Raw genomic sequence first — 117,972 nt, 5'->3', positions numbered from 1 at the left:
TGGCTGTACCAAACAGGTACAGCACAGGCTTTGCCCTGTGCACGGCCCAGGGCTCACACGGATGAGTGGGAATGCCCACCGTGGGACCAGCAGCGTGCTAGGAACAGAATGAGGCTTGCCTCTGCTAATTGTAGGTGATGGGATGTGCTCACAGATACCTCTGTTGTACTAACATTCATAATGATGCAAATTCAAATAGATAAATGGGAGTGTTTTTTGCTAAGAATTAGAGACTATTCCTTGCGTTTTACTGCCACACACATCAGCTGGTTTTGTAGCTACTGGTTTGTAGTCCCTGGTTATTCAGAGACTGCAAGAATTTGCTGTACTGCTTGGCAGAACTATTGATGGCTCCTGGTAGAAAAGCTCTGACTAAAGGTCAGAGGCAGATGAGTTTCTTTCTCACCCCAAAGCTGACATTTGCAGCCTCGTAGCCCAGAGTAACAGAGGCACAATGAGCCACAGCCACTTAACCATCCTCAAACCCTCTTATTTCCTTTGGGGAAGCCTGGCCTGGTGCAGAGACAGAAACCCTGCATCTGTGTGATGAATCCAGCAGCACTGAGAGCATTATTAGTGCTGTCTGCAGATGGACTTCAGTGCTGCTCCCCTCCAGGGATGTGCTGCTGTGTGCACAGTGTCCCTGGACTGCAGCAGGGACCTTGGAGAGAGCCTCATCTCTGTGCTGATCCAGGAGATGGGTGCCAAAAAATCCCTCCTTTCAACTCAGAGGGTTAATCCTGACTCCTGGGTAATTTTTCCAGACACCAGGGGCGGCTGCGTTAGTGCCAGGAGTCACAAGAGGGTTTTCAGTCCTTAGCATAGCCCAAACAGGGCAACAAAAAGCTGCTTCCTGACAATAGGCCTCTCTCAGCACACAATAAATCCAAAATTTCATCTCCAAATATTTATAAGTTCTACTTTTCCAGTCATGTAAGTACCACTAGTCCTGCACCCCCTCTGACTGGACTAATTGAACAAAGTGAAGCAAGACAAACATTTTAAAGCTCCACCTCTTGAAAAGAGTTCTTGAGTTCTATACATATAGACCAGAGTTACACTCTTCTGATCAAAGGACAGAATTCCACTGAGTTCAGATTCACAGCCTCAAAGACATTAATTTTCTGAAGTCAATGAAGACAGTGAGACAAGAGATTTTACTTAAACTATATATTTTTACATAAAACAACTTTATGTTACAATAAAATCAGATAAAAATCACAAAGTTATATAATAAATTCATAAAGAAAAAAATCAAGTTTTCATTTTATAGATATAAAACCCAGCATTTACTGCTACTAGGAGTCTAAATATTAACATTGACTGTCTATGGTCAATTTGAAAAAAGAAAAAAAAAAGGATAGTACTTTTTTACAGCAGACAAAATGAGGTAAGAGATGTTTTTACAATGATCCAACTGCAGCAAACACTTCAGTTTTCATTGAAACATATACTAAATATAATAAACCCAAATAAAAATATACATTTAGAGCACTGCAGTGTTTTCCCACAGTTGTATATCAACAAATTGTCATTCACTAAACTTTACTTGAAACAGTAAAAACAGGGTGTGTGTTTATCTTTAATACTAAAATCTCATAATAATCTAAATATTTTGGTATAGCAGACCACACTAGTACACTCTCAGAACTTTCTACTACAAGGGATATATTCATGTTAAAAACAAATGTGCTTTGTTTGTCATTCATGATGAGCTTTATAGAATATTATGTTCATGATCACTATTAGGCAATTAAATGAATACATCTAAATGCTGCAAAATACTCTTTTATTGAGCATAGCTTCCTCATCACATACCCAGGTTAATCAAAATCCTGCAAACTTAGAAGCTTAGTTCACAAATCTTACATATCAGTCTTTTTAGCTAGTATATGGCTAAATAATTATTGCTGACCAGTGTTCAAAAAAACCCCAAACAAACCCAACCCAAACAAAAATACAATAGCAGACAGATTTTTCTCAAGTGCCTTTCTTGTATGTACCATTATTATTATTAGGTAACTAAATTAACTAACTTTCAAAATGTGCATATAAAATTTTTGGAGGTATAGGCACCTTCATCTGAAGACTGTATGTTCAGGCTACCTGCTTAAAAAAAGAAAAAAAAAAAGGAAAAAGAAAAGAAAAAAGAAAAGAAAGTAACACGAAACACAGTAGAAAATCAAAGGCTGGACACCCAACATCCCCAGGGATGCAAGCAAAGCCCACCTGGCCAGGATCAGCTCTGCCCACAGCCTGCAGGAGAGCCCTCCTTCATCTCATTTATCATTCACCTCTTAACTCTATTTCTCTTCAGATACTTTATCATTTACTGCAGAGAATGCTATTTAAGATGTGCAAACTTCGTGTCAGGTTTACATTCCCAGGGTGAGCCTGCAGCCCTGCCCAGCCCCCGGGGGCTGCAGGCACAGCATCCCGGCCAGGCTGTGCCCAGCTGGGGCTCTCTGGCTGCAGCTGTGTCTGGGTTCATCCTGTGGCTGTGCATTGCTTTGCCTGGCACACAGGAGCTTGTCGGACACGATCCATGGAAGAAAATCACCTTAGGGTGGCTTTCTGTGTTACCATTGCTGAATCATGCCCACAGGTAGACCCTGCCAGCCCAGCCTGGCACTCCTTGCTGCCCCTCGGCCTCCTGAAAGCTGCGCCAGCCCTTCTGCAAGGTCCTGGCACTGCTGAGGCCCTGGGGGACAGGAACAGCTTCTCCTGCCTCTGACTGAAGGCTCTGACCATAGCCAGAGGCTGCCGTGCTCTCTGAGCTCTGACATCCCTTCCATCCCTCACACCACCACCTGTGTGATATGTGAGGACTTTGTGATATTTCCAGAACTGCCCAGACAAAGGCAGGTGAGGTGGTGGATGGGTGTGGCTATCCAGACCTTTGGCGCATCCACACTCAAGGGCAGAGCACAACTTTCACTGAAATCTCTGCTGAAACAGAGATTTTTATAGCCAAAAAAAAAAAAAAAAGAAAAGAAAAAGAAAAAAAAAAAATTGCTGCTGCTGCCTCCCCTTACACCTCTTCCCTTCAGATTCAGCATCGGGCACACATTAAGCTGAATGAGGCATTTCACCCTGACAGGGGTTTTATCTTTGTTAATCCATAGGCTCAGGAAGACAGCACTATATTCCTTACAAGCCATTGATGCTTTGAAGTGTTTTGCCAAGATAACTCTTTGGAAGAGCCTAAGGAAGAGCATGGTCTTGTGGCTGAGAAACTCCCACCACAGCAACGTGGTGACAGTGACAGGGAATTTTCCTTCTGTCGCTTAGGATGCAGCCAAAGGTGGCAAAACAAATCTATAAGGAAAAGAAATGGACATTTGGGAAAAAAAAAAAATAAACAGCATAGAGAAGAGAGCAGAAGTCTATGGACAATTTGTGCCCTGCTGCCAGTGGGATGTGTGTTCCCTGTGCCCAACAAACCACTGAGCAATCACTGGACAGGGCAGGTGAGCCCCTGCCTTAGCACCACAAGTGCTTTGCTACCCTTGTAAGACAATGGCAGTGGCAGGGACACCAGGCAGAACAGCAGAAACCCTTCCTGCTCACCTTAATTCACCAAGCAGCTTTAAAAAATTGTTCTCCCTAAATCGCTCACATAAAAACCAAATCAGGTGTTTGTCCAGAAAAGAAGATATTGTCTAAATAACACTTGTTTTCTGGCCACAGATGTACCCACCCAGTGTAAAACTGTTTTTAGAAAGTGCATCTTTTGAATGCTTGGATACAGAAAATGACAGGTGGTGTTGAATTTCTTAAAGAAAAGACAGTTTTCTTCCAGTGAGCTCACTTAGTAAAGGAGACAGCAATTAGGTGTTGACGGAACACTGCAAAGTACTGCATTTGCTGAAAATGCACTTCTAGGCCAAACAGAACTACTTGTGAAGTTGAATCAAAATTGCCAAAGAACGATTCAGCCAAATAATAAAACCCCCAAAAGATTAACCTTCTTTATTCTGAGCTGTGCAACAAAGTTCCATTTTTTCATTTTGAAATCATTTATTCCTAATATGAGACTAAGGTATTTTTCCAAAATGTGACATAATATATCTAATGGAACATTCTTTCCCCTTGCAAATAAAACTCTGTCTATTTTATTGTCACTTTTGCTCTTACATAATACAAGGTATTCCTGTTTATTTCTCATTGAGGGGTCAAAACCCCTCAAACCCTGGCATTATTCAGCAGCTCTAACATCACCTCAAGGCAGCAGAGGTCAGGAAGACACTCTCTGTCCTGGTGTCACAGGGGCCAGCAGAGATGTTCCTTGCTAAAGCTGCCAGGAGGGCCAGGTAGGCAGGACCCGTGGGCTGCAGCTGACACCAACCCACAGGGGAAGTGCCAAGCACAGGTCCTCTCTTAAGGAAAGACCACGTCAGTGAGGTAGGAGAGATCCTGCTGTAAGAACCACGTAGAGGGGGAAACCTGTGTCCAGAAAGGGAACTCAGGGTCACCCAAGGTGAGGTACAGCCCCCTATAAACCTGTGCTCAGGCGGGGTGGAAGCGCAGCGCTGACCGAGGCATTGCTACAGGCACAGGGAAACCAGGATTAGCTCAGCACTGTGTAACAAATAAAACCAAACTCTGCAGATCCTCTCTTGGACAGGGATGAATATTTCTCGGCCCTGGCAGTGTTTAGGGCCATCCCTAAGCAGGTGTCTGCCAGCTGAACTCAGAGTGCCCGAAGGGAGAAGCGGAATTCCCACTGTGCACAGGAGGGTCAGTGCATGCACAGGACGGTGTGTCCATTTTGGTGGGGGAAGGCTGGCTGCCCTGGTGCTCCCATCAGGGCACAGGAGGCCTCTCAGTGCTGGGATGTGTCTCAGAGGAGCAGTGTGAGGCTCTCAGTTTGGCACACAGGTTAGTGCTGGGCCACCAGAGAGCACCAAGGAATAAGCACTGTGTGACACCATTGGTCCCCTGGGGTAGAGACAGGGACACGGACGAGAGGACAGCTGGAGCTGGTGCCCAAACACTCCTGAAAGCATGCACTGCCAGGCTTTTTTTTTTCTTGAAGGAGAAAAATCCAGTGAAAGAGATGGAAAGGTGAAAAGAGATGGCGTTTTGGGGAGTTTAAGTGATCATACATAGAAGCTCTCAACTTACTGTTGTTGGGAAGCAAAAAGGAAAAAGGCAATTATAACAAGCCCTTGGAGGCTTGAAGGACAGAGTTTCCCACAGCAAAAAGCTGTGTACAGGCATCCCTAACAACTCAACATCAGAGCAACAGCAGATAAGTGATACACACATCTGGGGCAAGATAGAAGAGACAGGGCAGGGATTTCTTCAGGGACACTTCATTGTTCCTCTGGTGGGCACTAAGCACCCAGAAATAACCGCCTGTGTCACAGCTATGCACTGGCCTAATGTGCCACCATCAAACTCCATCTGTTTAATCAATGCAATCCCATGGAAACACTTCTCTTGCAATTTAAGAGCGGCTTAATACATTCCTAATGATCTGGATCTGAGATAGACCTGACTCAAGTGGAAAACAAAGATCTGAATTAAGCCAAATAATGTAATTTTTTCAGTCTTTTGCATCCTTTTACCCAGCATCATGTTAAAAACATAATTTATGTTAAAACAAAGAGAGAAGCCCTAACATTACTCAGCAGGAAAAGGAAGATAGGGCAGGGTCCTTGATGCAAAAGCAATGAGCCACTGTGAGGAGTAGGGCCTTGACTGCCAGTGTTGCTTTTAATTGTGTTATTATCCTGTGGTTCCCAGCTGATGCAGAGACCAAAAAGCAGCATGGGAGGAGAAGCAGGATGAGCTGCCTGCTAAATTATGGTGTATATCTGACTTTCTATCAAATAAAAAGACTAAAAATGGAGACTACTTGTGCACAACCACACAGTTTCTGACGTCATTTTCAATTTTGAGAAGTCTGATCCAACCCCACATTATGCAACTGTTGAATCTTCCATGCTGGCAAAGTCTAATTTTCACACGCCTACATGCTATGTACCTGATCTTTATTTTTATTTTTAAATATCAACAGCCTCAAACAATTTTTTAAAAAGAGACTTAAATAGTCAAAATGGTTATGAAAGGTCCTAGCTCTACATCCATTGTTTCAAAGGAGTAAAAGCAAAAATACTCCAAGTCTATTTTAAAAAACAGGCAATGAAGACAATGTAACAGTAACAGATGAAATGAAAATTCAAGGGACAATTGCAGACAGATCCCATCTCCCCCATGGGATTATATATTCAGCTGCAAAAAAGTATTCAATGCATGTTTCATCTACAACCCACTTTTCTTCTAAAGATCACTTTAATAATCAAGATGTGCCAAAAAAAGAAAAAACCCTGAAATTCCAAGAAAAGCCATGGCCATTTTATATCAGTCACTGCTGGAAATCACTAACACAGTGCTTAACCAAGCTGGTCTGAATCAAGCAAATAACAATGTCACGTACACACAGGTACTCTCCTGAATTAATTAAGATCCCATGTAAACACTCTCAAAACAGGTTATGGAGAAAGGAAGAAAGAAGCTGAAGGAAGTTCTAGGGGAAAGAGCAAAGCTTGGGCTGGATTCTCCTCTCTGGCCCTTTTACATCCCTGTCTGTGATGAACTTAACTTCCTTCTCACTGAAGGCCAGGGCATGACCTTGCATTTCTCAAAACCCTCTTAGAGCTGCTGAATAATCAGTTCAAGAATAAAAGAGCATTTCTGCCTCTTGGGTTGAGGTTTCTTTTTTTTTGTACAATCTAACTTGGTGACTAATTCTTACCCTACTGCCAGAAAATGCAGAAATCATAGGAAAGGACTTTTATTTCATGTGGCCATCGCCCTGCCAGTCTCCTGGGCAGAAATTTGCTTCTGAGCAACACCTTCCAGTAACCTTATGATGCTTTTCAGATCCATGTCTCCTTCCTCACTGCTGCAGAAGTCAATCAACAACAATCAAGTTGCACACATAGGGGCACGAGTCCTGTACAAACCAGCAACATCTCACTTTTAAAAAGAAATATCTGGTCCCCAGACTCAGGTGGGAATTTTTCAGAGATGCACATAATGATGGAACTACATGGGTTTAAAACTGAAGGCCAGAGAGAGGTGATGCTGCTAAGCACGAGAAGCTGCCCTCACTGACTGGTAAGACACATGACTTTAAGAGCTGAAACTCATTTCTGCATTGTTGACTTTGTGCTGCACAGGTCCAGGCAAGTACACGAAACCTCTGTCAGAGGTTATCTGAAATCCACTGCATTTTTTTGGTGAATCAGGCCTGATTGACATGGTCCCTAAAGATACTGGTATCTGTGAGAAGTGATTCTCCTGACTGCAGCTCATCACAGCCACATTTTACAAACTGCAGGGGCTCCAGCTAATCTCTCTGCTCCACCACGGAATAAAGTCAATTCTGCTAAGAGTGCTGATAGTCCGGACAAGAAAAAGACTTCTTTTCTGTTTCTATGGTTGCAACAGCCCTTAAGAAAGATATAAATTTCCCTGCAACAACTAACTGCATAATCATTTTAAGGTAGATCTAGTTCCAGATTCCTGAGACAGAACCCTCTACCTGTTCCCAAAGCCACAAAGCCAGAGCAGCAATATAGAAAGTTTCTAATCTCAACAGAATTCAGTGAGCAGCACAATTGGTTTGGAAAATAAACAAACAAACAAAAAAGAAACTGACCAAAAAAAACCACAGCAAATTTTCAGCCTCTATGTACAAAACCAATGCAAACAAGTGGAACATTCTAGTTATATTTTGTAAAACACGCGTTTGGGGTCAACAAAACATCAAACATCCAGACCCTAGATTACAAAAAAGATCTATTGCCACCTAATTGTCAATCCCAAGTTTAGACAGTCCTTGTCGGAAATCATGTAATTCATCTATCTTCCCGTCTAGAACATCTAAAAAATTCTTTAATTCAGTTTTAAGGTTGGTCTGCCTATGTTTGTTCTCTTCGACTTCTGTCCTTAGCGTTCTGACTTTCTCTTCAAGATCTTTGTTCTTTTTCTCAGCAGCCTTAAAGACAAAAGAGACAACAAGATGAATCACAGAGAAGAAGGATGAGCAGCACTTCATAGATTAAAGCAACAAATGGCAGCTGGGCTGTGAGAGTTTGCTGGGACTTGTGTAAACTGGTTAACACGAGCACCTCTGAGAGCAGCTGGCATGAGCGTGTCTGATTAAAAGCCCACGCAGGGAAGGACACAGATTGACTGGAAAAGATGCTTTGCATCAGACTTTGTCATTCGGTTGGTATCTTGAAATTCAGCTGGATTTAAATCGTTCACTGTGCATACATTTCTGTCATTGCTACAGTCGCAGAATTAAGACACCGTGCCATCAATTACATACAGAATTACCTACGGTGGTTTAACCTTGAAAAACGAACTTAGAAAATACTGCCTGAGGAACAACGTTGCTTTATTCAGCACTTTCAGATTTATTGGTATTTTTTTTTTAAGTTCTACTTTGCGTGATGGCTTATTTATTGATTGGATTTTTGCTTCATCGATGAGACTGCTCATTTTTGTTCTCTTTTCCTGTGTTAATTTATTGCCCAGCTGCTGGAAAGGGATGACACAGTACAAGGAAACATCCTCAGGTGAGCTTCTACCACTGCTGGTGAGCAGCTATGCTCATCTGCTTCTTCCCCCAGAGCCTGCCCTGGTGCCACTGCAGCAATCAGCCCCAGGAACTGGGGAGCTGCTCGACACACGTGGCAGAGGAGCAGCTCCACGAGCCCAGAGCAGCAGAAACATGGGATTGCAGGAATTCCAGGAACAGCCTGGAATTGCAGGAGATGGGTGCTACATGATCCCAGGCAAACCAAATTCTGCAATGGAGCTATTTAACCACTCCAGTGCTGGGAATGGCACTGTGCATTTTGCCTGTAATTAGCATTTTTTTGTTTTTACGAACTGGAGGTCTTTTGCGTTGAAATGCTGAAGTCTGAAGAGAGAAATGCATACAGCTGCGAGAAAAAAAAAGTAAAGGAAAGGCACCAACTCTTTTGAAATGAATTTCACTGCTAAACTGTACCTGTAATTGTTCAGATACAGATTCACATTCTGACATTAGCTCTGGTATAATTTCACCCTGCTTTCGGAGCTCTTCCAGTTCCTTTGAAAACATAAAAGAAAAAATATTAGTGCAAGCTTCAATTTAAAACATAATAAAAATTTGAAAAGATGAAACGGCTTTGCATATTTTATTGTACTCTGCGCAGTATTTGGATGGAAAATAATCAAAACAACCTGCCTGCATTTCAAAATTGCTAATTTTCTTCAAGAATACACTTTTTCACTAAATTTTTTTACTTTGCATTTCTAAAATAGGCAATGTAATCTAATCTCTAGCATGAATTCCATGAATTAGATTAATAAAATCTTAACCTAAACCATATATATGCAAAAGATGTATTAAATACCAGAGAAATCTGAATGGCTGTAATGCTACAAGCAATTTCCAGATGGTAGCAAAGAGCAAATTAGGCAATTTCAATGATGTATGACAGCAAAAAAAAAAAGGCCAGTGGCTTTACCAGCTGCACATACAGAGACAGCATCACAGAACACAGGTGTTGTGGGCTTTCCTCCATGGTACAGCTCTGAGAACCACCACCCACCCCCTCCCCCAAAATCTGTGTTTGGTTCTGGCCTCACCACCCAAATTGAGCAGACTCGATGAAGGGAATTAATGGAAAGAGCAACAGTAGGAATCCGTGTCTCTGCTGGAAATAAGGACAACTTGACTTCAAAAAAAAGTGCAAGTCCCTCCTGCAGAAACTGCCCACGGAGGTGAAGATCTCCAGAGAATGCAGGGCTATACCCCTGGACTACCTGGACTTGTGCAAAGCATTTGACACTGTTCCACACAAGAGCCTTGAAAATCAGAGAGGTGTGGATTTGGTGGAGGAACCCCTTGGTGGACAAGCATCTCCTACATGAGGGTATCAGCAGCTTCTTTACATGGCAATGCCATGAGCAGACTTTGGGTTTGGATTCCAGATCAAGAAAGGTTACTTACGGGTAGTTTAGAGCTAATTGAGAACATGCTAATGTAAGCACGAGCTTTTAAAACAAGTTAGTATCTTTTCAGTGTAAATGGAAGACAGACTTGTAAAATTCATAAGTCAATGAATTTTCTGGTTCATTTGGTACAGTAAAAACGTGAATTTGAGGAGAATTCTAGGAGAGAATGAGGGTTGTTATATATGCTATTGCAACATAAAGGCTGAGAAGACAGCATTACATTTTCCTTTGAAATATAGGGCTGAAAAATACCATATTTATGACAGTGCATCAAAAGCCATCTCCCTAAACTATTTCCTTGCACCACCACAAAACCCCTTAACAGCAGTGCTTTTAAGAGCACCAGCAGAAATGCAGTAATGGCACATGGCAAACTTTACTGCACTGCTTTTCCTCTTCAGCCAGCACAGAGCATTTGGTCACTGTGACAAGGGAAAAAAAGCTTCCCATTATTTTCCCCACTGTTCTGGGGTTCCAAGCCTTCATCCTCCTTCGAAAAATTAACACTCTGTAAAGTCAAAAATGACAGACTGGGGTATTCTAGATTAATCTGAATTCTCACTCTTGGCATTAGTCTTGAGACCAGAGCGAGACCATAAACCAGAAAAGCTGCAAACTATGAGCCACCTAGAAACAGGACTTGTTGCACAAATGTCAAATTATTTTGTAAATGATGTCTTTTTAACAGCAGTCCTGATGTCTGTGGGAATTTTTGGCATGGGGAGAGTCAAATGAATCTGTTCTCAGCATATATCTGTCTGCCACTGGGCACCAAGCTTCACCACTGGCTCTTCTACAAGGACAAGTGTTGTGTACATAAAAACATCCTTTTCTAACCCCTGCCAAATGACAGTGTGCAGTCACAGTACATAACACATCACAAAACTTGGTTGGAGAAACACTACCAAACAAGGGACTGGACATGGGAAACCTAGAAACAAACAACACCCCAAGACATCAGCCTGCTTCTGGTGGTAGGTGAGCCATGACATAAATATACAACCAAGGAGAGAAGCAGACAGTCCCACTCAAACATGAAAATGCCATTTCTGTGTTCAGGGCACTCACCAGCTCTTTGTCCTGAAGTTCTGTTTCCAGTTCCTGGAGACGCCTGCTCAACTGTGCATTTCTTTCCTTCTCTTTATTTATTTCATTGCACTGTTCCTCCAGTTCTTCAATCTTTAAGAAATGTCAGACATTAGGTAAATTTTTTCAAATTTCTGAAAATCTGGGGCAGAACACAGCTGATTAAATGGATATGGGATCTGTTTCCCAAATCATAGCATTTGATTCACTGCAACCAAATTATCACTTCTTTCCTTCAAAAGAGTCAATTCACACATCCACTAGGAAACCCTGGGTCTGTATTTATTCTTACAGTCTCTCTTACAGGTACTCAGGAATGCACAAAACACTGAGCTGCTAAAATAAGTGAACTGGGGATAAAATCTGCACATCACTCCTATGAAGCCAACACAAGGCTACAAGGAATGGGTTTTCTTAAGACAACAAGGAGAAGAAGTCTCCTGGGGGTTGCTTATTATTCTAGCTGGTGTATGAGGGACACAACATCAAAACTTTGGGAGGAGAACCAGTTCAGAGCAACATCTGCTGCTTTGTTCTCTTGCCCAGGGATGCGCTTTGCTCTCTCCAAAGCTCCTGCTGCCAGCTCTGGACTCAGCTCCCAGGAGATGCACTTCCCACAGGCCGAAGGACCAGCTCATTAAAGCATGTACTTTAATTCTCAGCTTCATGTTGCTTTGGGATTGTAACTTCCCCCATTTCAAGGTAGAGCAATATGCAAAAAATTCTGACCCAATTAATAAAGGAGAAGGAACGTCCCAGGGCACTGCAGTGGTGCAGTGTGAGCACTGAGCAAAGAACCTACTTGGGGAAAACCTCAGAAAACCTCCCTGTACAGAGAAAGGCAGCACATTATACAGAGAGCATTGCTGCACAGTCTGGCTGGTCACCAGCAAAGTGGTGTTTTAATAATCTCTTCTTCTCTGGTACAGCTACTGGGATGTGGCATGTGTTGATAAGAGCAACTTTTCCCTGCAATAGTACAGAAAAGGAAATAACTACCCTGCAAATTATGGTATTTTCCATAACATACTGTTCCAGTCTCTCATTTCTCCCCTATCCACAAGAGATTGGAAATAGGAACCCAAATCATGTAACAACTAATATCAATTTGTTAATGTAACATCAGTTAATACAGCTCTGGTTTGATCTCTGTGTTACCACTGTGCACCCATAAGACACAAGTGAATAAACAGTGAGTATTGGCCTCAGAAAGAAGGTTGTTCCATTCCACAAGGATTTGCAGTGCCAACAAACAACGCAAACCACCTCCAACACTGAAATACTACTTGCAGCCTACTGACACGCAAAAACACATGAAATTCCTCCCCTCTTCAAAAGCAAACACTAAAGAAAAAAATATCCTCACCAGACTGATACAATCTTAACTCTACTTCAAATGTCCCAGTGCTGCATCTAAGCAGCAGGAAAAGGATCCAGCTTTTCCAAAAACATTTAGGATGAATAGGGTGAAAATATCCCTGCAAAAGCAGTGCTCATGGAAAGCAAGATCCATCCCTCCCCCGTGCCCAGGATCCCCTGTGCCCACTGGGGCTGTTGCAGATTTCACAGTATTATTATCTGAGAGAGGACACCAATGATTACTCTAAACCCAGACTTCACAGATTTAAACCTCTGAGTTGTTCTTTGCTGTAGCCATTGCTAACCCTCCGTCTTACACAGCTGAGAAATGAAGGGGAAGAGGCTTTTGATGATGCTTGTTGGCAGGTTTCTGGATGAGATGTGCCAGGTGTTAATGCTGGAGGACTGGGCTCACAGCCCACAGTGCTGAGGAAATAACTCATCATCCTCATTCCCCTGCACACTGCTGGGATTTGCTTCTAACATGAACCTGAGTGGTTCCCTGGCTGGGGTCCTGTAGGTAACCAGGCCACAGCCTCACCTTCTGGTGGAATTTAAGTGAGCTTTGGCAATAGCAGCCCCACTTTTAGAACCTTTCTGGTTTCTCAGGCCAGCCAGCAAGCCCTGCTGACACCAAATCTCCCAAGTCCTGACGCAGGGAACCTCTCATGATGCAGCAGCTCCTCTGCTCCCTCCCTGCCTGCTGTGTGCAGGGGGAAGCAGCCTGACCTCCCCATCCACGTCCCCTCCAGAGACCAACCCCATCTCCTGCCACACACAGTGAGGAAGCCGCAGAGACCCCAAAGAGGGGGGCTCTCCCGTGGGTGTGCTCTGTACCTTGCCCCTCAGCTGGTCGTTCTCCTCCTTGCAGGCTGAGAACTGCTTCTTCCAGTGCTCGATGCTGGCCGCAGACTCCTGCAGGGCCGTGGACAGCCGCGCGTTGCTCTCCCGCAGCGACTGCAGCTCTGTCTCCCACTTCTTCACGTTGGATGAACTGAGGACAAGAGGACACCGTGAGGTGGTTCCACCTTGAACTCCTGTGGGCTCTTAGTCTTTACCTGTTTGCAGACCCCCCCATGTTCACCATTGATTTGTTGCAGCAAGAGGAAGAGCGCTGGGATGTGTGTAATTGCCTTTAGCCATTACATGCCTACAGAGAACAAAAGCCTTAATTTGACTGTCTCTGTCAAAACAAAGGGAACTACCAACTCCAGCAGCAGTGGCCTGTGTCTGGAACAAAAGCCCTGCTGGCACAGCAGGCTGTAGGGCCCAGCTGCCATTTGCACACAGGGGTGTCACCCTGGCAGGGCAGGTCCCTGTCACCTCCTGAGCTGCAGCACCTGGGGCTGGGCACCTGCACCCCTGCAGCACGGCCACTCTGCACATCTGCAGATGCCACAGCAGCTCCAATGGAAGATTTCAGGGGGATGACATGATCTATATTTGAATTTATTTTAATGCTGACTCTTAACTATAAAAGTGTTACATAATGCTGCAGAATTAAACTACTCATTCCCCAAAGCTCTGAGCTGCAGCACAGAGCACAAGATTAGAGGGCAAAGGGGAGAAAGGCTTTGAAACTCCCTGAGTGCTACTTGGTGCCTGCCTGTGGAGGTGTCTTCAGCAAGAGGAATGAACCACCATTACTGTTTGAAACAGGTTCAGCTATTGAAATGTCAATAAGGAGAGATGTTGTACTTCAAACACAATATGTGCAACCTCGGAATTGCTCACTGGATAATGCTGCTTACAGTGATGCTTTGTTTTTTTAATACCTTTTTAAAGAGTAGCTTGATCTTGTTAGATTTGCTTTCTATTCACAGATACGCATTCACATGCAAGAGGCAGACAAGGCAAGATCCCAATAGGGAATTATTCTATTTTAACATTGTAACTTTGCATATTGCAATGCCTGTACTTTCACTACAGCTGCAAATTACTCTTCTCAGCATTTTCAAATTATTTATCAAAGCAAATAGCAAAAAATGTGATTTCAAGGGGCTCTGTCCACAATTTAGAAATATCCCCTAAGATTTCCAAGCACTCTGATGAAATTATACTTCTCACTTCAACTTTTTATGGTTGAGTTCATTCCCTTTCATAATTTTAAATATCCGTATCTATTTTCATCAAAGTAAGTGTAGCAAACTCAAAGAGGAAGAAAGATTGGCTTCACATGTTATCAGCAGCAATTGCTCCCCTATGGCTTTAATGTTATTTCTGTAGTTCTAAAACTTCATGAAAGAAGATGGCTATAATAGTTGGCATCAGCAACATTAAAAGAGAGCTTATTTCTTCACAAACCACATCAGGAATAAATGAAATGGGGAATATTTCTGAACTGGATACCAGGAGGTACTTGCTAAAATCTGTTCATTCATCCATTCTGCAGTACCCTTTTGAATTAATTACAATCTGAGTAATTTCTGTTAATATCATTACCCATCAGATAATTACAGCACACTTTTCCAATGCAATTTAGGTTCTACAGGAACTTCACCTTTGGGCTAGAGCAATTTTTAATTTATCATTCTCAGATTTGAGATGTGCCTCAGCAGAGCCACCGTGTGATGCCTTCTCGTCGTCTGTGCCATTCACACTTGAAGCTCGAGTGGAAGATGGAGTTTCACGTCCAGACTCCTGCAGCACAACACACAAACGAACACTGGGTGTCTCCTGCACCTCCTGCAAGACCACAACACCAATTTCTTTGTAATCTTGATCCCACACCACTTGGCTGAGACCTCGGCTCTCCTGGCAGAACAGTGGTAACACACACATACCCTTTTCATCTTGGCTGCAAAGCTGGTCTGTTTAAAAAGAATGAAAAAATTACAATGATACACAAAAGGAAGTTTAAAGTGTTCAAAGCTTTTACAAAGTTTTTTTTTTTCCTGATAAGGCTTGTGTTTTCTAAAAGTTGTTTGGCTTTTTTAAGATAATGAAACAATACAACACACAAAGTTACACAAACAAACAAACAACAATAATACTGCTCCTCCAAAGACATACTGTTCTCACACTGCTTGGTGCTGACCACCAACAGAGAACAAACAAAGTGAACTTCAAAGACCATGAGCAAAGTCTTTACAAAATGATTATCCAAAGCCAGCCACTCAGATATCTGTGGGCCCCACAAACAGGGCTGGTTGCAAGACTAAAACCATTCAGCAGCTTTTTCTGATCATTAATCTGAATTCTTCACTGATCAAAATCTTTCCTCCAAACACTGGCCCAGGTCAGGAACACCTGCTGAGCAGGGTTCACTCTTACCTAGAGCAGTGCACACCAAAACACAGCCAACCATGCAGAGAGACTGGGGCAACACTCAGTTCCTTCAGTGAGTGGAAACCCAGCCTGGCTGGACACTGAGGCACTGGGGAGTGCCAGGGGTGCTGCCCAGGAGAGTTCACTGTGCAGAGACACAACACAGCCTTCTGCCACCCCTAAAGCACTGCCCCTGCTGCCCACAGCCCCCCTCGACACGGGAACACTGGGCACAAAGTCAGGAAACCAAAGCCCACAGGAGTGGGCTGGACAGGTGACAAAAAGAAGGACATCAATGAATCTCATTTACTGTCTGCTGAACCACTGCACTGAATTGCTTGCCAGTGACTCAAACAATGTTTAACAGTACGAATCAAAGGATGTATGGCTTTCCCTGTTATTAAAAAAGTTGTAACAGCTCAAGGACTGCTGAAAAAATCAGATTTAAATGAAAGTAAAGGGCATGGAGGGATGAAAAATATTCCTCTGACAATGCTAATGTCCAGCAACTGACAATTACCTTCAGCAATCTCCATTTTATATACTTTAAGCTGCCTGCCAGAAGCTGGCACAGTCCATTTGAAAATTTAATTTTAAATTATTTATCCTGTATGTGTACAGGTATTAAAGCTAAATTACAAACCTGTGAATGATTGCTTGAGGTCTCAATTTTCTCTTGAGATCTGTCTCTTGCAAGTTTGGCAGCTTCTTTTACTTCTTGGAACTTCTCTGCAAACTAGAAAAAGCATGAAAGATATTTATTAACATGATTTATCATCTAATAAACCATTAAGATTGCTATCTTCATATGGCATAGATGTCCAAAAGTGAGCAACTAATCTCATTAATTTAGAAGTTTTGGCAAGGAACAACATTTTGATTCTTTGGCAGCATGGTTCTTCCAAACGGGGGTGTTTCTAAAAGAGGGACATCTCTATAACTCTGGCCAACCACAGTAAAACCCATGGGGGAAAAGGAGCATTTGGTTTGATTTGGTTTGATTTGGTTCTGTTTCCTCCCCCTTCTCTGTTTCACCTGGTGTTGGTAGTGTATTAAAGACAAAAGTACTAAAGACATATGTTTAGATAAAAATATTATCAATGTCTTTACTCCTAACAGCAAGTGAATTCAATTAAAGAATGCAAATGAGTTCATCTGCAGGAGGCAAGCGAGGGATTATCAGGACACAGGAAAAAGGAGAAGGAGGTAGATCTCGATGTATGATGGAGAAACATGAAAACACAGCTTTTCTGCTCTAATTTTCTTATTACTTTCAAAAATAAAGGTAGAAGACTTCAGATAAAGGCTCGAATGCTTCCTGTGAGAGATACATCAAACTGGGGGAGGTGAGAGGAAGGAAAGATGGAAGGTAACAATCCCAACCTCTATGAGTTGCTGCCAAAGCCAGCCTGGCACTTTTGCAACACAAGTATTATCACAGCCAGTCAGGGTTGCAGGGCTTCAAACACTTTAAATAGTGTTTAAAATTTTAAAAGGAAGATTACAAAGATGGAAAAAAAAAGGTATAATGCATAATTTAGTTTTAAAATTATAGTGTCTCTACTATAAGAATAGGTACGTTTATCTTTCAGCTAAAACTGCTTGGTTTTGCTTGCCTGTGTTTTGAGAAACTTGAAATGCTAGAAAGACAAGGCGTTTTAAAAGTAAAAATATAAACAGATGTATTATTGCACAGTTTATGACAAAAGGATTGCCATTATACCCTTTGATAATTTGGAACACTTATGAAAAAATTGTAAATAAAAGCATGAAAAAAACCATCCAATTTTACAGCTGAAGAATAGAAAGAAACATTATTCATTTAGTAATCTTGCCTTCTAACTTTAGATTTGCAGCAGGTATTTTGCATGCTCTCTCAGTAAGAGGCTGGGACTGTAGAGACTGATTAAACAAATCTTCCCCATTTGGTCTAACAGAAATCTGGATTTACACGTGGAGGCTTGTGTGTTTTGTGTCACACACACAAATGGTAATTTCCAACAAACACACACACATATCATGGTTAAATCCCCTGTTGTAAAAGCTGAGTGACATTCTGGTGCACCCTGCCACATCTGGTGATGCTGGTGCACGAGCATGGAGCTCTGGGCTCCAGCTGCCCTTGAATATATATATATATATATATATATATATATATATGTATGTATGTATAAATATATATTCCCCCTGCCACAGCTGGCATTGCACATGCAAAGCGTGTGCCCTGGGATGGCAGCAGCTGCCATCTGATGCCATTGCAGTCACTACACGCACAAGTGCCTTGATTACCTCTCCAGCACTCCACACATCGTTAAGAACAGCCACATTACCTTTGTGCCTTTAGTGATTTAACTCCAACTTTACACAAAACGTCTCCCTTGCTCTGTGACACAGCAGCTACAACCAGCTGATTATTTCTAAAATATTATATCAACTCTAAGTTCCACATTTGTGTTTCTTGCGGATAGTATAAGGCTGTTTTGAGTCTGTCTTTTATAATAAATCTTTCTCTTTTATGATAAATCTCTTTATCTTATGTATGAAAAATTTATGAGGGTTCTTCGTGGATGATACAAAATATGAACAGACAAAAAGAATTGGAAGTGATCTATCAAATTTTATTTTGCAGCTATCTTCGTAAAGCACACAGGAGACTGCTGCGAAAAATTATGTGAGCTGGGAAGAAAAAGACATTTTTCCACATTTCCATAATAAAAAAAATGCATATGATTGAGCAATGCTAATCTTCAATACTAACCCAATAATAACCTCATTGCATAAATGATTTCAGTCATGTCTCTAGTTTGCCAACACATGTATTAGACACATTTGCATTTAGAAAGTTCTGTTCTGAGAGGGGCAGTGCCAGCCCAGCTGTGCAGCACTGCAACTCTCATTGCACAGGAGCAGAGCAGGAGCTTCTGGAGCCACCCAGAGCCCCAGGCTGGCTGAGAGTGTGGCACAGCCACAGGGCCAAATCACCGGGAGAAATCACAGCTGATTTCTCTCTAGTAACCAACAGCTTCTGTCCAAACACAAATAATTGACACCACAAAATCATGCCCCACCTCCAAGGTCTAAGTTGACTTTGAGCTATCAAACCATTACAATAAAAGGGAGTGCTTAATGAACGTCAAATTCCTAATGAAAAAGTGTGTTCAGAAAATGAAAACTTGGTAAGTGTGGTCTCAAGGGGGAACGAAAATCTAAATCAAAACCAACTACAAGAATCCCTAATGTTTCTTCTCCTTAGCTCCATGCTTGCCCTGTGGCAAAGTTCCCAAAATTAGAAAAAAACCCCAAAAAAACAAAAAACCCCAAAAAGAACCAAAACCCAAATGACCCAACAGTCCACCATGGATCACAGGACGTGTCTCCCACGCCCCAGGAAGCTGTGTGACTAAGCTGCAATATGGAGAAGATTTGCTGCTACCAACACTTGTGAAGCCTTTTGGTCAGGCAGCTGCAGCCATGAGCACTGCTTGATTAGGAGTCTTGGCCAGTGAAATTTAATGGGGACTCGAGGATGCTACTGTGCATTGCACAAATTATTTAAAGGCTGTTCAAATCCACAGTCAGTTTGTCACCAGGAGAAATATATATATATATTCAAATAGACCTCCTTAGCATTTTATACATTAGAAAGCCTGATTTTGTACGCATAAATTTTAAGCTCCTGGTCTGGCATTATATTTTATGTCTCCTACTGACAAATTGTGCCAGTATCGGATGAAGCAGCTGCTCCCACCCAAAGCAGGCTCATAAATATTTCATCTCCCTCTCGGTTTGCAGCAGGCTGGGTGATGTGGCAGCCCAGGGGAGCCCCGCTGTGCCGTGACCCACAGCACACACCAGCCCTCCCCGTGGTTCTCCCAGGACGAGCCCTCAGCACGGGGCACACGGGCTCCCAGTGAGAGCATTTACCCCAGAAAGTGCCCAGCAGTTTGTAATCTTGTAATTGTAAGCCCTGTAAAACCAGGGCTGCAGCAGGGGCTGTGCTGTGTGCTGGGACACACTCTGCCCCCAGCCTGCTGCCCTGCAATGCAGTGACAGGCACACACGGCACACAAAATGTGCAAGAGTGTGGAGAAACAAAGTCCAGGGCTTCCCAGGGGCCACAGGCAGCTGCTTTATGATGTGCAAAGTCTAGCTTTACTGGCTTTCTCACCCATATAAATCTTTGTCCCCATGCCCTTGACTACCTGCAGCTCCTCATATATAGCACGGCTGCCTCAGAGCACCCTGAACAGCAGCAGAAATCTTCCTGAACCACTTTGTGTGCAAAATTCAGCACTACCTGTGCAGCACCAGCCCTGCCTTTTCACACCCACACACAGTGTCAGACTCCTGTGATTCCTGCCTCAGTTTGGCTGAAGCAATGTTTGAACAATGCCTGGAGACCCTTCTGAGGCACAGGGGGGAAAGGAGGGGTCAGGCAGTCCTGCAAAAGGGGAAAAGGACCCTGAGCAGGACATCAGCTTGAAGCCCTGGGATTCTCCCAATCAATGGGAATGGTAATTAGGTTACTGGGTCACAGAATGCAGTTTTCATTAATGGCTCATGTTTAATTTGAACTGCTTTTCCCTATAGGTATGGATTAATGCTTTAAGTATCTCAAGAGAAGCAAAGCATTAGAATGAGGCAATATCTTTTATTAGGCCAAGCAATGTACTTAAAAATGCAGGCATTTTTAGGCATGCTAACCTCTTCTCCTGCCTCATTATTTTCCCTTGCTTTCAACAGACATTTTTCAGCTTTATTTATTTATATTTATTTTAAGCCAGGGCTATTGATCTCTGGTTTAGGGGAGTTTTAGTGTGCCCTTCCAATTCCTGACTAAGCACTTCAATTATTTCCCGTAAAATAGGCAAGCTTTAATTTATATCTTTTATAAGAGTATAATGATATTAATATAAAATGAAACTTGATTTTACTATTCCCAATACACTTATACAGCTGTAATCCCACTCTCAACTCTGATCTTTCTTACTAATGGCTCAATAATTAAACTGAGAAGCATAGACAATAAAAGAGTATCTATGTCCCATTGCTTTGCAAGGTGGCAATAAACCAGGTTTTCTTATATTTTTCAGCTAGGTAACTGTCAGAGTTCTGGTTTCTTTTCTTTTTCAAAAGATCATCTCAAGCTATTTTCAGAAGTGTTCCCCATAAGCTCCCTCTCAATATTCTGACCAGACAAAGTCTTTCTGCTGATTTGGAAAGCCTTTTGTGCAAGTAGAAGGTTGTATTTTGGGCAGTGGGCTCTTCAGCAGATCATGCAGTGCAAACAAATGAGCAAAATGACCTGGAAAGAAACACAGCTGCTGCTGTGCCCCTGTATTCACACTGGCTCTACACTGGCCACGTGAACACTGACGAGCTGACACCAGCAAGGCATTTTCTTCTGAGTATGTGTTTGATAAGGTCTGCAGAACATGGTCAAATTTCTCTGATTAGGGTGCAAAGTCCTCCAAATGTACCTCCTGCCTTACCAGAGTGAATCCAGTGCCTTAGTATATTATTTACCTCTCTTCTTTGGAGCCAGACTCAGCATCACCTACGTCCATTTTAATCCTCCCCTACTCCCACACATCTTATTAGCTACTATGAACACCTCTTTGCCCAGGAGTGAAGAATAAGAAATGAGCAGTCCTGCACACCTGAGTAAGCATCATAAAACATAACCATCTCCAGCAACTCATTTTTAAACAAGCTTTGCACATCATGCCTTTATCATCCCTGAAGAACAGATTAACGCCATGGCACTTTTATGGGCATCCCAAGTCCAAAAATAATTTAACATATCAAAAATAAAATAACTTTTACCTTTAAGAAACACTTGCAAAAACGCAATTCTCTAGAAATTGCAAAAGCTTATTAAGAAGATGTACTAAAATAAATTCCTGTAGTGACTCGCTTGATGGGGAAGTCCTTCTACTGCAGTGCTCGGCCTTTGCTGCTTTAGACACCACAAGAAACACCTTTTTCTCCTGACCCTTTTCTTATTAAAGCACAGGAGAGGACAGCAACATGAGAGGCTGTGGCATGCCCAAGGACACCCTGCTGAGGTCACTTATGAAGCCCAGTGCCAAGCAGCCAATGCTTCAGGAGTCAAGTACGTGTTAGATAAGTAGGGCTTTTTACCACAGAACAAACAATCATCTCAGCTGCTCGATAAGCCCTTGTCAAGACCACGACTCCAGTGACAGGGGAATATTTTCAGGTGCTGGTTATTCAGAACAAGAGGCTGCTCTGGCCTTTACAAGCCTGCTAACGTACCCAGTCCCTCCTGCAGGAAGTGTTTCATTAATACCAGGTTCAGGATGAGGGGTTTGGTGCTAACGCAGCTCTGTCAGCAAGCCCTGCCATCAGCACATCCCCTGCCACCAGCAGCACTCAGTGCCACCCAGAGACAGTGGGTAACCCCAGACTGGCCGTGCTGAGAGCCCCTGCAGCAGCACAGCCTGGAGATGTGCTGTGTGCACAAAGAAGGAGCAAGGCAGCCTCTGCAGCGAGCCCTGTTACCTTTGTCAGCTGCTGCTCGGAGGGGAAGCCCAGCCCGAACACGGTGTTGGCTCTGCTGTCTGCCCACTGCCCGAACTTCTGCGACGTCTTGGTGAAGGTCATGTTGGGGGTGATGGTGCTGTTTATGATCACCTGGCCACAGAGAGAGCAAACACCAGAATTAAAACGTGCAAGTCGCATCGGAAGTGCATATCCTAGCAACGGTATCATCCAAAGCAATTAGAAGTCTAAATTGGGAAATTGCTGTGTTCAGAAGATTTTTTTTTTCTTCCCAAAACAAAACAGTTTTTTTCTTGTCTTAATTCTTGCAGGAGTTCTGATGCTTTGTCTTTTTTTTTCAAAGTACCATCACAGCCCTGCAGCTAAATGTGGCTGCGGGAACGTCACTGAACTCAAAGCAGGGTCAGGAGCCACAGAACTACCCTGGCAGAAATGCAGATGCAAAATCCTCTTTTTTTGCATTGTGAAGCCACACAGCCCCTGCCCCAACAGGCACCTGCTTCAAGCCTCCACCAGTGACACCTGAACTCGGACCTGGAGGGCAGAGAGATATTTCTGCATTTTTCCATTTGTCCTCAGGCCTCCACAAATGTCAGAGACATATCAGAAGTTTTAAACAAAACCAGACAGTAAAAAGCAAGACAAGGAGAAGCTGATAGCTTAACAGTGAACTTTACTTGGGAGGGTGGTGAAGCACATTACCAGCAACGCATATGCAGTATCAAATTTGGGCCTTGGAACAAATATTTTGCCTCTTTACACATGTTAACTAATGCTTCACCACCAGCAACCCTGAAAGCAACAGTGGTTGTTGTAATTAAAGAAATAGCCAACAAGAAGAGGGCTGGTGGATGAAGTCTCTGAGGAACTTGGTGGAACAAATATAAAATGTAATCTTGCTAAAAGGAATGAGGTGTATGTCAGTTCATTATAAAAATCTTAACTTTATTTTGAGCATACATCATTATATGAGTCTAGCGACTTCTTCCCCTGGAAATTAATTCATGTACAATGTTCTTTCTGCTAGCAGAATAAGAGCTTTCTTTAGTAATGCGTACCATCATTTCCAAAATGCAAATTATGCAGTAATTAAGCCCAATCTGTGGGACAGTTTAATTAACATGATCAGGAAGTATCCTGGCAACATCATTTACTGTGTATTCCAAGCAGTTTTTTCCTAAGCTATCATTTACATTTAGCAAAAAGTATGAATTAAATTTACCAGAGAAAGATCCTTACTTGCTTCCATCCCCTCCTTGACCACTGTGCTAACACTTTCATTTGCTTTCTTAAAAATTACTCAACTTATTTTCCTCTTTTTGCATCACCACTTTCAAATAAACCCACGATTTTCTGCCATTCCCCACCCGTGGAAGTTTCACCAGAAGGATCAAGGCAGAGGAGAGCCAGGTGAGTGGTACCGCTGAAATTGTCCTTTGCAAAAAAACCAAAGAGGGCAAGAAAGGGGGAGAGGTGACCCTGCAACCAGCACAGGCCAACACACTCTGTGCAGACAACACTGAAGCTGTGGCTGCTCCATCCCTGGTGTGTTCAAGGCCAGGTTGGATGGGGCTCTGAGCAAACTGGTCTGGCAGAATTGTCCCTGCCCATGGCAGGGGGTGGAACTGGGTGAGCCTTGAGGTCCCTTCCAACCCAAACCACTCTGTGATTCTGTGATCAATTTTCACAGTCAACACATCTTCTCGAGTGGCTGGTGCACAGGCAGAGGTATGAGCAAAGCTGCCTGGATGTGTTCTCCTCCAGCAAACTCATGCCACAGGAACAGCCAATAAAATCCAAGTGTCATTTTAGTGATGTAAATTAAAAGAAAATCAGAGATTTTATGTAGGGGTTTGACAACATGAATGGACTACGATAATACAAGGATTGCATGGCACAGAGAGTCAAAAGAACAGGAGGAAAAGCTACCACCAAACCCTAAAAATCAGGGTGCTTTCCAAAAACTTTAAAGAAAGTGCTATACGTATATTTCTGTTAAAAAAAAGTCTTAGACAGATAATCCACTTACAAATGTCTAGCTTCTCAAGTTATAGAATTCATTTTAAAAACTATAACATTTCCAGAAATTTCAAGTCATGGAAAGTATTATTTCAGTCCTGCTGTGCCTATCAACTTAGACACCTGGGGAAAAAAATAATAAAATGACCAGTTTGATTGAAAGGCAAAAGCTTCACTCATGGATAGCTGACCCTGAGAAGAATAAAAATTCCTCCATTTCTCCTACAGTAATCATTGAGAAAATACAAACATACAAAAAAACCCTACACTAAAGTTGTCTTGTACAACACAGCTCAATATTATGAGAAGTGATAAAAGGAATAATGAAGTTTGCAAACTGTAAACCAAGGAACACCTTATTGAGCAATGAAATGCTAATGCTCTACATTAGTTGAGCACCTTAGAAGTTAATTTTTTCTGTGGCCAGCAGAGAATCCAAGGAAAGGTTGTGGCAAGCACACACCTCCAAGAAACTGACAGTTCATCTGTTAAATTTATAATAAGCTGCTATTAGTGAAACTGCCTGGGAGCTGTCTCTACCTTTCCCCTTAAATCCTCCTCTGTCAGTCAGGCACTTCAGAAATGCTGCATTCCTACAGAGAAGTGAAAACCTCAGTAGCATCTTAGCAGATTAAATCAGAGCTCATGTTTCTATGAGTTCAGAGGAGATGGATGCTGTGGGTACATCACACTCATTCACCTGCTCTTCCTGCCCATCCTCGCCCCATCTGCCCGGACATTCCCTCCCCACAGATCCGGCCATCATTTCAGAGCAGTGACACTCCACTGGCAAGAGATCAATCACATTGGTGGTGTTTAGGAGAAAGAAAGGGTGCTGTGATTTCAAAGAACAATGAACACTGAGGCACTGAGGCTTGCAGGTGTTCCTGCCAGGTAACCCAGCTTATCCCCACTCCCACGCTGCCTCGGCTACGTGAGACCAGGACAGCACTCCCCAGCACTCCTCCATCCCCTGGCAGATGGTCTCAGTTGGGGCAGGGGGCAGCATTTGTGACCACCACAACTGGAAAGGTCAAATAACTGGGAAACTTTTCTTTTTTTTTTTTTTTTTCTTTTTTTTTTTTTTTTTGTGAAAGTATGAGCCAGAATTTTCAAATTTCGAAAGGCAAGAAGTAAAAGGGCACTATCTTGCTGCAGGCAGGATGAGCCCCTAGGCTCTTTTCCATCCCTACCTGCAATCCAGCATGATAATTCTATAAGAGAAGGCCACTCATCAATTCAAATGAGCCCTTATGAAATACTTTGCATTTGGTCCTCATTTGTATAAGACACAGTGAAATTCCAGCTGCATCATAAGATGGAATAAACTTGTGGACTTTCATCCAGGATAATGGCTTCAGAAGACAAACTACTCTCTAATCAAATGCAATCAATCCCTGAAGTGGTTAAAGAGTTCTCCCTAAAGACAAAGGCAAAGAGAAACATAATATAATAAGCACCTTACAGAATAATAAACCCATTCATCATACTCAGTTGTCTACGTGCGGTTAGAAAAGAAATCTGCCTTTGCGCTCACCTCCATGCAAATGTATCAGATGGCAAACATTCCTGACACACCTGCATGAGCCACGCAAAATCCTGTGCTAATTTCACTTCCTTTGGGAGAAAATCAAACCTGAAAGATCTAAATTTTTATCTGAAGATGACACAGAAGTATGTTCACAGCACAAGGTAGCGCTACCTCACCCAGAAATGACTGCAAACATTTAGGAACGCACTGGGTACATTCATCAGATAAAAGTGAATGCAAATAAGCTGGTGTAGAGCAGAACATTCATTGTCTGAAACACACCCATTCTGCTGCCTTCCCACGGGAGAGAAACTGCCAAATAAATCACGAAGGAAGAGGTCACAAGACGACCTAAGTGCGTAGAAAGAGAAAAACGTATTGGCAGCTCCTGCTGCTCGTAATGTACGAGCAGAGCCCACAAACGCAGCTGCTGCTTCCTTTAGGGGAACACTTCCAGTGTTTAAAGGGCTCCACTCCCGCACACCGCGTACCACAAGAGTGCAGGGAAGGGGTGAAGCCGATGTGGCTCCTGGAAATAGCCTTTCCCGAGCTGCTGCTCCGATAACAAAAAGGGAACGGGGGTGTTGGCAGCTGGGAAGCGGCGGGAGCGGGGCTGGAGCGGCGCACGGCATTTGGCAGAGCACAGCGCGATGCCTGGACCCAGACAGAGCACAGCCCGGCACAGCCCCGGCTCCAGCGCACAGCCCGGCACAGCCCCGGCTCCAGAGCACAGCCCGGCACAGCCCCGGCTCCAGAGCACAGCCCTGGCTCCAGGGCACAGCCCCGGCACAGCCCCGGCTCCAGAGCACAGCCCCGGCTCCAGAGCACAGCCCTGGCTCCAGGGCACAGCCCGGCACAGCCCCGGCTCCAGAGCACAGCCCCGGCTCCAGAGCACAGCCCGGCACAGCCCCGGCTCCAGAGCACAGCCCCGGCTCCAGAGCACAGCCCGGCACAGCCCCGGCTCCAGAGCACAGCCCCGGCTCCAGAGCACAGCCCGGCACAGCCCCGGCTCCAGAGCACAGCCCCGGCTCCAGAGCACAGCCCGGCACAGCCCCGGCTCCAGAGCACAGCCCCGGCTCCAGAGCACAGCCCGGCACAGCCCCGGCTCCAGAGCACAGCCCCGGCTCCAAAGCACAGCCCGGCACAGCCCCGTGCCTGGCTCCAGAGCACAGCCCCGTGCCTGGTTCCAGCACACAGCCCCACGCTTGGCTGGCAGGTTGACGGCAGGGAAAAGCAGAGAGGAGAGCAGCGATTGCAGAGGGCATTTGGCAGAGCCACTGGCACAGCTCCGAGCAGCAGCAGGAGGATGAACATACCGGCAGGAATCTGCCAGGACACGCACCCAAGGGGTGATGAGCCATGTCAGCCAGCCCTGCCATCAGCTTCTCTACCCAGGAAAAGGCTGAAATAACAGCTATGAAATAGCTAATAAATGTATTGGCCAATACATTTTCACACTGTGTTAAATTAAATCAGAAAAGGACACCTTATTCTGGGACAAGAGTGCCAGATTAGGAATTATTCTGGAATTCCCCCTTTGAATTCACATTACCTGTTACTCTGAAATCACCACACCTCCAGAAAAGCCCCAAGGCTCCAAGCTATAGGATCTACTCCTTAAGACTATACTAAAATCTCCCCATTTTATTTTCACACCTCTGAATATGTGCTTCCAGTTTGCAGCCCTTGTGAAATTTAATTTCCTCAACCCACCAGGCTGCTAATCTTCAGTAAAGATGTGTCCCAGTCTAAAAACAGAATTGCAGAAGGAAAGAAGCTGCTAATCCTCTGGCCATAGCTATCACAGGCTCAGCAGGTTCTTCCAGCTCATCAAGTCGACATGAATCAGAAGGGCTTGTGACACAGGATGTGAAGATGAGGAGTCAGAGGTGGATTTACAGAGAAATTCTTCCTTTATCCCAAATATTCAGCAATGCTTTTGTGGAATTAGCCCACCTACATTTCCATGGTCTGTATTATCCTTTGCAGTCTCTACCATCCTTCCTAGCTCTGCTTCTAGACAGGATGTGACATATTTTCACCAGTATGTCACTGGTGATAAACTGCTCATCTCGTTTCTAGTCCTAGAAAGCCACTGCACACACACACACATTGTCAATCAAGAGTGGTAATAAAGGGAAAAAAGAGAGCCCCTTGCTGAGACCACCAAGCTGAGTAAAGCCAGGGAAGGACAAAGACACAAAACCCAAAAATAGCAATGGCATTTGTTCCAGCTTTGCTTTATCTGCTGCACCTGACACCTACATGGCACTTTTCCTGGGACAGGCTGAGGGTGTGGAATCACTAGATTGGGAGACTCTAAGTGGACATTAGGAAGAGCAGTGAGTTTCCCCACTTTGCTCTTCCTCCTGCTCCACTCCCCCCTTGGAGCAGGACGGGGGAACCGGCACAGGGCAGGCACAGCTGGCAGGAGCCACCACCAGGCTCTTGCTCTGGTCACCCTTCATTCATCCCTTCAGTGCAGCGAGCCTGGCCTGCTGCTGCTCTTCAAGAGCTGCTGTTGTACACAGTTAACCAAGACAGCAGCTATTTCACCATCACTGGACTCCAAAATCTTCCACAGCTACACCAGGTGCTCCTGGGGGAGGTGGGAGTGCAAGAGGACCTGCAGAGGTTCCTGCAAACAGGGAGACACCAGGACATCTTGCACGACACACAGGACTTGCTGCAACCCTTGGCATTTACCTCCCATCCTGAGCTCCCTCAGCAGAGAGGAGACTCCTTGTATGGGTAAAGCCTCTCATGTACTGCTGCTGCTTGTTTCATCGGGAAAAGGGCCATTGCCACAGTTGCACATAGTGCTTTTTTTCTCTTAAATTGCCTTGCATCCCCAGGATAATTCCATGAATGATGAGGTTCATTTTTAACCCCAAGAGCCAACAAATAAAAAAAAATGCCATACAATTCTTGTCCTTCATAAAAAGAAAAGTAAAAATAGCCCCCCCAATAAAAAGACTAATAACTGTTTTTCCTCTGATAAAATACCTCTGTTGTAAAGTCCTCACTAAGAACCTGTCTAAATGCAACAAAGTGGGTTCATGATTGTGTGAATTCTATTAAGTAAATCTCCTGCTACACCTACTCCATTTCTTCCCAAGGTAATTAACATCTCTGCAGAGTTGGCTTCCCACTCCTCCACCCAGCCTAAATCTCTAAAATCTCCTATTTTTGCTTTGACATCTGACTAGAATTTTTTTTCCTTTTAGGCACAGCACACACATCCACCCTCCCACACGATTCAAAGCACCAGCAGCTGTTTCATGAAGAAAATCTACAGCAAGAGTTTTCAAACCCTCTGGAACAAACTGTTACCCAGGAATTTCATGCAACAATTTTCAAAATATATAAATCAAGATGCTTGTGTATTATTTTCATATGAGAAATAAGATTCCTAACTTATCACAGAAAGGGAGAAGGATACAGTGGAAACTATTTTTTTTGCAGTGACTAATATTGGGGTGACGGAAAAGGCTGCTTTGACTACAATTATAAGAAATTACAAAATTTCCCATAAACATATTTACATTTTGGAAGATTTAATAAAAGCATATCATCTTTGTGTGCAGTATAACCACATCCCTAAGTTAATTATTTAAGCACTGATAATTTTCTACATTCTTCAAGCTTATGACAACAGCCTCACCGAAGCCTGAAGGTCCCTTTTGAAAGGCAGGAATGGCACAACCACACAGCATCATTAAAGACTCCTCTATTCTTTAATAACCTACACACCCTGGGAGTGGTCAGCAACAGGACAGCTTAGTTCCAAAATCTGGAAAAACTGTCCCTTGGCATGAGCAATGGCCGTGATGGGCAGGTACATTATTTTTAGGAGGTAAGGATGTCCAGGTTTCTTTACAATGACATCCCATGGTTTCCATGCCTCTCTGGCACGTTCAGGTCCCCCACAGGTCTGGTGATCAGAAACCACTCTGAGTGGGCCAGTTCCTGAAACATTTGTTTGGGCAGAGCTTTTCTGAGTAATTTTACAGAGGGGTTTTAAAAAGGAAAAATCTACCCAGTCCAAAGTTTCCCTGCTTGCTGGTAAGTGGTGCAGCAAGAAATCCTTAGCATGGATTTGTGTCTTTTCTTTTTAGTGAGTACCAAATTTCATTTCTAGAAAGGTCTTTGCAATCTCCTGGATTCAGATGGGTATGGTCTTTCCAGAGCCAGTGACACACACACACCACACATGGAGCAGAAAAATGAGCCAGATAGGAACAAACAGTGAGCAGATGTGCTTCTGCTCTTCTGTCAAGGATACAGCTGTTGACAGCACTCTGGTACTTTCTCTCCTAAGCTTACTAACCAGCTTCTGAAGGATTTACTTCCAGAAATAATCCAGGAAATGAACAGAGAATTTTTCACATTTCAAAGTTAATAACTTGGAAAGAGATTACTATAGAAATGTTTAGGTGGTAGGAGTTCTACAGCCCTAGACTTTAATTTTTTTCTAAACTAGAACACAACCTCAGGAGATGATCATGATTTCTGGTTGATTCAATCTCAAGTGACCCACCAAATTTCCTGGCATTTATTTGCTCCCTTTCTCAGCTTTTGACAAGCTCTCTTTTTCACCTGGAGTTCTAGGTCTTTTTTTGTTCAAACATTTTTAACTTTTCCTTCTATTCTTGGCTTATCTCCACCAGTACTAGTTCTGAAACTCCTATTGCAGCTAAGCACTATTTTTTCTCATCCTCTGAATACTCAAAGACCTGTTCACACAAGTGCACCCAATATAACCAGCTCTACCAATCTAAACCTGTCTTAGCAACTGCTGGACAACTCTCCTGCAGACACAACTCCAGGCAATGTACTATCATCCCAGTTATTAAATCCTGCACCTCCCCTCAGCCTGAACTTCTGAATACTTGATATCACCTTAAGCAAATAAAGGATGATGCAAGTGAGTAGTCTCATCCTTGGCTGACAGCTCTGCTTCTCCTTTCTGCTGTATTTCTCCCTAACCAAATTCCAAAGAAAATGTTCCCAAGTTATTTGAATGTTTAGAGAGAACCCAAAACTTCAATCAAGCCAAGTACGCCCCTAGCACAGACACTGCAAATATTTTCAGATCCTCAGAGACTGCAGTTGTCCTTAATTTCATTCACTCTTACTTCAAAGATGTCTTTGAGAGGAATATGAAGTCCTGGCCTATGGAGCCAGGACTAGGTTAGGCTGGTGGGCTTTGCCCCAGGCCAGGAGAGATGTTCTGCTCTCAGTCTGATCATTGACAAAACGAAGGAGAAATTCTCTACAAAAGGAGCAGTTGCATCTCAGAAAGCAGTTTGATCCAGTTTCTTTGGTTACAGAACAACATGACCAAAAGGCACCCATAAACAAAAAAAGCAAAAAGCACCTTGAGATTACTCAAGCATCTTTTTACAAAGCCTTTTGTTTAGCACTACTGTGTTAGAACATGTCTCCAGCAGATGAGCATCATTCTCCAGCAAGGCCTGGGAAATCTGAACCAGGAAAAGTACAAAACACACCTGGTCACACTGATGAAATGACATCAAATTATTTCAAAGGCTTTAGTATGGATTAACAGTATATACACACTGACACTACTGTAGCTGTTCTGTCTCAATTATATTTATCTATCCTGTTCTTATACATTCTGTTATCTATTTGGGGTGGATCTGTGCAGAGCCAAGAGCTGAAATTGATGACCCTTGTGGGTCCTTTCAACACAGGGTATTTTATGATTCTGTGATTACACAGTGTATATAGGATATCATAAACCCACAACTGATGTTTTTACTTAATAGTCATCTCAGTGGCATAAAAGCAATGAGATGTTTATTGTAACATGCACACAAACTATGCTTGCTGGAAGACAGGACTGTGCACTAAAATTCTATTTTATACCATATTTTGTATTCCAAAAGATACAGTATAATTTTTATACAGGGCATTAATTAGTTCCATCTGTTGACTCTGGTATCATCCACAGTGCTAAAAGTCATGTTCAAATTAGCAGCAATAGTTCATGAAATAACACACTATGATAACGAGGGGATAAAGGCCAACAAATATGCTTAAATTTCTGTATTACAGTACTCAGCCAGACCAGTACTGGAAATATTCTTTTACAACATATGAACATATGGACAAGAAGGCACAGGCACTGGATCAGTGAAATCTGACCTTCAGAGGTCAAAACCTGGGCTCCTTTGCAGTGTTTTGCCCTAATGCAGTGTCACCCTTAAGCTGGATGTGTCTTCTGGGCATGGTGTCACTGCTGCCTTTTGAGGAAAGGTCATCAGAGTGTCACATGCTGCCTTTAGATGAAAGGTCCTTTCCATGTTGGTTCTCGGTGTCAGACATTTAAATAATACTGAGCTCATACTCCCACCCCCATCCGTGTTTTATGGCTGGCACACTTTCTGGGACCACCAGAAAAGAATTCCCACCCAGCCTGGAAGAAACTGAAGAGCAAAATCAGAAGTTTTTGGAAAAAAAAAAAAAAAGAAATCTCTGTCCCACTAACCCATTGGTGAAATAAAAGCTTTGAGAAGATGGAATGAAAAATATTTTATTTTAATTGGATTATACTACCAGGGACTCTCCTGTCCCATGTAAATGATAGTCCTGCCAGTGCTGCAGTCAGCAAAATAATTTTCAGGGTGAGGAGTGGGACCTCTTGGCATTTGAGCAGGCAAAGGGCAGCTGGCTGGGACCCCAGCAGCACCCTGCTCCTCCGGGGTACAGCACACGGCACTCCTGACGAGCAGGGCCATAAATAAAACTAGGGCAGGCAACACCAGAAATCAAAGAATCTCCCTCCCTTTGACAAAACACACAAATACCCTCACCCACACCTTCAAAATCATAGCATTTCGGGATTTATCTATAGACATTAAAAGAAAAGCCAACACACCACTTTGTAAGGTCACTTTTCATTTACTTTTTACATCTTTTTATCTTTGACTACCCAAGGCTGTAAAACATCCTCTGTAGTTCCACTACAAAACTATTAAACCTGAAAAATGAGATAGTTAAAAAACTTAGGTATTTAAGAAAAGGTAGGCATTTAAAAAATAAACAACCCTACATCACTGTACCTAATTCACTGGGGTGAACACCCACTGACACTCTGAATGCCAAGTGAGAAGCCAATATTTTGATTGTTGCTGCCACACATTATCACAAATCATACCCATGAGGTCCCAGAGGCAGAGTTAAATGCTGCCACACCAACGCAGACCCCTGGTGAGGTAAAAACTGCCAGAAGGCTTTTATAATTCAGTGCCAAAAAAATTGTAATATATAAATTACTTGGTAGGTTTTCTCCTGTGAAAGAGTTGCTATTGGTTTAATTGCTGAATTTACGTCAATGGAAGAAAAAAAAAAGAATGAAAATATCCAGCCAGATGAAGGAATTTCATCTGTGCTACCATACCCTGTAATTGTTTTCATTTGAAAGAAAAGATTCTGAAATCTAAGAGTCACCTTTTGGCAAAATACTCTAGGATATTTTTAACAACTATGTCTTAAAATAATTCCTTTTCCATGGGCAAAGAAAAAGATCTGTTTTGAGCCTCTGAACACATCACTGGAAGAACTCAATTTCCTCTTTGTGTGGTGAGGACACCTGCCTCCAATCTTGACAACAAGAAAAGCGTGGTCATAAAGAAGTGGGCAGCTATTAAATTAGGTAGCAATTAGCTCCGTGGTACAGGAACTGAGAAAGCCAGGAATAAATCAAGTATTAGCAGATTTACATATCAGCCCTTCTTACCTCCCTAAATATCTGCTGCCACAGGCTGCTGGGGCTGTGTCCCTGCCAGCTTCATTGTCCTCTGTAAATCACACTGTCCCTGCATAGATGCCACTTGATCAAACAGCTTCATCACACCATATAATGTACTGTATTCACTTTGGGGAACACTATGTGAATACTGATTGCCAAAATTTGGCCCATATTCTTATTCCTACTAATTGCAATTTACTTCAGAAACAGACCCACTGATTTTACTTTCCCAGCACAGCAATTTTCCTGGTTCTCTCTTCAATACTTTCACACACTTATGCCCAACTTAGCTGCTGATCTCCAATATTCGAGGTAATGATCAGGTAATAAACTGTTAAATGAGCTAGTAACTGGGAATGAGTGTCAGCTGACTGGTTTTTTCCTCTCAAACAGTGTCTTTATTTCTGTACCATGTATTTTCCACAATTACTTTTGCAATATAGTCATCTTTTAAAGCCTGATTTTAATTTTTTCCTAGTCATCTGTTTAAGCATCTCTCAGAGGCAACTGGGGACTGGCATCTGCGATGACTCTTGCTGCGTCACTTTTCTTTGCTGCTGCCAACTCAGTATGTCTCACTATGCACTTTATTGCTGGCTATTAATTTTTAAGCTAGCTTTATGTTCCTTATTAACAGCTCATTTCTCAAAAGAGAAAAATGATGTTGTTGCAATCGCAGGTTTTATAGAAATACAACACGAACATCTGAAAAGAGGGCAGAGGCTTGTTTCTGAGGGATTATATTTCCATCTCAAATTCTTTTCCCTCTTCTCTATACTGTTTGGATAACACATAATTTCAGTTTATAAAATATAAATAAACCCACCAACCAGAGTACTACCATGCATTATTCCTGAGGATGACAGAGGCTATTGGTCTGCATTGTTTTCACACTGTCAAACTTCCTTTTTGCCTCCAAAAGGCAGGCCAATGTAGGTCACTTTTAATGAGGAGCCCTGTGTGTGGTTTTCCCCACACACTGCACAGCAATTGGACACTTACAGGTTCACAACCTCCCTGCATCATCACCATATTTTGTATTTTTTCAACAGGGTTGACTTGTGTCCACAACACCAGGCACTTTCACATGGTGAAGTCTCTGGGCTGCCTCCTTAACTCTGAATCAGTGTGTGCCCTTGCATTTTACTGTATCATTTCCTCCAGCATTCATTATGCTGCAGTCTGCCTCTGGCTAGAAACTTCTTAAAACATGATGAAATTACTTGCTCGACAACATACAAGTCAATTGTAACGTAATTAAAGGGTATACTAATTTATTCCCTTGTTTGATCATGGTATCTTGGTTAAGATCATCCAGCACATTCTCATATGGTGTCTGTGAAATCCTTTGCTATAAATTCTAAGCTCCTGTCCACAGCACCTGTTTTCCTGTGAAAGACACAGGAATTAGAAGAGCTGTTGTCTTTAGCTTTGCAAACATGAGGAATTAAAGTAGCACAAGCTGTTTTGAATCTAGGCTCTCCGCAGTGCTTCATTCCCCAGGTATTTTAATGGGTTTGTTATTGGGATGGGAGAATTTGAAAGAAACCTGGCACCTGCAGGAGTATGCTCTGTCCTGTCTGGCCTGCATATTGGACTCCTGAATATTCCTCTGCATGGGAAGAGTTAAGCCCCCTTGAGTTCAGTCTGCTTCCTATCTTTACCCTACTCTCTTTCTAGTCCATTTTTCTCACCACCTCCATGTGCAGCATCCAGACTCTCCTATCCTTCCCCAAGGCAGTGTTGCACTGAACAGGGCAGCAGAGCCAGGCAGCTCCTCTGCCAGCCTGAGCCAGGCTCACAGACCGAGTAACCAGTATTTACACCTTTAAACACACGGGCTCAGCAGTTAATCCTCACCTTAAGCCCACTGCTAAATCCCTGTGCTCCCCTCTGCCCTGCACCCCAGGTGTGTGGGGACAAGGGACAAGGAGGAGATAGGGCGAGGCTGTGCCTGCTGGGAAAAGAGAGGATGGACTGAAGGACAGGGCACTGCAGAGGGTCTGGACCTCTGAGGACAGCAGCAGCTGCCTGAGGAAGCCACTGCTGCGAGGATCAGAGCCCATCAGGTCAGGGCTGCATCAGGAGGAAAGGACTCATCAGGGTGACACTGCACAGCCTGCCCGTGCTCTGCCACAGGGCTCCAGCAGCTCCAAGCTCCTCCACACTCTGGCAGTTCAGCACTGCCCACAGTGATGTGTTGAATGCTACAAGTAAAATCAAGCTTATGCAACCAGGTGATGACCAATATATAAGTGCAGTAGCCTGTATTCTTGATAACTTCAAAATGTATTTATCATTAGTATGTAATGTCAACATAAGGTAAAGAGCCCCAAATTAATCCATCTTCATACAAGCTGGATTTAACTGAAATTTCTCTGCAAGCCAATGTGAATCATATATGTTTGTCTAAAATAAACTATTAGAACAGCCCTTTTGCTGAGCAGACATGGATGGAGAGCTGTAAGAGATACACATCCTTCATCACTGCCTTCCTTCTAGGGCCAAGTACCTTCATTTACTTGAGCTTCAGCTTTTTTGCCCTTAAAGCAGACATAATTTATGCCCACAGTGATTCTGTCACATTAATCCATCTGGTATTTGCCAACACACGGAAGACTTTATTCTAATGAGATCTACAGAAAGCAGGACACCATCATCTGAAGCTGTCTATATTCTTCCTTACAGTTCTACCCAGTTTCATTTTTGCCTGGAAAAGTAGGTCAAAACACTAAACAGTAGTTGTTTGAAGGGAAAAATGCAACTTTTAACTTCTTTTGGCATAAACATCAGGGATTTTTTTCCCAATTAGCATTCTTAAAATGGACATTCAGGGTCACGGGACTCTCCAGAGGTGAGCATGAAGGTAGCATCTATTCTTGACCTGTTCCTTAATCAGCAAAGATTCAATACAAGAGGAATAATTTATGTGGCCAGCAATTGATTCTTGCTTGGGGAGCCCCAGGGGAGAATTCTAATCATGGCAAGCTCACCTTCTTCTGGGACATGTTGAAATGGGGGGGAACATTCCTTCTGAGTGTCTTTTGAGCAGGTGACAAAGCCAAGCTTGGGTGCCCAGCTTGTTCTCTGCACACATTTTCCAGTTCTGGGCAGGACCTCTGGCTGTGGCCACACGCTGCCCCTGCAGCTTCCCCCGCCACATACAGTAATTACTTTGTTTTCATTAATTGGTCTTAATGCATGCATGCACACCCACAAATCAAGCGAGCCACTGCTGTGAGTGCAGCAGTTTGGGCTTGGAAGCTGCACTTGCTGGGCTTTGCAAAGGCAGCAGCCCAGCAGCAGCAGCCTGAGCACAAGCACCCATGGGGTGCAAGCAAATCCAGGGGGCTCAGCTTCCCCCAGCAGCTCACAGGGCTGTGTGTGCCAGCTGCAAACTGCAACATTCCTGGGAATGAGCACACCAGCACAGACACCATCGTGATGGGGAGATATTAATGCTGTGCTGCTGTCAATGAAACATTACCATCAATTAAAGCAGGCAGTATGGCTGATTTATAAGCCAATATATAACCAAATATAGCACAGGAGATGTTTGGAAAAACAAGTATGTGAAATAGGCATGACAAATAGAAAAGCTTTATTAAGGGATGATTTCTGTGATCTCTATCTCCCAAAACAGTGATATTTTAACATCCTTATCCAAACAGGAACACAGATAAACAGGCTGTAAACTCATCTTGTCACCCTGTGGTTTGTGCCCTGACAGAAATGACCAATGGTTTTTGTACATGAGCAAAATGTTTTCATTTATACCTCTGACTGGGGTCTGCTAGAGGAAAGTGGTCACTCATCAAGTGACTTTGGAGGGACTAATCAGAGGGATAAATGTAGTTTGTAGTAAAAACAGTTGTCTGAGCAACCTATTCAGACAGACTGATTTGGATTCTCACAGCAAATACTTGAGCACACTCTCTGGTAATGCAAAACACATTAACAAAAAAGGTTGGGAGAAGAGCCTGTGTGCCTAACTTGTCACCTAAGGCTGATGAACTCCAGTGCTAAAGCTGAAGAAAATTAAGTACTCAACTGTAAATAGTTGAGCCAGGCAAAAGTGAAAATGCAGCTGGCATTTACATTAAAGGCTATAGTCTGCACATCTCTGTCTCCGCATTCCTTTCAGAAAGAACATTTTCATCACTAAAAAGGCCTTGGCCTTATCTACCCTAATATAGGTGGCTGGTTTAGATGCTGTGCTGCTGACTCAATTTGCACACTTAAAGTTCTTGGCTCACTTATCATGAAGTCAAATTTATCAGAGATAAAATCAACTCAGCTGGGCAAAATCCCTTTTGGGGTGCCCTGTGTTTTTCCAGTTCTCACTGCGAGCCTCCATAACGGATGATATAAAACATGGAGTGTTTATAAACATTTCCTGTAGCCCCGTGTGTTCAGCAGGGCTGGCAGTCCCACCCCTCTCCGCACAGAAACACACCAGGCACCTGCCCCTCCTACCTTGGCTCCATCCACACTGATAATCCGATAGCTGTTCCTCGTGCTGTCATAGAAGTAGGAAACAGTTACAGCCTGCTTGCTTGCAGGAACCCAGTTCTTCTTCGTGCTGGGGTCAATTTGGAAGACATGGGCTCTGGTGGTGAAGATGGGCTGTTCTCTGGAAGAGGGAGGGACAGGAGAAATGGATGCATGAGTCTGCGGAAGGTGAAATGTCCCAGCAGCCCAGCCTCGACCAGGCACGTTGAAAGCACAAGGCAGAGAGCACCTGGCAATCCCCCAGTGAAAAGACAGAGCAGTGACACTGCAGAGCCACACTCCAGCCTTGAGTGCCTTTCCTTGGCATCACTAAGTGACATTCAGCACCCTAAAGTTACTGCCACAACCCAAGAAACAACTGGCTTTTTTCTCCCCAACAACCTCAGTACTCATCCATTCCTCAAAATATTTATTTCCAGGAAAGGACATTCACAAGCATTCTTTCTTTCTCTCCCTATTCACATATTTTGCCAAAAGCAACAAACCCCCACAGCTGGATTTCCTCCTGCTAACATTCCTGTGAACTGCTACCTGCAGCCAGGGCTCCTGTGTGGGTGCACCAAGGACTCCAGCGACACACAGGCATGGTATAATTACTGAAATATGAATCTGTCTCCTCAGAATCCCACTGTTCTGTGGATGTGCATGAAAATTTCATTAGATGCAAACCAGTCAATCACTCTGGGAAGTGAGGGGGGAAAAGAAACAGAACCAAACTCCAGAGCTGGTACAGATATTGCCTCTTCAGCTTTCAGTGGGTGATGTAGCACCCCTGACATTCTGTTCTTTAACACCAGCCTTCCTAGGATGCTTTTTCTCCTCAAGAAGACTGTGCACACATAGAGGGGTTTTATCTTCAATGAGTGACCAAGCAAATCACAGAAATGGAGAGAAGATGCAGGACCAAAAGAACAAAATGTGACACATACAAAGTCACCTAGGTTAAAGATCTGATATCCCTAACCCTAACCCTTTCTTAAATCCCATAAAACTGAATTCACCACCAACTATACCTTTAATCCAGGTTTAGCAGTAGAAGTGAACTGCAAAGCAAGCTCTTATGAGTTGTTATATGCATTTTCATGCTTTTGGTTTTTAAAAGCTACACTATTTAATGTTTTACATTAAATGTACCACTCAATATATTCTTGTCCCATACAAAATATTACATCTTGAATAGGTAATTGACAGAATTACGACAGGATCGAAAACCAATGGTACTACAATAGAGCTACACCCAGAAATTTAAATTAAAATTGAGGGGGGAAAATTTGCAAATATCAAACAGATAAAGTCATTTAAGAGTACAAGTTAGCTCAGGAAAGATGGAGTGAACTTGCAAAGGCCAAAAAGGCCTCAGGAGGGAGAAAATGAAAGAGTGGTTTTCTCTTTGCAAGACTTACACTTCCCCATTTTTCCAGGGGCTTACAGGTTTCTGGACAGACAGCTGTGCTGAACCATGTAAAATACTTATTTGAAATAAACTGAAATGACAATGGGACTGTCATATTACAGCTGTCAAGGAGTAGCATTTGCTTCACTTCCCCCTTATCAGTCACTTGCTGAAGCCAGCTCTCATTTCACAGGCCAGTATCAATGCCATCCTCAGCTGGGTGGAAAGAAGGGACAGGTTCACGATTCAGCACCAGGAGCTGGTGCCACCCCCTGCCCACACACCAGAGCAGGATGGCAAAGCCAACTGCACTGACACAGCTTCAGCATGGGGACAAGGTGCACTGCACCCCAAACCCCTCTGAGCACTGAAGCACACACAGGCAACTATGAAACTGTGGCACCCAATTTTCAAGTGAAATGCTAAATTAGGTACTTTTAAACCCCTTCACCACGGCCCTACAGAGATCCAAATTGAGAACGATTATTCTGTCTTACCCCTTTGTAACTTTTCTACATTCAAGAAAGCACTTCACTGGTAGAGGAATGGCTTCATTTCCCAGGGTTCCTTTCCTTTTTCATTTTATCAGAGATTTATCAGCTTTTATGATAAAGCAACAGCAATGCTAACTCAAAACTCCAGCAGCACATTCTGCATGGTCTGAGCCCTGTGAGCTGGTGGTTCTGTGATGCTGTCAGTTTGCCCTGGGAGGCAGGAGCAGCAGCACTGCCAGCCAGGCTTGGACCCACACATGAAGGCAAAGAGAATTTATGAATATTTAAAAATCTCATGAATTTTAACCAAAGTCGTTAATGATTGATTAAATACTCTTTAAAAAAACCCAACTGTTTAAAAATCAATTTGACAGTAACATCTACTGCTTGGAGTAAAGCTGCTTGAAAAGTTGAACATGAATAGTAGAAAATCACACCTAATAATTCTTCATTTGTTGATATATTTTAAGACAGAAAATGCTTTTTTATTATTAAATATGGCAAGTATTTTTTATAAATATAATTGCAATTTTCAAGGCATGGTTTTACACATTTTAGTCGACCTTTAATTTCTGTCCTTGCTTCGTATGAGTGAAATCTCAAGTAAGAAACAACCACTCTCCTTTAATGTTATTAACCTTTTCTGAAAAATTTAAAAAGCAAACCGCAAGATTCTCAAGCTAACTAAGTGCTCCACAGCTGTGTGAGATACAGTATCACTTTCTGGTTAATATACAACCATGCCAAATTTTACAAGTGTGTGACTAGCTGCAAGCCATGTGTTTTGTATTACTCTTCCTAATCAACGGGAATGAGCTCTCACTTAGGAAAAGTTCAAATTATTTAATTCAAATTTCCTTGTTTATCACTTGAATCATGAGCACAACCAGTGATTTAAATCACTTCAGCTGTAAAGAGTCCTTGCTGACTGGCAGCCAGCATCCTCTGGGCTGTGGGATGCTGGTGGCCAATGAGCTGTGACACAGAGAGCTCTGGCTGGGCAGAAATCTGGGAGAGCCACAGATCCTGGATGTGTGTGGGGCCAGCTCCAGCTCCAGATGAGGCACTGATGAGTGAACATTCCTGCACTGCAGCAATGCTTTTTGCTAGTAAATAAAACATTGTGACTCACCTGGGTGCCTGTGGGATCAGCACCCAGACACGTTTAAAGGCACCAAGTGCCCAGTGCACATCAGGTGGATGCACTGACCATGAAGTAACTGGGACAAAATAATATTTGTAGGATCTGGAACATCAAATATATTTGTGACAGGAGCTCTGGTACTCCACTGGATGCAAAATCACTAATTACACATTTTTTAAAACTTTCACTACTTTACGCTGCAGATCGCTTGAAATTTCTGGGATAAGCATTCCTAGTTTACAGCACAACATTATTTGTGGTCTCCCCACACTAACTGTAGACAACTTTGCATTAACTGTCTAATTTATCAATTGAAATAACAACATTTTTTTAAAGCACGTCTTCATGTATCTGCCATTTGGTGGAGGATGCACATGCCTGCAGCCATCAGCGCAGAGATTTTGGAACGTGGTGCTTCCTGCTCCAGCCCAGCACCATGCACACGTTGAGTTTATAATTCCTGACAGTGCCAGCAGATCTGCAGTGATTTGCTGTAACAAGTATTAGATAATGAGTATGTCTCAAGAAAGAAGAGTAGATGGAAATGCAAAATCCCACTTTGTGATATATCCCCCATCACTGGTCACGATACAAAAAGCTGTGTTTGCTAAAAGACAACATGATAAAATTGGTGCCAGTGGTTATTTGAATTGAACATTGCTACTACTGCTGATGGTGCAATGAAAAGAATGAATCCTCTATGTATATATATATTGTAGTTTGGAGTGTCATTTGTATTCATTTTTAGATCATAGATGGAAATTTTTCTTCTATTTGAAATACTCATCTTGATGAAAGTTCAGGCAAGTTATGATGCCTAAAAATTACCTGTGAGAATAGTTTATCTACTTGTAACTCCACTCATGCATACATGCACGTCTCAAATTTTGAAAAACAACAACCCCTCTCCCCGAAACACCAAAATTGAAGTAAAGGCAGGCCTGTGATGAAGACATATCTGCTGTGGGGAGAAGTTGCAGTTCATGGTGTAACACGCAGCAATTAGCACAGTGGTTGCTGTTTACACACAATATTAATCCTGGCTCCAAGTAAAAATTAAAATTCATTATCCTTCAACCTGTTACCTCTTCGCATTCAACACTTGTGCCATCTTGCATCAAATCTTTTCGGAAAAATTGAGAACCACACAAATTAGTTTCTTAATGATAACTGAAGATGAAGTTAAAGGACCCCTTCTGACCTCACTGCACACACTCCAGGACAAGTGCAAACCCTCTGTGCTACAAAAGAGCAAATTCAGCTGTCTCAGCCCAGTGCCTAAGACACTGTCACCTCACACCCATCACTGCCAGCTCACGGCTGGGGTCAGGGACCAGGACGGTGGCCTGGGCCCACTCAGCACGGGCAATATGCAGAGCTGAGGAGAGGCAGATGCTCGGTCTGTGCATTTTCTGGACGTGGTAGCAGCAAACTGGCATTAGGAGAGCAGGCAGTTCATTCCCTTCCCAAACTGCCATATGCTAATTAATCCAGGTCACTCAGATCTCATCAGCTGCCACAGGCAGGTTCTGGTGCCGGCTGCCAGTGCACACAACCAGCAGAGCAAATGAGAGCCTGTTTTAACTTGCAAGGGTGCAAAACTCAGCATGAGGAGAGCAGGTGGGTAATGGCTCCATTTTACACCTGAGGAAACAGCCATGGAGAGCGAGATGGCATCCCAGGATAACACAGCCACTAGCAAGCCTGGAAATAAAATACATCACCTCATTTCCTCTCTGCAGCTCTGCTATCACCATCATTGCAGGGCAGTTCTCTAGCACATCTACCCAGGGAAATTTTTGACTATGTGAATTCAAAAGGCTAAATCAACAGCTGAATATTTACCACTCAACAAAAAAGAATTAATAGTCTGTACAGAGCAGAGAGAGAAGCTCTCAGTGCATTTGACAGCTGCTCCTCCACACTGTGGAGGAAGGTGGGATGGGGTGCCTGCAAAGCACCCGCCTGCAGCTCCCATTGGTCCTGCAGTGCAAGCGATCCTTCCTCCTCACACTTATTTCCACAGCAAAAATGACTTGTAAGGATGGAGGCATAACCCCAAGCAACACAGGGCTGAGAGAGAGGGAGGATTTACTAACAGTTGTAAACAGGGATAGGAGGACTGGCTTAGAGTGATGGGCTGGGCTAGCAGGGGGCAATTGCACCCAGGTTTTGCTGCTCTTTATTCTCTGTAAAAAACCAAAAGCATGCAGGCACCTCTGAAAGTGCCACTGTCAGTACTCGCCCGTCAAGCCCTGTGCTCCCTGTGTCCTGGCATTCCCTTCCAAAAGGGTGGAAGGTACAGGGAATGACTTTTGGAAAACCCAGCCTGCTGGGACAAAAATTACACTGCCCCTAAAAGAGAGAGAACAAGACACAAACAGCTATTTTCAAAATAAAATTTTCTCAAAGTCCTTCTTTTCAGTCTTGAAATTCTGATTTTACAGGCAGACCAAGCTCCTCAAGATGTAGTGAAGTGCTGAATCTGGCAGCAGTGTTAATCAAGATCAAGGTCATGCAACTCGTTCAAATACCCAGTCATGATTCTCTGGTGCCCACTTGATATTAGATTTGATATCAACTCACCTGCAGAAATATATGAAATCTGTGCAAAAATTCCATCTTTTTAGCTCCCTTCATTTACAGGCATTATTATTTCAACAGAATATAATTAGCAAAAGTGCTTCCTGCATTTTTAGGGAACATAATAGTTCCAGTTACTTAGAAAAAAAATTAAATAAGAATAAAACTAGCTAGCTAAAGAATTGTCTGTTGAAAGCACAGACATCAATTAAACTCATTTATGATTTGCGGCTCAGTAAATCTGAAAGAATAAATCTTCAGGACAAAAGCTCTCAGTATGAAAATCACTGTAACATCTGTGAGGTCTCACCACACCACTGCACCTTTATGAAGCCAATATCCAAATTAAAAGGCTTAACTTGGGCACTGAGGAAGCTCACACTTTATTTTGGGGCCCTCTCCAGAGGTCTGTTAACCTTTCAAGACACTGTGAATAAACACTCATACAGAAGTGACAGGAACTGAGAGGACACTGAACTAATCCTCCATAGGTAAGGTTACTTATTGGAAAAAAACAAGTTGAGGCACACGTGTGTGAAACTGGTTGTGTAACTGATCATTTCAGAGTTTTTTTTCTGACAAGACATTTAAAGGGGATCCATAAATCTGCACCTCAGTAATGTTACCACGGCCTCCCATTTGCAAAAGTGTGAATTCAAACCCAGCAAAGTGGAAAAAATACTTGTACTCTGTGTGCACCCAGCACCTCTCCCACCCTCGTGAAACAAAGCTGGATCAACACGTGAGCAGCTCCCCAAAGCTATTCTATTGCTCTGGATTGGTTAAAAATTACATCCCCTGTATCCACCCCAGCTCCAGTGGAGTTAATGCTTTCAGCACAGCCTCCTCTGTGGCACAATGTTTGCATTGTAATATTTCAGGGAGAAATGCCATTGTAAATTGAAAGCGTGAACCCTGGAGTGGAGAGAGCAGGGCTGCAGGAGCAGGAGCACATTCCCTGCCAGTGCCTTCCCTGCAGTCTCCATCCTGGTTAAGGGCACAAGGGGATGCCCACCTCTGGATCATGGACATGCCTGCATGGACCAAAGTCTACCCCATGCCACTGGCCTTGGGGAGGAATTTGTTTTGCATTTGTAAACAAGCAGCAAATTCCTTCAATGCAGTCGTGGGATCTTTATTACTATTTTTAATCCTCTGTACTTCTGCATGGCAGAAGGCTCAGGGTACTTTGAGGTTGTATGGGCTGTTTCACGTCTATTTACAAAATGGAGAGACTAAATGTCAGAGGATGCATGATCAAAACACATGGTACCTACAAACAGAAGACTGGAGTGAAATACCATGTGTGTGCACGTAAAACCCACTGACACCACCCTTATGACATAAAGCATCTTTATGACTTTTTCTCCTCCCATGCTATATGAATTTGCATGGTTGATGAGGATATCTTCGCACAAAACAATCTGAAAAGCTGATTTCAATCAGTGGCGTAATCAAAGCCTCAGTATTGCAAAATAATATGATTAAACACTCCATTATTTCAAACACCACAGCACTAAGCAGATCCTTGGAGGGGAGTGCTTTTGTGCACTAATCCATGCATGTAATTATCGATATGCTTTCCCATGCCCTATTCAAATGCTCTCCCCTGAGGCTTTTCTTCCACTTACACTAGGGGAGGGGAAAAAAAAAAAGCCCAATCAGTTCAGTTTAAAGAACAAGTTGTATAACTCTTTTTGATCTACTGCCTGAAGGATCAAATAAGGAATGCTACCAGCTGCAACGTCAGAAGCAAACGATAGGGCTCTGCTTGTCCTGGTGGTCACCACCTCGTGCCAGCAGCACGGGCAGGACACAGCTGTGCCCTGCTGGGACACGCTGCCACCCAGGCTGCTGCCACAGCACCTGGGGTGACAGCACCCTCAGGTCTGAGCACTCCCTGACACTGCAAGGAAAAGGGTACCAACAGATGCTTTAATACGAGGCTGCACGTCTTCAGTGAAACTTAAGGATGTAAAAATGAAAAGCAATTAAAGGATAAGCAATTTGCTGTGTAAGAGATTAGAAGGATGCAAGGCAATGCCCACACTGGGTTTTCAGTGCATGTATTGACTTGCCTGTGCTGAGAACACCACCAGGCTGGCAACAGCACTGGCACATTGAAATGGATTTGATCCCAGCAGCCTCCTTTCTAAAGCAAACCATCCAGAAGACAAAAATCACCAAATGTGGTCAAGAGCACCAAAGACAGTATTAAAAGCAGGAAAGAGAGGTTCCAGTGCAAGCACAGCCCCTGTGCAGCTGGACAAGGGCAAGGTGCTGGGCACCAGGAGGCATGGCTAAAGCCAGCCTTAGTGCCCACTCAGTGCAGTTTATATTAGACCACCTGAAAAGAAGCAGATTCCCATTTTCTGGAGGTTTTAACAGACTAATAGAATCAACAGGCAGAGTGCCTTGGTTGCTGCTTGCAGGCAGGCAGCAGCTCTCAGGAACTGGGGGACACAGCTCCTGGCACCCATGTATTTCCCAGTAGCCAATAAGATAACGGAATGACACATTTCTTCTGCTTCAAGTTAAAAATACAAAGGAAATTTCAAACATTTAGAAGCTAACATTATTCACTTTGATCTTTAAAAATATAACACCATCTGTAGCTGTCAGATTTACAGTACAGAACTCAGATATGTACATTATTTGTTGGTATAAAAAGCTGTCAGCAGCCTTGGTACAAAAGTAAGGATTCTCTGGCAATCTCCTGAGTTTCAGAGAGAACTACTAACCTGAAAAACTTAACCAACAGGTTATTCACGAGCAACACAGTATCTACAAAATAAAAAACCACCACTTCCCTTGCCACAAACCCCACAAAACTAAATCCTAACACTGCAAAGTGTGCATATTTGCAGGTAATATTGGGGGAAGCTTATCCCAGAATTTCCTGAACCTCAATAATCACCTATTTGTGATTCCCACAGACCTGTTCCCTCGGCACTTCTAATTTCTGCATTTCAGTGGTTCTAACATTGTAAGTTACGTACAGGTTATACAAAGCGTGGGGTGTGGAAGGACTTAATTTCAAGTATCAGCATTTTTCAAACTATGCAGGATCCGTAACTACAGCTAAAAAGCAAATATGCCTAAAAAATTACATTTTCCTGTCAGCAGAGTCTCAAAAATTAGTGTGGGCTGGCTGAAAATTTGTAGAATAAACAAAACACAGCACACATGCCTTTTATAAACTTATTATGCAAGATGAGTTTGGGTAATATGCAAAACCAAATAAAACATTCAAATTATTTTCTGGATCTGCATTAGCCATTCCAAATCTAACCTCAGTTTTAAGGAGGTGACAGTCCTGAGGGGCCAGGCTAGGACGCAGGCCAGAGGAAAGATTGGCAGGAGCAGTCAAAAGTCAGACCCCTTATAATGTCAGATCATTAACAGCTTTAAAACCAAAAGGCCTTGACCTTTTAAAATATATTCACTCTGCTGAAGAACTCTCTTCTCACTTTTCTGAAGTCAAACAAAAAATCTTGGAAAGACATTCTTAGCTGCATGATGCTAATGATGACTTTTCTCATGTTTGTAGTATTTAGCTTTTTGTGCCTTGGAAATTATTGCTATAGGAGAAGACATAATATTTTTTTTGCCTGCAATACACTCTGTCCTACTGGTATTTCTTGATTGAAAGACTGCACATAAATCTGGCTTTGCCTTATGAAATTAAGGTCTACTAGACATTAAAAAATCCAATTAGTGCTACAAAAATTAAGGCATACCATTTCCTCAGTCTCATTTACACTAATACAGACTTTTTTCCTTTCTGTCAAGGGTGAAGGACACAGCTGAATGATGGGAGTTTTTCCATCTCATTTATATATTGATGTAATAAGGGCAGACAGGTAGGCCTATGCAAGTGCTGATTCTGTCAGCAGCCCAAGTTGCCAGGACTGTGAATATTGTCACTTATAGATTGATAAATGGACTACACGGACTAATTGTATTCCAGCGTCTCTGGACAGATGGCATATCTTACAGCCATATGGTGATTATTTCCACTGAGCTGAAAGTATATTAACACTTAGCAAATGTTTAAAACGATGAGATGATCTAAAATAATTTTTTCATGAAGGGAGACAACAACCCTGGGCCCGGCTGGGCTGGGGCTGGGCTGTGTCCCAGGATTCCCGCTCCGTGTGGGCCCCGGGGCCTGCGGGTATCGATGGAGCCGGCTGCACGCTGGGCCCTCAGCGGGGCACAGGACACAGGACACAGGGCAAGGGACACAGGGCACAGGGCAAGGGACACAGGGCACAGGGCAGAGCCTGCTCAGCTCAGGGCTCTGTGGGCACAGGGCACAGCCTGCTCAGCTCAGGGCTGTGTGGGCACAGGGCACAGCCTGCTCAGCTCAGGGCTGTGTGGGCACAGGGCACAGCCTGCTCAGCTCAGGGCTCTGTGGGCACAGGGCACAGCCTGCTCAGCTCAGGGCTTTGTGGACACAGGGCACAGCCTGCTCAGCTCAGGGCTGTGTGGGCACAGGGCAGAGCCTGCTCAGCTCAGCTCAGGGCTGTGTGGACACAGGACACAGCCTGCTCAGCTCAGGGCTCTGTGGGCACAGGGCACAGCCTGCTCAGCTCAGGGCTCTGTGGGCACAGGGCACAGCCTGCTCAGCTCAGGGCTCTGTGGGCACAGGGCACAGCCTGCTCAGCTCAGGGCTGTGTGGACACAGGGCACAGCCTGCTCAGCTCAGGGCTGTGTGGGCACAGGACACAGGACACAGCCTGCTCAGCTCAGGGCTGTGTGGACACAGGACACAGGACACAGCCTGCTCAGCTCAGGGCTGTGTGGACACAGGACACAGCCTGCTCAGCTCAGGGCTCTGTGGGCACAGGGCACAGCCTGCTCAGCTCAGGGCTGTGTGGACACAGGGCACAGCCTGCTCAGCTCAGGGCTGTGTGGACACAGGACACAGCCTGCTCAGCTCAGGGCTCTGTGGGCACAGGGCACAGCCTGCTCAGCTCAGGGCTGTGTGGACACAGGACACAGCCTGCTCAGCTCAGGGCTCTGTGGGCACAGGGCACAGCCTGCTCAGCTCAGGGCTGTGTGGGCACAGGGCACAGGGCACAGCCTGCTCAGCTCAGGGCTGTGTGGGCACAGGGCACAGCCTGCTCAGCTCAGGGCTGTGTGGGCACAGGGCACAGCCTGCTCAGCTCAGCTCTTCTGCACAGCCCCTGTTCAGTGCCACTCTCTGCCAGCTGCCCCAAGAGCTGGCAGCACTGAGACACACACTTCCTTCTCCTGGTATTTCTCATTCCTTCTCTTCTCTCTGGTTGAAAAGGTACAGAAGTGATTGTCCTGCTTTTAAAGGTAGCCATAGACCCAGCCCTGCCCCCTGAAAATCCAGTGGAGGACTGGCCAAACCTTAAACATGGGATCTCTGCAGTAGGATTGACTCGGCAATGTGCACCTGCAGCCCAAAAAGCCAACCCTACTCTGGGCATCCCAAGAACAGGTCAAGGGAGGGGATTCTCCCCCTCTGACCTGCTCTCCTGAGACCTACCTGGACTATGGCATGTAAGTCTGGGTCCTCCAGTGTAAGAAGGACATGAAGCTGTTGGAGTGAGTCCAGAGGACACACAGATGATTGGAGAGATAGAGGACCTCTCATCTAGAGACAGGCTGGGAAAGTTGGGTTTGAACAACCTGGGATAGGGGAAGGTGCCCTATCCATGACATAGAGGTTAGAACTAAATGACCTTTAAAGTGTCTTCCAACCAAAACCATTCTATGACTGTACATGCACTGAATGCATTTCACTACCCCATGTCTACTCCCAAAAGAGAAATCAACTGGGAGGGGACAGAATTAGGCCCCAGCAACCCTGTGAAACAAATCAACCCAGCTGAGTAGTGACCAGAGGCTCACCCTGCCCACTGCCAGCCCCGTCACCATTGTGAAGTTCTGCAGCGCTGTCAGTGCCGAGCGGGTGGCTCGGTGATCACCAACTGCCCGTGGATCACATCAGGGACACATCCCTGCCGTGAGATTTATCCAGCAGTGAACTCACCCTCCAGAACAATGGGAGAACACACGCAGGAGACCTGATCCTCTTCTGCTCTAAGTTACTGCTTATTTATACCAAACAAATGCGAGCAAAATCAGCTCAAATTCTCCACAGATGTTTATGCTAGAATAATAAACCCCTATCACACAAGTTAAATGATTTTTTGTTTCGCTTTCAGAGCAAAATTCTGAACATTTGTTTGTTTTAAAATAGGATTGAAAATAATGTTTTGTGTTCTGCAGTAATTTGTTTTGCATGCACTGTCATGATAGGAAAGTCTTTGCTAGTGGAAACAACCACCTCCCTTGCTAGGGGTGAAAAAAGTTCACGTATCAGTTTTCTCTATTTGCCATAAGCAAAATACAGCAAGTCAAGAGCTGGAAACTGCACTCTTCACAGTCCCTGTGATCTAAAATTAATGCCTGGTGTTGGTATGCAGAATGGATCAAGTACTTGCTCAGCCACTGAGGACAAGGTGCCAACTGGTGAGAAATTCTTACTATGCTTTTCACACATTCACACTTTAGCACCTAAAGTATTAAACCGACTTCATTTTAAAGGCCTCTTTTTCAGGTCTCCCTAAATACAGGGTTTGTTAGGAGGCTTTACTAGCCCTGAAAGGCAGCAAAAGAACATATAAGCTGCCCATTTCTCCCTAGACAACGCAGACTAGCCCTGTGTTTTTCCGTGTGCCTCCCAGCCAACACTGACCCGGGTCTGGAGCTGCTGCCACCCTGGGCTCCGGCCAGGCTGTCCCCCCAGGCAGCAGCAGCAGCTCAACGTCACTACAGGGGAAGGAGACGTGCCAAAAAGGAGATGGAAAAAGAAAAGAAAGAGGGGAAAAGTAACCTAACTCCAAGGTGGAAAGTCCGGACCACCTGTCTAACTAATGGAAATCAGCTGTTCTTCGATGGAGCAACAGACAGCACTGGACTATCCCAAATCGTTCCCAGTGGTTGCATGTCTGTTTTATCTTCTGGCCAATAATTCAGAGGTCATCCTTCAAAGCAGCTGATGAGCATAAACTCTTTCCAGCATAACCCCATGCCACTTGTGCTAATTTAACAGTTATTGGGAAGGGTGTTGGAGATCACTGCAATATTACTTTGGTATTTCACAAGAGAAGCCATCCAGAGTTGCACAATATTGCTCTCCCTCCAAAGGACAAGGATGCCAATTCATAAGGCAGGGAGGAAAGACCAAGCAGGGAATGCAAAATGGATTAGATATTTTGATTCCTTTCCAAACTCTAAGCTTAAAATATAAAAAAAACTTTGGCAACTTCTCCCCCATAGAATTTGAAATGCTAATTTCTACCTCAATGGAGAAAAGTTCTTGCAAACATCTGAACAATACATATGCAGGATTATTACTCTGCGGCTGAAAAATTCAGAACAGACCTTCCCTGTAGAGGGAAAAGCAGGTAACCACAACCACAGCAGAAGTGTTTACCCCAGCCTTAGATCCAGCTGATGAAGGAATTTGTCCCTACAGCCCTCTGCAAAACCACAGGCTTTGCAGAAAAGTCTGGGGAGGAAAAGCAGGGCAAGAGAGATTGCTAAGAGCATCAGGCTGCACACTACCACATCCTTGAAAGCTGATGCATCTCCCATAATATGCAATTTTGAAGGTCTCAGAAAACACATGCTCAGAACCTTCTGTCTGGGGAAAGTCTTGGAAGATCACATGGAAACTTTAAAGACATTATTTGTCCTTCAGAGCTCTCAAAAGACAAAGTGGAATTTCATATTGTGCACAAACACCCATTCCCCTGCTCCAAAGCACACAGGAAGGTGAAAGAGGCACAGAGGGGAAAGAAAAGTTCCCCAGGGAAACATGGATACAGACACACTTCTGGATCTGCCTGGGAGATGAGCAGCCTCTCCATCTACCCCAAATAACTCCTAAACCAACAATTCCCTCGCTGGAGCGTGGGATCTGGCCCTTGCTTCACAGCTATTGTGTTTCATTGTAACTGAGATTACAGACTCAAGCTTTCAACTCCATTCCCTTGAATTTGGGTGGGTGTAGTGAAGTGACAGATCCCTGTTCTCAGTCAAGCCAGTTTCTGTTCTTCTGAAAAGGACCATAAACCAAATTAGATGGGTTTTTTATGAATGAGCATTTTTAGAAGACACTTTAAATACAAGTTTATGAGGAACATCTCTATAAACAAGAGGCAACAGAAAATGATCTATCTCCTGTAATGGACTACACAAGCGACAAACAGCTGTCAAACATAACAATCGCAAAAAGAGAGAGTTCTCATTCACCCGTGTGCTGTACAGTTTTAGGCAACTAAATCTCCTTTATTATTTCCTAAAAGAATAAATTTGTCCCTATCACAGCTGGAGGAGAGGGGATTATTACGGCAATCACTGAATTTAACATGAGCATGACCTGAGTGCAAAGATAATTTTATCTCCTCCTTGTACACCCAAGGGCAACAGTTGTGCCCTTGCTGTACACTGTGCCCATGTGCACTGCCCACTTTCTGTTCTGCCTGGCAGGAACCTCCTAAAGGAGGAGTATTTCAGCTTTTGGGTTTTTTTATCAGGGGTTTGGACCACATGAGGGTGTAAGAAGTAAGGACTTTACCTGGAAGGGCAGTGCTTAGGTACATCCTATATACAGCCCACACAAGATACAGACTCAGCACAAGTAATATTAAGAGAGGAAAAAAAAAACCCACAAAACCAAAAAAGGGAACTGGATATATACTAGGTTAGTGTTTAAGAGAGTGGGTGAAGTGGCTAGACCTCCTCTTGTGTATAAAGGTGGAAGGAGATTAAACTGACCACCTCGTGGCTCTCGAGGTGTGAAATCCCATTTCCATGTCAGGACATGCTACATAGTGGAAGAAAAATCTGAGCTGACAGCTCTGGGAGAAAGTTAAACTAATAGGGACTGACGACATCACCTTCAGGATTGGCATCACATCATCCTGCATGCCAGAAACTGCTCCATCCCAAAAGGTAGGATCCTCCAAAGGCAATTGTCATCAGCTCTCTGCAAGCCAAATCTGCCACTTGGAGGCATGGAACAAGTTTTAAACCTGTAATTCATACAAACTCATTTGTGTGATGTGTAGAACCTGGGGTGGTTGGGAGACACAGGGACAACTATGCTGCTGCCATCTTTGCACCCCACCAGAATAGAGCTCCTGCCTCATCTTTAGACACCACCATCTGTGAAATAACTGATAAAAAGGTGTCAGACTCTCCCCACATTTCCCACTCATCCTCCAAGCAGCTTGGTGTCCCAGCAGAGCCCTGGGTGTTGGCTGGGGACATTCTGCACTTCTCATCTCAGAGAACTTCTCCACCTGTTTTCAAATGCTCTTATTGAGCATTTTCAATATCACCAAACATTGTACGCTCCCGCAAACAACTGCAGAGAGACACAGGTGTGTGCCACAGATTCATAGTGGGAAGCTGCAATACAAGTCTGACAAAACCAGGGAATGAAACAAAGGCAACAACAAAGTGTTGCTGTTACAGATTATAGAGCAACTCACCAACAGCAGAGAACTTGAGTCAGCCATTGCAACACAATTAATATGAGGGGAGAGCGTGCACCTTGAAGTACTACCTTTCTAAAGGACAAGCTTTGAGTACTCCCCAGCTTTGGCTACACTGTCCTTCTTCCAGGGATGAAACAATAGGTAATTGAAAATACTAAAAATAAAATTCTCATACTGCCACAAATAAAATTAAGATTTTCCTTCAGAGCCAAGCAAGATTAAAGTTTTGTATTTTTTCCCTCCCAAGAAATACAGTGTTTCCATATCTGAGGAGAATCTACTGCAAAGTGTTAAGCAAACAACAAGTATTTATTCAGTAAGCACTCATACAGCACCATTTCACAGTTCCACAAGGAAGGATCCTCAGTACAAGCAGAAGCAGCTTTAGGAAAAAATACTTTGCAAGCTGGCTACATATTTTTAAATGTATTCCACAGAGGCCTTTGCTGTCTTGCTGCACTGAGGTACTAAACGTTGCCTGATAAGAATGCAGTTGCAGGATTATTATTATTATAATGAAAATGCTAATGGGGAACAACACTGGCAGCTCTGGAGGGCTCTCTCAGGCCTCTTGATGCATAGGCAGAAAAGTGCAACTTCTACAGAAATTTTTTTTCTGAATTGCAGAAGGGTTCAAGTTTCTAAATCCTGTAGGCTGCAGTGAAACTTCCAGATGGAAAGGAAACAGTTTGTCCCTTCAGGAATTCTTACAATCTTGCATTTCGGTAAGCCACGTCAAATAAATAAAATCAGATCAGTGCATGGAGGAGGCAGGAAAGGAGGATGTGGTGCCACTGAGGGGAACAGGTTTGCACAGTAAGCAGCACTCACTGCTGCTCACACCTCCATCACCCTCTTTTCCCTTGTTCCCCTGTCTCAAATCTGCACACTCTTGCTCCATGGTAAAGCCACTGTTGTTTTGCAGCTAAAGCTCTTGCTAGCCTTCATACATGAAGCCCACAAATCCTAGAACACCTACACAGCAGAGCCTCCTGCTCCCCTATGAGTCATTAAGCAGGCTGTCCCGCTTGCTGATGTCAGCCAGCAACATCCTTTTTTTTTTAAACAAATCCAAAAACGCCTCGAGCATCAATTATTTAAAATATTATCTTCATTTTAATCCTGACCCCAGTGGCAAAATTATCATTACGAAGCAATTCCAAGTGATGCAGAGGGTCCAGCAGGCTCTAATAGTTGCTACGTCAATGAGGAGTAAGCAGGCAGCTCCTCGTGTCACACATGAACTCAGCACAGAGCACCCGAGCCGGCAGCAGCGGGCAGATCTCTCTCACAAACAGGCAGAGAGCAGCTAGGATGTGTCACCAAAAATACAATCAAAGATCAACTGCATCATCCAATCTCATCTTGTACATTTTGCATGAGTGTGTATTACACAAGCCCTGCTCACACCATCCCTAACCTGTGCTGGGTGGTGCGTGGCTGTGGCGCAGCAGCAACCTTCCCAGATGCTAATTGTCTATTCCTGCCTAATTGCTCTTGCCATTAAAAGGGCTTCTTTAATGCTCAAGCTTAAACACTTCCTGTCTTCTTTTGAAGGCAGTGCCCTTGTCACATTCTGAGGTTTAAGAACAGGATCATCAGCTATTTACAGTGTACAGCTGAATTATCAGAGAAACAGAGTTGAAATATGTTCCTTTGAGCACATTTACATCCTAAAGAGCCATGACCAAATCACAGGATAAACAAGACACACACTGTACTTGCAGTGCACAGAGTGCAAAAGGAGATGGAGAGCATTCAAGGTGAAAGCAGAGATTTGACCATGTAGCAACCTTGAGGAATGAAGACTTTCCCACTCTGCACACACCCTATCACAAAGTCAACAGGAAAACCAACAGCTGATTCAAAATGCTTACGCGTCCCTAAGCGTACGTTCATGGGTGAGGCTATTTATCTTAGGCACTGCAATAACAGAGCCAAATGAATGAATAAAATGAATACACAGCACTGCAGAAAATCTAGGCACTAAACCAGGCTGATGCCCTCGCTCTTGGGTTCTCAGCAAACTCACTGTCCTCTGCCTGGTTCAGTTGTGCTGGGAATATGTTTGAACAGTCTGAGACACTTGATCACATCCTGGACCAGCTGAAAAAGATTCAGTTTAAAGGCAATGAACATCAAATAATTCTTTTTAACATTTCAAATTATGCCTTTGTTATCAGGAGACCTACTCACCATTCTCTTTTCAAATAGAAAGAAAGGCTTGAGGGACATCCCAGCTTTGTGGAGAATATTTTATTTATAAGATTTTTCTCAAGTGATAATTAAATTAACAGTGGTAATTAATTAGGTTAGCAGCTGAAAGCAACTTAACTATGATGACTCTTGGCATACAGTTTTCTTTCTGTCCATAGTCTACATGAGCAAACGTCTGAGGAATTTGCAGAACACTCAAATTTGTTGAGGTACTGGAAGATTTCTCCTCTCGTAATTTGGTGAACTTATCTGTAGCAGACCTTATAAATTCAGTTACAAGCATCTGTCTGCAGTGCCATGAACTCCTCACACAGTTGTGAGAGGCAAAGTCACTTGGACAAAGCACTGTTACAGGTTTGTTCACTCACCTGAATACAACCACACCAAAACTCTAAGCACTCACAGATCATTACAAGGACCTATTGTAATAGGTCTAATTGTAATATTGTAATTAGACCTATTGTAATAGGTCTAATATTACAAGACCTATTTGGTCTTTTTTTTCCTCTTCCGTCCTCTCCACCAAGCTCCCTGCCTCTCTAACCTTACATAAATGAGTTTAACACAAGCAAGTGACAAAACACTATTAAGGTCTAGGGAAACTAGATTTTCCCTATCATTTCATTGAACCCAAATACCTCTCCAGAAGAAAAAGTTCTCTGGAACTGACTTCTCCACTGATTTCTCTGCAGACACCTGTATTTGTACACAGACATGGAATTCTCCAAGTCAGAATAACATCCATTTATATCTACCCTGCAAAATGAAAATAGCTATGTCAGGAACCAAGGCTGTGAAGAATCAAGCACCCCCAGCCAGCTGCTTCAAAACCCACGAGATGAAGAGCCTCAGTAACCATCAGATCTCAGTCCCTTTCCTTGAACACCAAAACCACCACCAGCTGGATATAATCTGTCCCCCTGAGCTATGCTGGGGACCAAACTGAAGCTACTGACCTTAAAATCTCAAAAAAAGACTCCCTGAGCTCACAGTACCGACTCAGCTGTATTCAGGCACACTGTTGTCCCAGCCCTGCTTGCAGGGACCCCAGAGTGCAGTGCCAGCCAGGTGCCATTCTCTGCCTGCCACCCCCAGGGTCCCCGAGTGTCCCCTTTCCTGGCTGACAGATGGCCTGGCCAAACTTTGGACGGAGCCAGTGAGAGACTCCCATGGATTTCAGCGGGAGCTGGATGAGAGCCAAGGTGAATTTCCTCTGCAAAAACACTATTCCCTGCCACGGAGCTTCTCAGGCAAAGCTTATCACCATGGTTTCTAAAGTACTGCTGGTACCAGAAAGTGAACACCCTCCAAAATTACTGTCTTCCTATAACACGAGCTCCACCACATCTTCTGCTTTGTTTATCTCCTTCACTCCTCACCCTCACATTAGTTTTTGCCTTCCACTCCCCAAATAAAGCCACATGTTGGCCAGTGGACATTAGTACTGCTGAGAGCAGAAGGGAGGAGAGCAAGGCAGACTTTCCTGATCTCTTAAATGTCAGTGCATAATAAAAACATCATATATGGCCACCCTCAGTAATACAGCGCCATGCACCTTTCCATGAATACATCACAGGGGGAACAGAGTTTTGTTGAAGACCCCAATCTCCTTAAGATGGTTACTTCAGTGCCTGATCTAGGCTTGGAAACTTGCCTTTTCCAAACTTCCTCCTGCTTGGCTCAAAGCTCACCTGGAGAGGTATGGACAGATCCCAGCTGAAGGGCACTAAATTACCCCATGCTGCCCCTGAGGAAGCAGCAAAGAGAAGACATCTCATGTCAGCCAAAAGACAGGTGTGCTGTGGGCTAGTTCACCATTAACCAGTACAGCACACACTTCTACATGGTTGTGCAGCTTTCTGCAATAATTTCTAACACTCAGAGGCCTGATTGTCATTTTGATATCATTTATAAAACAGAATTAAAATACAATTTTAATTCCAGAGGGTATTTAAATCAGTTGAGTTTTAATCCAATAGATAATACAAATAACAGCTTCAGCAGTGAAGAGATTTAAAGGTCTAATCCAAACTGGATACTTGTCACACACCTCATAAGAGAAATTATTTGTAATGGATAGATAAGGAAATACAAAGATATTAAAGAAATGAAAATAATAAAAGAATTTAGACACAGATGAAACAGCTATCCAGCACCTTCTTAAATCAGCTCAAGCATCCTTATAACTGTAAATTTAACTTGGACTACTTAAACTGAGGTCACACTGAGTCAGACCACAGCTATTAGATGAGTAGGTACAGCCCACTAACATCAGAGACACTTCCTCAATTGTGTCAGCCCTTGGCCTCCAACATCAAGAGACAAAGCAAGAGGTATTTTCAGACACAGATTTCTACAGCTGGAAATGTGTTACATTGTGTTTTTCAAATAGGTGAAGTTAAAGTTCTGAAAGGATTGAGGTAGCAGCAGCTATCAGATACACTGGGTAGAAGAAAGAAGTGATTTGCGAAAAGTAGACTTCTGTCTGGCGAGATTCTTAACAGTGGCTTGATCAAAATACAGTGGTTTTCAGTCAGCAGCAACTTTCACATTGACTTTTATGGACACTGGAGCAGATTTTTTTTCCTGGTCACTTTTTTACAACGTTGTTTTCATATCCTCTGTATTACAGGCATTAGGTTTTTTAAAAAACATGTAAAATGCTTTTGTAAAACTACCTTGCTGCCTAGTAAGTTGAACTAAACCAACAGTCTAAATAGCTCAGCTCACAGCTAATAAGCAATTTAAATAGCTTTGCTTTGCTAAGCTCAAGTAGCTGTATCAGGTTTCATAGCACCATCACTCACTGCCAAATCCATAGGCAGCATTTAATGAATCATTAGCAATGGTCACCCCCAGGAAAAAGAAAAAAAGGAAAGTAAAAGTATTTTAAGAATGAAGGCATTGTCACAATTTCTGTGAGCATATACCCCATATATGACACCAAAATGTGCCCAGGAAACAAATCCCACTTGAATACCTGGGCCAAAATATATTTGTCCAAGTAAGAACGACTGAGCTCTGTGTTCTGACCACAACCTGCTTCACAAAGACACCTGAGTACAGAGGTGCCCATTTCATAAAAGGAAAAGCTCGAGCATGCAGAGGTGAAGGATTTGCAGCACAGATGGAACCGGAAGAAAACTGGGAGGTTGCTCCTGTGTCATGTGTGCTAAGCCATAGTTGCAGTAATGCTATCACAAACATACTTCCAAGTTCTCTGGATCAGAAAGTGAATGGCAAGATGATGATGTGAGACACTGGAAAAATGCATATTCACCAAACACCTTGTCTGAACTCTGTACAGAGTGCAAGAGAAGGTACAGCCCACGCTGAAACCAGGGAATGAATGACACTGGGAGCTTGGTCTCATGTGCAGCAGTGTAAGACAGAAATGACTGAGAAACACATTAAATCCGGGTATTGAACCAGACTAGTGAACGTGCCTGCTCCCTGTACAAGTCTGCATGATCTGACACTGCATGTAGCAGCACAGACAGGAGCACAATCAGAGCTCTCAAAAGCCTTTGCAGCCAAAGTCCTTTGCAGCTTGAACAGCTCCAGAGGCAGAGCAGGACCACACTGAGCCCAGAACTACAATTGACTGACAGGAGGGGTGGGGGACCACAGTGACCTTCCACTCAGTTCTCTCCAAGCCACAGCTAAACTGATCTACCAGTATGGAAACAGTTAAAAATGCCAGCAACTCAAACATTTCTTTTAGAGACGCCCAGGTGGAGTGACAGAGGCAAGTTTCTCATGGACTGGATGTTTCTGATCATCCTGGACTCTGCGGGGCAGTGCTGCTCCAGACAGGTTTTGATACTTCTTTCCCCAACCCCAAGGACGGTTTCTCTTTTATTTTCCAGTGAAACTCTGCATAATTAAGAAGCAGGTGAGCTCCCTATATTCCTGAGGAGAAGCATGGGGAGATATTTACTCAGATCCTATTTCTCCTTCTGCCCCTCTGCTATTCTATTCAGTACTCCTGAGTATCAAATTTGGACACGTGCATGTCATTTTAATTCATTATTTATCCATATACTCTCAAATTATATCACTTTGACAACAATCAACAAATCTATAGTGGGAAGTTGGACATTAGAAAGCAGCAGCAGAAGCTCAGAAACTGGAGAATGAGTCCTTGCCACAGGGGGGTGAGGAGAGGCAAGGAAAAGGTGTAAGAGAACATAATAGGATAAAAATAAAGTAAATTAAATGTGTGGGTTTGGAATCCCCCAAGACATTCTGGTCGAGAGGATCTCAAACCTATATATAGTTCAAGCCAAAGGCACAACCTTAACCTCTGTTCCCTGATATTTCGTTCACAGCTTGCCCTAATGCCAGCATTTGGCTTTTGTCCCCTCATGTAAGTTAGAGGATAGCAAAAACGCAGGACTAATTTTTGGAAAGAGCAAGCTGAATTCTCCAAGAGGTCATCACATGTGGTCAGAGACTTTGGCACGTTAAAAAATATTTAAAAGAGAAAAATATTCCCAGAAATGAGGGACCAGCTGGCACAATTCAGGCAAGTTTACCGTGTGCCTCCAGCAGCCAGAGCTCTCGCTGAAGCCGCGCGTGAAAGATCTGACAATGAACTCGCTGCACATCCCGCAGCTGCCCGGCCACGGACCGAGCCCCGGGCCCGCACCAGCCCCCGCTCCGCGACATCCCGAGCTCCTCCCCGCTCATTCCAGCGGGGATTTTGCCGCCGGGGCTCTTCCTCCGCGGCGTGCCCGCTCCGCCGGCGGCTCGGGCGGGAGCCGGCTCCCGAGCGGGCGTCAGTGATTAATTAATTACGCTATAAAACGCCGGTTCTGGGGAGCGCTCGCCGCGCTCTGCCCGCTCCGCACCTGCGGCGGGGCCGGGGCGGGAGGCGGCGCCCACGCGGGGCCGGGGCCCGGCGGACTCACCCCATGTCTCGGCACCTTTCGGCGGCGGCGGCACCCCCGGGCGGCTCCCCGCGCTCGGCGGCCAGCGGCGGCCGCGTCCCCACTTCGCACATGCGGCCGCCCCGGCCCCGGCTGGCTGCGGCTGCACGGCGGCTGCACGGCGGCGAGAGCCGTCCTGCTCCTCCTCCCGCCGCCTCCCTCCCCCCTTACATAACCTCCCTCCCGGGCGGCGGCGGCACCGAGCAGCTCCCGCGGCACCCGCCGCCCTGCCAGGCGGCAGCGGGGGCGGCGGGGCGGGGCGGGGCGGTGGGCGCGCCCCGGGGCCGCTCCGCTCCCCGCCCCGGGCCCGGGCCGCCGGCGGGCGGGTCGTGCCCCGGTGGGCAGCGAGCAGCCGCGCCGGGGGGCTGCGGGATCTCGACCTCACGGTGCCCTCGCCGGGGGGCGGCCACCCGCCGAACGGGGACGAGGCGGCGAGAAAACTTCGGGTGAAGTTGTGGGGTGTCCCCGCCCGCGGCCGGGGAGCCTCGACGGCGAGAGGGCTGAGCCCACCCCGGGGAGCGGCTGCCCGGGAGCGGCTGCCCGGGAGCGGCTGCCCGGGAGCGGCTGCCCCGCACCGGGAGCGCCCCGCCGGCAGCCCCGGCTCCGCGGGCGGGCACGGCGCGCCCCGAGCGCGGATCGCGGGGATGCGCTTCCCGCTGGAGGCCATGCCACGCCGGGGGATGCCCGGTGAAACACGAGCGGGCGATTGTCTCCCACTGTCACGCCCTCCCCGCGGCTTTTCACGGTCCGAATCCGCGTTCCCGCGGGCCGGGAGCGCCGTGTCTGCCCCGTTTGGCCGCCGGCCCCGGCAGACCCAGCCCCGCAGCCCCGGTCAGGGGCCGCACCCAGCCAGCACCAGCCTGCTCTGCCCAGAAATGTGAATCCCGTGGGGAGGATTGAATGTCCTTTGGCCCTTCTCAGCCTCACTGCCAGTCTGTGCCACACAGGGTTCCCAAAATTATGTGGTTTAGTGAAAATAAAAAGAGGGCCGGTTCCTAACCAGGGAAGGAAAAATTGGACCAGTGTGGGAGAGCTGCGTAATGGTTACCCAGGCACGAGGGTGACACTGGCATCTGACCGGCAATCACAGGACACAAATCCATAGCAGAGCCGCGGACCTGCTCGTTCGGGTGTTCACAGCACTGTGTACACAGACACACTTACTCTTTCATGGAGAAAAAACGCCCAATTCACACATAAGACAGGCTTTTAACTTCACCCACACAAAGTTATAATTAATACTCTGCCATCAAGAGTGAATATTTTCATCCCCCCTCTTTTTTTTTTTTTTTTTTTTTTTTTTTTTTTTTTTTTTTTTTTTTTAATCTCACATTGATTTATTCTTTCTTTCCAAGGAAGTTTAGAAGTTGTGGGAAAGGCTTTATGTTCACTTGCTTTAACTTTGCCTGTAATAAGTGGAGGTGTCCCTAGTATGGTATACCTGGAGACTTCATGGGAATCCTGAAAGAAAAACTTAACCTGCAACCAAACACCTTCTAGCTATGGACAGACAACTATTTCCTCCTGTCTGGAACACCAAAATGGAATTTCAATGCCATACACTCCAATTGTGATTGGGGGGAACAAGGAGCAGGGTGAGGTATACAGACATTTTCACAAGGCTATGGGATGACACTCTCCAATATACCTGCTCTCTTTACCAAGCTCAGAGGGTACTGTGGGTGTTGAAGGAGACTTCACTCCTTACCTAATCACTGATATCAAAGGTTCCTATGTACTGTTCTGCCAGCTGAAGGTGAGGTTCCATTTCCTCTGAGATGGCAAAAGTGACAAACCTTTCATGTTCATGATAACCTGCATCCTTGAACATTGCTTTGATGTGACCATCCCTCCCTTCTAGGGGAAACAGTGAGGGGTAACATTCTCTGAAGGTAAAAACAGCAGCCTAAAAATCTCGTGGAAAAAATTCTCACCATGAATCTGAGCATTTTATGACACTGTTTTTACACCATTTACCTCATTTTGTTAAATTACATACTCCATTCATCAGAGAGAAATTGTCTTGGTCCTCTCTGATTAATTAGCTCATTTTGGTCAGTATCCAAAAGCTGTGTTTTATGAACCAGTGCTGCATGAGACTTACAAGTATCTAATGGAATTGGATCAAAACGGGGTAATGCACTCACTATGTGTGTCATGATGAGAATTGGAAATTGGAACTGCATTTGCCTTAGCATTTTCTAATTTTTCAATTTTGCATTCAAGACTGTGCTTTCATCCCCTTTTTTATTTATAAAAATAAAGCTTAAGTTTATGGAAGCATAATTGCTTGTGAAATTCACGTGATAGAAAATTTTGTATATTGCTTTTGTTCATAAGGTCTTCCCACTTCATTCATGCTCTTTGCAGAACTGTCTTCTGGGAGAGGGTTTTGGTCCAATTTCTCCAGTACCCTGAGACATTTTCCCTGGCAGACAGCACGTTAACCCAGTTTTCTGCTCCTATTTGGGCTTCTGTAAGTGCAGTCCCTTCATCTGAAATTCCCACTATTCCTCCAAATGGATGAGATACTCCTCTTTCTGAAGTGTGGCACACAGTTGTGGTCCTCCTTCCTCTGCCAAAAAGAGGATGAAGCCCTGTCCTCACTTCAAGTCAATGGTAAAAGTCTCATGGGTTCAAGTAAGGCCCAGATCTCATGCAAACTATAACAATGACAATATTGAATTAAGCCACTTTTCTACAGACAGTTCCATCTTGAACCTCTCTACCGTCACTGTCCTAGTTCGTGTATAGTTGCCATTGATTTACATTATTTTTGTGTCATTTAGTATTCCAGTTGTTTAAGTTATTTTCAGTTCTCTGTAAATGAGAACTATAAATATGCTATCACAATTAATCAGTTCTCAAGCTTCATATGTGACTTGATCTTTCATTTCCGAAATGAAATGTGCCTTTGGCTCAGGCACAGGATGTGTCAGGGAGGGTAATTCAGTCCTCATATAGTATTCACAAGTGTGCCCAAATTGCTGTGGCACGCTTAGGAACACTCAAAATACTGAAGGCACAGGATCCCTTGGTAGGATTCAAGCTGAGCAATAAAAATATCCACATTCTGTAAATGGGTCTAACTTCTTTAAATGAGAAATCTCTCCTGTTCCCACAGGCCTCCTAAAGATACAATTTTTTGATTCCTAGATACAGGGTGGATATCCTTTTCAGATAACAACCGTGGCTATGTACCCAGCATTCTGAAAAGCAAAGAGCTCACTGGGCTCTTCCTCTCTCTCAGTGTTTCTGTTCTCTCCTTTTGTTTGCTTTTCACTATTGTTGTCTCCTGCCACTCTATTTTATTTTATTTTAGATGTAATTTTATTGCAGAAAACCTGCTGTTCGGTCTTTTAAAACTATTATACTTCAAGGTAGTTTTCTCTCTATTTCCAATGGTGGATAGTATTAAATAAAATATTCAGTGCTGTGATTTTCTCTTTTTTCCAAGTAGACTGATGAAATCTGCATTTTTTTACTCCAGAACTGTGCCATTTCCTTTTTTTTTGCCCTGTGACAAATAGCCAACCGTTTTTTAGCTTTAAATGTTATCCAGGAGTTTAACCAAAATAAGCTTGGGGGAATTCTTGATTTTTACATTTGAAACAGAGAATTTGCTGTTTTAATCTCCTGACAAATGGATAACTAATGTAATTATAATATCACTGGATATAAAATGTTAAAGGTGAGCAACTGAGAAAAGAAAGGATTTAAAATCATTTTGTTGAAAACACTCTGATTTACAGTATTTGTTTTTAAAACCTACTTAATCTGATATCTAATAAATAATTAAGACAAAAGATATATTTGCTTAAAATAATGAACACTCTTGTCCTTTCAATTAAAATGTCAGAGCTCACAATAAACATTAGACCTTCAACAAGTCCTCCAGTAAGACATCTGATTTCTAAGAAAAAATTAGTTTTCGTCTCCAGTCTCCTTCAGGAATAAGCCAAAATAATAGGATTACTTTCTGTGTCTTCAAAAGAAAAAGAAAAAAAAAAAGGGAGAAAGTAATTTAGAAGCAATTTGTCAATCTAGTTTAAAATGGGTTGCATGTTCTCTTATTATTCTTTGCAGTTTATCCTTATATTTACTTAATACAAGGAAGCACCTGTCTAACTGGAGATATAGAAGGTTCATGCCCAGTTTCTACTTCAATTTTTTAAGAGTTGTCTTGTGAAATATGTGAGTACCAAATCAAAGCAGATGTTTATGTAAATGCAAAGAGCTGTCACTGTCACACTGTGGTATATATTGCCTTCTCAATAAAGACAAATGTGGCCAACCAAAAATAATTTTAAGTAAGATCTTAGAGAGAGAACACCTGGACAAATAAAGAAAACCAGCAAAACCAGAACACTGCCCTACAGTCACCACAGGACTCCAGCCTGGATGTGAGTACCCAGCAAGGTGTTGAAGGCTACAAAATTGTGAGAGGCTGATGGAGTGCAAGATGCTGACCACGGGCAGAGTCAGAGAGCATCTGTCAGCATTAATGCACAACAGGACAGATCCTCTGGGCATCCTGTGTGCTTTGGTCTGCTAGAAATCCAGCTTGGGACACACCCAGGAGTGCACACTGATCCTGAACATTTGTAGGGCTGGTCCCACACTAGGAGCAAACCTTGTTCCCTCATCAGACCTTTCTTCTTCATACTTCCCAGGTGAGACAAACAGATAATCCCAATTCTCCTTAATGTTCTCATTGATGTAGACACTCATTATGTCCACTCCACTGCAAAGGAAATGAGCTTGGTCACCTGAGAGCTTTTCTCTGTGTGTGGTGGGTGTTGCTGTCCTGCTCTGGAATCTTGCTAATTTGAACTGGTTTGGCAGGGGACAGAGCAAGACCCTGCAGAGCAGGTGAGGAGCACTGCATTGAGTGTCCTTACAGCCTGTGTTTGAGTCTATTTACTTGTGCATATGCACAAAAAAATACTGCTTTTTTGAGCACACATGCATGATTGAAAGTCTTCATAAAGCTGCTCAAAGGCATGTACAGGTCTCCCAGATGATGAGATGGATCCTGACTTGCTCCTCAAAACTGTACCAAATACGTTCAATTTTTCCCTTCCAATATGCAGTGCTTTGCATTTCATATGGCACTTTAGAAGTTATCAGCTTTTTCACTCAAAATTTATTTTGAGGGTTTTCTTTTTAAGTCCCCAGAGAAGAAAAAAGGTTCCATTTCATCTGCAAATACAGATTTTGACTGTGGTTTCCTTCCAGGCATATATCATAAAACTCCTTTTATTTGCATTTTATAAAATGGGAGTTAGGGCAATCAGGCACCGATTATGCAAACAGGGCAGATTAGTTTTCTTTTAAACTAATTCAGATCAAAATTGTTGGTCCTGGCAGGCCAAATTATACAAGAGAAAGGAGAAGGAGAGAGCTCTATGTCTTGTCTGTTAGAAACAGGAATCTCATATTGCGACTTGGCTGTCACAATGATGGTGACAGCCAAGGCTGCAGCAGAGAAGCAGATAATAGGAAAGGGAAAAGATATTCACATTTTTGGTGAAAAAGCTTAATTTTCAAACATGCAGAATTGTATGACCATACATTTCAGCAAAACATTTTCCTCACATGTAAATTTTCTTGTAGCTCGGGAGTTTTTAATTCTCAGGCCCTTTCTACCATCTGTAACTCAATCTCTATTTTTTCAAGAAATTGCAGACATCTGTTTAAATACCCATCTCTTCCGTCAGATGGAATTTTGGATTCAAAAATCTAAGCTCAAAAATAATACTAAAGTTGGATTTCATTTCCAAGCAACCACAGAGTGGCATTTTCAAGGCTGCCTTCCCTATCAGCCCACTGTGCTGTGCTGGCTGTGTGGGGCTCTCTGGGACAGCAGCAGTGTCTGCTGTGGCTCTGAGCTGGGCAGGGGGTTCTGCTGCACTGGGGCAGAAAGAGGAGGGGAGCTGGAAAATCTCCCCCCAGGCTCATTGCAGCTGCTCTGGAGGGCAGAGCAGCAGGAGCCAGGGGAGCGAATGAGAAGGAAATGTGGGATGTTCCTGGAGACTGTAGTGAGAAATGGGTTTTTTTCTTTTTTCAGCCTGTCCTTCTCCAAGTCACCCTGTTTCCCCCCTGCCCTTCTCCCACAGCCTGTGTGCCAGCAGGCAGGTCTTTATCCCACAGCTACCTCTCACTCATCACTGTGTCCCCATTGTCTCTCAAGAAAACACTACAGAGAGAGGCTGGGGCCAGACATTTCAGAGTATTTTAGTTTTCCAGAACTGCTGCCTTGGCTGCTTGTGGGAATTTGTACCTTGGACTGGTGCAAAATACCTCATTCTGTGTTTCTTTGGGACTCACTCATTGGTGGACTATAACCTGTAATCAGCTCCTTGCTGGCCCAACTGGAAAGAGAAGACATTTCCTGGGCACACCAGAGGTCTCATTCATTTCCAGGAATGCCCAAAGGCTTATGTATTTCCTTGTGGGCTGAGGTGTGTGGATCCTTTGCCTGGATGAATTCTCCAAGGGCTGAGCAGCACTGACAGTGCCAGGAGCAAATGAAGCCACACAGGATTTCAAGCCTACTTAGAAAACCTGATGGTGGAGGTGCAGTGGTGAGTACCTCAAACAATTTACCTGGGCTCTTAAAGACACGAGCAGCACCACAGCGTAAGGTTTTTCTCCTCCAGTTGTGAAAAATACCTTGACTCCAGAGAAGTCAGATCTGGCTCAGGGATTGGAAGCTGGCAGGGCCCAGGACATCAGCTGTGGGTGGTTTTCACAGACAGGGATAATTTTCATTTGTGAAGAAAACTGTTTGTCACCACAAAAGCTGTATTTTGCACCATTCTCTGAAAAAAGTGTTGAGCTTGTCACCTTGCAGTCTGTCCTATGGAAAACATTTGAGATGCATTTAGGAGGTAGGATAATGTCTTTATGCTTCCAAAATGCATTAGAAAAGAAAAACAATAAAACCAAACCAAAAATCCCCCCAAAACACAAACCAACAAACCCTGCTGGCCTTAACTTATATCACTTTCAAATGAAGTTAAAGAAAAGTTAAAGACCTTGACTTATACCAGTCTCTTTGTCTAAATCTTGCCAAACTACAATAATTAATCAATGATAAAAGTGAAGCCAGGGGGCCATAAATCATGCTGGTTTTACTACATTAAAAGCTCAGATCTCTAAAAGTAAAAAATAGCTATTTGACAATAGATTAACAAGATTACATCTCCCACGAAGAAAGATACCAGGAATACTTTGATGAGAAACTCCATTTTAAAGGCCTCAGTTGGGTTGCAAGTTGGGCTGGGCATCTTCCTGGATAGCTGAAGGAGAGTTTCTGCATTCCTAATTCTACCCAATATTACTTTGTTCTGCACCAATACCTGAATGACAAAATACATAAATGCTACCAATCGGTTAAATAAACATAATTGTTTTTTTCTTTTTTCAGCTCCATATTTTTCTTCTCAGAAAGTATCTACTGCCAACACTCTTAAATTCAATCTTGCAAAATTCTACATTACAGAAATGATAAAGTTCTTGTATCTCATAGTAAACACAGATTCTACTTTTCTTGGGAAATGTCATGGTCCTTGGGGGATGTATAAAATCCATACTCTGAAAAATCAAAGCAAAACTTTAGTCAGTGCAAATATTTTTTAAAAACCCCAAAGATTTTAGAGACATGTTTGCAGTTCAAGCACTCAGAGGGGCACTCTCTAGATCCAGAGTCCTTTCCTGGGTTTAGAAAAGAAAGGATGGCAGGCAGCAGCAGCCATGGATAATATTAAACCAGGTTTTTCATCTACAGTCCAGTTTGGGCTTTGGAGCCAGGGAAGGGATAACTGCACTACCATGGGAGATGACACCAAACAATGCAGTTTAACACTGTGGGACTTGAGCAAACTGGAGCAGAACACTTACAAGTTCCAGAAAAGCTTTTAGCTGTGTTTTGTTTCAATTTAGTCTTTAGCCAACAGAGAAATATTAATATACACACATCAAAACCTTTTCTACATACTTGAGAAAATGAAGTCAACACTACAAAGTATGGATGACACATATCCTCTATTTTTCATTTACTGCTTCTTTGCAGAAAAGCACATGATTTGTGTTGTGAATGTACCAACATTTTTCCAAGTTTAATTTGATAATTTTCTTGCAGGAATAGGATAATCTTCATCCATACCCACCTTTAATAATATTTATTACTGTTCTGCTCCTCTGTTTCTGACTGCATATTCTCTCTATGTCCATCTGTGAGTACCCTTTTCCCAAAATAGTTCATGACCACTCTTTCCTATATTTGCATGAGAGATGTACTATTATTATATTTGCATGGAAGAAGTTAGGTGATCCTCCAAAAATGTTTTTCAGTGATATCATTTGTCCAACTTGTAAGTGGATTTACAGTTCTAAATGTGACATCATAAGTGACATGTGACAGAAGATCTAAGCAAGAAATATTTTGCGGTCTCCTAGAAATCTATCCAGAATTGCTCTTTTATAGATCCTGTTTGTTTACCCAAAATAATTAACACTGGGTCATAGAGAATAACCTGCAGCTATTGTTGTTCAGTATTCAATGTTTTTCCAATATTTAAAGTTGGACTGTTGCTGGATTTAAGAACATATGTTGGCTTTTGAGATACAATTCCACAGCATAAGCTGTTCTGGGAAAGAGCAGGAGCCAGCCCTGGAAGCATAACAAAGTATGTTTTGAATGCACAGGACATGCAAAGCCACAAATGCCAGCCAGCACCACATGCTTAAAGCCACATTCAAAAAACCAGAATTTCCTCGAGCACAATAATGCCTGCTGTGACAAGTAACTAAACTCTTGAGGAAACAGCTGTTAAAATGCATTCTCCTCTTCAGCTAAAGGAATTCTCACTATACAGACACCTTCAACAAGGTGATGCTTTGCATTTTTCTTTGTTTTTACGTGCAGGCATCTCGAAGAGATAGCATCCACACAGAAGCCAGTCCTGGCCCTCATGATAACCATGGAAAAAAACCCTTCTTTTGATTTCACTGGGATCATGATTTGGTCATAATTAATTAATCCTCATTCCATTCCTGTGACACAAGGAGGGATACAGAGAGTTCACTTCACACATCAGTGCAGCGTGGTGTTTCTGGAAAATACCAGCTGTTCCAAAACAGAGGAGCCCAGCATGCAGTCTGAAACAGGATGCAACACTATCTCTATCTGGGACAATACAGGAAATGCTGAGTGGCACCACTTATAATAGATTTTGGCCAGCATACAGGGATTAAGAGACTTAATTTTCAAAAGGTGTGCTGGGACCTTAAATAACCATAAATAGTCAGGACTTGGTACCTCACTGGAAGAGCGGCAGCACATGCAGTGTGGTGGTTCCTCATGCCATGGGAACACATTGCTTCCTTGCTGGATCTTCTGCAGCTTCCAGCAGGACCAAGGGGGCTCCCACGTCCAACAGAGAGCCACTGCAAAGTCCTGACCCCGCGGAACGCAAAATCACAGCAGTACTTGGAACCAGGGGAACAAGGATTTCACTCCCTGGAAATAGTCTGTGAGATCTGGCAGCAACATTTCCCATCAGATAGCAACTGTGAGATCTTTGATATCTTATATAACTGCTATCCTTAAATAAATCATATATCTAGTTCATCATCTTTTCCCCTGATTTAATTAGAATTGTGCTTAGTTCTTCAGGTTGGTGAAGCCTTATCTTGCAATACACTGCAGATGCTACTGCTTGGAGATTAATGTTTGCTTTTTAATTAAAGTTTTTACTTGGGAGGTTCGTGATATCCCCACACTACCATTTAAGACCAAGAAAATAACTATGTATTATTCTTAAAATGGGCAGCCATAGCATAATAAGAAACAATCATATTCAGAATATCACCACGATCTACTATGTGGTTATCTTTTATATGTGAGATTTTCCTAGCTTGTTTTTAATGAGCCTCCATCAGAACTATGCATTTTCAATGATAATATCTCTATGTTTTTTTAAGTTTAGACTGTTGAGTAGTCAGCAAGATCTGCACTAGTTCCCCCCCAGCATCAGAAAGTTCAGCTGAGCACTGCCATGCTTAAGCAGTGCCACCACAGCTGATTGTCCCCACAGCAGAGCTCTGCGGATGAAGTGGGACAAGGAAGAAACAGCTACAGCCCAAGAAAGCAGGAAAGGGAGACCTGAAACAGGGAGGGTGAGCAGGGCCACAGGAACAACAGCACCGTGGAAAGGTTCCAGGAGAGCAAACTGCTACAGGAGTCTGGGGCAAAGTTAGAGAAGGAATTTCAGCAGAACTAAGGGAGGCAAGGATGCTGTGCCTCTGCATCTGGGGCAGAGGGGTGCCCCAGGAGGGCAGGAGGGGGTGCAGAGGGGTGGCAGCCAATACATAATCTCTTGAAAGATTAGGAACTCTTGTTTGCTGGAAAGAATGATCTCAAGTCCTAATTTAGTAACAGGAGGGAGAATTATTACTGCTCTGAGCAGTGTTGGCCCAGACCCCCAGAAAAGCACCAAGCATCACACAGCACAGACATAGACCAAAAAGATATTCCCTTGTCAAAGAGTTTCCAGGTTTTGCAAGGCACAACACAGGGATGCACAGAGGAGTGCTCCCAACAGGGAGCAGACTGCTCAGTCCAGCTTTGCAAAATCCTGCAGCTTCTCTGCAGCTCAGCTAATTCACTTATACCTTATTTCACTGTAGCACAGTGTGGTCACAATGCTGATTAGTATGTCTGGAAAATTTGGATTTGCAACTTTTAAGAACAGTTACTTAACACTAAAAAGACACTCTCAATTTGAGTTAGTACAAAGCTGGCCTATAGTTCAGCCCTTTCTTTCTCTCATGGCCCTTAAGAGGAGCTGCAAAGAACATTCACGAGCTCTCCTTACATGTGAAGACAAGAGAAAGAAGCAAGGCCAACTCCTGTGCTAACAGCATCTTGGTAAAGCCAATTGGATAGAGCCATGTTTGGCATCTGATGGAGGGAGCATTACTTAGACCAGTTCCACTGACCTCAGCCTTGCAAGGGAACAAGACCTTGAAATGCTGTTCTATTTTGGTGCCTTTAGCAGGACGTTAACCTGTGCTCGTGCACAGCACACAGACAGGACAGCAGGTGGGAGCAGGGGCTCCATGGCACATCTACCAGCAGGTTTTAGACCTGGGCCTCAGAGTGAGCACAGGAGCCCCAGGGCAATGCTCCAGTGCCCAGAGAATGTCACCCTTCTGAGAAGAGAGACTCTGGGAGTAAAACAGGAGACCTAGGTATCATCTTTAGAGGTTGAATATTTGACTTTGTATCCAAGGCAACTGATTGGAGTGAGACAGGCAAACTGCATCAAGTGTCCAACCCAGGAGAAACGCTAGACCTTTGCTGAAAGGCATAACCACTTCCTCTGCTAGATCCTGGGCTCTGCAAGGATCTGAGTTTCGGATTTAAACACAGCAGCAATTGCTACCAGATGTGCATGTCAGGGCCCTGACTGCACTGACAGCCCTTAATTGGCGTGACCAGCCCTGGGCCCCCCTGGCCCAGGCGTGGGGCCCTCGGTCCCTGCCAGCTCTGCTGGGCTGCACATCCAGCCCTGCTGTGCCTGTTCATCCGGGCAGTGACCCACGTGCTGACCTGAATTTCTGCCTTGCCTTGGACTTGTCTCATCCCCATGAACTTGTCTGCCCCCCTGAGCTCCGTTGGTTGCCAACCCTGGCCAGCCCTGCTCAGGGCTGTGGGATGGGCCATGCCACCCTCCTGTCCCTCTCTGCTCCCTGACAGCAAAGAGGAAATGCTCTAAATCCCCCTTCCAAACTCACATGGGTGGTACTGTATTTGTATTGTATTTGACTTACAAGTTGGTGTTTCCATACTGCAGAGGATTTGAATGTTTTAGACTGGATATGAACAAGAGAAATGAAACAAAACTGAAATTAAATATCGAACTGTAAAAGAAAGTTGAGTATGAATAAAATCTAGTGCTAGAAACTTCTGCAAGTACCTTCTTTATATTTTGCTACTGTCTTAACAATAGGTAATCCATGGTAGCACTGATTCACACATCCCCACTTGCAGAATTACTTGACATCTAAAAAGCATCTGAGTTGGAGTTGAGACAGCCTGACGATCATGATGAGTTTGATATCTAAGCGTTTGGCTACTCCACTTTCAAGCAGTTCCACAGAAGTACACTTAAAGTGCCTGAATATTCCTCCCACTTTTTTCTCTTATTTTTCTTTTTTTTTTCCTCTTCCAATTTGTACAGTACCTACATCTAGGAAATGACATAACCTGTGCACCAGATGTGCCGTGTAAAAGTTCTGCCTGCCCCCCAGCCCCAGCATGTGTGCCCCACGGGGTCTGACCCACCTCCACCCCAAATGAGGAACATATGGAGCACCATGAATGGCAGAAACAAGACTTCACTTTGAACTACATTCCTCCTATCAAAGGGTCCTCTGTCTTGCCTTCTTCTTCTCCATTCCTCTGGGTAATCACGAGGAAAGAGCCGAACATTCAGAAAAGCCTCCTGGGGACAAATTCATTGCTAGTGTAACTCTGCTGAAGTTAATGGTGTTGCACCTTGGATTAAAATGGCACCATAATATTAAAAACCAGAGACAGCATACTACCCTGTAATTACTGTCTAAGAAAGAAAAAAATAATAAAAATGATTCATTCTTATAGACCCCAAAGGGCACAGCTGGCTCAGTCGGTTTAAAAGGTGAAAATAAAAGAAGACAGCTAAAATGTAGTGATTCAAAATTTGTATATATGTATATAAGTATGGATAAATGACAGTCAGATTTTAAGAACAATATGCTAGAAATGTAATTTAATGTGACCGAGTTTTAAAAGACAGACAACAGAAGTAGCTCTTAGGAAAATTAAAGGCCTTCTTTCATACTGGCATAAATGAATAAATTCCTTCTAATCAAGTATTAAACTGTTGTAAACTTAATGCAAAGGAATTGGGCCCCACAGAACCAAAATTGTTATTCTGTAACACAATCAAGTATCAGGAGTTGCATTTTCCCCTTTTTAAAAAAGGACAATGTTATTTTTTTAGCCAGTTAACATTTAAAGGTCATTGTTACGGGAAGGAAACATTTCTTGTATTAAGTTTAGTGAAGTGGTTAGAAACACGCAGTCTGTTCCTTTATGGACTTCACTTTACACCACCATATGGAGGTGTGTGAAAAGCACTCTGAAGCTCAGGGATACTGTACAGTATAACAGCAAAGGCAAAGCAGAGATCTGACAGAAGAGCTGCTTGGGCTTCAGAGGCATTTGTCAGCAGCAGCTGTTGTATCTCCGTCTCTCTGGTTATTTAAGTGAGGTTCATCTAGGCAATAATCCTTTCCAGCCAAAGGAATAAAATCCCATGATGAGAACTCATCTTCTGAGCACAGGAGGTCCTAGAGAAAGAGCACAACCCCCAATATTTCTGCAGATTGGCTAAACAGCATCTCTGCTTACCTATCTCCCAGTGCAATGAACGATGGAGCAAACACTTGGCGCTCATTATTGCTCAGATGTCCCCTGGTGGTCTTACAGCCTCTCGTGCCCACAGAAACACAGCTTTCCTTTATGTCTAATCAATAACAAGGCTGCCACGCATGCCCTTTGTACCTGCTGGAGCCAGAACACAAAGTCTTGCTCTCCCTAGCTGTGCCAGACATCACCATTTCCTAGAAAAAATTACCTGGGGAAATCAGGTTTCCTTGTACAAACAAACCAGGCTTTCAGTTACACAGTAACTGAGACATTGAAAAAAAACAGGGGGAGAGGGAAATTGGCTGACAGGAAACCACTGAGCAGTTTCAGCAAGCTAAGAAAAAAATGAGAGTTTTGAAGACAAATTTTCACCAAAATATTTTCTGATATGTTTCTTTGTTATTAAAAATCCCCAGCAGGATCCATAACCATCTATGGGGGTTTTGCTGCTTGCTCGTTTATACACAAATCTTTCCTCAACCAGGCAGGCCCCAATTACAAGTGATGTTAGTTTCTTAGTTGATTTCTCAAAGTAGATATTAACACTAGAGAAAAAGAATTCCTCCTGTTTAAAGATATAGAAATGCCAAAGAAAAAAAAAAGAAAAGAAAAAAAAGTAGTTCTCCTTTTCCCTTGCTACTGAGATAGACACATGCTGACTTTTCATTAGAAATGTCACAGCTGTCAAGCTCTACTGAGACAGAGCAATGAACAGAGTCTTAAAGACAACAGAAAATTACAATATATGTGAGATTTTAAACAAAGAAAATTTGAACAATGTTTTCCTTTTGCTCTTTGGTGCAGGCTGGTTATCCTGTAGAGTAGATTTACCTTGTTACCCAAGAAATAAGTAATTTCTTTAAGTAATTCTGTAATAAGAAGGGCTAGAAATTAATTTTCCAATGAAAGTTGAGTATAATGAAAATACATGAGTCCAGTAGCTGGGGAATTAGGCAAAATATCAAATACAAAGTCCTGTGACAGAACAGCAAGAGTTATCAAGGCTAAATAGCTATAAACCCCCTGCCATTTTCCATTGTTTCAAGGCAAACAAGACTTTGCTAGTTTTAGCACATACTCCTTTGTTCAGCCAGGAAGATCCATTCTACAAAAGCTTAATTAATTTCCAATAGGCTACAAGGAAGAAGTCTTAGTTTAAAATGTAGAAGATAAGACTTCATCTAACGGCACATTATTTAACATAATGAAATCTACAGGAAAAAAGCAAAGCCTTTGAGGCTTTATCACATTGCAGTAGACTTCAGAGATGCTGATTATGAGATTGTGTTCACACAAAAACAACACATTAATTACCCAGAGAGCCTTGAAGTGAGCATAAAGATTGCAAGAGTGGATTATCAATTTCTCTGTCTTGACAACACTTGGAGCTTGACCTTTTAAGCACTCAGGCACCTAGTCTGTAGGTATGTGCTATGTGAGGCATTTAGTGGGTGTTGAAACTTCTACTCGGTGACAATACTCATTTCTGAGTGCCTTTATTCCATTAAAAATCATCTGTCACTTCAGGGTTTTTTTATATGCAGTTTGAATTTCAGAATAACACCTATGAGAAATCTTAGGATATTGCCTGGATCATTATCTCCTTCTTGGTATAACCCAAAGCAGGCATAAAGATGTGACAAAAAAGAACCAAAGCAAAAGTATAATGTATAAATAAATATTTAATATATAAAATTGTGTGCCACTCTGTTTAGCCATTCCCAGGTAGTGTTTTTCTATGCAAAATATGCTGATGAAAGCATCTTTCCAAATCTGTAATTTGTGAAATATGCAGCTTATAGGATTACAAAGGTCCCGTGCCTTCAATAGAACTTATATTTATGCCTAAATTATGTACATGCTTAACTGTATGGATGACTTGAGTCTATAATTAAAGGTTTAATATTAAGTTTGATCTTTTAATGAAAAATGTCACCCATAAAACAGCAGACTAGAGCCACAAAAATAACAAAAGTGTGTACCTTTTGTTAAGAATTATCTCCTTAACTTTATGCATGAAATCCTCTGTAGACACACCTGAAACTGCAATATCCAGTGATCAAAATGAAACATGTCTGGAGAAGAAATAAAATCCTACTTCTGCCCATTTCAAAAAGGCAGTCAGTAGAAGAGGGATTATAAGGGGAAAACTTGAGTGAAAAGATACTATTTTCAGCCTCAATGACAATTTGTTTGGCTTAGAACTAGCTATCCAGGCTAAGGTGTTTGCATTTGGATTGAGGTCATCGTTTCCTATTCTGCAAGTGACAATACACAGCTGCTGTAGATCACACTGGAGAGCGGATTGTAATTATTGCTGTTTATATCAAACAAAGGGCACTGCTTCGTTCTAATATTTTTGGAGAGCTGGATGCTGCTATTGCTGTTGCTGGGGTATTTTGTTTCAAGTGATCTACCTGATTATCAGTCTTGAAGCTTTGCTAGTGCCTGCGAGCTATAGAATCTCTAGCAGAGCTTGTAAAAAACATTGCTTTCTGAAAAGGTCCTATTAAAAAACAAAACAAAACAAAACAACCCCCCCATTTCGTATACACAGCACAAGAAACCGTTTAAAAATCACGGGCTTGTGTTGTGGAGATCTGTCAGCACCGCGAAGACACGGGCGCTGTGGGAACCAGGCAAAGCGGGGACCAGGGACACCGACACCGTCTCTGCGGCGGGAAGGGCTTGATGCCACCAGTGCCAACCTGACTGCTATTAAAGGTGACAAGCCTGAAGTTCTGAGGTTCACACATAACCTCATCTGTATTAGGGGTGACAAGGCTGACCGCCACCCACAGCACTGGGTGGCAGCGGAAATGTGCTGCTGGAGCAGGCGCCAGAACAGGATTATTTTGGTTTACACGGAGTTATTTCCCTGCCAAAAAGCTTCGCATCATCATACCTTCCTCACGTAGCAGTCAACACATCCCGAAGCTTTTTTATACCAGAAATACACTTAAATGGCATTACAGCCAGCCACAGACGCCATGCTGACTTCACCTTTTTCATTTGCACCTTTCGGTGAAAGCCCAAACCTTTCAGGTGTCGCCTCCTTGAAACCCGCGTGGCAGCGAAGGAGAGCGCCTCAAGACTTCTCCTGCCAACGCGCTTTGCACCCAACCCTAACCTGAGGGAAAGAGGTTCCATCCCTGTGCCCCGCCCGTCCCTGTGCCCCGCCCGTCCCTGTGCCCCTTGTTCCTCCCCGGTGTGCCCTGTCCGGCCCCGGCGTGTCCGGCCCCGGTGTATCTCCTGTCCCGTCCCGGTGTGTCCCTTGTCCCCTGTCCCACCCCGGTGTCCCGTGTCCCGCCCCGGTGTCCCTGTCCCGCCCCGCTGTGTCCCGTGTCCCTGTCCCGCCCCGGTGTCCCTGTCCCGCCCCGGTGTCCCTGTCCCGCCCCGGTGCCCCGTGTCCCTGTCCCGCCCCGCTGTGTCCCGTGTCCCTGTCCCGCCCCGCTGTGTCCCGTGTCCCTGTCCCGCCCCGGTGTCCCTGTCCCGCCCCGCTGTGTCCCGTGTCCCTGTCCCGCCCCGGTGTCCCTGTCCCGCCCCGCTGTGTCCCGTGTCCCGTGTCCCGCCCCGGTGTGTCCCGTGTCCCTGTCCCGCCCCGGTGTCCCCTGTCCCGCCCCGGTGTCCCTGTCCCGCCCCGGTGCCCCGTGTCCCTGTCCCGCCCCGGAAGAGGCGGATCGCGGCGGCGGCTCCGGCGGCTGAGGCGCGGTGAGGGGCGGCGGGCAGGGTGCGGGGAGGCCGTGAGGGAGGAGGGAGCGGGAGCGACCCCCGCGCGCTGCCTCAGCTCAGTCCGGCTGTGAGGGGAGCGGGCTCCGGCGGAGCCCTCGGGGACCTCCAGCCCCCTCCGGCGCTCTCTGCTCGGCCTTGGCTGCAGGAGGGTGCCGGGTGTCCCCGGTACGGGCCCCCGCGGAATGAATTTGGCATTAACAGGATAAACTGTGAGGGGAGCACCTCCAGCTGCTCCGGGGAAGCTCCGGCTCGTCCCCAGGGCAGTGCTACCCCTGCCGCCCTCACCCCGACTGCCATAGACGTGAGGAGCGGAGTTCCTTGGAGATCGCCCGTAATAAAAACCTAACGAGGTTAGCTGCTGGCAGAGGGAAGGAGGATGAGTTATCCCTGCATCCCGCAGGAATAACTCCTACACCTGCCTCGGGGAGGTGTGCGCTGCATCACTGGCGGGGGAAGGCTGCCCAGGGGCTCTGGGGGCAGCAGACACGAACGTCTGAGGCTGCTGCAGGGGAGCTGCACGGATTCCCCCAGAACGCCCCCCTTACCTGAGGCCCAGGCCGCTCATGGTGTATGAGCCTTGGGTGTATATTTTGTATATTTTAGCTCTTGGGGTCCTGCAAGCAAGTCTTTGGGAGACAGCAGAAGAGCTTATTGTGGAAGTCCAGAGCCAGATAAGGCAAATGCTCTAAATTATGTGGGGCTTGTTAAAGCAGTGGGCTTAAAACCTTTTTGATTTGCTATTAAGACCAGATTTTGGTGATGGACAGTACTCTGTTAACACCAACATCTGAATGCAAATGCATATATATAAAATAAGGAAACTAAGGCCTTAAACACAAATCCCATCAGACAGGCATATTATGAGGTAATTTAGCATCCTCTTAGGTGCTGACCTTTCCCTGAATCAAGTTATTAACACATAAATTACTGTGAATAAATCTGATTATTTTGCTTGTCTTGGTGTATCTGCAGGCTTTGCATATTTTACCGTAGCAAACTTTTGAAGTTGATTATAGGAATTTTCTTCCTGCCAAAAATCAGTATCAGGAGTCGATGGGGAGCATGTTCTGAAGTACTTTTTTCTGTGAGGCATCTATGCTGTTTGTCCAAAACTCAACAGCTGTGTTAATCTGAATGTAACTTTTCCTTGTCCTTCATTTTCACTATATTTTGATATTTTGATAGCTACTGCAATGAGAGTCTTTGTACATTGCTGAAGCCACTTCTGTTGTGTTCATGTTTAAAGTTTTCAGAATGACCTCCTTGGCTGACGTGCCCCCAAATTATGAAACGATGTTTGCTCATCGATTCACATCGGATGATGAAGAGTACCAGGAGTATCTAAAACGCCCTGCAGATCCCCCTCCTATAGTTGAAGAATGGAGAAACAGATCTGGTGGCAACCAGAGGAACAGAGAGCGGTACTGGTTTTTCTTTGTAGTCATTGTAGTTTCACAAGTACAGTTAAATGATAATTGATTTCAGAAGAAGTATAGGAGTCTGTTCTGCTCAGTGAACTATTTCCTTGTTACTTTTTAGGTGCCTATGTTTAAGAGAAATATAGTCTTCTCTGAAAAGTAATGAGTTTTTACATTTTTCTCTGTATTGACTGGCAAAGTTTTTGTATTGTGTATAAAAGTACTAACTTATTTGCTTTTTAGTAAAGAATGAGCTGGAACCACTGAACCCATTGCCCTGGGGTTTGTTATTGCTCAGCCAGAAACATTTTTCCAGAGGGGAAAGATGAGATTTCTGCAAAACTAAGCAGCCCATCTTATGCTGGATGATAACTGGCAGGAAGATGTGCAAAGGAACAAGCTACTAGTGTGATTATCTGTTACTAGCTGTCCAGAAAACATTTCATTTATAAGCTAAGTATTTGCTGTACTTTAGAAGGTTAGCCTGTATTTCTTTTATTCAATAGAAGTGACTGTAAAATCAATCATCCAATCTATCTGGCAAGTACAGTGTTATCTGCCAAAGCAAAATACTTTCAATTATTTCTTCAAGATGTAATTGCAGCTTTTTACTGAATTTTGGACAGATTTTTGAGTGACTGAAAAACAACAATTACAGCATATAGTACATTTGGCAATACTAACATCAGCCTTTAATATAAAGTAGTTAAACTCAGTCCAGCCAACAATTGGGAAACCTCCTTAGCTAAATATCTAAATAGGATTTGTGCCTTATCTGAAGAAAAGGAGGACAATATTGTAACTTTTTCTTGCCTTAGAAGCTTGTCATTAAGTTAAACACAGGATTACAAACAAGTGATTGTTTAAGATGTTCTTAAAAACTGTGTGTCTCTTTGAACTGATGAACTCTTACACCTACACTGTGGTCACAAAGTGAACTTTTTGCAAGTGTTGTTTCTCTGCACCACACTATTTGTAAACAAAATTACTATAAGGCAGCTCAGGCATTCAGAGGAATTGAGATAGGGCTGAAAAGACGAAATTGAGACTGAACAATGGCTAAATACCACTGATAAGGTACAGTGTCTTGAGTGTGAGACTGTGGTAGCAGAGTTTTAGCAGTAGTATGTATTTTAGGGAATATTCAAATCCCAGGACTCAGTGCTGTTAGGTAGCTGTAACTGTGCTTTGGCCTGCTTTGCCAAAGCTTTCAACCATGAAACTGCTGGATGGAACCTGGCTTTGATGCACCACAGCTGTGCCTTGGGGTTGATTTTTAGATTTATGGTCTGTTTGAGTCTCTGTTAAAACTTCCAGCAGTTCACCTAATGCCTGGGAATACTTTGTTGGGAATCAGACTGTCCAAATGTTGTGTGGGGTAAGAAATTAATGAGTGATCTCAGATGAGTGCAGGTATGTTTTCATGAGTTTGTCATATAAATATTTGAGTGTATTAACAGTTACATGACAGTTTTGATGAAAACTGCCAAATACAAGAGTTCATTATAATTCATTATTTTAGACTTGATATAACTTATGTCAGACTTTGCTCTATCTTCTCATTGCAGGTTTCAAGATGGCAGATATTTTAGAGGGGACAGGTACAACTGGCAAGGTGACTACAGATCTAATCAGAGGTCGGATAGGGGCTGGGGTAACAACTACCAGCAGCACAGGCAAGGACAGTCCTACTCATCCCACTACGGACAGTACGGCTACAACTCCTACAACTCCTACAACTCCTACAACTCCTACAACCCGGGGCCTCGTTACCACCCCTACTGAGATCCCTGTGGGCTGAGAGTCCAGTGATGCTATGTAACAAATTCACTTAGCTTTTAGTTTGCTTATTTTTTCCACTGTTTTATAGATAACTGAAGAATCAGTGTTGCAGTCCAGTGCTGTTTTTCTGTAGTGTGAAATGAAAAAGGGAACTCCTTTTATGAATAACAAAAGTGTATTATATGGAGTTTGTTTAGAGTCTGTAGGTTTTAGATTAAATTTTTATCTCCTCCTTTTGTCTGAATATGTATTGTGCACATTTTTCTTCCATCACTGAGATTTCTCTGTGTTAGAAACATTTTAGAAACCAAAACAGGTGAGGGGAGGGTAGGATAGCTGTGGTTTGTATGCAGCCTGTAGCAGTGGCACATTGCCTTAAGATAGCTCTTTGTGAAAATAAAATACTGCGTCTTTCTGTGGAGAAAATGTCTTAGTTTGGCTTTTGACAGTGAGAAGCTCATTTTGGTTTGAATTTCAGATGCCTTAAAACTGAGGAGAGAGATCCTATTACTGAAATATTTCATGGGGTCGGCATAGTGTCTGTTGACTCAATGGCTTCAATGTATCTGCAGTATTCCTCCTAAAACATGGTCTAAAAGTTGGGTTAAAAAAAAAGTAGTTAAATATGTATCTTCTTGTAGGAGTTCAGTGATACATAAGCTTTACCTGAGAAGTAATATCAAACTTAGATTATTCTGTGTCATCTTCAAATAAATTCGGTGTGTGCGTAACAAATTTTGGAATTCCCATTTCAGTGAAGCTGTAAAACTTTGATGCAATTGTAGTTTGTATAAAACACTTTGTGCATGTTTAAAAATAGAACTATGATCAGTACTGGTCTGTACTTTTTTCTGTATGGGAAAATAGCATAAACAGTGCAGAGTGTTATGCAGTTCTTAGAATTTAAGATTTATGGGGTTTTTAAGTATTCACACAATAAAAGTATAGTTCACATATAAGGATGTTTCTGAGTGTTTCTGAAACCTGCTTTTGAGACATTCAGGATTGCAAAATTGTTTACTCAACCAACAGCTGAACAAGGAGCAGGAGTGACAGATCAGAGCTAATACTGGACAGCTGTGGGCTTAGGTTGGAAGAATGGCCTACTGAGCTGCAATCAGAAGGATGAGACACTTGGTGATTAATTAGAAGTCTGGAGTTTTAATCCACTATGCACATTCTGCTCTAATAGGGTCAGAGTTCCCTGTTTCCCCATTTACGTGATCAGCTAATTTGTATCAAGGGAGCAGTGCGTGTCTTTGTACTTGACATTTCCTTCAGCTGCTGTGCAGAAACAGGGCCCCATCCCCGCTGACTGCTGAAAAAGTCATGGCATTATGTGATGAGGAGCACAAATTAGTGTATCTTGATTTAAAGACAGAGTACAGGAGTCAAAAGCAGAGTCCCCCAGCTCATCAGATGCTTTTAAGAGCTAAAGGGTGTATTTACCTAGAATCAGTCACTGTATGTAGCTTTTACATAGGCTGTGATACACAAGTGTCTTCACCTACCTGCTAAGTATTTATTTCCTGCTTTTCATATAGTACTGTTAGCTCTGATACAGATTTTGGTATGCTACTCCCTGAAGTATTTGCCTTGAATTCAGTTAGGAATCTTTTCACAAGAGGTTTGTTTTTCCTCTGAGGAGTTCTCCTGGATGAAATGCACTCCTCATTAATAATTAAATGAACCCTCATTAATACAGTGGAGCCTTTACAAAGGGAGATACAAGACCATGCAAAGTTCTTAGGCCTGCTCTGTGGAGAACCTGCAAGTCGGTACCCTTGGTGGAATTCCCATTTAATTCAGAATCATGAGCAAAGTGCCAAATACCTCAGGCTCCCCCTCCAAGGAGGAAGTGCTTCTCTTCCTGCAAAGAGCCTGACACTGCCAGCTCTGCCACGGAAGTCAGGCTGTGCCAGGATGTTCTTCTTCCCCACCATCTGGAGTAGCAGCTCACGTTGAAATGCAACCCAGCAGAAAGAACAGATCTGTTTCATCTGTTGCCTTTCCTCGAGCTCAATAACTATTTCATTATTTTGATTATCTTTCAGCTAGTGAATAGAGTCTTAGAAGGGTTTGGGTGGGAAGGGACCTCAAAGATCATTTAGTTCCAAGCCCTGCCATATCCTCAACTAGACAGGTTGCTCAAAGTCCCATCCAACCTGGCCTTGAACACTTCCAGGGCTGGGGCATCCACAGTTTCTCTGGGCAATGTGTGCCAGTGTCTCACACCCTTGCAGGAAAGAATTTCTTCCCAATGTCATCTAAACCTGCCATTCCCCCTTGTCCTGTCACTGCATGTATTTGTTAAAGTCCCTTTCCAGGACTCTAAGGTCTGAAGAGCTCCTCTTCCAAGGAAGGTGCTCTAAGGTCTCCCCAAATTCTTTTCCAGCTCTCTGCTGTCTTCATGACAGCATCATGAATCCCACTTTGCTGGCTGTGCAGCAAAGCGTGCCAAAAAAATGCCAGAAAATGGCAAATGCAATCCTCAGCACTGTGGGTGAATTGTAGAAGCAGATAGATCAGGATGGTCTAGGTGGAAGTTAGAATCACACATTTCATGGTCTTGGCTCTCCTATTCTGAGTTTCTTGATTGAGATCAGGAGAGAGACAGGCCAGTGCAGCCTCCAGGTTTGTGGTTTTGTATTCATGATTCCCATATGCCTCACCAGCAGAGCTCTCAATTTAGCTTTAAGGGTTTGTATTATTTACAAAACTTTTCCCTGGAACAATTATGGCAAGAGTCTAATTTGGGGAGGTGGGAGGAGAGGAATACATTGCTAAATACATGCACCAGACAGAAAGATAAATAAAATTCAAAACATATTACCTAATTTTCCACTTAGTTTAATTGTGTTTATGATAAAGTCCAATTTACTGTCTCTGTCCAGCTAGATAAAATCAGTTGAGTATTGCCTGCAATTAGAGTTTGTGCATTACAGTGTGTTAGAGGCGATAAACCTGAAGCTGGGTAAATTTAATATTTTCAACTTCAAACACTACAGAAATTGTTTGCTTTAACTATGCTGGAGATTTCAGGGTAAACATTAGAATTCTGTGTCTGGATTCTGACTTCTGGAGATCTCGTCCATCTGACATTTGCTCAGACATCATCATTATTGTGAATAAAACAAAGGTCAGTGTTATGTATTAAAAAATGACTGCCATGTTACAAAAAGTGTGAATGCAAATTTCTGAACAGGGCTTTGCAGCAGCTCTAAATCCATTCCTGAACACATACAGCAATTTTGTGTGGATTGTTAATTGATACTGAAGAATAATCATGCTAAATTACAGGTACTGTGGCAAATAACTAAGAAAAATCAATAGCTTTTATACAATTTCATTTTTAAAACTGCTAAAGGCTTTCAAATCACAGCTAAGCCCCTAGAAACTTGAATGCAAAATAAGGTGCACAGTAAAAAAAAAAACAACACCTCACTCTGATTTGTGAGATCCAGTTTTACAAGTTTTCAGTGCTATTCAGCCTCTATTTTATTCTGTCTGTGCAGCTGGAAACAGAAATGTGCAGATGTGCTTTGAAAGGTTAGTTAGAAGCTGAATGACTTTCAAGGAGCTCTCTAGTAGAGATTTCAGACCGGGTAGACAAATGTAATTTGTGATATAAATATAATCAACATTCAACTCCTGGAACAAGGAAGATATTTAATCTACTGTTTAAATATATTTTAATATATTGTAGGAGTTATACTATTAATTTGCTAATAAAATATTCTGCTTAACCAAGGAACATGTCCACATTTGCTTCATACTGAGATGTTGGAAGGAAAAAACTTTTTCTGTCAAAGAGAAGGTTTTATCTGCCATCACCCCTGTTCCTTAGGTAAAACAAAAATCTCTGAATTATACAACACCAGGGAATTTTTCTGGCTGGTCCAACTGTGTTGTCACACCTTCTCTAATGCTCAAATGGGAGGAGTACGAACATCAAGCAAGGAGGAAGGGAAAACAGGATTGCTCCCCCCTGCGGGAGCTGACCACCTTGGGAGCAATTTGGCAAAACTGCATCTCCTTTGCCTTTCATTTGCCAATCAGGAAAATTGCTCTAATCTGTCCCCTTGTCCCTGAATGTTAGAAGAGAGCTACATAACCCTGCTTGAATTATGCACAGCACTGATGCTCCAATGCCCAGAAGCTAAGCAAGATTATAGGGCAGATAAGGTTTTCCTGAAAGCACCTAGGAAAAATGCAGCCTTATTGGAGACACACGGAGGTAAATCTACAGATCAAAACTGAGTCCAGTGGCTCCAGCACTGCCAGGAGAGTCAATGGCAACTGTGCTGTGGTGGTGCACAGTGATCTTGCCTCTCAAGAGGCTTATTTTTCGATTAGGCCCTGCAGGCTGGAATGTATTTTTGTGTTTACCATGGCCTATATTTTTCTTCAGAAAGCCTGGACTGCACTTAGTGGTTGTCAGTCCTCATTTGCCTGTGTGAAACAGCGATGCCAAAGTGTTATTTCTGTACAGCTCACCCCTGACTAAGTACCCTGTCCTGTTAAAATGCACATTTATTACAAGAAACGGTGGAAGCTTCTAATACATACATTTTACTCCAAGTCTAATAAACACACAACAGGAGAAATCATATCACCATCCTCAATGCATAACTTCTGTGTTATCTGTGACTAGCATGAGAACAAATGAATGTTGTCTTTATCCTAACACAGAGATGCCTTTTTTTCATCAAATCATTCAGCAGCTGCCTTTTTTTTCCCCCAAGTATGGGGTCCCTTTTTATTTTGGGGGGTTTTACTGTATATTTTATAATTCAAACTTTGCTTCATTAATAAAAGATGTCTCAATAACAAGGATCAAAACTGCTTCTTCTCATTGTTTGAAGAAAAAACTTTATCTATTCAAGAAATGAGGTAAAGTCATGAAAATAACTTAGTAATTTGTTAGAGAACTACAAAGATAATTATTGCTCAATCTCATCCATGAAATAACCAATCTTCCAGGATTCAAGCAGAATCTTCAAATGGAAACATGTTACATGTTAAAAGAATGAACAAGACACTAAGCTTTTTCTTGCTTTTGTTCTGTGTGAGGAAAGGCAATATGGTATTTATATATCCACATAAATTAAATACTTAAGATTATAATCAGTACTGCTGAGGTAAAAGTTAAAAGCCCAACTATTTTGTAAGACATTTCACACAGCTTTTGGCCAGGTTTAGCATGATCAGAAAGGGGATGCCTTTTGTCCAAAGTCATGCTTGGAGTTTGTTTCTGAAGAAATCCTTGAAATGATACATTTTTCTATTCAAAATATGCTCAAGAAAAACAAAATTACAGTAATAATTGTCAAAAACAAAGAGCCTCAAATGATTACATATTCTTTTTACGTAACAAGAAAATTATTTTTTCCACAGCAAAGGCCTGGTTTTCAGTCAGCATGTCATCTTGATTTATGAAGGCCACTGAGACCTAAACCAAAGTACATTTAAGAATACTGCTTCAGTGGTTTTAATGGTATGAGCAGTTAAATACAGCATACAAAACCTCTGGAGTTTAGATCAGTTTAGTGCAAGAGCTCTGTGGGGACACACATTCTCCTCAGATCAAGCTCATATTACTCATTTACAAGCCACACACTTGAAACACAAGCTCTGAAGTGAGCTGAGGGAGCTTCAAGCCTGGGGTACACATATGCTCCTCTAAACCTCAGCTAAACTCCTGTAAGGATGGAAAGGAGCTTTACCTTAAATTGCCAACATGGGCAAATCCTATTTCTGCAGGCTTGCGGCTCAGAGGATACTTCCATCAGAAGGAGCAAATAATTATTTTTTGTGTTCTAAGAGAAAATGGGAGTGGAGAGGTGTTGTTACAGGGCTGGCAATGAAAGGAAGGAGCATGGCTGATCTAAAGGATTCTTTCATGGCTATTTCCCCATGTATCCAGCAAAAGAGAGAAAGTGTTGAGATTTGACTGCAGGTTATCAAGTGACTTTATGGCCACATCACAGCCTGGAGGGTGGGAAACAAACAACCAACAACAACAACAAAAAACCCCTCCCAAATACAAAAACTCTAACAGCAAATCAAATTTCTTCCTCCACAGACTCCAGGGATCTCCCTGTCATAGAACAGGCTGGCAGGATGCAGAATCTGGAAGCAGTTAAGCAGCTGGCTCATTACACTGGCACGGCTTAAGTCCTTAAGTAAGGTGGACACATCCAAGGGACAATAAACAAATCACTCTTTATTACATATCCTGCAGTCTGGGTAAATCCAATTGAAGAAGCTCTTTAGACTCCACCCAGTAGGATTTTAATTTTTAGAGACAAAATGGATTTAGTGCTAGATAATAAAAGCTAAGCCTAATCTTACTTTCTACACCTCCATTAGGCATATTCTTACTACTGACCTAAAAATGTTTTCTTAAATCTCATACTGTTTTAACTCTTGCCTTCCTATTCCTGCAACTTCTGGCACCAGGCCACTTATTTCAGACATAACTGTTTTACTAGTTTCTCATACTCTGAGCACTTCTCAAGACAAAAACTCTTAAAGCTACTATAAAAATCTAAAAATTCTAAAAAATTCTAAAATTCATATCCACAAAGGACAATTTTGCCACAGTTCCAGTCATTCTTCCAGTACTAAAAAGAAAGTGAAAAGGATGTTTTCAGAAATACAACCAGACACGCGTGTTACATGCTCAGCTACAAATCACATTTAAAGCTTTTGTGTCTCAGCTTCCATCTGTAAAACTGTGGTTCTCTGCCCTGTTTTCCTCTTCTGTGCTCTGCATTTTGGCTACAAAAGCTACCAGGCAGCAGTTACTCCATATAAAGCATAGGTATGGTGTATAAATCCCAGATGGGGTCTGTACGTTGCAACACAATGTATTAGAAACATTCTGGTGAACAAATTCATTTGTTTGTTGATTTTAAAATACTTCTTTAAACTGAAAGGTACTATGAAGGTAGTGACTTGTTTTAAACAGTGTCTTTATGTCACTTTATATTTATATAGCATACATATATATGGGGTTCTGCAGCCTAGGAAGCTCTCAAAGCTAGACCTGCAGTAAACACTAAGTGATTCTAATCCTGTGGGTAATAGTGGAAAAGGCCTTAAAAATTTAAATATCATAAAGACAGCCTCATCATAGCTAAGAGGTGTGGGTAGTCCAACTTGACAGCTAACACTGAATTATATAGAGCTGAATTAAAAACAAGGGGACAATCTACTCAAACTAGATTTCACATCAATAAAACTTGTGACAGTTACAGTATTGAATGTGCTATTCATGTATATTTAATTAATTTTATAAACATTCTCACACACATCATACAGTCACAACAAGGGTGAGCAAAATTCCAGCCATAGAAGCATTACAGTACTTGCTTTTTAAAAAAAACCCCAAGTGGATGCAAAAATGTTAATGTAAACAACTAAAATTACATAGTTAAACATCTGAGTTTCAAAAACCAGAAAAGGTAAAGTTGTTCTTTGCATCTACAGGAAAAGAAAATACAGTGGTGAGGGGAGGAATGGATGAGTCAGGCGTGATGCAAGAGGGGATGCACCAGTGAATGAAAAGAGTGCTAGATCAGCCATTGCAACAAAAGTATCTTATCAGAAATAAACTTTAATTCTAGAAGAATTAAAGAATCTTCTGAAAGGTCAGTGTCCTTAGTAGCTGAGAAGACGAAACCATATAACTGAAGGTAAAATAAAAATCTATTTAAAAGTCCTCAGTAATTGATGAGAACTGGAAGACAAAGACGGCATATCACCGACCGTTGGCAAAAGAACTCCTCCATATGGCATCTATTTCTCATTAATGATCTGGGGGAGGATCCTAGACATCCCAGCAGGTCCTGTCGTGACTTTGGATTCAAAGCTGTCCACACACTCAGCTGCTCTCTGGCTGAACTCCACTTTTGCTGCACATAATGAACATGGCAGTGCCAGGAACACGGGCGGATGAATGGCTTCTGTCTCCTTCCATCACACCTCCCATGCTACGTTTGAAAAGGTGGAAACCTGTCCCTAACCATGCCAACCAGGACTCAGAAAATCTTTGATTCTTCACATTTTCTGCTACTAGCAGAGAAACTTTCAGGATTCCCTCTGAAAGCTGTTCTTTGAACCCCTGGAGCTCATTGCCAATTCCTTCTCTTAACAATAGCTTAAGCCTGAGAGCTCTTCACCCACTACACTGTTTATCATCAGCTATGGATTGGTTATTTTGGGACAGCTTCATTGTGGAACAGTGCGTGGCAGTGACTTTGTAGTATTTTTGTCTGCACCACTTGGGATAAAAGCAGCTTATTCAGAGATCCCAGCCGAGTTCAGGATCCTTACAGCATCTACCAAAATCTCTATGGAGCACCCCTACCATTGCTTGTAAGAGACGAGTGGAGTTTAATATGACAATCTCAGTAAATTACACAAGAGTGCCTCTGTTTCAAAAGCTGAGAGGAGGTTATTAAACAAAGAAAATTACTGAAGGTAATAAAAATCACTGACACCTCAGTGGGAGTTACCTGGGTTAATATAAACAGGGTGAAGAACACTACAGACTTGAAAATAAGAAAAGGGTCCAAAGAGCAGAACTGATTTGAATTCCTATGGATTAAGCTAAATAAACAAAATTTTTTCTATAAGCATAACAGATATAAATATATCAGAGCAGTCAGTCCACAGCAGCATGCTGAGAGCCTAAACAAATGTTCTAAGGCATGAAGGATCTCGTGTGTGTAACATCTGCATCCCAACGGGGCTGGGGCAGTGCCACGCCAGGGCCCTGTGACACTGCCAGCCTGCAGGCAGAGCTGGGCTGGGCACAGCTTGGGAACAGCAGCTGACAAACTGCAGATTCCTGTGCAGAAACAGCAGGGCCTTCTGCTTTAACCAGCAAAACACTACGGAAGAATCACTGATCTGTAGCTATGATTTCATTTAATTCATTAAACAAAACCATAACTACAGATCAGTGTAAATCTGCGTCCACATCTCACTCCATTTCCAAGTCAAATTAACACATCAGTTCAGATCAGGATAAGCAATACATCCTGAATACTGATACAGGCCAGAATGTGATTACACCAATCTCAGTTTATAGATCTTTTCACTGAATCTTTGTCAGGAAACTTCACTATACACAGAAGGAAATAAAGGAATAAACCAAAGATCATATACTGAAGAAACAACTAAAATGGGTATTTTAATTCACATTTTTAACTTTCAAAGAGCTTTCAGATCTATATGGCTTTAAATAGTAATGATTTTGCCAAAAACATTATTTCCTCTGTGAAAGGTGTTAACAAGAAATTGAAAAGCCCAAGGAAATGGAGGTTCCATTTTTCACATTTGTGAGTGAGCCTACTCTGACTCTGCAGTGGGAGAGGTATTTATCATGCACAGCCTGTCCTCCTCCTTGGATGCTGTCTTCCAGTTTGGACTGGAAGCACAGTGTGTTAGAGGATCATTAACCAGGGTCATGTATATCATCTCCCCCTCTCAAATGAACACTGTCAACACTGCAACAGCCACAGAGACACTGTATAATCAGGGCCCAATGTACACACTGTGGCTCACTAGTGACAAAGCAGACAGACTAGACTGCACAGAAGAAATCTGTTTTTCCCTGAGACATACCCAGCCCAAAGCAAGGGCAAGGCAATGGCCTCATAGCTGCTGCAAGGCTCCTTGGAGCTGTTCTATCCTGCATGAAAAGCACAGAAACTACACAGACACCTCTGGCCCTGAGGGATCCTGCCACGGAGAGTTATCTCCAAATTCTATTAGCTGGCTTCCAGATGGACAGTGTCCTTATCCCCTGGATTACACAAAGTTTCAAGAACGTGACAGGAGCTGTACACTGTGAACACATTATGAAAGAAGGCTGGAGACAAATACCACCTTACACTGCCTTGTACAAATCATGGTGTAGGGAATGAGTATTGTTCCATGGAGCAAAGATCTGGGTCGCAGAGCCATATCACATACTGCTTTCACATCCACACACTCCAAGAAAACACCAGCTGCATGGATTTATAAAGCAATCAGATTGCATGGTGAGAGCTGTAGAAGTATATGGAAGAATTGTTTTCTTTGTACTTGCATTCCTGTGTCTGAGCACTGCCCAATTTACAGGAAACTTAATTATTGAAACGGAATTAATTTCTGTTAAGTTTTTCCCACACAATCCTGTCTCTTACATGGCACTCTTAACCTCTGTCATTCCAGAAATCATTTTAGGTTCCTCTTTTTCCATAAAAGAGAAGAATGCAATGCAGTACTGAAGAAAGAACTAAGTAAGATTTTCATCTCCTTCCAGGAGTCTCATGATCCACCCTTAAATCTTTTTCCATTACTATCTAATGGTATTATAATTACTGTTATTCTCCAGTGTTCAGAATAATCACAAAACAAATACAACCTTGATTATGTTCATATTATTATTTGTACTACAGGGGCAACAAGAGATTTTGAGCTCTATCAAAGGAACAGAGGAATGTGTATCTCCAAGAACCCCCACCTAATCCAGAATGAGAATTTGTAGGTTATTATAAACAGAAAAGACTGGAGAAAAGGGGCGAAACAGAGAGGTTGCTGTACCTTGTTTATATACTCTTATTTTCTTACTTTAGAAGTCTGACATTTTTCTTTTGAAAAGATTCTTTCCTTCATGAAAATGGACAAATAAGATGTATAGGATAATCAGCAGTCCTACTCTCTACAATTGGCTCAAACCTTATTGTTTAGGACAAGTTCTTCTCTAAAACCCTTAAATACAGTTATTTCCTCAGTTGCCAATCCAACATTTGTGACAGCCTTGATAGCTTATTCTCTGCTGGCAAACCTGCCTCCAGTCACAGTTTTTTGTGCAACTAAGAAGTCACAGATTTATTTATTCTCTAAAACCGTGGGCTGTATTTATCCTCTAAAACAGAACAAGCGTGTAGCAGTAGACCAAAGGCTCCTTTGTGGAGAAACCACATAATCCAGAAGACAGACGGGTGTCTCTTCTGCTCGACGCTGTTCACAGACAGCAGAGCAAAGGAAAGCAAGTGTTTGATTCACTCTCTCACACACTACACTATCAAGTGAGTCAGTTAATCAGAAAACCTGATTTAACCATTCTCAAGTGATTTCACTTAAACTGTGAAGTGTCATCCTCTTTTGGTATTGGCACTTTTCCCAGCAGTGACAATCGATACAGCAGAAGGGCTAGTCTGAAATTCAGAGACAAAAGGTGCAAATGATGGGCATGAATTTTTCCAAGTTAAAATTTATCTTTAATTAGCATCTTAATGCTTTCTTTTCTGACACAGAAGAGGATGTCTCATATTTTGAAACACTTTTTAATACAGTCCAGAGTTCTCTTCCCCTGCAGAGCCAGCTCACCATATCCACTAACCTGACTGACATTTCTGGCAGCAGCTCCTCCTGGTGCAAAAGGCTGGAGGCTCCCAGGGCTGCCAATTCAGCGCCAGGTGAACCCATGGGAGATCTCACAACGCTTTGGACAAAGCTCTGCACATCAGACAAGACCTGAGAGCTGCAGTTGGCCAACTCTGGTGTCAAGGAGATGTGCCAGCCTCTCACAGCAATTACAAAGTGTTAGCCCTGCTTTGCTGTGTGGGGTGATAGTTCAGCCACCAACACAAAAAATACTGGTGAAATGCAGCTGCCTTTGTAGAACCAATTTATCTAACTAAGATGAGGTGGTAGAATAGATTAACTATCTATGAGCAGTTGATCAACTTTTTCATCTGAATTTGTATTTTAACCTGCACAACTCTCAACAACAAATACATCAATGGATGCTCTTTTTATATTTCCCACCAATGGCCCTCACATGAATCTATCATTTCTTTCCTGTAAGAAAATTTCAGATTGGCAGGACTCAGGAGTCACACTAAGAGGGCCATAGGTAATATCCTTTTACCACCTCGATTCACAGATTGCCAGTAAGAAATAACTGTGAAATTTGTATTGCAAATAATTAGATTTACAGTCTCTGAAAAACTGACAGTTTTTTTTCCCCATTCTGACTTGAGTGCTAAACAGCAGAGGAGGTGTAATAAAACATCAAGAGTCTATCACACCCTCTATTCTGTGTCTTCCTTCCCAGCAGACTTTAGAAGGACACGCAGGACAAGCCTGCAAAGCCCACATGCCAAGTAAAATTGCTCCTAGCCCAATACATTACCCTTCAACAAAACTATTCCATGCCTCCTCATGATGTTTTCTTTATTTTTTGATTTGAGAGGTTAACCTATTATATAAACCCAGGAGTAACACAAATAAGGTCTGTTTCTTCAGATGGTCTGATCAAGATAACATTGGATAATCACAGGGCAAAGCCTAAAACCCATCCTGAAAATTGCTAAGTCCTGAAAATGAGCTAACAGGATTTGCTTATTTAAGTTTGGAAGCCAAGTGAGTAAAACCTGGAGCACTTCACTAAATTGCTCCTCAAGTAAAAAGACCAAGTCAGTTCACTGAAGTGAGCAGGAATTTTATGCAGCTGAGAAACCAAAGGTTTTCTATGGGTTTCTTGAGGAAGCCTACCTTACAGCAAGATCAGTGAAAAAACCCCTTCAAATTCAGATTTGCAAAGGTGGCCCCATAAAGCTGGCAGAATGTATGGCAAGCATTACACATTCTTTTTGTCTTTAAGTGCATAAAATTTATATAAACACCTCCTCTGACAGGGTCACTTTATTGTTCTTGTGTATTTAGGATTTATATGCTTTTCAGACTACTGAAAATAGATCTTACACCTTCTCTGTTTTTACACACACAGATACTAGACTACTGAAAGACCTTGCCTCACATCCACAATTTAACAGTAACTGTTGTCAAATTAATGTTTTCAGATATTCTATTTTCACATTTATCTTCTGCCAGAAATATTGTCCAGCATGGTATTAAATAAAGGAAAAATGTATTCTAGCTGATATGTCACAGGAATCACAGCAAACATAAGTCATGGATTTTGAGAATATTGTTGTAAGCTGATCATCTTTAAAAATATTTAACAAAAAGCTCCTGGGTCTGCTTTAGCGGCTGAACCTGAACACAGTGAGGAAGTGACTGAACAGAATCAGACATTCTCATTAAGTAAAATTAGCCAAGTGCAATTTGCCTGGCTAGTTCACTCTATGTATTAGCATTTAGATCCAGTCAGTGATGAGCTTAATCAGGTTTTTTGAACAAAAAGGAAAAATCCCCTCAAAACCCAGAAACCTGTCAGGTTTATTAGTAACAGTTTGCACTTCCATTGTAAAAAGGCAGTTAAGAAACTGAAGAAAATTGCCTGCTCAGGAGTGTATCTGAGTAGCTACCAGCAATCTTTCCTCCTGGCAGGAACATGACCTCACATACATGCTGGCTGATTGCTGTCAGATTTACTGGAGACAAAAGGAGACATTTCATTAAAGGGCAAATGCCAGGAGGCTGCCAAGAGCTGCCACAGGGCCTCACTGGAAGGGACAGGTTTGCCCTCTGATTGCAAAGATTTGTATCACAAGGTCTTTTCTCTCCTTCCGCAATCAATGCATCTCTATGGGCTGTCAGGCCCAAAAAACTGAAAAAGAAATGTGGTGGCATCTAAGGAGATAAGCATCAGCAACAATGCTGATGTGACAAACAGAGAGCAGAAACAACCCCAGAGAGCCTGGTCCTGCTGGAGGGCACTTACCTGCACCAGAACCGAAGGTGAGAGGCTGCAAGAGCACCCAGATGTGGTAGGAAGGTGGCTGCTGGGGCTGACCATGTGTGCTGATACCTCCATCAAATGTACCCCCACAGACCTTCTGAACAGCAGAAAGGAAGGAAAGAACTTCGGAGATTTTAAGACAAGCTATGGAAAGTAGCACTGGTGAAAAAAAAGGTTCCATACAAATAGCTTGTTTTATAAAATTCAACTTGGCAATGCCTCTCTTAGATAGCTGGGCACAAAGTACGTCCCGACACATGTTGAGAGCTTTGAAATGTTTTATAAATTATGCCTCAGTGCATCCTGGTTTGCAAAGCATTACAGCAACAAAAGCTGGCCAAAGCAACAGCATTGCTGCAGCCCTTCCCACGTGCACTGCACACCTACGACGTATTAGGAAAAAAAACAACTTAATGACAACCACCCCAGAATTATAATTTGTAACCCTGGTTATTCTCTTAAGGCAGACAACTGCTTTATCTGAGCAGCATGAAATGACACTTTGACCTCTGTTTGTTCTTTTTTCCTTGGGTCCATGGCTAACTGCTCTCTTTACAGCATGTTTCTATAGTGATCAACTGCTGAACTGATACTCAATATATTTCCCTTTTCACTTGCCATACTTCAGATCTGGAAACTCAGAACGTTATTGAAACAATATTCCAAAAACTTACCCTCAGGCTGTAGTGAGATGGCACAGTGGATACTTCATCACTCCAACTTCCCCAGCTCTTGAAAGAACAAATAAATGCAGCATTTATAGATGAAAGAAAATTTATCACAGCTCAGTAACAATTACTTGAGAAGCCAGTATATAAGGGAGCAGGAAGAAACAAATTCCCAATAGCTCAGAGAAGTACCAACCTCCTCCTTTCAGGCAAGCATTTAGTTTCATCAGCAGCTTTTTTATTGTGCACCAGTTGTACTAAGAGCACTTTGCCTCAAGTGCAGCCTCTTCCCAGGGAGTAACAACCAGGACAGATTTTAGAGGAGGATAAAGCACTGTGTTCCCCAAAGGAGACAGGGGAGCCCATTTTTAAACCCATCAATATGGCAATGAATCATCCTCCCAAGATAAAGACTAAAACATTAAGAGGGGAATACAGTAGGTAGAAATAATACAGAAAAAAAATTAAAAACTCAGCTGGTTCAAGTCTTACACATGCAAATAAGCATTATGAGAGGGGAAACAAGAATGAGATGTGAAGTACTGAGCAGGAAGATCAGGTGTATTTATCTTCCTGGAAGCTGGAAGCAGGAAGATATTAAACTATGCTTTCTGCTAAATTGCTGCTGCCAGTTATTGACAAAGTTGTCAATTATCCAGGATTATTTAGACTGATGATACCTGTGAAGAAATGAGGATTTAGAATCACTTGGGACTAAAAGGGGAGATAGGAATGTGCTGCAGATGATAAATGGAGTGGATTGAAAGAAAAAGAGCAAAGAGGTAGTTTCTGAGGGTATAATTAAATATCCTTAATTAGCATATTACACTATTACAATGAAACTGGCTTTCAAAGCTGGATTTTATAAAATAAATATAACTGAGTGGATGAAAGACTAAGACCCTTTTATACCGCAAGACTGGCATAAATTTATTCAGATAACTTCTATTTTGCTAATGTTTAAATAACTTAATCACACCTAAAAATTGCACTGACTGTGCAGGCCTTCAAGCAGTCAGATATTAAATCACCATTAGACAGATTTTACTGAAATTGGTCAGACCATGCATTAGGGAAAGAGGGCAGTGTTTGATTTCAATAGCTGAGTGATCATGTAGCTTAATGCACATGGATAAAGCAGGTACCAACAGGTAAAAGTTATGCAGCAACTGGCACCACATTGGTTTTAAAATGTCCAGGAACAAGAATTTATTTTGAGCAAGGATTTGTGAAGTGTTCTGAAATTCTTGGAAGAAACTTCTCACAAAGTATCACAAAGCTCTGCTCTATTAAAACATATTCTGCTGGAGTAAGGGATATTTGCTGCCACCATTTTTTCAATAGAATGAAAGACATTTTACTGTGTTCATGAAGAGAAAGTTGACAGGTTAGGATTTCAATGCAAGACTTGCAGGAGCTAGGCCTAAGTCACACTTTTGGCATTGTTTGGTCACACAAGTTTGTTAGCTCTTCTCTACCTCTCTTTTGATATACAGTGGACCAGCAGTTCCTCCCTCCCAGGCCTTTCACCAGGTTACATAAATCCACAACCAAGGTATTAAGGATCTAATTGGAAGACAGCACAAAAAACACAGAAGAGGCTGTCAGGTTGTCTACACGGCAACACCGCAGTGTAACTTATACAACCATTCTAAAATCATTTTGGTTACTCATATGACATAAATTGTATGTTTCCAACATGTAAAGACTTTATTTGCCAAAATTACCAAGAATTCAAGTTACTTTCATTGATCAGGAAGAACAGATGCAGAACGGCAGCTGAAGGTGTTTAGGAAAGGTGAGGAAGCCAAGGCAGAATCCAGCAAAGCCCAGGTGGAACATGGACAGGGCACTGAAAAACTAAACTGGCTATTTCAGGTAATCATCACTGAAGATCAACGTACTTCAGAGACTTTATCTGTCCACACAGCTCCCCCCTCAGTCTGTGTCTGAAGTCACAGGAAACTGTAATGAAATGCATCATTTCAACAGAGTATATAAGCCTTCAAATTTTTTTTATAATGGTTGTTGCAGCATCCAGTTCCAAATGTAATTTATAAATACAGAATTTCTCAATCTTTTTATTGCTGTTTTCTACTTATGATAAGAAGTTTAGGAATTAAGAGGAAAAACCCCCAACAACAAACCAACTAACACTTTGTCTTGGTTTGCCTTGCCTTAATTTTTCTGCAAGACTCGGCATCCCTCTGCTGGGCAAGAGCAGATCTAACAGCAGGGAGGGGTGAACCAAAACTGACAGAACAGTAAAACAGAATCAGCCTGTGCAGACTGAAAAGATGAGTAAGGAAAGAGGACTGAGGCAATGTATGGCTGCCCAAATGGCTGAGAAAACAAGGGGCTCAGGTACAAACGATTAAACAAACAGAATTCAGAATTTAGACTTACTTCTCCTGAAAGTAACATTTTTCATAACGTCTTTAAAATGAGACACCTTGAAGGAACTGTCATCTTGCCAAACACCAGTTTTTTAACTCCAAAAGCAACCGTTGCAATATTTAGGAAAACACTGAAAGACTTCCCAAAAGCAAAAGATTTTTGCCCACGAAAAAGTTAAATTATGAGCAATGAAGCCTGTACTGCATCAGTCTGGCAATGATCTGCACAAATGCTTATGCATTCATAATATTGTTTTCCAGGAGAATTATAACAAACCTTAAGCAAACTTTCAGAATAGGTAATCTTTTTTCCTTTAGCCACTACTTTCTTTTTAACATGACAACCATAGGACAAATACAAGACAATTTCAGTCATCAGCAGTGATGCAGAGGAAAAAACCAACTCCTACCAGAAACACGTGTGGTAACCCACACATTTTTGGGAAATGTCAGTTAAATCTTACTCTGACCTCTGAAACATGACAGATAGAGAAGTTAAACCTTTTTCTCATCAGCCCTGAAACTGGAGTATAGTTGCTCATTTTGTTTCAGACTTCTTGTTCTGTTCTACAAATGACTGCTCAGTTCTTCAGGGGTCGCACTACTACTCATTTTTAGACCAAAGAAAGATTGCAAAAAAAAAGGCTGTTTAAAAGTAGCATTCTAGGAAGAGACTTCTAGGAAACAACTTCTTTCTTTATTAAAAATACAAACACAAAACAAAGTTTGATACTACTTTTTGCCTCTTTTATTAAAAACAGTCATTACAGGTGACATACAATTGGCAAAGATATATATGACCGTATCTCTACTTTTAAGGAAACTATTTACAGACTTTTACAAAGTGTCCCCACGTGTGCAATGACTGGGTTCTGCATTAGTTTTTCATATTGAAAACTTCTGGTTTTCTTTCAGTTGTTCAGGTGAGTCTACTTTCAGTTTGTCTGCGTGATCAACAACAGCACACTGGCTTCAAAGACATTTATTTTAGCTATCTCTAAGTGCCCACAGTACCTGCTGTGAGATATCAGAGAGAAGAGTCTCCTTCACATCTCTGCCATCCAGATTTGTCCTTTTGTACCACTCACCACAGGCTGTCACTCCAGGCCTCTCACTTTGTTAACCAACCTTTGCTTCACTAAGAAAAACATTTACTAAACCATTTTGTTAAGGGACCAGGAAAGAGGACAAATCTCACCCACAGGAAACTCTCCAGAGCAGAAGGAAGTCTGTAGTGACAGAAGCAGATACAAAGACTCAGTTTTCTCACCAAACCTACAGAAAAACTTCAACTATTCAGCACCTATATTAACAAGGGGGGGTAGGGGGGAAAGAAGTATCTTCCTGTAGTCATTACCCACATTCTCAGCAGCACTACATTAAGTAAGAAAGAATATCAGTCCATATACCAAGATGCTTTCTCCTATTTCCTGCTCTTGTTTCAGGTCAACTGGAAGCTTCTTTTTTCAGTTTTTCTAAAATCTCATCTGGTGTCGCTGATACCAAAATCTTCACCACTTTGTCACGTGATTTACCACCCTGGTTTAGACAAACACAGAAAAAACCTGTATTTCAGAGAATCACCCTTTAAGTAAGAAAACAGTGCTATCTATAAAATGCTGATAAACAAATCAAGCAGCTTGCCCATGATTCAGGAAAAACAGAACTCATAATTTTGTCTCAACAGTGCTCAATTCCTTGGTCATCTTATCCTTTACCACTACTCTTTAAAAGACTTCTAGAACTACTCCATTAAACCAACAGATACAAATAAAAAGTACCATTTTTCATTGTGCTCATAAGCTCATAAACTATAAATGGAAATGGCTGGAAAGACTGACTTCAAGTACAATGAATTAGTAAAACAAATTATTTATTCAGTGCAATGAATAAAACAAAGAGTTTCCACTCGCCAAAGTCAGGACATGTAAATTCTAGTACAGAGAAACTCTTGAGGCCCAGCTACAACCCAAGTGCTTACATATGCTCTTGCTTATGTGTGACAGTTAAATGTCAGAATCTTTTGACTCAAATACAGAAGTTATTTTTTTTACAGTGAAAAGTTATTAATAGAATGCACATTCTCGGCAGAACACATATTTTGTGAACTCATTTGACATAAAAACGAGAGAATCTTTGAAGAACACAGAAAATATTAACTACAGAGATTTGAAAGACATTATCATAACTCTTCTGATTAAAAGATCTCAGGATCAGCCATAGTTCTTCCTACACTGAGTTTGTTCTCAGTGAATCATTCCACTAACTCAAGCACATTTTTTGAAGAGTCTTTCTGACTGAACTTGGAGTAGCTCCCTATACTCAATGTGTTTGTGTCAAAATCTTGATTTTCAACTGCAGTAGGGCAAAGCTGAAAGGAAAAAAGGAAATACCTTCTCTAAAATAACCTCACTCTTCTTCACTTGGAGCACCTTAGAGAGGTAGCGACACAGCTCTGCGTTTGCCTCCCCTTCCGATGGAGGTGCAGCAATAGCTACACCTACTGCCTCAGCCGTCACATCTACAACAAACAGTTGGAGGGTTTTATGCTCGAAATATTCAAAGCATCTAATCATCATTTCCTAAAAATGAATGCTTATGCTTTCTAAAGCATTTTATTTTAAAACCAAGTAAACGCATAGAATAGCAGGTGATGCCATTTTCACATTTCATAAATTCCCTTGATTGTCAGTTGGTACAACCAAAATAAACTCCTGACGATACAAGCAGTGAAGCCCTCATGCTGTGGCAGGGTGCAGTCATGAGCTACCAGCCTTCTCACCATGGGGGCACTGCCCTGAGCTACCCTCAATTTCCCTTTCCTGTGCAGGTGTGGTCCTACTTGGGCCCATGTAACACGACCCAACCCCAAAAGCCGCCTGTTGAACCAGTCTGCTCAGAGTTCCGCTGCCGGTGAATTCCCTGTGTTACCGAAGGCGCCTGGGTTTCCACAGCCCGTGCGTGCCGCACACACGCGGGATGTGAAAGCAGCCCCAAGCCCAGGGCGGTAGAGGCAGCACACGTTTTATTAGATCCAACTTTTACGGCTCTAATAAAACCGCACAGACCCTTGAGACACGAACAGCCAGCGCGAAACCACAGATGCCAAACGGAAGGATTTGGGATCAGGATTTCCCCCGTGCTCACCGCGCCACCCAGCGGGGACGCGAGCGAGCTACTCCTGGAGAGCCGAGCCCGAGCTCCTGGCTTTGTTTTTCGGGTGGGATGTTCTGATTTCCCTCCCTCCTCCCCTGCTCCTCGGGTGCAGCGATGCAGCGCCCGGTGCCCCGGCCCGCAGACCCACCTGTGACGGCGCTGCAGCGGGCGCCGGGCTTGGCGCGCACCGCAACCCTCACGGAGCCGCCGCCCGCCGCCACCACCGGTCCCGCGGCGGCGCCCGGCTCCGCGGGGCCCTTGGCGGCTGCTTTTCCCTGCAACAGAGGGACAGGCGCGGTCACCGCGGGCACCACCCGCCCCTGCCCCGCTTCCCTCTCCTGGCCCTGCCCGCACCTTCCCGGGCATGGCCTCGCCGCTCCGCACCGGAGCCGCCCGCGCCCGCAGGAACCGGGCCAGGCTCGGCATGGCCGGGGCCGCCCTTCCGGCAACCGCGCCGGGCCCGCCCCGAAGCGCCTGCGCGCTCGGCTCGGCTCGGCTCGGCTCGGCTCGGCTCGGGTCCGGCGCCCATCCCTGTCTCGAACAGCGCCGCGCCCAGGGACAGGGGAGCGCTGGCGGAGTGTGCACAGAGCTGGACGCTTGACACACACTTGGTCTTCACACGGCCTTTGGACACGCCAAACCTGCGTGACCTTCCCCTTTTCCCCCTTAAGAAAGGAAATTTTCTTGTTTTGTCTCCTGCAATCACAAATTATTACTTTAGTATAACGTCTTTGTACACGAAGCCATTTTGTTACTACACAGTACATACTGCAAGACACTGAATGCTATATACATACAGCAATGGCATCAAATTATTGTATGCAATCTGTAAAACTCGTTGCACACCAACAATCTTTAGGTTTATACTAATTTTTTTAGTAGTAGAATATCCAATGATAACATCATTACAAGTCTCATATTCTCATTTTCACATTATACATTTTTATAGGCACATATGTATATACAGTGGCTATTTGCATAACCAGTTCTATATTCCAAAACAGCCCTTCTGAATTAAGAGAGATTCTGGAAAGATCTGTTTGTTGCTGAATTTGACTTAATATTTATTTCCTCAGTGCAGCTGCAGATGTCCTCTGCAGTGCAAAGTCCATTAATTCTCCATGGCTCTTGCAAAAAGTCAAGATGATGGGAATATGAATGCAGCTTTGCTGATGTACTTCAAAAAATACAGTAGCAATTCATGTCCACAGGGTCAATCCAAGGTCATTTTGGAAAGAAGTGCAAGATAGGACTACAGCAGCAGCTTTACAGTCTTTTAAGGACAGATTGGAGAAAACATACACAAGTTGTTCATAATAAGTAAGAATTTTCCAGTTCAAAAAAGAAATTTTACTACATGAGAAACAAAGGGGTGAAAACACAAAGCAATTAACCACAAGGTAAAACTTAAACCAAACTTTTCAATATACAGAGTACTTATTCCACTTAACATTTCATTTAGAAGAAAAACTAAATTACAATCTACCGATAATGATGCAGGAAAAAAAATAGCTTTTCTGGTACCCCTCAAACCAAATCGTTTTGGTTTTACACATTAAAGTAATTTAACAGAATTTTTAAACTGCTGCCAATAGTGAGCTGAAGTCCACTGAGACACATTCCAGATCATGATGTGAAACTAAGTATAAAATATTATTTCTGGTATCTGTCCATCTTCTATTGATGTACCATTGTTGTTACCTGGTGAACTATAAAAGACAAAGCATGTTTTGCTAGCAGTAGGAGATTCGTGGATCACTTTCTTCAAACCTTTTGTTCCATAGTGGGAATCAGGACCCTGAAAAACATCACAGGAGATTAGCAACAGAATGGAGGTGGGCAAGACCCAAAAACTGCTGATGGTCAAACACAACTGACTTGGACTATTTTAGCAGCACAAAACTTCTGTACCCACGTCATATAAATTATACACAAAATCACAGAAGCACGGGCCCTATGTCTAAATAACAAAAATATATTTCTCTGACACCAGACTTAAACCAGTTGATTTTATCCAACTAGTAATGAATACTTTCTAGTATTTCTCTTTATCACACAGGTTGTCTGTATTCTTACTTAGTCTTCTACCTCAGCTACTTTTGATATGCAATATTTTTTCCAACTCACAGAACTCTGATTTATGTATAGGAAATTACATTTAGAAGAATATTAATTTTTTTTTGAGAAATAAATTTGTCCGCAACAGTAAAGGGAGACTTTCTGAGAACAAGTAATTCTTACCTATTATTTCAGCACTAGTATATAAAAGGAGATCAAAAAAAGCTGTTTTCTTGAATTTAGCTAGTGGTTAGAATAGCCTTGATAAAGGAAATCAAACTTAAATTTTGAAAGAGAGCTGCCAAATTACATTTTTCCCACACAGTACCAGTTACTTCCATTAGAACTCATTTTAACTCCTACATCAAGAAAAGAAGTGGGAAGGCACAAAGGATCCAGTTATGAATTCCATGCTGTGGCACAGAAGAGATGTAACAGCCTTACAAGTTACAGTGGAGTTTTAACTATGTCCTTCTTTAGCCATAAACCTAAAATAAACTCACGATCTAGAAGCTACTTTCCCATCAGAAGACCGATAAAAGAATAACTCTTGCATCAATGTAACACTTTCTTCGGTACTGTTAGACATTCTTACTTTCAAGGTTGCACAAGCTGTGTAGCAAACTGTGGGCAGAATCTCTATGGGCTCTTTGAACATAACTCTGAAGGTACTGGCTGTTCCATCACAGCTAAAGCCGGTGTCGTTCTGTCCCAGCGTCTGATTCTTCTCATAATCAATTATCTGCACAAAAGCATGAACATTGTGTTTTTATGTTTACAAGCGTGAGAAAGGCTCTGATTGTTTGCACGTGAGAAGGTTACAAGCAAACACTTGCCCACCCCACCCAGCCTAAGTGCAAGGACAGTGCAATCTCAGCTGGAAAGGAGCTGTGATTTCCTGATACCGCCGGAGCTGACGCAGCAGCCTGGAACGACGGCTTGCGAGTTCTGCACGGGCTGTGGCACTGCTCCAGCCAGGTTAAAGTCTGTGCTTGGGAGATGGAGAACAGCGCTCAGACCTTCACTTCTGACCTTCATTTACAACATCTAATCCTGTGCTTAGGTTTGCTGATCTCTGTACACCTTCACAGCCCACATGAGGGAATCTCGTTTGCTGCCTCTGGCTAGTTTAGAAAACAAGTTTTTACAGATAATGTTGGCAGTCAATGACACCTTCATAAAAGAAAACAAGAACTCGTGCTGTTATGTCTTATACAATTTATTTCTAATCTTGATTCAGTGTAAAAAATCTGCTCAGATGAAACAATATTTATTTTGTCCTCAATTTCAGTGGCAGGTAAGAATCACTAGTTCCAATGTAGGAATAGCAGATTCCTTCCCATTTTGGGTTGCAATCTTGATCCATGCTGCCCAGTACCTCTTGCAGCAGTTGGATATCAGAGCTTTGCAGCAGAGCACTTCTTGTGATTACTCCACTAAGAAGAATCCTATCCCTTTTAATAGTTTCTTATGAACTTGCCATATAATTTTAAGTATTACCCATGCATGAGATGAAGCTTTATTCTAGGCAAAACGTACTCTAGTTTTTTCCCCAGCCACAATCAATAGAAATATTAAGAATTATAATGCTGAAGACTCAAGTCCTTTTCACATAACAGATGTATTTGTAGTATATATTATCAGTATTTTATGGCAAGTTTTAAATGTTTAACTCTCTGAAGAGTTAGTTACTAGTACTGATGCAGAGCCAAAAAGAAAGTTAGAGTCACAAGACTTAAGTAACTGTCTGAAAAGATTGTGACAAAGTTTCAGATTCATCACTTATTAGGGATACTCCCAGGATAAAGAGAGCCTATATAAGATGGATGGCCTTAATATGAACCATAAAGGTTTGTTTAGCCTTTCAGTTTGAATTGGGAGGATCTTTTTCAAGTGAATCTTCCAAGCATTCCCACTTAATATGCATTGGTTGGCATTGAAATAATCTAAATTCTTTTCAGATTGAATAAATCCAGCAAACATCCTGAGGGAGCACACCGAATGCTTGCATCTGCGAACAAGAATTCAGCTGAGAGGTTCAAAAAAGGGTTTATGTGAAGCAAAAATCCCCAGGTATATTTAGTATAGCTGCTAGGTTCCCAAAATCAACTCTTCTGTTCTGAAGATCCTGTCTAGTGCACTATGCTACTCATTTACATGGATATATAGTTTGACAAAACCAAACTGAAGATACTTCAAATAGAGGAATTTGCAAGTGAGCTTTTCAAGTGAGGAATGTGGAAAAGCCAAATTCCTTCAAAACGTCATTCCAGATACATTCTGTTTGGAACATCATTAAGAGGAAAGGCACGACATTTTTTCCTTAGGAGACAGACACAAAATCCCTATTCTTAAGTACAGAGTAGTCAGATAATAATATCATCATATAGGAAGCAGAAGACAATTTGATATTTAAACAGAATGTCCACTAATGAACTGGAACAGCAATTTCAGCACATGCCAGAAGTCTAGAAAGATAGGGACAACAGAATTTCTGCCCCTACATGAAGTCACAAACTATTTATTTCTCATGCACTTAATAAATCAATGTGACATTATAGTCAGGCAGGATATGAAATACACAGCACAGGGTGAAACTGTTCCAGTCACAGAATCCTAGTATCTTATTAGAAAGCGTAGAATCAAAACAATTCTAATCTCTACAGGAAAAAGAATTCAAATAGACTGAAATTCTACACTCAAAAAGGAAAAAAAAAAAAGGTGCTGGATCAATACTACTAGAAGACAATCCTGACCACAACATGCTAAAGGATCTAACAGGCTACAAGAGCAGGAAATACAATTTTAGTGGTGTGTTCAATAACCTGCTGGGACCAGGCAAGGGTCACATCAGGATATGAAGCAGGGGGACATTTTTAGATGCTATCACTGGCCACTTCATGAGCCTGCTAACCAATTGCTCAGCAAGAAGAAATGCAACCCTTGATTTGGTACAGAGTGATGAGCAGGATCAGATTCAACATTTCATAATGGAAACACTATGTAACAGTGTCCATAATATACTTAGAGTCAACACTCCCACATGAACAACAAAAGAGAATCCCCCACAGCTGTGCTAAATTTCAAAAAGAGGAAAGTGAGGAAGCTTGTTCAAAAGAAACTACAAGGAACAATTACAAAAATGAAATCTTTATAAGAAGCATGCAGGCTACTCAAGGACATAACATACCCAAGAACAATATCAGTACATATTTTCTGTCAGGAAAGGCTTGAGAAAAGGGGAAAAAAGCTGGATGCTGGGAAACACCTACATTGAAAATGACTGAAGGACAAAGAATACAGGAAAAAGAGATCAGAGTTCCACAGTGTTCTTCTTTTGCCTAGTCACCCACTTATGCCCACTTGTGACAAAACACAGCTTAGACTCCTGGTCTATCAATTGCTCCCTCCCAAATATAGACCAAACCTTTTGCAAGTGCTCCAAGTGTAGCTTCCCTTTGCAAGTTCCTACAAGTGTACAAGCCTATTTAAACATAATATACTGTACCTGTATATTAACTTGATAGTCTGTGGGTCCATGAATAGATCCATATAACCCAAATCCCACTATAGAAATTCTTCTGTTAACTGTGAACCTGGTAAGACACAGGAAAGGAATTCAAACAACAGTGGTGAGTGTGTTGCCTTATTTCAAGTAGGAAAAAGACTCACATAAAAGTGGGGAAGTAAACTCAGAATGGCATTGCATTTTTTTAAATAGCATTTTTTATTTAGAATCCAAAACTAAGAAAAATGCTTTGTCAGTTTTAGAGGTGACAAAGCATTTTTCTTAAAGATGAAAAGCTTTGCTAATTCCTCAAGATATTCAGTATTACTAAACAAAATATAGCCAGATTCTTCTCAGTATCTCCAAAATAAAAACAGATCAAGACTTGGTATTTCAAAAAGAAATATACAGATAACACTCAATCATTCTAGAATGCACCCAATCCTTCCAAACCTCATTCTTGTTTGTATTTTATGTGTGTAATAGCCTAAAATATTAAAAAAAGGGAAAAGATCAAAACTGTGCAACAGATCCAGCATGTTTGCTACTGTATCCTATACCAAAAAGTCAAAGTTGAGTGATTTGTTCCCTTTCTCCCCACACATTTCTGTCTCTCTCTCAAATAGTTTCTGAAGTCCTACCTGATCCGGTCGCTTGTTCCACTGTAGCCCCAGCGACTCTCCACCTGCTGGAACCTGTTAATGCTGCATTCTTTTCCTCTAAGGCAACACCTTGGTCGGTCAATATAATCTACTTTAGGTTTAGGATTGACAGTAAAGTGCAGAAAGAGATTTACTACCTCCCGATCCGACAAGATTCCAGACTGAGCAGGGCCTGGGGAAACATAAAACTTCTAAGATCATTTGAAGCATCACACCAGCTATTGTATTTAAACCACACATATTCACAAACTGAAGACAACAATATTTTCCAATGGCCAGAGCATAATCTGCAGAATGTTTTGCTTTCATTTGTGCATCGCAACTCTTAATTAGTACAATATTAACAACAGAATTGAGTGTTAAACATCTAAACACAGATAAACAGCATTGAGAGATGGTCCAACAGTAAGACAAAGAACTCCAAAACTCACCTGCTGCAAACTCTTCGATAGTCATTAATGGAAAGCGGATTAAGGAAAGAGCTCTTCCAAGGACTTTTTGTTTGTTCCCGAATGTCACCGGCAGTTGTTGTCTTTGACATTCTGCTTCTGCCCAGCGAACAACAGCTCCAAAGAGCCTGCTCTCTCGAATGCTGAGAGTGTCCCTTTCCAGAACTGCACATAATGTATCTGAAGAAAAAAATGTTAGCACCTTTAGATCAGCTTTCATCCAAGCCAGTAACAGTGTTTTATTACGTAAGCTTAAAATACTAATTACACACTAAAAACATTCATAACAAGATTATTAGCTTTGTCTTATTATATGTTATAGGTGTGTGCATATATTGCATATAATTTATCTTACATAAAAAGTAATCTCTCAATGACACATAGATTTAAAACTAAAAATTAATTTTCCTGCTATGAAGACAGGATATGAACTTTCTTCCTGATACCTAAGAGTGTAACTAATCTCTGCAGTGATAACAAATATCCTGGAAGAATTTCCATTGGTAGGGCAAGATCAGAACTGAAAGTGTGAATGCATACTACTAAAAAACCAGGTTACTCATGATGACACTAAAAAACCAGGTTATTCATGATGACAGTGTCATATTCTCATCTAGGCAGCCACCTGCCCATCTGGATCAACTATAGCCACAAGCAGCAGTAGTACACAAAAACCAATTTAAAGATACATGGAAGTCACCTTAAGTATTGACATATTTGCTACCCACAAAGCCTGAAGGTGAAACACAAGATCTGAGGCAAGGTACATGTTTAAAAAGCAACTTACCCTGGATTTATTACTCCTTCTGACCTTCTTTAAATAACAGGTATGCACAAATTATCACAGAATACAAGTCAAAAAATAAATGGGTTTTTATATTCTAAACCTTCTGTCTTTGGAAATTTTTATCTGCCTTGAATTTAAGTAAGGCATGTTTGCAGTTATAGAAAATAGCATACTGGAAAGTCAAAACAGATTGAGACTTACCAAGACTAAAGATCACTCACAGTCTGAGCACAAATCCTACTGAGCACAAGTTAACAATGGCATAAAATTTCTTTATGCAGTGAAACACCTTTCTTCAGTCAATTTTTCCCACAATTTAGCTGAATTGGAGTAAAATCTTAGGTACATAGAGTAGCAATGAAATTGAGTAAGTAAATTTAAAACTGCTAGCTTTTGACAGAAGATTAAACAGAGAAACTAGCAGCTTATGTACGCATTTTTTTAAGCAGATATCATTAACTGTACCTGATCTGTGCAATTTTGAATAGTTAAATATCATGTGGCAACAAAACAGTGTGGCTCCTGTTGCATATGAAAAGCAGCTATGGATGCCTGAGGTGTGAGGCACAACCCTCAGCAAGTGAAAGCTCTGGCCTCAATTAAGTGTGGTGCCACCACAGTGGGAGCCCGGGGACTCCACCTCTGCTCAAACGGGGACACTGCAGTGGAACCCAGCTCAGGAGTGAAGCTCAAGGAAAGCACTGCAGGGGTGGATGGCCACGAAGGGAAGAAGTGCTTGGGACTCTGCACAGTCAAATGGGGCAAGGAACTATCCTGGGGTGCTGTCATTTCGTGCTTAGCACACACAGAGTGACTTACCTATGTCGATATCTGTAAAGCCTTCTGCACTTATGGCATCCATGGTGCTTTTGTCTATTGTGTCCAGACAAAGACTAGCAAGCTGAGGCTCATCAAACAAACGAGCCTGGAAAGATCAAGAAATACATCTTGAGCATAAAGTTGACAAACTGCTAATCTTAAAAAGCAAGCATTTTACCTCTAGTACAGACATAAAATAAGTTGATTTGTCTAAGTATTCTTTGTGTTTATACCTTAAAGAGTACTTAAAATCTCAAAGGAGTACATAATTAAGGAGATTTAGTAATTTCCCTCCAATTAGGAATTCTCCTAGTAAATCAAAACTAAGCTTAAATTTACCTACTTGAGTAAGCAGCATAAAGGCATTATCTGCTCGGAGATGCTTTGTTAGGAAATCCACACAATGTGCTTCCAGGGCAGGGACTGCATACTTTTTAGCAGTGTATAAAGTAGTCATGACTGTTTCTGGACCAATTTGAACTTCATCTGAATAAAGAAACCTATAAATCAATACACAAATACAGATCATAAAAACATATCTTTAGAGGGGCAGTCAAACACAACAATCTCTTTGCATTTAGAAAACAGGCCAAAGATTTGCACTGTGAACTGTGCAACAGCTGACCTCATAGCATTTTTATAAATAAAGAAGGTAAGTTAAAAGGCTCAAGGAAGACTGTTATGTTAACCTAATGGCATACATTTGTTTTAAATATGTATTTCTCCCTAGGACTGATCTGGCTGTCCTAGTTATACATAGCTCCCCAGCTGTAAACAACAGCTGAGCTGCAGAATTACTTAACCTCCAAATGCACGCTCTCAGTTCATCAGGAAAATATCAATGCACAATCCTCTATGGCTGTACTCCTGAAGTTCATTTACTGACAGTGCACACTGGCTTTCCCTCCATGTGAACTGTGTCAAGGACCTAGATTAGGAGAGCATCTTATGTCAAAGTTACCCCTCTGTAGTATTCAGAGAGGAAAGTACATGCTAGCAGATGACCTTGACTCTTCCATTCCCACCACAGTAAAATACTCTTGCTTGTCTCCACTGCTCAGGCATGAGGACTGGTTGAGATTTTTGCCTAAGCCTCCACCAACACCAGGAAAAAAACCCCTGTTTCCCAAGCAGTTGCTATTTAAGACTAGACAAGGTAAGATTTATTTTAAGGTTCTGTATGGAAAATATGACTTTTTAAAAACAATTTTCCTTACAAGTGACATTTAAGATAATTTCAGCAAAATTTCATCAGCCTTTCAGATAACAATCAAGAATAGTCTGTGATTTACAAAAATACATTTGTCCCCAACACACATAGGTAATTAAACATAATAAACCAGGGCACACTAGCAAATGCAAGAATTCCACAACGAAAATCAAGTCTTTCCTTTATATTTCTTCATATTTGTTTTTCAGAACATTCTGGAAACGAATAACACACAGACAGGTGTGTTTAGAAGGGTTTTCAAATGTAGCAATCAGCAGTTTGTATCTAACAGGAGAAACTTGCGAAAATAACAGATTCCTTAAACTTCCTTGCAACATGGAGAAACTGAAGTAATATAAACCCAGAACTTAAGTTTAAACTGAAGTTCTTAGCTGTTCGTATTTCTTATATTCCAAGAAAACTCCAATTCTCAGTAGTTGCTAATACACAATTAAATATGGTGTTCAACATTAAATCTGTTGCCACAATACAGGTACATTTTACCATTAAAAGACTTCAGTCCGCTCAAACAGCCAGCTTGCATACCAATTTGGAGATCTGAAAGATGCCCTAGATTATTTTTTTTAACTGGAATTAACTTAAGCAATGTTTAGGAAGAATTAATCTAATTAAATGCTAACTTTTTTTTTTTTTTTAAAGTAAAAGTTTCATACAGTTCAATTAGAACTGATTTATGAAAGCTATGAACTATTATTACCTGTTGATGAAAACAATAGGCTGACTGGTTCATCACAACTGCTGACAAATTTACTCTTAAGAAACAAATATTTCACAGGTACACTTTGCATACTCAATTGACAGGCTCTTCATTAAAGCACTAGAACAGTGCATTTACATTTTGATTCTAAGATTAAAATAATCACTTTAAAATGCCATAACTTTTGTTGTATGACTTTATAGGAGCTTAGAGTCCAAACCATGTGGAAGTTGATTAACAGGCTCCAAAAAACCCAATACTACTATGCAAACTACTATGCATTTTACCTAACCAAAAAAACAAATCCCAAGTTGGTTTTGGAATATGATTTTGGTTTTATTTCTTAAGTGAATCCAATCTGAAGCCAATGAAGTGACACACCAGAGGGGCTCATCTGGCTTGTGTTTTACTTTCTGCTGTACCTTCCAAAGAAACAGGGTGCAGTCCTAGGTGTGTCTTCCCTCTAAAAATCCCTCTATGTGCCAAGAGCTGTGTCTGTGTTAACTCTCTCCTCTGGCACGCCTGAACTAGCACAGCTTTATGCTTACACCACTGCTCCTCCTCCACTCAGCTCAGTGGGACTGATGAGCACTTCCCTCCTCTGGAGCCCTTTGAGACAGAAACAACCTCATTTTATTGGCATCCAGGAAGAGGGAATGGGAAGCTGAGGGTGTGTGTGCATATTGGAAGAACATTTTTAGTGATCAGAACAAACAATTTTTCCAAGTGACCGTTCAATCATTCACTCTGTATAAGGCTCTCATATATTTTATGCTATTTTTTTCTACTCTCAGGTTAGCACTTCCTTCTCCCCTTGTGTGAGCATCCTCTCAGTAGCTGAAATGTTTTCACTATTATAGAAGTACACAGGAATCTTTTTTTCCATGTCAGTCATGATTACCCCTTTATTTACTGCTTGCCAAAATTCTCTGAAAAGGTTTTTGGAAGACAGAGTGCTAACTTGTGCCATATCATCACTTTGGTTTATTCTCTGATCAAAGGACAAGTCAGCTTATTGTAAAATATGAATGAAAAAATTTTAAAAAATCTTAATAAAATCAGCAAATACAAATCATAAAACAGAACCCTACTGAGACAACTTGAATTTTCTTGATCATTCCTATTCAATTTGTAGTTAGAAACACACACACACAAAAGTTGCTTCACTAGGAAATAGATTCAAACTTTGTGACTTCAATATTATTTCAGCTCCTAAGAATTTATCTGTCAAACTACTTCATTTGTTCTCATCAAAGAAATCTCTTCCTTTAATTTACAAGTAGCATTTGTCAGTAGATCTGTATGAAACACATAAATTACAGACATGACTTAACAAACCACGTGAGTAAATAAAATGGAAATGAGCTGAGGAACATTAAATAATTAGTAAATTATGCCTAGAAAGTTTTGCATTACTGAAACATTTCCTTTACTTGATGCTCATTTGCTATGCATATTCAAAGATCCTGACTCAATTTCTAGCCAATATACCTCGAACTGGTATTTACAATCATTAAAGAAATGTCCTGTGAAAGGTAACGATCATTAACTGCGTGATTTACTAATGACTGATAAAAGAGGCCAACAGTATCATTCTTGCCTCTTTCAGTCAACACCTGGAAAAGACCCCACGTTGTTTCCAGCATGGAAAAAGTCCATTATTGGTATATATTTCAGAAGTTCTCCCTAGATATGTTTTTAACAAAGTACTGCAATGTATATTTATTTCAATATAAGCTCAACGAAATACACATAGCATGGAAGAATGTCCTGAGGAGCTGGCACAGACAGCAAAACTGAGAAGTTCCAGCACTCCAGCAGTGGTGATACCCAGACAAGACACAGCACAATCAGTTCAGTGACGCAAGTCCCGTGGCCATTGCGCACTGGCAGCCCTACCAACACAAGATGCTTTTGTTTGCTTCTAACAGCATCTCTTCATTCACTTCCACAGTGGCCAAATATCACCCTCCTCATCTTTACTTAGAAATCTCTTAGAAATCTCTGTTTCTGTGTCGCTATTTTTACCCAGACAAATTTCTCTTGTTGTATCCACCTTTCACTGTCCAGCGTTTTTTCCACATAAATACAGACAAACGCATGTGAACTGTCATTTACTTTTAACCTTTCAAACCATTTTGCTTGAAAGACACTTCCCACTACCCCTCGCTCCTGTGCACAAAAATCCACAAAGAACAGCTTGCTAACAGCAACAGGAAGATATTGCTGCTGCCTGGGGGTTTGTTGGGTTTTGTGTACATCACTCGCTTTGACTCCAGTGCCCGTGATTACCCAAGGACCAGGTGACTCTTCTAATTGTTCCCATCTCTTAGGCCTCAGCAAAAGAAGAAAGTTGTCAAGACTTTGGAATTTTTCCTATTACAAGAGACTTTGAGACACTACATATTTATTTTCAGGCAATAATAATACTTGTTTCCCAAATGTTCATTACAGAGAATCGTTTTATATATTTTATAATTTATATTTTTTGCCTAGCAGAGTGGTTTCTTTGATAAAAACCTTAAGGTTATGCAGTTTAATCGTATTACCACACCACAGGCTGAGGCACAAACAAACTCTTAGTAACTGTTTCTATAAACACCATAAATTTTATTTGCCACTACACGGAGTAACGAGAAATGGTAGGTAAAGTCCTTAGCTTTGTGAGCATGTGAACTAGCAGATCCTATTCTGCCCAAATTAGAATTCACTAACACATTTTACATCCTTTTTGCTCTCACTGCGCTCCCAGTCTCACACTCAGACGGTCTGGGAGCAAAACTCAGCGGGTCACTGCCTTCTGCTGCAGTCCCCTCTGCCCAAGTATGATTACAATGGGTGTTATTATGGCAAAAAGATATAACAACTTATTATCACCGCTGACAAAGAAAAACGAACAGGAAGATGACTAAGACTTCAAAGTAAGTATCAAATTTCAAGGTAAGTATGAAATGAAATTAAAAGCTTGGCACAACAGCCTCTGTCCCCTCTAAGTTACTATTAGAAGGTGGCTGCGTAGTTGCAACACTAAGGGGACCCACAAACTTCCATCATTTACTTTAACAAACCTAAATACCGAATACAAGAGCCCAAACCAGACACCTCCCGAGTGTTTCCCTAAACGGACAGCCAGCTGCCATGGAATTAGGGCACTTCTCTTGGGAAAACAGTGCAGGGTAAAGAGCAAGAAGGGACTAAAACACTTTGGAGGGGCGGTGTGACCTTGCGTGGAGCCCACAGGGTATTTCCGCGCCTTCCCAGCATCTCCCTCCGGGGACGGGCAGTGGGGACAGGCCGGGCTCCGTGGGGACAGGAGCCGGGAGGGGCCGCGGAGCGAGGAAAAGGCCCCGGCGGCCAAGCGGGGCCGCGGCGCGGAGCCCCCTCCGTGCGCGGCCGCCCCCGCCCCGCGCTGACCTGAGGAGCGCCAGGAAGGCGGCGGGCTCCACGTCGGGCAGCTCGATCTCGGCCGAGGTGGTGGCCATGCCGCCGTTGAACATCGCGTCGAACACGGCGCTGCCGGCCGCCAGCACGAACCGGTGGGCGGGGATGCGCTGCTGGCCGGGCCCGGGGGGCGCCGCCCCGCCAGCGCCGCCGCGGGCGCTGCCCTTGCCCACCACGAAATGCACGTCGCTGAGGAGCTCGTTGGAGAAGAGGAAGGCGAAGCGCTCCCGCAGCGAGCCCTTGGTGGCCTGCCAGTTGTACAGCGGCTCCCGCTGCAACACCGCGCCGGCCTCGGCGGCGGCGACACCCGCGGCGGTGGCGGGCGGCGTCTCCGCGGGCGTCCCCGGGCCGCCCCCCGCGGGCGTCCCCGGGCCGCCCCCCGCGGCCGCCATCGCCCTCGGGGCCGCGCCGGGCCTGGCCGCGCCGGGCGCTCCGTCAGCACCGCCCGGCGTCACCCGGGCCCCGCCCCGAGCACGCCCCGCCCCGCGCGGGCCCCGCCACGCCCCGCCCTTCCCAGCACGCGCCACGCCACGCCCCCCGCGCGCGCCCCGCCCCGTGCGCGCCCCGCCCCGCGCGCTCCCCCGTGCCCGCGCACGCCCCGCCGGAGGTAGCGCCCGGGATGTACCCGGGATGTGCCCGTGATGTGGCTGGGATGTGCCCGGGGGTTGCCCGTGGTGTGCCCGGGATGTGCCCGTGATGTGCCCGGGGTTTGCCCGGGATGTGACTGGGATGTGCCCGGGGTTTGCCCGGGATGTGCCCCGGGATGTGCCCTGGGATGTGCACGGGGTGTACCCGGGATGTGCCCGGGATGTGCCCCGGGACTGTGCCACTCGCCAGGCCCGTCAAGCCGTGTGGGGCCGCCCGCGCACGGGGACTGCGCTTCCAGAGCCGCGGGGAGTGAACAAGCGGGCGGGCAGGGCCCGGAGCGCCGCGCAGGCACGGAGCCGATAACGCTGCCCGTGGGAGCGAATAAACTGCAGCGATTGAGCTCAGACACGTGAAATGCAGACTCATTTTCATGACGCCCTTTTCGCTGTGGTAGCAGGGAGAACAAGGGGGGGTGACCTGTCTTAAATATTCTGAAGTGAAGCTAAAACATCGGCGGCTTTTAAGGCAGATACACCTTGCAGTCCTTATGCACGTCCCGTGTGTCTCGACATTTCGTGTTTTAATTTACGAGAAGTAAGAGCAGAGAGGCCGCAGCAGCACTCGCACAGTTCACCGCCCTTGCAGCAGGGGTGTGGGCAGGTGGGTTAACCCTCGGGGGCTGCGCTTTTAGGAAGGAAAGAGGAGAGGAATAAGAGGTGTTTGAGTGCTGTCAGAGCGCTGCAGCACCGAGGCGATCCCCTTTGCCATCTGCCGGGGCTGTGCTGTAAGCACAGCGGCGATGTGCGGGGCGGCGCTGGGAGCTGCTTGTCACCGCTCCCGACCTGGCAGCATTTATGGAAGCGTGTGGCTAAAAGAGGAACAGAACATGTCACCGCTCTGCATTCAGGGTTATAATTAGGACAAAACTGAGACCAAGCAAATGGGGTCCGTTTCGCAGAACGAGTTTTTGAGAACCTTTAGCAAGATGGAAGCAATTTCAGCAGGGTAAACTATAGTGGGAAAGGGCATCAGAAGATATAGTGTACCAACCAGAAAGCAGCAGCTAGCTTTGCACAGAGGCTATATTTAAAAATAAAATCATACTGCTGACCTAGAAGAATGAAGGTATCATCTCTGCACTTGTCTTGTCCCAAGGTGGACAAAGAAGGGAAGGAAGGAGAGCCCCACATTCTCTTGATAGCCTAGGGACAGAGATGTGAAACGCTGACAGCTTGGGCACAAATTGACAATTTTCATTGAAATGGAACTTTTTTTTCCAGTGATGCGATGGCCTGGGTATTAATGAGCATTTCTGTCACTGCTTTTTGCTTTTATCGTTCCATGCTCACTCACAGGTTAATCTGTCAGCTGAGAGCCAAAGGCAATGACTGCTCTGCTCAGAGAGAACCGTGTTTGCAAAAAGCGTCAGTAACACTGCACAGGAAGGTAACAGGGATGGAAGAGGGCTGAGGAAAAAGGGAAAGGTACACCAGAGAAGTAAAAGGAGGTCGGCTGGGGCAGACAAAAGTGTGTAAGACAGCTTCAGGGATGAGAAATCAGTCGTAAGAAGGCAAAGCTCTGCAACACAGGAAAAAATGGAAAGACCTGTGTGTTAGTCTGTGAAATAAAATGGAGAGAGAAAATGAGAGTAAGGAAACAGAAATAAAGTAAAACAAAAGTCTAAAAAAATAAAAACAGGAAAGACACAAAGGCAAAGGACAAAGGAAAGGAGAAATGTGACCAGGATGTCCATCTGATCTGTTCAGCTAAATGCCAAATGCAGTAATTGAAACAGTTTTGAAATTGAGGACTAAGAAAATATTAAGTAACATATTTCCTTTTGACACTGAGCTTTTCTTCATGTAGACAATGAGCTTCAGATGTTTGTTTCACCTTGTAATCTTTGTGATAGCTTCCTTGAAAAAAAAAATCAGCCAGCTTTTCTGTGGCACTCTCAGTGGGTGGATCACAGCCATTTTTAAATGTGATGTCATGGGATTGTATTTGCCAGTCCAGATCAGAAATAATACACAATGCTTTTCCCAAAAGGGCTACACATGAATGTCACTGAAATGCCATCTCAATTATTTGCTTTCTCAGTGTGTTCAGGTTTTGTCTAGGAAATAGAGCAGAAGTTAGTATAGAATAAAAAAATATATAAGCAGTTCAAGAATACATTTTTTGTTTGATCTCATGTATCAAAATGGTTACAAATCAAGGCCTACAAACAAAAGTTCAACAGTATTATATTATGTAGTTGTGGAGGTTGTCCTGATCTCTAGCCAGCAAAATAGAAGGTCAGGGAGTGTCTACACTTTTGAGCAGCTAATTTTCAAGGTCTACATAAAAGCCTGAGCAAGCCCATGCTGACCTGGTGCCTTTTTTCTGTGGAAATTAATGAAGGAAGTACTCTCCAAGTCTTGAGGTTCCATCACCTGTCAGCAGGGAGAGAGAGGACAAAGTATGTTTACATGTACTGAAGAAGAAGCAAAGAATGCTGTGATCAAACTGCAGGGATTTCTGAGATACCTGTGATGCCAGGGATGTCCCAGAGGCACAGGAATGCCTGCCCAGTGGCCCTGGCAGTGCCTCCCCTGCCCCTGAAATGGGGCCAGTTCTCAGAGAGGCATCAAAAAGGTTTAGGTTACTAAGAGTATTGTTTTCAGCCATTTGTTCCTGAAACGATTTAAATTCTCCTCCCTTTCCTTCTTTTCCCCACATGAACTCAGCTTTGTGTATGCTCCAAGGAGCTGTTTGTTGTTACGATCAGAGTTTTTGAGCTGGCACATATTTTCACAGTGATTAGCAATTGTTCTCATAAGCAGTGAGCATCCTTTCTTTGCTTCAGGAGGGAAGGGAATAATTCAGAGTAAATCACAGATTTGTTTCTGATTAAGCTTCCTGGCTGGGGCCATTTGATGACATATTTTCCTTTCCATGCTCAATTAGACTCTTAAAATCCCCTACATCAGATCCA

The 117,972-nt window shown here is 42.9% G+C and overlaps 4 protein-coding genes across 12 annotated transcripts; 1 reads left to right on the top strand and 3 right to left on the bottom strand.

The window, feature by feature from the left end:
* Positions 1-1,155: 1,155 nt before the first annotated feature.
* HOMER2 (homer scaffold protein 2) lies at positions 1,156-60,956 on the bottom strand. 4 transcript variants are annotated; one of them, XM_063412396.1, is made up of 10 exons: positions 60,395-60,956; positions 38,067-38,223; positions 22,264-22,395; positions 16,382-16,474; positions 15,255-15,281; positions 14,972-15,156; positions 13,309-13,465; positions 11,095-11,205; positions 9,035-9,115; positions 1,156-8,011 (listed from the first exon to the last, which is right to left on the bottom strand). In XM_063412396.1, exons 1-10 carry the CDS (start codon positions 60,484-60,486, stop codon positions 7,823-7,825), a joined length of 1,224 nt encoding a protein of 407 aa, XP_063268466.1. In that variant the 5' UTR covers positions 60,487-60,956; the 3' UTR covers positions 1,156-7,822. The 4 variants fall into 4 exon arrangements, with proteins under 4 accessions (XP_063268466.1, XP_063268468.1, XP_063268467.1 ...); XM_063412398.1 differs by having other exon boundaries at positions 14,972-15,111; XM_063412397.1 differs by lacking the exon at positions 15,255-15,281.
* A 16,546-nt stretch (positions 60,957-77,502) lies between these two features.
* Positions 77,503-81,786, top strand: RAMAC (RNA guanine-7 methyltransferase activating subunit). 3 transcript variants are annotated; one of them, XM_063412670.1, is made up of 3 exons: positions 77,503-77,606; positions 78,874-79,048; positions 80,614-81,786. In XM_063412670.1, the coding sequence occupies exons 2-3, from the start codon at positions 78,882-78,884 to the stop codon at positions 80,828-80,830; spliced, it is 384 nt and encodes a 127-aa protein (XP_063268740.1). In that variant the 5' UTR covers positions 77,503-77,606; positions 78,874-78,881; the 3' UTR covers positions 80,831-81,786. The 3 variants fall into 3 exon arrangements, with proteins under 3 accessions (XP_063268740.1, XP_063268741.1, XP_063268739.1); XM_063412671.1 differs by lacking the exon at positions 77,503-77,606 and adding an exon at positions 77,614-77,977; XM_063412669.1 differs by lacking the exon at positions 77,503-77,606 and having other exon boundaries at positions 78,864-79,048.
* A 16,538-nt stretch (positions 81,787-98,324) lies between these two features.
* C15H15orf40 (chromosome 15 C15orf40 homolog) lies at positions 98,325-101,522 on the bottom strand. 4 transcript variants are annotated; one of them, XM_063412229.1, is made up of 4 exons: positions 100,904-101,522; positions 99,993-100,120; positions 99,009-99,138; positions 98,325-98,828 (listed from the first exon to the last, which is right to left on the bottom strand). In XM_063412229.1, the coding sequence occupies exons 1-3, from the start codon at positions 101,520-101,522 to the stop codon at positions 99,046-99,048; spliced, it is 840 nt and encodes a 279-aa protein (XP_063268299.1). In that variant the 3' UTR covers positions 98,325-98,828; positions 99,009-99,045. The 4 variants fall into 4 exon arrangements, with proteins under 4 accessions (XP_063268299.1, XP_063268301.1, XP_063268298.1 ...); XM_063412231.1 differs by having other exon boundaries at positions 98,325-99,138; positions 100,904-101,030; positions 101,110-101,292; XM_063412228.1 differs by having other exon boundaries at positions 98,325-99,138.
* A 152-nt stretch (positions 101,523-101,674) lies between these two features.
* On the bottom strand, positions 101,675-114,799 carry BTBD1 (BTB domain containing 1). Its single transcript, XM_063412937.1, has 8 exons — positions 114,381-114,799; positions 109,382-109,538; positions 109,039-109,144; positions 107,415-107,612; positions 106,963-107,155; positions 106,322-106,409; positions 103,409-103,555; positions 101,675-102,553 (listed from the first exon to the last, which is right to left on the bottom strand). The coding sequence occupies exons 1-8, from the start codon at positions 114,797-114,799 to the stop codon at positions 102,395-102,397; spliced, it is 1,467 nt and encodes a 488-aa protein (XP_063269007.1). The 3' UTR covers positions 101,675-102,394.
* Positions 114,800-117,972: the final 3,173 nt, after the last annotated feature.

Source organism: Prinia subflava, chromosome 15 (genome assembly GCF_021018805.1).
Source record: "Prinia subflava isolate CZ2003 ecotype Zambia chromosome 15, Cam_Psub_1.2, whole genome shotgun sequence".
Taxonomy (NCBI): Eukaryota; Metazoa; Chordata; class Aves; order Passeriformes; family Cisticolidae; genus Prinia; species Prinia subflava.
This window is presented reverse-complemented; position numbering and strand designations above follow the sequence as displayed.

Coding starts and splice junctions, on each gene's coding strand:
- C15H15orf40 (XM_063412228.1), bottom strand. CDS start 101,522: ATGTACTGTGTAGTAACAAAATGGCTTCGTGTACAAAGACGTTATACT. Junction 100,121..100,903: donor CCGCTGCAGCGCCGTCACAG/GTGGGTCTGCGG, acceptor TGTTTGTTGTAG/ATGTGACGGCTGAGGCAGTA. Junction 99,139..99,992: donor GTGAGGTTATTTTAGAGAAG/GTATTTCCTTTT, acceptor TGTCTAAACCAG/GGTGGTAAATCACGTGACAA.
- HOMER2 (XM_063412396.1), bottom strand. CDS start 60,486: ATGTGCGAAGTGGGGACGCGGCCGCCGCTGGCCGCCGAGCGCGGGGAG. Junction 15,157..15,254: donor TTGCAGCCAAGATGAAAAGG/GTATGTGTGTGT, acceptor GTGGTCTTGCAG/GAGGTGCAGGAGACACCCAG. Junction 13,466..14,971: donor AAAATTGCTCTAGCCCAAAG/GTGAAGTTCCTG, acceptor TCTTGTCCTCAG/TTCATCCAACGTGAAGAAGT.
- RAMAC (XM_063412669.1), top strand. CDS start 78,864: ATGTTTAAAGTTTTCAGAATGACCTCCTTGGCTGACGTGCCCCCAAAT. Junction 79,049..80,613: donor AACCAGAGGAACAGAGAGCG/GTACTGGTTTTT, acceptor TTCTCATTGCAG/GTTTCAAGATGGCAGATATT.
- BTBD1 (XM_063412937.1), bottom strand. CDS start 114,799: ATGGCGGCCGCGGGGGGCGGCCCGGGGACGCCCGCGGGGGGCGGCCCG. Junction 106,410..106,962: donor GGAACAAGCGACCGGATCAG/GTAGGACTTCAG, acceptor GTGTCTTACCAG/GTTCACAGTTAACAGAAGAA. Junction 102,554..103,408: donor CAGCTTGTGCAACCTTGAAA/GTAAGAATGTCT, acceptor GATGTTTTTCAG/GGTCCTGATTCCCACTATGG.